Raw genomic sequence first — 140568 nt, forward strand, 5'->3', positions numbered from 1 at the left:
AGCTATGTCCTCGGCAGCTACAAAGATCAGAAGGCTCTTCCTAGTCCTTCCTGGAAAGCAGATGAAATCAACCCAGGTGTTCACAGGGCATCCATCCAGGAGTGCAGATGCTGGTTCCACTCTCTAAAAAAAATTACATAGCTGATGCACTTGCCCCTGGGCATTTCGTAGTCTCCCATCCTAATTCACCTTATGGCAGGGCTGATCTTGTCTGTAGCTCTTTTAATAATTGTTAACTGAGCACCTTGTAATGCAAGAGAAACAAGTGGCAATCCAAGCCCTGTTTGGTTTCTGTGTATCGCTACTTCATTTCTGTACTGCTTGACAACGCCTTGCTGAGGCAAGTAAGCATTCTCTCCCCCACCCCTTCAAAGATGCTTTATTCGAATGAAGGGAAACTGCCCCCACCATGTTTTCTTGCTTACATTTTTGCTATGGATTTAGGCAAAGTGTAACTCACTCACTTCAAAAGCCAGGGGTTTTTGAAGCAGAGGGACATCAAACCAATGCCAGAAATCTACCAGGTCCAATTCAGAATGCTTTTCACTTAAGCCACCAGAGATTAAAGTAGCACATTGAAAATATCTAGCAGACAAGATGCAGTTGGAACATTTAATTGCTGCTACAATCTCTGCAGTAGCTGGATCTGGCGGCTTTACTCCAAGTCAGCTCTTTTTACCATTGCTAGAAGAAAAAATTGAGTGAAGGCACATAACGGCCAGTGCCCTCATTTCTCCTTGCTATAAACCTAACCCCTGTATCCAATCAGTGGGATGGGAAGAATGTGTTTCTGTATTTTTCTTCCTAGCACTGCAGGTTGATTTAGCCTGAGTAGCATCAGTGGAGCCTTGCAGCCTTTCTTGAGAAGAATCTGTGTGCCATTGGCCACCAGAGATCTCATTTAGTACTTGGATACAAAAAGATTTGATTATTTAAACTCTATATAGGTAGACTGGACTTTGACAGACCATACAACTATACAGCACCATAACAGCAATTTAGCAGCAAGGAACTAAAATCCATAGTTACCTACTCAGCTCTAATGCTTATCATCACTTTTGAGGAACCTGAGAGTGGAGTGGAATGATACTTTCTTATGCAGCTCCCGCTATAAGGAGGCTAGTGCAGCTTAAAGGAAAAATGCTCACCTGCATTATAGACTAGGTCTTTTAGGGATGAATTGTCATTTCTACAGTGTACAAAATACATTTGCAATCTCATCTCCCTTGAATCACTATGTGCAGGTAATCTAAGATGTCCCAAAAGAAACTTCCAAAGACAGATATGTAATTACTGGCTTAACAGGTTACGTCCAAGAACACACTGGAAATAGCTGCTGAAGTCTGCAACTCATCTGGGGTAGTTAATCAGGGCTTTGACCCGGAAAAATAAGAACCTCATAAAAGAGGGAAGCTAACTCTCACACTACGTTCCCCCCAACTGCAAGCTTTCTGTCTGAAACTGTAAACCACGGCCTATAAAATGGATCTGCTTCTAAGGCTGAAGGTCTTATTTGCAAATGAATCCTGTGCTGCTCTCTGTCCGCACTTGGTGAAGACACAGGAATAAGTCACAAGAATGTACCAATATATGAGGGACCCCCCCCACTCAATTGTAACTGCAGATTACAGCATAAGGCTGTTTAACCAACCCCAATCTTACATGAGGTAGCTCTAGTCATGGATGTAAATAACAGACTCCCTTGCATTAGAAATAAAAATGTGCACTCTTCTTGCCTGCAAACCAGAACAAAGTCAGTGCTTGTTCCATACATTTATTTAAAATAGGATTTATTTTTTAAAAATAAGATTGTGGATTTATGCAGCTAGACACAGCCTGCAAATGTCACACACTGACCCCAGAACAACACACAGGTGATGTGTAAAGCCCACAGCTGTTTGGGGAAAGCAGCCATTAGGGCTCTGCTGCATCAGAGACAGCCTGATTGTACCTAGGGCTAAAACCAAGCCAGCATCACCATCTGGTAGGGGGTGGGGGCACACAAAGCTAACCTTTGCTCTAGAGCAAACAAATGATCAGGAGCGCCTTGCACTAGATAGCAGAGGTCTCTGCTGTGGAACCCCGGAGAAGTACTTCTACTAAGATGGCAGTGGCTTTTCAGCTCCCATCAATAGCAGATCAAAACCTTCTCGATAAGTTCCCCCCCCACCACCACCTTTTGGCAACCCAAGCTTGAAGTATTAAAAAATAATGTAGAACTAATTATTTTCTATGTTAGCCTGCTAGCTAATTAAATCATGGTGGATTCTAAAACATAAAAAAAATCAAAAAACCCAGTAATTCTATCTATTATATAAGCCAGCTATCCCCAGTAAACCACTCCTTGGGACAATGGATCCCTTCCCAATAGCAGGAAGCCACCTCCTCAGGGAGGAGTGGGAAACAACAGGCATGGCAGGGGACGGTTCACACCCCCAGGAAGTTATTAAGAGAGCACCCCACAGCTTTTGTTGGCACATCTTCCAGTGAGCTTGGGGGTGATCCTTGTCCTTCCAGAGGTTACAGGGAGAGGCTCAGAAGACCCACTGCCAATGTTAATGGCAATGCTCTGTGATATCCACCACTACCGCCTTTTTCCAGCTGAAGAAGAAGTAGCCTGTACCCGCACCTGCTGCCACAGCAATGCAGAGGTAGGCATTGTAGGTCATGAAGATGAGCATGAGGAAGTAGCTCACCACCACTTGGATTATGTGCAGCACTGTCTGGAAGATGTGAGGGAAGCTCAGCATCTGTTGCCTGTGGAATTGGAAAAGGGGGCCGGGGAAGGGAGCAGAAAGAAGCAATCAGCGATTAAAGGCAGCAACTGGATCAAGAAAACAGCAGCAGAACCAAAGAAGCATTTTGTAGATTTTTGTTTTATTTTCTTTAAGAGAAATCTGTGGGACTCAAAGCTTGCTTACTGTTTTGAGACATTTGGTCAGCCCTAATATATAGTACCACGGTTTCTGGAATCCTAGAATGAAAAGTTGAAGGATGTGGCATCTGTCACTCACATCCTCCTGCCATCCATCTTAGACTACTGCAACATGGTCTACTTTGAGCTGCCTTGGGGGAGAAATTGATTGGAAACTGCAACAGCTCCAGAATGCAGCAGCGAGGACTTTTACTGGGCCTTGTGAAATGACAGAGGAAAAGATCCAAGTAAAACCAACAGACTATATTAAAAATAAGCAATGTCACAATCTAAATGATCATAAAAATACATATAAACTATTAACACATTATGCTGGGCAATAACTATGAATGTGCTGAACAGTATAAATGTGATCATGGCAGAATAACTATATTGTAGAACATGTCATACTGACGAAAGAATATTACTGACAAGTTCCCTGGGCTCTTCATTCATTTCATACAAGTTAACTTATTGATGACTCCAAAGAATTCTTGGAGGCTAGTGATTGCATGCCTGAAATAAATATATTACTACTACTCTATTCACAAAGAGGAATGACTAATAATTAAGAATTGATATCTGAAGAAGTATGGGATGATTCTGGAGCCCAGGAACTCAGTTATATCCATTATTTAATATACCATGTTAATTTGTTCTGCAGTATACTTATGCCCTATTATGATTATAGTTCTGTCTACCGCTCAGCATATATTAATACTGTTCTATATATATTTTTACCATAATGTCCATTGTTACATCGCTTATTCCTTAATATAAATTGTTTTTACTTGGGCCATTTATGATTTATTTATTATTCTTTACTAAATTGGATTTTAAACCTCCCTCCACTGTAAAAACAGAGCTCAGGGCAGTGTACATCATGGAATAAATTTATAATGCATAATTTAAAAAAGGTAAAGGTAGTCACCAGTAGTTTCCGACTCTGGGGTGATGTTGCATCATGACGTTTTCATGGCACACTTTTTTACGGGGTGGTTTGCCATTGCCTTCCCCAGTCATCTACACTTTAACCCCAAGCAAGCTGAGTACTCATTTTACCGATTTGAACCCAACTTCTGCCAGGATCGAACTCAGGTTATGAGCAGAGCTTGGACTGCAATACTGCAGCTTACCACTCTGTGTCACGGGGCTCTTTTACATAATTAAAAACAATGAAAAACACTGAATGTTCCTTCATGTAAAAAGGCTCCCTAGCATAGTACAGAGAGGTTCTATATCCTCTTTACTTGCTGTATTAGTTTTCTGTCTGTGAGGAAACTATAAACAAAGGGAGCATCCCAAAATGTGATCCTCCATCTCAAGTCCCGTAGCTAGAATTTGGAAGGTCAAGGGGCCTTTGATTTTTTGGGGGGGCACTCCCTCAACCCATAGCCACTCTCATGGCCACCCTGACCTACCATCACACTGGCTGGTGCCCCACACAGCCAGTATTAAACTTTGTTGGCCTTAAAGGAGCCACCGGACTCAATTTTTGTTCTATTACTTCATACCAACGCTGCTACCCACCCAAATCTGTTTCTGTTCCCAGAACCCTCAAACTCCCTACTGCCCACCCCCACCGATAACCAATTTTCAAAAACTTGAAATTGCTCTGGCAAGTATGTGGATGGGAGATCTTGGAATAACAAAGTTGGGAGGGCGGGGGTGTGGGTGTGAAAATTAAAGCAAACTACAGGATGGTCACCTGAAGCAATGGAAAGCAGAACTACCTTTAGTCCTCTTATTCAGTGGGTTTACTCCCAAGATATTGGGCTACCAACCTCCTGGTGGGGCCTGGAGATCACCCAGAATTACAACTGTTCTCTGGACTACAGTGATAATTTCCCCTGTACAGACTGGCTTTTTTTGGCGGGGGAGGGATGTGGACTTTACATGCCACTGAGCTCCCTGCCCTCCTCTGGAATCCCATCCTGGGTTAAAGGGCCCGCTGATCAGCTGATTGGCCCGCAGCTCTTTTAACTGGAGGGGGAGGCTGGGGACTGCTTCTGCCCCCTGCCCTATGCTCCAGGATGCAGCAGAAGCCCCGGGGGCTGTTTGGGGGTCCCAAGTCAGGGGGCTTCACCCAGAAGTCAGAGGGATGTGCCCCCACAGGTCCCCTCGTAACTATGGGTCTGCTCCATCTGCAGTTTGAAGTGGTACCAGTTCATTATAGCACATCTTTCAATTGTGTGCATGAATCCAATCAACATTTCTCAAAGACAGTAACATCTGCTCACCCAACCGTTTTGTGCGTCTCCATCAAGACAGTACCATTTGGTCCTGGGACGGGCATGGAGTTGTAGCGGATGCTGACCTGTGACTTCCGAAGGAGGCTCTCTCGGGCAATCTTCAGACCCTCATAGAACATGGCGAGGAAGAAGACAGCCACAAATGCACCAGCCATTTCTAACACAAAAAGGGATGAAAGTCAACCACTCCATCTGTCTTCTTGTGAAGACAGTGGCATCCAGGTCCACCAGGAAAAGCACCATTAATCTGAGGGTCCAGTTAGCCACAATGATTGCTCAGAAACATGGAACCCAGCACCCCATTCCATGTTATTTGAAAGGGGAGCATAGTAGTTTCCCGACATATTTTTCTTGCTTTTAAAGCCCATGTGTCTCAGTTATCAGAAGGCCAGACTTAACAAACAGCGCTAGTCAGTCTGGCCTTTGTTATGACTCACAAGGAGGGCTGAGTGACCGAGTGCTATAGTCAGCACCTTTCCTCTTGAAATAAAATCTTGAGGCACCTTGTGGCACATTTATAGCAGCCTGAGTTTTTGTAGACAATAGCCTACTTTGTCAGATGTATCAAGTGAACAAAAAATATCAGCAGTACGTCGTTATCTATGTTACATGCACACATACCTACAGGGGCTTGGAGGATGACGCAGGGGAATAAGATTTTGAAAAAGATGAGATTGGAGAAAATAAGAGATCCCAAGGGCTCATATATAACACAAGGTTTATTTAAAGTTCTGGTCACCGGGCATCAGGATCCAAGGAGGAGGCAGATAGGGAGCAGACACATCCAGCCTGGAAGGATGGTGTGCAAGCTGCGTAACATCACATGTGGGATAAATTACTGCTTGCAACAACCCACTCACCCTGATCCCAGTTAAGGTCTGAAGATGCAGAGCCGAACATATTAATGAGCTCCAGCTTTGCATCCTCATGCTGTATCTGATGGCTTCCTCTCTGCAACATCTTTTGCTGAAGAATATATGAAGCTTCCTTATTCTGAACCAGGCTCTTGATCTGTGTAGCTCAGCAGCTCTGACTAGCAGCAGCTCTCTAAGGACTTGGGCACAAAATGGTCTTTCCAGACACTTGCTACCCAGGATAATTCGGTATCTTTTGCTTCAATGCACAGCCACATAGGCTATTTGAGTGCTTTCTCAGCTGCGTTCTCAGTTCAAGACACACTCCCAAGGAGTCCGCCTGGACTCCACACAACCAAAGCATGATCCCTAGAACACACTGCAATATCCTCCACGTAACACTGGAGTTCAATGGCAGAGATTTATGGGTTCCTCTGCACCCAAGTCATCATGGAAAGGATTCCCTGAAGTCTCAAAGCCAATGCTGTAGCAGAGTTAAACCAGGAAAGAATGGCATTTTGCAAGACTTTGGTTGAGGCCACCTGGTTATTTTGACCTCTTTCAACATCATGCAGGCTAATTCACTCACCTCCAGCTGTGTTGATGACCAGCCCAGAAAACAGCAAAGGCACATTCTTATAGCTGAAGTGGAAGGTCATTTCCTGCACAAAAGATAGAAAGTCACCTTAATGCCCTGATACAAAGCCTTGCACACAGTAAGGGCTTTTGGCATCATAGCTTCAAATGAGGAGCTGAGATTGCAGTCTCTGGGCATGTACAAATTTACTGACCTAAGAACTAGAGTGATTACTCACCACCCTAGTTTTCTCCCACTTGATTCGTAATGTAGTATGTGCATGCATGTGTGAAGGGGGTGGAGGACATTTCCACATCTGCAACAAAACGATGTATCTGAAATAAGGATAGCCAACATCTCTTTGCCACAATTTTGGGCTGGCCAAGACAGTGTGACTCTGACCCTCTTTCAGCTTATGGAAGAGACAGAGTCCAACTGCATCACTAGCTGAGAAATCTTTCTGGGTTATAGTGCTTCTGATGGTAAACTACTTTTTTCCACTTTAGGTTGGAGCAGGTGGCACGAATGCATACACTAGGATAATAGACATACTACCAGAGAACACATTTAAGACAGATACCCATGTCCATCTCATTGCCAGGGCCAATTCTATTCTCTAGATAATGGGGGCCAGAATGTATTTGGCTGCCCAAACTGCTCACCTCATAAATGATCAGGCTTCACAATAATGTTGGTATCAAACAAACAGTAAAATCTTCATATTAATCTTAATATAATATATTATCTGTATATAATATAATATAAAATCTTAAACACAAGCACTCAGCTGTAGCTAAAACCAAAGATGAACTATTAGAATGTGGGTTATTTCTTACAAGTTCAAAAGCGAAGGCCTACCAAAAACTCTGGGAAAATGTTCTTTCCTCCATTCCCCCAAGACTCCCCCTCCCATTTTTCCAACTGAAAAACTGGGAACTTTGGAGAGCATCTGTGAGCAAGAGAGACCCAGTGGGATGTGAGGTCCACTGGTCACAAAAGAAGGTAAGAAGGGGCGGTTCTAAGACTTTCAACAGCTCCTGCATATACCTCTGCCGATTGCCTCCTAAGATCCTTTTAGTACAAAAGATGCATCAGGCAGAGGGTTGCTCTACTCACCATCATCATTCCTCCACCATGTGAGTGCTCTGACGATGACGTTGTGTGATGGTGTGCGTGAGGATCAGAGGTGATCATCGCCGAGTCATTCATCTGATGGTCCGTGTGTGCCATGTGATTATGCTCGTGTTGCATCCTGGCTTCTGAAGCACCACAGAAGGCAGATGATGTTAAGGGAGCCTGGAAGAAACAATAATAGTCATCAGAAAGAAACAGAGAATCTGATTACCTCCTGAAAAAGCAGCTTTAAGAATCTGAAGGCTCCTTTGCCCTTAGATCAAGATATTCTGAATATCAGCCACAACAGAGTGCAACATTCAATTTATGTTTTTAAATAAAAACCAAGTTTCCAGACAAAAGGAAGCAACATAAATGCCAGTGGTCTGGAGAAGCATATAAAAGATGCAGTGGTTGCATTGCGGGGGGAAAAAGACTGAGTAAAAGTCCTTACCACCCACAGGACCTCTGAAAAAATATCTATTAGATATTTAAGAGACAGAGAAATACACTAGACTTTTGTAACCACTCTTATTTAGGAGGCAGGAGAACTTCAAACCAGGAAACTGTATCCAAACTCTGCACACCAGCCTAGAGTGTTGTGCATACAGGTCCCTCTGACTTGATGACTAGAATTCCTGTTCAGCCAGAAGCTATGAGCTAAAAGCTGAAAACACCTGGAGGAAACAGAAAGAGAGTTCTCTACTTTTTCTGTTCACACTTTTATCCTACAGAAATTATCATTACTGCAACCTTCAGGCCACAAATAGCATGCACAATGCACATGTGGTGTATGTTCCTCTTGCCTGGTTACCTTGGAATAATAACCTCTGCTGATTGCCTCCTAAGATCTTTTTAGTGCAAAAGATGCATCGGGCAGATATCTCCAGTGAAATAGCTGTAGGGAGATGCAGAACAAGAGAGCCAGTGATGCTGCAAACTCTGGCCTTTGATTTGCTCACAGCTGCCCTTCTGTGCTTGTAGACCCCTCCCGTTAGAAGTCAGCAGCATTTACTGCTTCCACACCCACATCTTGCTGCTGCAGCATCCTGTAGAGCTATCTAAGGTCCTTTAGACCTGGGAGAGGAAGCCAAGGTTGTCCCATGCATCTTGATCACAGCAGGAGAAAAGGGGCACTGCGGTGACATGGTAGCCATCTCTTCTGTTCTTTGTCCCTATGGATGGTACATAGTTCTTTTCTAGAGCTGGGGAAATCAGGGGAAGGCTATCCAAGCTGCCTTTCAGTTGTTAAAGGCTAGAAGCTGCAGTCAGTTATAGCTCTTGGTAGCAGGGAAGGAGGGAAGAGATGCAGGAAGGCTGGTGATGGTAGCCGAAGACATCAAGGCAGGCAGGAAACCTCTCTGTAATATTCTACAGAGGTTGCTGGAGACATACTGACCATGAAAAAGACTGAACAGAAATCCAGTGAACCGGTGATGCAACAAGAAAGACCTCATTTTAATCAAATTGGTGTTGGGAAGCTGCAGATATCTCCAACACAACAATAAATAAGGTTAACTGTGCAGCTGCAGGGTTTAATTGTGCCCACTGCTCATTTTAAATTGCATCAACTCAAGAATCAAACGGGCAAAAGGTTCGTTCTCTCCCCACTTGCCTAAAAGACAGCTGTACATTTTATTGAGAAGAGAGCCCGACAATTGCATTAGTGCAAAGAATTAACCAACAGCCAAAAGGTCCCTGACTGCCTTTGGCAATCTAGTTCTCAGAACTTGAGCTTCCCCTTGTATCTTCAGAATGGCACTAGACGGGAGGTGATAAGCACAGAGAGGCTGCAGGTAGAAATCCACATAATTGCATTACCGCTGATTAAAGGGGCAGGAAAATTGGCAGCTGACGAGGGAAGGCGGAAATTTCACCACCAAGCATTCAGAATACCAGGGACACAAGCAGGAGCTGCTCAAAAGCTTATTACCTAGTGGCTCTTGATGTATGGGTTTGTAGCCTCTGACTACACAGTAAGCCTGAAAGCATCATGGCTCTTGCCTCTTGACTACAAAGAGAGCACCAGTGCTGGCAGCTGCTGGGAAATCTAAGAAACAGGACATGGCTGGAAGCCCAACATGACCTATTACAACCACCTTCATTTGTTAAGTGATGCCTGTAATACAGCTTCTAATGGCAGTTCTGACAACCCTGCAAGGTAAGCCAATATTACCTTCATACTGAGGAAGAGGCCAGTGTGTGCTTATTATTATAATGGTCCTTAGAACCATCATACAGAAGAAGAGGCCGGTGAGGAAACAGTGTCTAGCCTTTTAAAAGGAGATTATCTCACCAAAAGAGACTGCTTACAAAATCCTCTCACCACTCCATCCTACCCTAAGATGGAAAACTGCAAGTATCAGTGATTCACATTCTGATCTCACTGCACTCCAGCCTATGTTGCAATAACTACAATTCTCAAAGACTCATACTGAACTAAGTACTCAGCAATCCAAACATATTTTAACACAAATAAGGAGAAAAATGTGTTTTCTATCATCAAAAATATATTCTATTCTCAGCAGTAAATGAACTAAGAAGCTAGTAAAGATGGGTAACAGGGCACAGTTTCCTGCCTGCCCCAGTCATAGTCAGGCAACTCAGTGAGTTAACCAGATGGGAAAACCACAGAAACAGGAATTAGAACCACCCAAAACACACTGCACAGTGCTGAGCATACATGCGTACATATCCAATGCTCCCTGCATGTGGAAAACTAGTAGGTCAGGAAAGACTAGTTTCACCACCTACCACTAAGCCTACAGCAGCTGCTGAAATCTGCCGAAATTTACTATCCAAATCTGCTGCTGCAACACCTGGTCCAGAGTGGCTGCTGATGTCCTCCTTCGATATGGCTGGGCCTGAACTGGCTTCTTTAGTCCTACTGCTCTGCATCCAGGCCTGCAGCAGTTGACAGAACCCGGGGCCACCGGGCTTGGAGCGGCTGTCGGCATTCACTGCTGAGCTGGAGGGGCTCCTTAACTGCATTGTCTGCTCATGTGTAGACAACGCAATTATATTTTGGTGGGGATTTAACCCCCCTATGTATTTTATTTTTTATTTCAGTTTTTTCTGCAAACTTGGCAAAAGACCGCCAAGTTTGCAGGAAAATCTGTTGTCATCAGTGTGGCCTCAATCCACAGAGGCAGGTAATCACATCTCTATTAGTATATAGTCTCGTGCCCTGCCCATGAGAATTGCTGTGGGGGAGGCTGAGGCTGGTGAGGCTCTCAGTCCCACCACCTACCACTCAGTAGGTGACACTGCCTGTGCCCAAAGCAGCTGCTGGCATCTGCTGCACCTAGGTCCAGAGAGCCAGCTGGTCTCCTTCTCTGCTGTGGCTGGAACAGCAGTAGCTACCAGCATTCTCCTCCTCTGTGCCCAGGCCCACAGCAGTTGCCACTATCCAACACTGCTGAGCCCAGAGCAACTGCCAGCATCAATGCGGAACTCAACTGGCTTCCTAACTGCGTTATTTTGCACATGCGCAAACAATGGAATTCTATTCTGGAGGGATTAACCCCCCCTTTTTATTTCAAACTTTCCTGTCAACTTAGGGAGTCCACCAAGTTTTAAGAAAAATTTATAGAGCCTTAGTGTGGCCTCGACCCACAGATTTGGGAGGGGCATATGTGACTAATAGTATATAGATAGTGTCATCTTTTACATGAGCGGGGGAGGGGGCATTGTCCATGCTCCAAGAAATTTACTATCCAAATTTTAGCAGTGAGCATGAAGAGGAGACACAAAAAAGGGAAGAGGCCAGGGTAACAAAGACTGAATGCCAGCAAATGCAACACTACCAACTTGGGCTTTATTTCAATAGGGATGAAGGTTAAATCGGCTTAGTCAAAGGTTTCATGAGAAAGTGGATTTTGAAGGTCCATGGCATGAAGTTTCAACCTGAAACCATATACACCCACACACCATAGTTCTCCATGAGCTGCAGTCCCTCCAACACTAAAAATTAGCAAGACTAATAATGCCATTCTAAGCAGGACTACTCAGAATTCTACTCAGGTCTATTCAATGGGGCTTACTCTCAGGAAAGTGTTCTTAGGATTGCACCGTAGGTCAGTGGATAGGAGTCCAAAGACAACAGTGTTCAACCAGACACTCAGCAGTTAATGGGACAATAGCAGCACTAACAGGGATGTAGCTTTGTGTGCGAAAGGCTGAGCAAAAATGCTATTTTCCCCCTCCCCCTCATCCCAAGGTCTGAGTCCTATCTAGTGACATCCTAGTCAATATTCCAAGGGTATTTCAGGAAGCAGCTTGCAGAAGCAAGCCACAGGAGAGCACAAGCAGAGCTGCACGTTCCAAAGCAAGGTGGTGCCCTTTGAACAGGAAGCCCACAGAGTATGGCCATTACTGGCTCTCCTGGGCAGAACTTCAATAGACCTGGCAGTCTAACTAAACCCACTGGGTAGACTTCAGGGGGTTCCACCCATAAAAAAACATTTGCTCTTTCCTCACTCAATCTGTTCTGCACATTAGCAGGAATTACAGACAAACATTCACATCAGGCGCTAAACAGTTTCCACAGCCAGCCAAACCATCTTTTCAAGATGTGCTCACAAGCATGCTAAGGGTTGTGCAGGTTCCGCAATCCTGAGAATAGAAGCTGGAACCAACTACTTAATTCAGCAGCAGAATCTCAGTTTTTAACACCTTCCTACCCCATCCAAGTGCTCATAAAACTGAAAAACATGGGTTTGGAAGTAAATAAAAAACACTCAGTGAAAATTCAGGAGGAATTAGCTGAGCTGGTCTCTGATGTTGGGAAGCCCTGCTCAACTCCTGCCCTCTTCCCGTGAACAGCAGAATTTATTTATTTACTTCACTTATACCTTGCCCTTAGCAGAATAAGTTATTAGGGCTAAAACACTGATTAAATTGATTATTTAACTATTTTGGTTTGCTAAAAATAAGCAGACAAATGAAGTCGGATTTAATTTGTTTCAGTGTAAGTACTTAAAGACTCAGCAGATGGAAAGCACCATCTTAAAATAGATATTCCTCTGGTGAGAGAAAGGAGGAATGCTTCTTCTAAGATGATGCCTGCACCACAAACATGCATCATCTAAAAACTAGGAATGCTTTTTTCTCTACAACTATTTTTTCTTGCATGCAAAATTTAAATCATTACTGAATCAAAAAGAGCTCATGTAATTACTCAACTAAAGCTTCTTTAATTAGATGATAGCCTCAGTAAACATTTTGTACTGGTCACATCAATCACAATTGCCTTTTAGTGCAGAATTTTTGATAGCCAGGATCTAGAGAATCAAAGGACTAGTTCTGTGAGCTGTGGACAAATACCTCTCCCCAAAACACCACATGGCAAACTGCCTTTGTAACTAAGAGGAATTTCAAAAGCAGTTTGCAAGACAGAACATTGTTCATCTGTTTCAAGGACAAACATTCCACTGTGCATACAAAAACCCTTGGATGACTCTCATGTAAGCATACTTTGGATTCTCACCAATATATATAAATGGAAGGAAAAAAACACCAAACCCCAACACTTCAGCCTTCAGCAGCCAAACAAGCTATTTCAATGTGTATTAGTTAAAAGGGAGCCTGCTGAACTACATATTTGGCTAGATTACAGCACAGTACAGTGCTTCAGATAAATAAACACAAGGAAGCTTCCCTCCCTTAACACAATACCTTGAAAGAAGCACAAACCAAGGGTTCTTGTACTCTCACAGCACTTACAAATGCAGAACACAATAGGATGGTTTAGACTTTCACACAAGGATAAAACTTAATCATTACCCACAGTTCTTCTCAGGTTTCCATTGTGCCAGGTCATTTCAACCCCCACACCTGAAGCCTTGATCTATGTCCAAAGGCTGGAAAACTTCAGCCTTCAGCAGCCAACATCAGCCTTTCTGGAAGGCTGCTGGGAAGCAAAAGTGAGTGACTGCAGCACGAAGTTTATCCTTCACATTCTCCCTGGACAGGCAATGTGTGCTGGACATGGGGTGATCCCAAGATGATGCATATAATTTTTAATGGTTTGTTAACATTTAGATCTGTCTACAAGGAAGACAACAAGCACACACATACTCCTACAAAAGGTTTTCTCCTGAGAAAAAGAATGCAGTCAAACCTCCAACAGATATTAGTCAACATCCAGTGCTCCTCTCCGTTAACTCTGACCCATCTTCCCATCATACATGCAGGACTAGAAATAACAGCTTTAAGATGCTGATGAGGCACTGGCAGCCTCTCTTCAGCTGACTGCCAAAAGACATTGTTCTTACCTCTGTTCAAGCTCTGTTCAAACTAATTTTCTACAAGCCAAAAAGCCCAGATGGAGCCAAACATGTAGTTCATTCACTAACTCACTAGCTGCAATGAATACCATAAGCCCAGCATCATGAGACCAGAATGCTGCTCACAGTTTATTCAATTTCCTGAAACCCTTTGGCAAGTTTAACTGCTTCCTCTCCAAAGCAAACACCCTCTTTACCTGCTGATCAAATATTCCCCCAGAGTTGCAAGAAGAGCTATTTACAGGAAAAGGAATAACAGGGGTTTACTTGTATGTATCCACTATGGCAAATACACAGAAAACACAAACAAGGAAGAGAAAAGGGACTTTGCCTCCTTAAATCTGGAATGCACGTCGCATATTTTCCAATCTCTTTACTTCCTTTTATTTTACAGACGGCACTGCCTTTTTCATGCCCTTTCCCTTCCCATGCTCTTTCCTTTCCCTCCTGGATCCAGGGCTTTTTTTAAAAAGCAGGAATGCACAGGAACACAGTTTCAAATGGCTTGATGTCAGAGGTGTGTGTCCTGATATGCAAATAAGTTCCTGCTGGGCTTTTTCTACACGGTAGAAATTTAGACTACAAACTTCTTGAAGCATGAGCCATCCTTTATGAGACATTCAGAACACAACTATGTACGTTTTGGGCAGCGTGAGATTAATAACAAACCACAGGATCAAATGGAAAAGTTGCAACTCTTCATTCATGTATTTGTCCCATTCACATCCACTCTTTATGCATGTCCAGTTGAAGGGACTACATAGAAATAAGGCTGGGGAAGAAATAGGGTTTAGCTTTTACCCCTTGCTCATTTTGATGCAGACTCCCACCCCACCTCTCACTCACCCTACAGACATTAACTGGGCCCATATCAAACATGGCTGTCCCTTTCACATCAAATTTTACATAAGAGATTGGTATAGCTGAACCTTTAAAACAGTAATTTGTTAGCAGGGTATCAATTATTGGAAGAGTATGAGGAAGGTATACATGTTCTGAAGCCCTCCACAGACCTAGGAGAATACTGTCTCCATGTACAACAGTGGCTATGGTCAACCAGCCTCTCCCTACATTAGTCCCTGCCTATACCCAGCCCATGGGTTATTTCACAACACCAGTTCTTCAGGCTTGTGGGTGAATGTCCAGCTCCTCCCTGGTTGGATCACTCCAGCCTTCCAGTCCTTCTGAGCTTTTAGGGTGTGAGCTACAACCTTCCCTGGCCATAAAGGGGCTTTTACTTTTGCCACTGCTAATGGAGATGCCCAGGATTCAGTTAAAGAGGTACTTACACCAAGATTATCTTTGCCTATACTAAACATGAGGCAAAACTTGAATGCAGTCAACTGACCACCCTCCCAGCTCTACCAGACATTCTCTCATAACCTCACTGAATCCAGTCCCCCTAAGGAAAAAATACAATCAATATATGTTGTGTTAGTTCACAGTGCAGAACAGCAGGACTTTTAAATTATCTCCTTCATTAGAATACCCTGATACTGTTTCCTTTGGGTTGTGCCTGGAAACCGAAGTCCAAGAGCACCAGATTGCACATGAGCGCTGCTTTCTATGACACCTACAACAAACCACCAACTCAGGAATTAAGTATGATGCACCATAACAGTGCAGAATACACTACAAGGATGTACCTCATAATTAATGGGCAGTTCATGTTCTTCTCTGTAAAAGCAATCCACAGGGCTATGTTCAGTTTTAGGCACAAGTTGGTCAAGTTTATTTTTATTTATTTTATCAAATTTATATCCTGCCCTCCCCTGATGGGCTGACAAGTTAAGGTGGCATTCAGACATCATTTCATTATTCTCCTGTGCTATACCTTCACATCTGATGCTTTTATTTATTTATAAGCCACTTTTGACCCCAATGGTGACACAAAAGTAGCTTGCAAATTCATTCTTCCCTCCCCTATTTAATCTTCACAATGATCCTGTAAGGTAGGGGAGAGGGAGAGACAGACAGACAGGGAGAGACAGACAAACACAGACAGGCAGGCTGGCCCAAGATCTCCCAGCAAGCAAAGTGAAGATTCAGTCCTGGATTTCCCAGGTTCTACTCTGGCACTCCAATTGCTACACCAGCAGATAATGATGTACATGAAGAGCACTGCTCTTATCCCTATTTCAGAGAGTCTAAGACTGAAACTCATGAGACTTTCCAACCCCTTCAGCAACAGACACACGGTTAAAATTGAATCTTTGGCCACAGTCCCCCCACTTTCATCTCGTTCTAAACTTTTCCTTTAGAACACAGGACTTCAGAAAACACAGATCAGGCCATGGGCCATCAATTCTTTGGAAATGTCATCTTGTCCAGAATATGGTGGTTAGGTTTTTGAGCAGAGCCTGCTGAAAACAGCCACAGAACAACCAGTATCTACAAATGTTCACAGGGTCCAGGCACAACTCAATATGCTGGTCAGTGACCTTTAAAATACTAAACTTTCTGGGACCCAGGTACTTTCTTCCATATGAACCTGGCCAGCCACCAAGAGCAGAGGTCCTTTGCTTTGTGCGTGGAACTACTAGGGTCGGGCATCCTCTGCAGTGATAACCAGCATACTGAGTTCCCTCCTAATGAAAATCCATCGGGTGGCTTCCCATCTTTGCTTTCTGGTACCAATTACAGCCCACTCACCCCAATTTTTTTTGGTTGGTATTAAGTTGGCTGCCTTGTAAATGGGCTGTGTTTGTTTCAAGTTTATTTTAATTCACAGGAGTTGCTTCTGCCTGTAGCTGTGTTTTTCACTCTTGACTATTCCTACACTTTAGATTTATTCTTTAAGTTTTCTTTTGCAGTTCACCATGAATACATTTGTGAAGGGGCAGCAACAAAGTGCTGTAAATAAAATAATTCAAATTCTTCATTTCCAACAATGAGTACAGTTATGTTTGTAGAAAGCTCACAAGAAAAACATAATGCAACAGCCCCTCCTTACAATCCCCCTTTTCTTTCCCGCAGATGTGACTTTTAGTTGGATATGCTAGGGACTGAACTTGAGATCTCCTACATGACAAGTGGATGCTCTACCACTGAGCCATGTCCACATCTGGCAGTACCTCCTAGAACAATCTTCCCACTAAGGGCATTATGGCACTTGTTCCAGCCCATACTGCAATGACAGATGCTGCCTCTCCTGATCCACTAAGCCTGGGAAAGCCAGAACATGCAGCCATGGTAAACACTGCAGCAGTCACTTTCTGAACAAGAAAATCAGCTGTAATCTTATCTGGCCTTTTCTAAAGCTAGAAATTTAGGAGGACAGGATGGATGCTCATTCTTTCCATCTGTAGACCAAAAATCAGAAGCCAAGCTAGTGATGTGGGGGGAGAAAGATGTCACACTCCATCTCATAATGAGCAAGAGGTTCCTGAAGTCTGAAAGTTTCAGAAGGCAGGAAGATTGATAAAATTAACACCAAAGATCATGTCTGCCATCAGGTGTGGCAGGATCAGACAAGCACAAAACCCACACTATCAGCGGCAAAGCAAGGCTGCAAGAGACTCAAGGGCTTCTTATCCTGCTGCTCCACAGAATACTATGGCTATTCCTCCCCCGGAGGGAACAGCACAAGCCTACCTGATTATGTTACCAAATAGCACCCTGGGCAAGGACAAAGCTATCCTGAAGAAAGACATGCTGTGTAGGCATGGGCACACGCTGGGAAACCCCTGTTCAGGGCTTGTGAACCAGGCAGTCTAAAACTGAACCCTGAACTGAACTGCAGAGCAAAAAACCCACCTGAAATGGTTCAGGTCCCCTTGGTGTCATCCAGAAGTGACGCATGCACACGGGGGGCAAAAACTCAGTGAATGTTTGGGGGAGGTCCTTCCCCTGGACCTCAATTCACAGTTTGCAACATGGGCAAAGTCTCACCCAGACTTTGGCTCAGGTCTGTGCCCATCCCAAACGATGTGGGAGAAGATCCATCTCCATGCATCTGCAGAACCACTGCTACTAGCTCCCAATGCACCAGATTTGTTTTCTGAAATGTGGCTCTTAACCTTTTCCATCTATTCAAACAAAGTTTCTTCACATTAAAAACAGGAAAAAATGCAATTATCCCAAGTGTTTTAATAATATTGATTAGTGGACTGGCAACAACTGGGCACCACCTCCCTAATTTCACAAGGAGCCATGGAGAAAAAATAACTATGTACACTCAGTGTTTTAGAGTCATTCACTTGAGTGTCATTCACTTGCCATAACAATTTGAGGTATTGCAACAGGCTGCAGCAATCCAGCTGGCAAGGTCTAGCTCTGTGGCCCATATTTGACCCCAGAAAAGAAGTTAAACCTGTTTCCAATAAGGTTCAAGTGAATCTTTCCAGCATCACAATAATACAAGAGCAGTTTTGGTTCTGGCTGACACAGGGATGGTCACTGGCTGTCTGCAGGCCAAATCCAGCTTCCAATCCCTTTTCTAGTTCTAGGATAAATGGAACTCAGAAATAGAGTTGGAAGAGACCTGCAGGGCCATCTAGTCCAACCCCCTGCACAGTGCAGGAACTTCACAAATACCTCCCCCAGTTCCATGCCCAGAAGATGGCAAAAACATCCAGGATCCCTTGACAAACTGGGCTGGAGAGAAATTGCTAACTGCCCCCAAAGTGACAATCTGCACTTCCCTGGGCATGTAAGAAAGGGCCACAAAAACTAAGCACTGATGCAACTCCTTTCAGTGGAGAATGAGAAGGTATCCCAGCAGCCTCTAAATGACTTTTCATTTCCCAGTGGAAGGAGTGCCTATCAGGGCATTCATCCCACATGCTGGACTTTCCTTCGTCACATAAATCAAGATAAATGAGCAGACATTCTGACCCCAATGCAAATTGACTGGGATCAATTTGAACTGATGTGGTTAGTTATCTGCCATTACTAAGGCACTGGGTGGGAGGAACTTAGACATCTGAGCTAGTATAGTCAAATGGCTGGGAACCATAAGTCCCTGGTTCAAGTATCACCCCTGATCCAAGTGACTACTAAGAGCTTGCTTGGTGGCCTCAAGAAAGCCTCACAGATGGGAATACACAGTGGCTAACCTGACAGGACTGTTCTAAGAACTATGAGAATAGTGTACATAAAGTGCTTAAGAAGAGTCAAAATGTGGCACAACAATGCTTATTTTACTCATCTTAGGTCCCATTTACAGAGAAAGATTTTTGTCTGTCTTCTCAGGAGCCATTCGAAACACAGTTTGAATTTCTAATGTTTTCTCCCCCAGATTTGAATAGTACAGGCTGGCAGGAAAAAGCACAGTAATATTTTTGCTATAGCAACCTCTTGTGCAACTCTGAACTCTGGAGCAGCAAACAGCTTTGTTTTGGCATAGCAAAGCTGATAGGCAAACAAATTAGAGAGTATTTTTTAATATGTAAGTCCAATGCTTGCCAGGGGCAGATTTGTGACGAACAGGAGCAGCAAGTAGCAGAAGGTCCCCCTTCCACCCCACCCCTTTAGATGGTTTGTCTGTTCAACAATATTATTGCCATGGGGAACTGGCTGGGTGAGAGACTTCTCCAGGTGCTGGCATTTACAGAAAGGAGACAGGAGTAGGACAATGAGGATGTAGCATGAGGTAAAAAGTACAGTGGGGATGGGACACATCAAGTAAAACTACTAAAATAGCTAACTGGAGCAAATCTTTGGGATTTCCGCATCCCTGGTACCAACAGACAGTTTCAAAAGATCAGCAAGGAAGAATTATTAGAACAGGCCAGACAGTATCTAAAATTGGGATGGGTAATTGTTACCAGTGCATACTAAAGAACAAGAGGCCAAGCACATTGGCAGCTCCTCTTCACATTGTATAGCTACCATTAGCTCAGGAATATGGGTTTTCCAAGGGAATGTCCTGCTTGATCCTGCAACAAGCTCCTGAAACATTTTGCTTCTAAGAAAGGGCTTATTATAGTTGTACACTTTGAAGAGTTTAACTAGCAAGCTTTTGCCAAGGTTTTTTTTTAAAATGCAAAGGGCCACTGCTTATCTTTAGAGTACATAATTGTATATAATAAGGCCTCAGGCACAGTCTCCAGCATTTTTACTCAATGGGCCCCTGTGGCTATAAATCTAGTATGTCATAAACCCAATGGTTCTTTTAAAGCCCTTTTTTGTCATGCAATAGTCTGTTACATTTAAATCAGAGACAGCAGAATAGCATCAAGTCTTCTCTTCTTTTAGATGACACATTAAAATATTTTTATTCCCTCAGTGTTCCTAATGATTGATTTAGTGCTTCAGACTTTGTTTAACAAATGCTCTTCTATTTTGCTAGTGAATTGATTCCAAGCACATTAAGTGAGCCTTGCACAAGAACTCAAGGAGCATTACAGTGATGTTAAAACATATCCATAAAGTGTACATAATACAAACTATAACTAAAATGCAAACCACAACATTTTAAAATCTGGACCTCTTGCTCAGCTTTAGCTGGTGGCTGAGAAGGCTCATCTTTACAGCTCAGTCTTACAGACATCCTTCCTAACACATTCTGTAACTTAGTGGCTACTACCAAAAATGCCTTTTATTTACCTACATGACCTAATAGGCCATAATCTAAAGAACACAACTGGGGCTTTGTGCCCTTGCTTGCTACTTAAGTTTTTTTCAATTGCTTTATAAGTTGGGTTGGGGGGGGCTTTACTGAGTGTAAAAGGAGGGATGTGCATTTTCTAAACAAATTTAGCTGCACTCACTTCCCCCTGTGCCACAACTCTACTAATCTGTCTCACTTACTCAATAAAGGAATACTTTGCAAACAGTAACCTGATATCAGGACCATGAAGAATCTCTGCCTGAGACCCTGGAGAGCTACAGCCAACCAGTACCAAACTAGATGGAACAACAGTCCAAATCCTGGTAGGCAGCTCCTCATTTTCCAAGCCAAATCCTGGTAGGCAGCTCTTTCTCATTTTCCAAGCCACACTGGAATAAACAGAAAACTGCTCCTATAAATTCCTATATTCAGACTAACATCATACACTTTTGTTGACTTCAGTCTTGTAACAGCCTTCAAATGTTCCCCTCCTTCTATTTGTCATGGGTATGGGCTTATGTTGGGAGATTATGATACAATAACAGCAAGGCCATTATTGTGACAACTATATGGCCACAATAGAGACACAGCAATGCCCAATGACTAAAACATACTTGGCATTACAACAGTGCCACTAGGAAGTGTGGACATAGCTCCTTTTTCTTTCCGGTATTCCCAACCATTCAACCCCAAGCATAGTCCCTAGCCACAGTCTATACACACAGGTCCTAGGTTCAATCCCCAGCATCTCCATTTCAAACATATTTCGGGTAGAAATTTATACCAGCCCAGCTATACTTGCGTACTTCTGGCGGAACAGACAATAACTGAGCTAAACAGATCATCCAAATCAATTTACTAAAGACAGTCTCATAAGTTCATAAGATATATATCAACTACTGATTGATGTATGGGTATTAATTGCTCCATGGTATCAGGACAACTCATTCATAATATACAAGAAAAAAATTACAGGAGAAAGCAAATGTACTGGATTGAAACGGAAGAAAAACCTTTCCTACTCACAATATTAATTTCAGGAGAATTATCTCCAATACCTTTTATACAGGAGCATGAATGCTGATTGTCAAGCCTTACAAACACAGAGGTATGGACAAAGACTTGGCAGAAAGTGTCGGAGCGGGAGTAGCAGAGTGAGGGAGATGACTTGCCCGACACAGGGCTTCAGGAAAGAAAATCAGGCAGACACGTGCAACTAGTGCCAAAAGGTGTATTAACATATATACACAACAAGTGCTCTCTTGTGCAGTCTATACAATATCACCTCCACGGACAAAGTGCTTCGCCTAACCACCATCTCACAGGGAGAGACCTGTGTGATGCACACACAGATCATATATAGTCCAAGCAGCCAATCCTGGCCGTGCTGACTCAGCAGATTGCATCACTTGGCTTCTGCCGGCTCAAGCCGGTCTGCTGATCAGGTCACTGTGACCTAGCCTGGCAGCTAGATCACCAGCTGTCATACTGTAGCTGTCAGACTGGGTTTATGTAGATTCTTGCTCCAACACACCTCCTAATCTATTTAAACCCAGTATACCCAAACACTTTACACAGTTTTCATGTTCACTTGCAGTTAAACATTTCGTGAATATATCAGCGGCATTCTCATCCGATGTACACTTTATTATTTTTATGAGGTTTTTAGCCGCTGCTTCCTTCACATTTTGGTACCTGATAAGTATATGCTTGCTTTTCCCTCGAGCAGCTTGGTTCTCCGTCAGTTCTTTGGCTGCTGAGTTGTCAGTATATACTGAAACTGGCAAATTTACAGGTATGCTGAAGTCCCTCATCAGTTGTACTGCCCACTCTAGGTTAAGTACACATTCGTTTATGGCACCGTACTCTGCCTCACACGTGCTACATGCCACCAGGGTCTGCTTGGTGGCTTTCCATACTACTAGGGCATCTCCCAGAAATATTCCGATTCCTGTAGTTGATTTTGCCTTGGGCCGGTCCCCCCAGCTTGCGTCAGCATAGGCGCGTAGTTCAGGTTTTTCTCCTACTCTGAGGGATAGCTTACGTTCTATTGTGCCGCTGAGGTAACGTAGTACTCTTTTAGCCGCCACCCAATCTTTGTGGTGGGGTTCAGCATTTTTCTGGCACAATATATGTACCGCATAGCTGATATCTGGCCTGGTCCAGCACGCTAGGTGCAATAAGGACCCGATCAGGGACTGGTATAATGGTATATTCTTGAATATCTCACCTTCAGGTTCCTTGCTATAACCTGTGGTCATGGGTGTTTGCACACTGCTAGCTTCGTTCATACCATACTGAGCTAGCAGCGCTCTCACTTTGTTGCTCTGGGACAGTTCAAAACAACCATCGGCCCTCCTCGCTATTTCCACCCCTAGGTAGTAGCTCACTGGCCCCAGGTGCTTGATAGTGAACAGCTTACTGGCTGTTTCTTGAAACCATGCTAATTGTTGGTTGGAGTCCACTAAGACAATCAGATCGTCCACAAAGATGAGGACTATCATTCTGGACTCTCCCACCACCCTGCTAAACATGCAAGGGTCTGCCAGATGCTGGTTGAATCCTACTTTCATTAATGCTGACTTCAAACACTTGTACCATGCGTGTCCGGCTTGTTTCAAACCATACAAGGCTTTGTTCAGTTTTAACACACCACTCCCACCATCAAAACCGGGGATTTGTTCCATAAACAGCTCCTGGTCTAAGGGGGAGTTCAAATAGGCTGTCTCGAAGTCAAAGTGATGGGCTTGTTGCCCCGTACTTCCAGCCTTACACAATGCTGCCCTGAGGGTTTCAGCTTTTAAAGTGGGGGCAAACACTTGCTGATAATCCAATCCCTTCCTTTGGCTGAACCCTCTGGCCACTAACCTGGCCTTTCGTTGCACGGCTCCATTTGCGTCTTTCTTTAACCGGTAGGTCCACCTACAGGAGATAATGTTCCGGTTGCCCGGCCTTAGCACCTCAGTAAACACTCTGTTTTTCAGCAAGGAATCATATTCCTTCTGCATTGCGGCAAACCATGCTAGCCTTTCTTTACTATCTAGCTTCAGCACCTCCTCGTATGTTTCAGGTTCAGGGGTGCTGACTTGGTTTGCACTTGGGAACCCGTATCTAGCAGGAGGGATGCCTTTTGTGGCTCTAGCCGACACCCGTGGCCCTGTGCCAGGATTCGGCTCACCTTCTCCAGCCCCACTGGGTGCCACCTCCTGGGCTGGGTTTCTGGGCTGCGCTCCAACATTCTTATCAGTACTTGGCAGCATTCCCAGGTCTCTTTCCGTAGAGTGCAATCTTGCCCAGCTGGACTCACTAAATCCAGCGGACCTACTAAAGGTTAGCTTCGCCCGCTTATCACAAAAGCGATATGATTTGGTTTCTGGCTGGTAGCCCAGAAAGGTTAGGCTCACTGCCCGGTCACCTCCTTTCCTTCTATGTTTCAGAGGAATATTCACCCAGGCTTGGGTTCCAAATACCCTCAGAAAGCTCAAATCTGGGCAGTGGTTATATAGCCGCTTATAAGGCAAATCATTTACAGGCTTACACCAAACCCTATTATGTACGTATGCCGAGCAATGCATCGCTTCCGCCCAATAACGAATTGGCAGCTTTGCATCCTCGAGCATGCTGTGCATTAATGTTTGTAACACGGCGCCTGTTCGCTCGGATAGCCCATGTTCTTGGGGCGTTGCTGGGTTCGTCAGACGGTGGGCGATGCCCTTGTTCTCCAGCCAACGTTTCATCTGGTTAGATAAGAATTCCCCCCCTCTGTCGGTTTGTACAGCCAGGAGATTAACCCCTAATTGTCTCTCCACTGCTTTGACCCACTTGGTGAATGTCTTATACACCTCAGACTTATGCACCATGGTGAAAACCCACGCGTACCTCGTGTGGTCGTCGGTGGCCACCAAGCAGTATCTCCTCCCCGACAGACTCTTTGGCAATGGGCCAATAACGTCTAAATGGACTAGTTCCAGGGCTCGTGTGCTTTCCCTTGAGCTTTCTTTAGCAACAGCACACGCCTTGCTTTTGGTCTTCTTGCAGACCTGGCAATCCAAGTAACATTTGCAAGGATTTACTTTCAAACTAGGCACAAGCTCCAGGGTTTTCTTTAACGCCCTAAATCCGCAGTGCCCAAGTCTCCTATGGAGCAAATGTATACAATTATTGTGCACAGGCTCATTCGACACCTGAGCCACCTGGGCACAATCACTCTGGACCACATACAGTTTACCTTCCCTCTTTCCTGTCACAAGCAACTTTCCCCCACCTCCCAGGATTTTGCAGCAGGTTTTCTCAAATCTCACCTGGTATCCCTGGTCAAACAGTGTGCTAACACTCAACAGGTTAGACTGCAGTGAGGGTACTGTCGGAGCGGGAGTAGCAGAGTGAGGGAGATGACTTGCCCGACACAGGGCTTCAGGAAAGAAAATCAGGCAGACGCGTGCAACTAGTGCCAAAAGGTGTATTAACATATATACACGACAAGTGCTCTCTTGTGCAGTCTATACAATATCACCTCCACGGACAAAGTGCTTCGCCTAACCACCATCTCACAGGGAGAGACCTGTGTGATGCACACACAGATCATATATAGTCCAAGCAGCCAATCCTGGCCGTGCTGACTCAGCAGATTGCATCACTTGGCTTCTGCCGGCTCAAGCCGGTCTGCTGATCAGGTCACTGTGACCTAGCCTGGCAGCTAGATCACCAGCTGTCATACTGTAGCTGTCAGACTGGGTTTATGTAGATTCTTGCTCCAACACACCTCCTAATCTATTTAAACCCAGTGCACCAAAACACTTTACACAGTTTACATACATGTCCACCAGCAACATTACAGTTCATATTTACGTAGCTCGGAACCCTTTCCGGAATTCGTTCAGGAACTCATCATGATTGTAAAACACATCATCGTGTTCCTGTTCAGCCAGCTCTTTCAGACGCTTGGCTTCAGCCTCCTTCTCCCTTGCCTCGCACTCTGCCACCCAGGCTTTCCATTTCTTAGCCTTTTCTTTTAACATTTCCTCAAATCCGGGTGGGTCTGGATTGACAGTCAGAGTGACATAGGGACACTTGTACCTAGCGGGACGTTGGCCTTTGGTGGACCTGGCAGACACCCGTGGCCCTGTGCTTGGACCAGCTTTGTCTTCTTCGGGTTGCTCTGTTCCCACCTCCTGGGCTGGTTGCTCTGCCCCTGTAATTGGGTGTTGAACCTCCTGACTCTCACACTTTACCTCCAGTTCCTGCATTTGAGGCTCTGCCTCCTGACTCTGCTCGTCAGGCTCTGTGCCAGCATTCGGCTCACCTTCTCCAGCCCCACTGGGTGCCACCTCCTGGGCTGGAGTTCTGGGCTGCGCTCCAACATCGTTATCGCTACTTGGCAGCAGGACAAATTGTTTCTGCAAGGAGTGCAACCTTGGCCAGCTGCTTTCTTCATTGAACTGGGCACTCTTATTAAGTGTTATCTTGCTTTTGCTATTGCAGAAACGATAACACCTGGCCCTTGGCTTGTAGCCCAGAAAAATTAGGCTCTCTGCCCGGACATCCCCCTCCCCGCTACTCGTGGAGTGGATGCCAACCCGAGCCCGTGACCCAAAGACTTTTAAAGAACTCAAATCTGGGGTCTTGTTCAACAGTAACCTGTAAGGCACATTTTTCACAGTATTACACCAAACCCTGTTTTGCAAAAAAACAGCTGCATGTATGGTTTCTGCCCAATAGGTCATTGGCAGTTGTGCATCCTCTAACATGCAATACATCACATTCTGCAATACAGCCCCATGCCCATTTTCTCGGGGCGTTGCTGGGTTCGTCAGACGGTGGGCAATGCCCTTGTTCTCCAGCCAACGTTTCATCTGGTTAGATAAGAATTCCCCCCCTCTGTCGGTTTGTACAGCTAGGAGATTAACCCCTAATTGTCTCTCCACTGCTTTGACCCACTTGGTGAATGTCTTATACACCTCAGACTTATGCACCATGGTGAAAACCCACGCGTACCTCGTGTGGTCGTCGGTGGCCACCAAGCAGTATCTCCTCCCCGACAGACTCTTTGGCAATGGGCCAATAACGTCTAAATGGACTAGTTCCAGGGCTCGTGTGCTTTCCCTTGAGCTTTCTTTAGCAACAGCACACGCCTTGCTTTTGGTCTTCTTGCAGACCTGGCAGTCCAAGTAACATTTGCAAGGATTTACTTTCAAACTAGGCACAAGCTCCAGGGTTTTCTTTAACGCCCTAAATCCGCAGTGCCCAAGTCTCCTATGGAGCAAATGTATACACTTATTGTGCACAGGCTCATTCGACACCTGAGCCACCTGGGCACAATCACTCTGGACCACATACAGTTTACCTTCCCTCTTTCCTGTCACAAGCAACTTTCCCCCACCTCCCAGGATTTTGCAGCAGGTTTTCTCAAATCTCACCTGGTATCCCTGGTCAGACAGTGTGCTAACACTCAACAGGTTAGACTGCAGTGAGGGTACATACAACACATTTTGCAACATACATTTCAGTGCAGGAAATTCCACATTGCCTGAGCAAACAGAATTGGCAGTGGTCCCATCAGCCAATCTCACATACTTATGCTCAGGACTGTCAATGTTTTTCAACAACTCCTTCTCGCAGCAGAGATGGCTCGTTGCCCCGGAGTCTAAAATCCAAGCAGACCCTGTGCTCTCTACTGCAGACGTGACCAGCCGGGTTGCTTCCTCACACGGGCTGGCGGTCCTCCGCTCTCGCCGCACACGCCCCCGCCTCTTCTCCCTCTCAGGGCAAGCTCGGAGCAGGTGCTGCGACGACCCGCATCCATAGCAGCGACGGACTGCAAACGCAGTCGGCTCCACTTCCTCCACCTTCGGACGCCTGCCAGCAGCAAAAGCTGGCTCATTCTTGGCTGTCTTCCCGGACACACCGATAACAGCACGCTGCCCGGCCGACACCCCCGGACAGCTCACGGCCGCAATTCTCTCTTGGAAGTCAAGCAGGTGGGCACAGACGTATTCCATGGTCAGGGTCGCTACGTCCACCGTCTCCAGAGAAGTTATCAGGGGAGTGTACTCAGGTGGCAACGACGACAGCAAAATGTACACTCTGTCGTCTGGAGCTACAGTCTTGCCTCTTGCCTCCAGCTCAACGAAACAGTCCGTTAGCCGTTTGATGTGATCTTTCACACACCCTCCAGCCGGCATAACGGTGCGGAACATCCTCCTTGTCAAGGCCATGAGGGAACCAGCAGTGGTGCTAACATGCACCGCACTCAACGCGTCCCAGGCAGCCTTGGGAGTGTCCTTCCCTCGCACATAAACCAGCTGGTCATCTCCTATAGATAGCACTATGTTGGCCAGTGCCTTATCCGATAACACAGTCTCGGCAGGAGATAAGTCAGCAGGGGGGTTACTCACGAACAGCCATTGCCCTTCACGCTTGAGGTAGTGTTGCATTCTCAGGCTCCACACCGCGTAGTTGGCTGAGGTGAGCTTCTCAACGGCTACTCCAAGCTGTTGCTGAGCCATCGTGCCGACTCCTCCTCACAGCTGGCTGCCGACGTCCCTCTGGCTCTCAAACAGAGAACGGTGGTGCTTCTGTGTCCTTCACCGGCGTTCCTCGCCTCCGGCTCTTTCCAAACTCACAGTCAGCTCAACTCTCAACTCTCTCCTCCGCGCAGCGGAACCGCCCTGGGCCCATAACCCTATCGGAGCGGGAGTAGCAGAGTGAGGGAGATGACTTGCCCGACACAGGGCTTCAGGAAAGAAAATCAGGCAGACGCGTGCAACTAGTGCCAAAAGGTGTATTAACATATATACACGACAAGTGCTCTCTTGTGCAGTCTATACAATATCACCTCCACGGACAAAGTGCTTCGCCTAACCACCATCTCACAGGGAGAGACCTGTGTGATGCACACACAGATCATATATAGTCCAAGCAGCCAATCCTGGCCGTGCTGACTCAGCAGATTGCATCACTTGGCTTCTGCCGGCTCAAGCCGGTCTGCTGATCAGGTCACTGTGACCTAGCCTGGCAGCTAGATCACCAGCTGTCATACTGTAGCTGTCAGACTGGGTTTATGTAGATTCTTGCTCCAACAGGTACATACAACACATTTTGCAACATACATTTCAGTGCAGGAAATTCCACATTGCCTGAGCAAACAGAGTTGGCAGTGGTCCCATCAGCCAATCTCACATACTTATGCTCAGGACTGTCAATGTTTTTCAACAACTCCTTCTCGCAGCAGAGATGGCTCGTTGCCCCGGAGTCTAAAATCCAAGCAGACCCTGTGCTCTCTACTGCAGACGTGACCAGCCGGGTTGCTTCCTCACACGGGCTGGCGGTCCTCCGCTCTCGCCGCACACGCCCCCGCCTCTTCTCCCTCTCAGGGCAAGCTCGGAGCAGGTGCTGCGACGACCCGCATCCATAGCAGCGACGGACTGCAAACGCAGTCGGCTCCACTTCCTCCACCTTCGGACGCCTGCCAGCAGCAAAAGCTGGCTCATTCTTGGCTGTCTTCCCGGACACACCGATAACAGCACGCTGCCCGGCCGACACCCCCGGACAGCTCACGGCCGCAATTCTCTCTTGGAAGTCAAGCAGGTGGGCACAGACGTATTCCATGGTCAGGGTCGCTACGTCCACCGTCTCCAGAGAAGTTATCAGGGGAGTGTACTCAGGTGGCAACGACGACAGCAAAATGTACACTCTGTCGTCTGGAGCTACAGTCTTGCCTCTTGCCTCCAGCTCAACAAAACAGTCCGTTAGCCGTTTGATGTGATCTTTCACACACCCTCCAGCCGGCATAACGGTGCGGAACATCCTCCTTGTCAAGGCCATGAGGGAACCAGCAGTGGTGCTAACATGCACCGCACTCAACGCGTCCCAGGCAGCCTTGGGAGTGTCCTTCCCTCGCACATAAACCAGCTGGTCATCTCCTATAGATAGCACTATGTTGGCCAGTGCCTTATCCGATAACACAGTCTCGGCAGGAGATAAGTCAGCAGGGGGGTTACTCACGAACAGCCATTGCCCTTCACGCTTGAGGTAGTGTTGCATTCTCAGGCTCCACACCGCGTAGTTGGCTGAGGTGAGCTTCTCAACGGCTACTCCAAGCTGTTGCTGAGCCATCGTGCCGACTCCTCCTCACAGCTGGCTGCCGACGTCCCTCTGGCTCTCAAACAGAGAACGGTGGTGCCTCTGTGTCCTTCACCGGCGTTCCTCGCCTCCGGCTCTTTCCAAACTCACAGTCAGCTCAACTCTCAACTCTCTCCTCCGCGCAGCGGAAGCGTGCTGGGCCCATAACCCTGTCGGAGCGGGAGTAGCAGAGTGAGGGAGATGACTTGCCCGACACAGGGCTTCAGGAAAGAAAATCAGGCAGACACGTGCAACTAGTGCCAAAAGGTGTATTAACATATATACACAACAAGTGCTCTCTTGTGCAGTCTATACAATATCACCTCCACGGACAAAGTGCTTCGCCTAACCACCATCTCACAGGGAGAGACCTGTGTGATGCACACACAGATCATATATAGTCCAAGCAGCCAATCCTGGCCGTGCTGACTCAGCAGATTGCATCACTTGGCTTCTGCCGGCTCAAGCCGGTCTGCTGATCAGGTCACTGTGACCTAGCCTGGCAGCTAGATCACCAGCTGTCATACTGTAGCTGTCAGACTGGGTTTATGTAGATTCTTGCTCCAACAGAAAGCACCCACAAAAGACTGAGATCTGCTTTTCCATAAAGCAATATGTGTGTTTATGTTTAATTGATCTTTCATCCTTAAAGGGCTACTTTCAGGTCAAAAATTGTACAGTGAATTGCCAAAAAATAAGCATAGACCTGTACTGAGAAAAGATGGGACCACAAATCATATGCTCTGCAGGCAAAAGATCTTTAGTTCAGTCCCCAGCATCCATAGTTAAAAGGGACTAAGGTAACAGAAATGGGAAAGTTCCCTACTTCAGACCTTAGGGAATCATGGTCAATAGATAGTGCTGGCCTAATCAGAGCAACATTATGACCTGGTATGAAGGCAGCTTCAAAAGTATTGTGTTATGGCACAGAGCCGTCTCCAGTTCCTGAGTTGTCTTGAGTCAGCAACATGCTAGAGCATTCCTCAGTAGTCCAGATGGGCATTTATTTCAAGCTGCTCCACTCACCCCTGGCAAGAGATCAGTTTTTCACCCACAGCAGATCAAAGTTTTTAAAGAGCAGCGTCCAATAGTGCTGACATAGCACATCCAGAATTGATGTATACTTGAGTCGTAATTATTAACTTCCATGCCACTCCAGTTTCAGTCTCTGTCTTTCAAATTTTCAACGTAATTCAATTACTCATAGGAACTACAAGAACAATTCATACCAGAGCGAGAAAAGGGGAATGCTACTGTTTTCCATTATCAAAGTTTCTGTGTGACCCAGGACAGGAAGAACTGGCCTAGCTATTCCCCCCCCCCCAAAAAAAAAAATCCAAAAAGATTTTCTCATTACACTAAGGAGTCTCAGGTTGGAACCTAAACCTATACATCGAGACAGTGATGTTAATGAAAAGGGGGGGGGGGGGGAGAAGAGGTCAAGATTACAGGGTACAGGACACATGTGTAATCTTATTTTCCAGTGCGACAACTGCTTTGTCACTGTGAGTCCTTTGTGCAAATCAGACAAAGCCTTGAATTCTGCCAAGGTTTTATTGCTGTTGACTAAAGATGGCAGGAGCAGCTACTCAAAGCAATGCAAACTATTCTGTGGATTACTATGCACTCTTTAAGGCATCACATGATATATGGTAATTATGGCACAGACAACTGTGCACAAATTATAGGCAAGCCTCAAGATAACAGAAGACTCAATCTGCTGTTGCTTCAAGCTTTTCAGGGAGGAAGAGGGGAGTGTTCTACTTGGTCTTTTATACAACTCCCACAGCAACATGCATCAGCCATAGCAAGGGTGCCATAGTGGCCTCATATACATGTCCTATGTGGTATTTCACTATTGTTAATATTTTGAAGTCTGTTTACAATAGGCAAATCTGTATCTTGACCTCCATAAATTACAGTTGTTAAAGACACAACATTAGACATTTTGCTCTAAGCAATAATCTTGGCTTGCAAGGGAAAGCAAACAGCAGTTGGAAAAAGGATGCCATAAGAAATTCACCTGCGGAACTCCATTCAGAAAATTGCATATGCTGCAACACACAGAAAATGTGCAGGACTTTGGTTACAGCTTTGTCATTTAACACATGCTCATTATGGCACGACCAAACTTGACTTGACTAGTATAATGGGTACTTTGTTCAATCAGTGGCAAGTCTCTAAGGCCACTGTATTGGCATTTATAAAAAAACACAGCGTTGAACGCGGCTGCTGAACATAATGTATGGATGCTCTAAATTACTCACGCTCTACTTAGAAATATAATCATTTACCTTATTTATAGTTTAACTTTCTAACTTGAACTCAAGGCAGATTATACATAGTGAGTCAATACAAAGGACATATGAGATACTCAATAAACAATGCAATAGGATTACGGTTGTAGAACCAACCAGGCCTAAAAACAGAACTGAAACAAGGCATGTTAATATGACACATTAAATGATAAAAAAATTCATAACAGGTGCCTAGTTTCAACAAACTACACATAGTAATATAGATAAGGGGCCATCTTTCGGGCTAGGCCGAGTTGGAATAAAGCCTTTTTTAGTAACTGCATTAACTTGCTCTCCAGTAATAAAGGTGGGTCCAGTATAACCCCAATGTTCTTGACTGAATCAGCAAAGGTCAACTGAACTCCATCAAAAGTGGGAATAACCTTCATAATCTCTGCCTTCCCAACCAACATTACCTCTGTGTTTTCAGGGTTCACATTTCAATTTGCTCACTCTTTACCACAGCAGCCAGGCAGTTATTCAGGATCTCTACTGTATCACCAGGGGATCTGGATAAGAATATATATACAGATATCATCCACATATTGATGACATCCAGCCCCAAAGCTATGAATCATTTGTCCTAATGGCTTTACAGAGAGACTGAAAAGCGCGAGAATAGGTTCCACATTAATGACAACTGGTCTCCCCCAGCAACCCTTTGACTCCGATACAGGAAGAATGATTTTAACCAGTTTAGCATGTATCTTGATACCAACTTCTGCCTCCAAGCACCTCAAGAAGGTGTTATGAAAGGCTGCAAATAAGTTCAACAAGAGCAACAAGAGGCATGGCCTTTGTCTACACTCAGACAGATGTCGTCAACTAAAGCTAGCATGTCCACCTCTGTCCCACAGCCCAGCCTGAAAAGGGTCTAGAATAGATGAGTTATCCAAGAAGACCTGGAGTTGGTTTGCTACTGCTCTTGCAATCAATATGCCAAGAAAGGGTAGCTTACAGGCCAGGCAATACCTGGCCACATTATTTTTCTGTAGAGATGCTTTTTCAAGTAATGAGTGGATAACCTTGTCTTTGAGTGGCTGAGGAAGGTGCTCTGAGCTAGAGACTGATTTGCAATACAAACCAAGGGTCTGTTGAAGAGATCCTTACAAGATTTTGGTAGCCAGGATGGCCTTCACCAATCCCAGGATCTTGTCAATACTCATCATGGAAACTGCGGCAAAATGATCCATGAATAGAGCAGGTGCTGTATTAGTTCTGTTTACTGGTGTGCCTATGTTACAACTGCCATCCAGGTCACAATGTATTCTAGATATTTTATCAGTAAAAAACTTGGCAATGGTATCACAGCTAATTGTCTTTTCCTGAGAAAAAGGCTCAGCTTTTGGCATCAGCAGTTGCTGAACTACCTTGAACAATCAGTATGGTTGCAAGCTAGCTGATACCATAGTAGCAACATTTCTTTGCCGCCATCCCTGCCTCTTCCAATGGGCTCTATAGTGTATTCTATCAGATTGGGTACAGGTTTGCCACCAGAACTATTCTAGACATCTCCCAACCCTCTTCAAGTCACCCAGTTTCACAGTAAACCAAGAGGCTGGTTTATGCCCTAAGGGTGGGAGTGGTTGCAGAAGGGCAACCTTGTTGACAGCTTCCAGCAGCTTCATGTTCCACACTCCCACTGAAGCCTCAGTTGAGCATGTACCTAAAATTCGAGTTCTGGAATCCAGTAGGATTCATGAGCCTTCTTGGGCAGACCTTTTTAATTGTACCCCCTCTCACACAGGGTGCTGGAGCTACATTTACCTTGGCTTTAAATATATACAGTCAACTCTTTAAGAGTTATTACCATCACATTGTCTGGAGCCAAATCCTTTCTTCAACTCTGCCTCATTCCTTCAGTTATCCTTCATTAATGGCCAAGATCTGCACAAACCACGTCCTTAAGAAATTCCTGATTCAATATGCAAGAAATAAGAAACTCATCTAGTAGTACATGAGACTCTTACCTCTTTACTGTTCCACTGGAAGCCAAGAAGAACTGTTGTTCCAGCAACGTGATTGTCAAGCTGAGGACAGATTCTCACCCTGGTCTGGTTCAGCCTTACTCCCAAAACTCCCACTTAGCATGAATTCCAACCACAAGCAACATGACCTGCGTACCTGTTCACTGCCAACAAAAAAAATGGAACTGTTTACTCATCAGCAATCCCAACACAGAGAGAGACCAAGAAACATGGGTAGCATTTGGCTAAAAGCAGAAAGACACTTTCATTGCATTAAGTTTAATTTCATACCCTCTTCTCACATGAATATTCTTGGCCTGGGAAATATAGTATCCAAGGTCAGATGGGTCATTCAAGTAGTTCTTGTAGCTTCAATTTGCAAGTGTAGGCCAAAACATCAAAGAAAAAGCAGCAAGATCTCAACTCATCTCCTCCTGGATCTCCCTCAAAATGAGGCAAGTGTTACTTGAGCAGAATTCAGGGAATGACAAGCACGCTGTTTGTTTCACTTAAAAACTGATAAATGTGAGATATCCAGGAGATGGCAAGCATAAGTTTGATCCATTTCCTGCAACAATTCAAAGGTGTTTAGAATAAATCTTCACTCTTCAACCAAGTCTTCACTCTTCAACCATGTGTCTCCATCCATGCACTGTCTATAATCTAAACAAAGTGCTTGATGGCACACAGATCTTTAATTCACCTGCTTCTGCTGAAGTACTTTCCAGAAAACCAACTGGAAGCACAATAGCTGGAAAAAATACAACTGGCTTCCAAACCATCAGTCTAAATCTGCCTTTTAAAAGAAGTTAATCCACAAGACTTCAAAAGATCAATTTTTAATTTGTTTGGGAGAACCTGCTGGGCCAACTTTCTGAACAAAGACATTCTAAACTAGCAGCAGAATTGCCAGAGAACCTGGCTGAATGCCCAGAAAAAGAACCTCAGGCAAACAAGAGTGCAGCTTAAACTTAATTTTCCAAAATGCAGTCAAACAAATTGCACTGTATCTGCAGAAAGTTGTTTAACTCCAAACAGACAGAATCCCATTCTGAAAGGCAGCCCTACATAATGCTGAGAAATACCTTTTAGGTGTTCTACCAATCAGCATTACATTGTTCAGAACCTAAGAGAAGTTACGCTAGGGGCATTTTATCAACAAAGTGTTAAGCAACCATGACTATAGAGAAAGAAGAGGTGGAACAATTAATTCAAACTATGCAAATTATCCCCATAAACACCAGCAGGAACTTGGGAAGTGTGGCACCTGGGATTTTTTTTCCAAATCTGCCTTTTAAAAATTGCAATAATTTACAATTTTTAATGCAAAATGAAGTTACAAAGTCCTCAGTCACCCCTGTAATGGCATGCACACAGTCCTACTGATGACCCAGAAATGCACTCACCCTGTCCTCCCAATCAACCCTGTTGGATTGTCATTTGCCCCATGAATGCCTGTCTTCCTTTTCCGCTTCATCCCAGTCTCCCCTTATCTATTCCACCCAGCTTCGGTCCCAAAGTCTATTCCGCACGAGGTGGCATCATTTCATCCAGCCCAGTCCCATTGTCCTCACCCACAAACTTCCCTTCAGTGAAGCCATTCAGATCTTCTCCCGTTTTCCTCCTCCCCCCTCCATCGTGAAGAGCCAGCAAAAGCTGTACCCCACTACACATTCAGCCTCCTCCTCACTCTCTTCTGCCCTTTCCACACTAGGATTGCCAATTCCCAGGTGGGAGCAGGGGAACCCCCGGTTTGGAGGCCTTCCCCCTGCTTCAGGGTGATCAGAAAGTGGCGGGGGGGGGGGGGAGGCATTCTATTATTCCCTATGGAGACTTGATTCAAATGGTGTATAATGGAAAATTGATCCATGGGAATCCGGGGCTCTGGCGGGGCTGCTTTTTGAGAGAGAGGCAACAAATTTGCAGCATAGCATCCAGTGCCTCTCCTCAAAACACCCTCCAAGTTTCAAAAACATTGGACCAGGGGGTCCAACTCCGTGAGCCCCAAAATAAGGTGTCCCTATCTTTCATTATTTACAATAAAGGGAAGGCGTTTAAAATGTGTGTGGTCCCTTTAAATGTGATAGCCAGAACTCCCTTAGAGTTCAGTTATGCTTGCTCCTGGCTCCACCCCCAAAGTCCCCAGTTATTTCTTGAATTGGACTTGGCCACCCTATTCCGCACCTTCACTCGCCCCAGCCATTCTCTTCCCCCCCACTTCTCTTTTCCCATCCACTTTTCCACCCACCCTCCATCTCACCGGCCATTTCACTCCAAATGCTTCTTCAGCCTTGACCCCACCAACGCCATCCCTTTAGCAGGTGGCAATTTCCCCTCCCCAAAGCACTTTCTCTCCTTTTCTTAATCCTCTCCCCCCCCCCACTCCATTCAGACGAACCTACTCCCTCCTCATCTTCCCCCTCCCTTCTCCCACCTCCTCAAGCCCCTCTTTCATTCCCTCGTTCTCCTCACCCCACCAATATCCCTCATAACAATCCCGCGGCGAAGAAAAGGAGACAACCCTGCCTCGGCCGTCCAAGTTTAAGCGGGCAAACTCACTTCTTCCCCTTCCCCGCAGCAATCCAGCAACGCGTCTCCTACGGAGCGAGCGTCCCTCCCGACCTCCTCAAACGTGTACCCTTCAAGCCACTCAGCTTCCTCGCACGCTCATTAGGCACCGCGGCCATCACGTGCCCCAAACCTCCCGCCTCCCTCCCTCAGAGTTGAATTCCTATTGATTCAAAGACGCTTCATTTTCTTCCCTCCGCCTTTCAATCTCAATAGTCCCGCCCTTCATGGTGGACGAGGCCCCCCTTAATGACGCGAAGAAAGCGACTGTGCTTTTGAAAGACATTAGGGCTTTTCGGCGATCCGTAGCGAATCGAGGGAGTCACGCGCTTCAGCCGCCGGGCGCTCTCACTTCCTAGTTTGGACGAGGTTATTTTGTGAGCGCGTTAGAAACAACACCGGCTGGTTTTGTGACACTGTCGTGAAAAGAGAGGCTGCTGTCGTGTTTTTCGGCCCCGCCTGCCGCTTCTGTTCTCTGGGCGGCGAGCGACGGTCGGAGCGAGGGGAGAATGTTCGGGGGCTCAGAGGAGGATGACACAGACTTCCTGTCTCCTACAGGCGGGTGAGGCCCCAGCGGGGCGGGGGAAGAGAAACTAACACTCGGAACCGGAAGGGGAAGAGTGAACTGCTTCCGTTCACCAGACAGCCCCATACCCTATTTTCAGTCAGGCCGACTTTTCTGTCCTTGAGCGTGCATGGGCTCCATTAAGGGTGTCTGTGTGCATGCGCAAAGTGTCCTTTTCTCCCCCAACTCTGGACTAACACTGAATCTCCTTTTCTGTGGAATAAATTAGGTTTCCTGGTGCGGGAACTGGATTGATCACCCTTGATAGCTTTTCAGCTTCTGAATGTGTTTGGCCATGTGCAGTGTCTTCTTCACTCAGCTAACCCATAAATCATCTACTATGGAGAGCCAGTTTGGTGTAGTGGTTCAGTGTGCGGACTCTTATCTGGGAGAACCGGGTTTGATTCCCCACTCCTCCACTTGCACCTGCTGGCATGGCCTTGGGTCAGCCATAACTCTAGCAGAAGTTGTCCTTGAAAGGGCAGCTGCTGTGAGAGCCCTCTCCAACCCCACCTACCTCACAGGGTGTCTGTTGTGGGGGAGGAAGATAAAGGAGATTGTGAGTCGCTCTGAGACTCTTCGGAGTGGAGGGCAGGATATAAATCCAATATCATCTTCATATACCTTATCTTATTGTAGTACTTACAAAGACTTAGTTGAGCAGTATTGTCTTCATATTTCAATTAAAGTGTTTTAAAGGGAACTCAGGATTGCTTTATGAATGGTTTTATAGGTGGGGGGCTTGATGTGAGAGAGTGCTTGCCTATGGTCACCTGTATAATATTTTCAGTGTTAAAAGGACTTCATGCACATTTCATGTTGACCCTTATAGTGATCCTATAAAGTAGACTAGTATTACCCCTATATTGCATTCTCAGATTTGTGGGACTATAATAGATTGGCTTTCGTAAAGGCCCCTAATGTGCTCATGATAGGATGAGATTTGAATTGGGATCATCCCGGATCATATCTGAGTGCTCCAATCAATCACATGATTTGGAATAAAGGGCTTCACAGGGTGTAATTGCCTTGGTGGGCTTTTCACTCCCAAGAGTTTGTGAAGCTTGCCTCAGAGCATGTGTAGTGTGTCTTTTTCTCTCAAACTCTGTTATTGATGGTGTTTAGCTTGTATATAGAACTTTCAATGTTCAAAACACATTGTCTTCTAGTAGTCATTATAAGATAGATCGGGATTGTTAGTCTTATACCCTGCTTGTGGTTTTCTGCTTGTACGTCCTTTAAAGCAAAAAGTTTTCTTCTGTCTGTATTCCAAAAGGTTGTTCCTGTGTTAGATGATTTAGACAAAGAGCAGGGGCTTTCTGTAAAATATGGAGAAATTAGGAATTGCAGTGGCAGTTTCTGACAGAGGGAGCTTTGTCTCTGAAAAGCTCATATCCCCAAAATCTTGCTGGTCTCTAAAGTGCTACTGGACTGGAATCTAAGTGCAGTGCTAAGGAGGTGAGAGTTTGTCCTGGGATCTGAACACTGCCTGTCCAGTCTTGAGCAAGCTGTATTTTGATACTCTCTAGTTTGGAATATTAATTGCTTCCATCACAGATTATTGTGAAGGTGAAACAAGTAGATACAGTCATGTCAAAGAGCTGTTAGTCCAGGAGCATCAAACATGCATCCTGGGGGCCAAGCACCTGGCTTTAATCTGCTTCCTTCTCCCTCTCTCTTGCTTCCTTCTGCATAACAGCTTGCTACAGAGCAAAGTCTATTTTCTCCATTGGCTAAGGCTCCTCCCTTGGGAGGAAGGGGTGGGGGAGGCAGAGCTTGCTTTGACAGGCTCTCTCAATCTCACAGCAGAGCTACTAAGGCAAGCCTCTCTTCCTTCTATTGGATGAGGCTTCTTCTCCTTCTGGCCCTCTGGAGAAGGACAGAAAGAGCCAGAGCTTTCTTTGCTCAGTTCCCTGGATCCCATGGGAGAGATACACCCCCCCCCTTAAGACTAATGAGTGCTAATGTTTTAAGGGTTTTTTTTAAAAAATAAAAAAAATCTTTGTGTTTGTCTGTGCTCTTCATAAAGGTTATATCTCTGCTACCTAATCTTAAATAGGTACACACATCACCTGGCCTGATATGGCTTGGCCCAACAAGGTCACATTTATGTCAGATCTGGCCTTCATAACAAATGAGTTCGACACCCCTGTGTTAGTGTATCAGTTCAAATAACCCCGTTGCCTTAAAACTTGATGGGTTGGCTGGCAGTTAATTGTCTGGACTCTGAGTGACTGTTGCAAGGACCTGAGGAGATAAACCAGGAGGTCAGATTGTGCAACAGAGAATTCTGCTTCAAAAGTGGGCGATTGCAGGAGTAGTTTACTCTGCTGACTGAAAGGAGGTAAAAGAGCCCTGCTGTCAGCCCCAGTCTGGCCAAGACCACTGCTTTAAAAGTGGAAGTAAGAAAAACCCTGAGATCGCCTCTGTGTTGCCAAAGAAGTTTGTGGTGGGTGGCTCACAGACCAGAAAGGAATTATGTGAAACCCAGAAAGAATCTTAAGGCTAATAATTTAATGTGGCAAAAGTGTTTGTGAGACAGAGCCCATTTTGTCAATTGCACCTCAGTGGTAGATATGTGGATTATGTATACATGGTGCAAACAGATATGCTTCTGTGTGTTTCATACATGTTTAATGCAAACATCTTTCTCAGCTTTAATATCAGAGGTCCTTTTACTAGAGAAGCCCAGGGAATAGTATCTATTGGAATTCTAGGATACTTTGTCTTGGGACAGAAGTTTGGACTGCTTTGAGATTGCTCTGATACTGTTGCCCCCCTCCTGACCCCCTGAAACAAGCTAGACATGTGTGGACCATGTGATGGAGCGGCCAATGAGTCTGCTTCCAAAGCCTTGCTATGTGACAGTGAGATTCCTTTCCTGACCTGATTTTCCAGGAAGAAAGCAGTTAAGTCTCAATCCCTTTTTCTCTGTCTCATTCTGTGAGTGCCATAGATACATATGCAGCAGTTGCTGGTGTCTCTCCAGTAGAAATACAAAGGAGAGCCACTTGGAGTTTGCTAGAGAGCCATTTCTGCTCACAAGGTCTTGTAGTCCTTGCAGAGATTGCTGTTTGTGCAAATATAAGGTTGCCTTTGGAAATCCAAGCTGCTATTTTGTTGCTGATACTCCATAATAGGAAGGGAGCGTGGGAGGAGGGGTTACACTTGAAAAAACTGCAAGGAAGCTTGAGTTGATAGAACTAGCAGGAAAAACATCCAGTGATCTGGGAGCTCTTGGACAGCAATGTCAGCCCCATGGCGGACGGAATATCTTTGGCAGGCAACCCATGGGTTGGTTCTTTCTGTGATGGTGCTTTTTTGTTGTTTAATTTGAGAAGGATCTCTGTTTTCGATTCCTAAAGTATTTTTTGTTGGCTGTTAGCATAGCACAGAGTATATTCTGTTGAGTTCCTCATTTAGCATCTCAAGCACCTTGTTTTTTCACTTTTAAAACTTCAAGTTTCTAGCCCTCAAGGATTGTAAGTGGGTGAGATTCTAGTCCCAGAATGAATTAACCATATGTTAGCTTCTGAATGTATGTGGAAGACAGCTGGGTTTTGGAATTCTCTGCAGTGGGGAAGCTAGCATGGCAAGAAAAGGTTTTTCAGCTTTTGTTAAACCTTATTTTTATATTGGTTAGTTTCCATGCAATCCCCAAATATTGCAATTCAGGAATTATTTTTACTTTCAATGTTCAGAAGTGGTTTTAATGTATTCTTTAAAGTGTGAGAAATTATTTTGGAGTTCCAGATATGCAGATTTGTTAAATCTGTGGCCTCAGACTAAAATAGGAGTCTGAAAAACTAGCAACATCTGTTTCATTTTTTATGATTTACTTCTAATATATATGATAAACTCAGACTCATGAAAATTTGATTTGGAATAAATTGGTTTTCAGGTAATACAGTGCTTCTGTTTTTAATAGATCAACCAAACTTTTCCTAATTTATGATTTTGGTAGTTACTTGAAGGCAACATTTTGTGGGCCAGGTATGATTCCAGGAGTTTTTTTGTATTACCGTTTTGTTTATCTGCTGATTATGTTTTTATCCGACATGTCTGCTAAGGAGTTCAGGGTAGTGTACCCGATAATGCATTTGTATTGGATGCGATTTGACAGCACATTCCAGCACCATGGCATCAAGTGAATAATGGTTTTTCTCTCCCTACAGTGCTAGGTTGGCCTCTCTCTTTGGACTGGATCAAACAGTTACAGGCACTGGAAATGAATTTTTCCAGTACACAGCACCCAAACAGCCTAAAAAGGGACAACCAGCTACTGGTGAGTAATCGTCTAAACTGCTCTTGGGTGCTGCTACACAACAGCTAAACAATCTTGTGTTCCTTTTTTGGTGTCTGATGCACAGCTGGAGCAGAGGCTAATGAAGTGGTGTCAAGCTAAGATCAGACAAAGGGGAAATTTGTCCCTGTAGTTTCTTTTTTTGGAGTTAGTTCTGTAAACAAATGCTTGAGAAACATGGGGATCAATTTTATGGAATTATTTAGAATGATAAGGTAAATACATTAATTGAAATAGAGATGTTTATTTCCAAACCTTCTGTTTAGAAATGTAAGTTTCTTTTAGAATACAGTGACATTTATATGCTGGGCAAATCTAGGAAAAGCTTGCTGTTACTGAATTCTGTTCTGCTGCTTAAAGTGATTAGAGATAGAAGAGAGCTCTCACAATATAACAGTCCAAACACTTGGAGCTGGTGTCAGAGGTCAGCATGGTGGGGCATCTGCTGAGGTCTGCAGCTAGTGGAAGGGCTATCACTGGCCAGAGATTCTTGGCCGATTAACTGCCACCAGGAATGAAAAATCAACCAATAAGTTCCTACAGTGCCACAAGAACCTCTGGAACAATTTCCCATCTCATGCTGGGAGAGTCACCTGTTGGAACACAATTATGTTGTTCTCCTTTGGCCTTTACTGAAGTCAGTTTCTCTTTAAGAACCATTTTTCAGCTTTTAATATGGAAGAGGATTCTTTTATCTGTAGTCAGCAGTGATACAGTCCTTTTATCTGTAGTGCAGGGGTACAGTTCAGAATGTTTTATGAAACCTAACCACAAGGCAGGGATGTATCTATATATGCTTGCTTGTTTTTTAAAAAAGATTTATATCCACTTTGGATCTTATGATCTGCAAGTTGGTTTGCAAACAGATTGCATACAATACATGCACCCCTCCACAGCAGCCTTTAAAATTCTAGCTGGTGGCAGAGGTTAGAGTGCCTCCCCCCCCCCCCCCCCCCCAATATTTACAATCCCCAGGAAATTTGGTGCTGTTATGTGCTAATACTTGCTGGGATACTTGCTGAATGTGAGATGAAGAGCTTGGACATTTCTTTGTGCACTTCTTCAGCTGCTGGTCCGGCATCACAGAAGTCACCTACTCCCACACCTGCTTCAGGAGCACCATCAGTCTTCATTGCTACAGCTGTTCATGCATATCGGTTGTAAGTACCATAACAGTGAGAATTGCAGTGGTTCTTTTTGCCCTTTACTTTGGCATCTTCTTATTTGCCAGTTCTGCCTATCCTGCATGAGCACTGTTTGGTTTGACCTGTCTGACTCTGCTCAGGAAAAAATGTAGCAGCACAATGGAAGCAACGCCAAAAATATATCCTAAAATAATGATGTTGGGGAATGAGGCATGTCTAAGTGAAAGAATACCTGCTTTGTGTTCAGAACCTCACTGGTTTAATCCCTGGTGCTCCAAGTTAAAATATTTCAGATAGTTGTTAGCGGAAAAGACCCTTTTTATCTTAAACCTGGAGAGTCACTGGCATCCAGGTACTAATACTGATCTAGATAGAATAGAGGTCTGACTTGATATGATGCAGTTTTGTGTGTTTATCTGTTTCCACTTAAAGGCATTGGATTTGACACTTTCCTGCTGAAAATCCTGTGTAATGCAGAAAATCTACCATAGAGTACTAAACAGGGCTGAGGGGAATCTTTAGTGGGTGCACTCCATTTTGAGCACTGTCTTAGGATTGCCAGTACGGTCTTGCTGGGTCAGGCTTGGTGTCCATCAGGTGTAGTTTTCAGTCTCCCAGATGTTGGCATAAGCAACAACCATAAATATTGTGTGCAGTATGTTGCTGTAAGATTTGATGGCATCTGTATGCTTGGATGGATTTAAATGGGGGGATGACAGATGATTGTTCATGCATGGTATATCAGTGGCTAATTCACAGATGATAAGTATTTCATTGATTATCAGCCATGATGACTGAATGGAACCATATGTTAAGGTATTGAACTTCTGAGTGACAAATAGGGAATGAGTTCTTATATGCCCTGTTTGTTTCCAGGAGTGTCTAGCTGTTCACAAATGAAATAAGAACATAAGAGAAGCCATGTTGGATCAGGCCAATGGCCCATCCAGTCTAACATTTTGTGTCACACAGTGGCCAAAAAAACCCAGGCACCATCAGGAGGTCCATCAGTGGAGCCAGGACACTAGAAGTCCTTCCACTGTGCCCCCCCAGGCATCAAGAATACAAGGTGTCACTACCCCAGACAGTTCCAACAATATGTTGTGGCTAATAGTCGCTGATGGACCTCTGCTCCATATCCAAAAGAATGTTGCGGCCCTTTCCCTGATCTGATGAGACATGATGGTATATCCCCAGGAGTTTTGGGGGCCAGGCAAGGTGTGAAGTGACATTATGTGCTATGTTGCAGTCACAGCTGGGTGAAAATATCAGCTGACATAACATCTGGGTTTTCTCCTAGTAATGTCACTTTCACGCTCACACCACTCTTCTGCTGGCCCTAGAATCAAGGACCTGGTGGGATGGCCCTGCAGCAGAAGAGTGCTCACCCCAAAGCAGGCAAATGGCATGCCTGTGTCTCATTAATGTAAGTGCCAAGTTCACTTTGGAAGCTGCTACATAACCAGATTTTTTTTCATTTTACAATTCAGTGCAAATGGGCAATATGTGAAACAAGGCAAATACGGAGCAGCTGTAGTGGGAAACCACTCAACTAAAGAGGTAAGAAATGGTGCAGTGAATCACACTAACATTTCCTTTTGCGTCTTTTTAGCATAGTTGTGATAGCTCATCAGTATCACTGAGTACCCTCTCCCCAAGTTCTAATATTTGAAAGAAGTTGGCTCTTCTCTTTTCCTTTAATATACATAATTTCATAAATCCTTTCTCATTTGTCTTCTCCCTTCTCTTTCCCCTCCCCCCCAATGGAGAAGCCCCAAATTCCTTGCTGCACAGGGAAGGTGCTCCAGTCTCTTGGTCTTTTTGGTTGCTCTTTTTCCAACTCTGATACCCTTTTTGACATAAGGTTATCAGAGCTTTACATTATAGCCTGGATATGAGTGCTAGTTGTTCAGTTGCTATGATTGCATTGGTTTAGCAGCCTTGTGTGTTCAAGTTACTATGTCATTTGTAGATGCTTTTGAATGGCTAGTCCATTGGTTTCTGTTCACTTTCCCCCTTTTCTCCCTTCTATCTCTTATGGAATCCAGTATAGGATCCTTCTTTATATCAATCAGCAGCAGCAGGTCACAGCAGCCAGGATCCATTCAGGGTTTGTACTCACGGTAAGCCTTAGAGCTATGAACTACCTACCGAGTTGGATCCTGTGGAGTCATTCTGCTAATTGTGGTACTTTTCTCTGGATCAAGGAACCTTCTGCTGGTAAGAGACTGTTGTGTCAGCAGACATTTCTTCAAGCTAGAGAGAAGCTCCACTGTTTGCAGAATAGATTTGTGGGTTCCAGCCTGTTTCAACTTTTTTCCTTCAGTAAACTGTTAAGCATGTATGATAGGTCGACTGTATGTATTTTGAAACTGGTTTCCTTTTGCTTCTTAATTTAAAAAAAATCCTAATTACTTTTTTGATCTAGACCAGGCTTTTAAGACAGTTTTTGAATCTTAAAAATAAAATATTTAAATTACAGAAAGCCTAAATATCAGTGCAACCAAGTGATAGAAATGATAGAAAAAACCCCCCAAATCACAGTGGGGAGTTTTTTAATCCATAGATTATACTTTCTGTGTGTAAAGACACATTTCTTTTTTCATGTATGATTCTCTCCCCCACCTTAAATCAGTAGTATTCACTCTCTGGCTTGTGGAGAACCACATTCTCAATTATCATTAACTGAAAGAGCAACATTTACTTCTGCCTCTGGCATGAGGCCTTAGGGAGGTTTGTAGCTGACCTTCCTTCAGCAGTGGCTGTTTCAAGGTGGGAACCACCTGCTGACCAATACTCCCTATAAGCTGTGGAGTCTTGTGAGCAAAAATTCTAATTTATGAGCTATTGGCATTAAAGTTATGAGCTACTGCAGATATCAGTTTGCTCTGGGGCCATTTTTCCTGAGCTGAGACAAAACTGTGTGAGCCAGAGGCTAAAAAACTGTAAGCTAGCTCATAGCCGCTGCCAGTCTGAGAAGACAATACTGACTTTGATGGACCGAGGGTCTGATTCAGTATAAGGCAGCTTCATATGTCCATATATGTCCATATTAACTCAGCTTAGAGGAAACACTGCTGCTGACCACGTCCCACTGGGCAAGAGCCTTGCCCACCTTACTGGGACATGGGGCAGGTGCAGTACTGTGGAATTGCGCTCAGAAAAGCCACACATTGCATGTCAAAGAGACACAGGTGGCTGCTCCAAAGTCACTGAGTGAGTATCACTGCCTGAAGGATAATTGTAGTAGTCCGCTGTAGTGGAAATAGACAGGAGACTTTGTCATCTTGAAGACTTAACAGGTTTTTATACTAGCATAAACTTCCATGAATGAGAGCCTGGATTGTTGAGTGCATATAGTTAGACATCAAGAGCCAAAGTTGCAGTTGTGAAACGCAAGCTGTAAACAGTAGAGTTGGAGGAGGTTATATAATGCAGGAGATACAAGGTAATAAGCCATTGTATGCAAAATTCAAATGTCATGACAAATAGTACAGAGACAATTCACAGCAGTAGTTATTGTTGGTAATGCAGTTTCCCTGGTCTTGCTAAGCTGGTTAACACCTGCAGTGACTGAGGAAGTCCAAGTCCTGGTTAAGTCCTTAGGAGATGGCAGCTTTTCAACTTTTTCATACCACTTGCTTTTTAAAAGAAAAAAAAAACCCTCTCCAGCAATACACACAGATGAAAAACTTAGTTGCTTCAGCAGAACCAGTGTGATGTGGTGGTTGGAGTGCTGGGCTAGGATCTGGGACACAGGTTCAGATCTGCATTCTGCCATGGAAGCTTGCTGGATAGTCTTGGGCCAGTCACATGCTCAGTGTAGCCTACCTCACAGGGTTGTTCTGAGGATAAACGGAGGAGAAGAGAATGATGTGAGTTGTTTTGGGTTCTCGTGGAAAAAGGCAGAGTATAGATGAAGTTAAATAAACCCATCTGCCATTTTGAATGTTGGTGGCTTTCTGCTTCCATTCACAGGTCCAGCCCAACAACTACAGTACATTTTATGATGATCAGAGGCAAAATTGGTCCATTATGTTTGAGTCAGAAAAGGCAGCCGTGGATTTCAGTAAACAGGTGTGTGGAAATATGTGCTTCACTGGGTGGAAGGAGGCTACCTAGTGAAAATCTCTAATTACTAGTACTCAATTATATAAATACGAACCTCTGAGCAAATGTTTCTGGTCATGTGTTTGACTTCCCAAAGTTAATTTCCTTTGCCCTGGGACAGCAGAGTTTTTGTTTATAACTAACACATACTTTGCTCAGAAGCAATAAATGCTTCACATACCTAAAGGCCTTGCAGTAAAAACTGTGTTCCTTTGTGTGGAACAAGGCAAGGGAAGTAGATCTGGATTCAACTTCTGCCTAACCTGGAACAAGATGCTGCTAGCAAACAAAGACTGGGCACAGGGAAGGTGGAGGAGGCAAGGGCGGCCCGACACCCCATGGCTCCCTAGGCCGACTCGCTGCCTGGAGCCCTCCTCCACTCTGCGGCCTCCCCCCCCCCCCCCGCGCCTCCTCCTCCTCCCTCCCTTCCCCATAGCATGTTAATTTCAAAGCCGGAACGGGCTCTAGTGCCTCATTCCAGCTATTTAAAGCCCCCTCCCACCTCCTCCTCCCTCCCTCCCTTTCCCACAGCATGTTAATTTCAAAGCGCCCCCCCCCAACCATCGGGAAAACTGCACCGTGGGGCCGCACTCCCAGTCTGTCAGTAGCAGTCTCCTGAAAGGGCAGTCCCGCGGCTGCTGATTCTTCCCCTCCCCACTTTCTGGATTGAGAGGAGTCAGCTCAGCAGCCACGGGACTGCCCTTTCAGGATGCTGCTCCTGACAGACTGGGAGCGTGGCCCTGCGGTGCAGTTTTCCCGATCACTGTGTGTGTGTGGGGGGGACTTTGAAATTAACATGCTGTGGGGAAGGGAGGGAGGAGGAGGAGGTGTGGGGGGGCAAACTAGGTGGTTGGGGGGAGAGGCCAATTTTGCCGCCCCTGCCCTGCCGGTGCCCTAGGCAACCGCCTAGTTTGCCTAGTGGGGCAGCCAGCCCTGGGAGCAGGGATGAGATGGAGGCAGTGATTTGTTTTGTGGGAAGACTTGAGAAGATGCAAGAGAGAAGATTGATTGGATTTTTTTTTTTTATTCCTAATGCATTTTTGGTGTCTTCACCAGGGGAATTAATTCAGCAATGCACTATTTTATTTTCTTCTAGTGTATCATATAGAAGAACTGAATCTCTGAATACAGCTAGAGAGATAGTTTTGTAGGTATGGCGTATTAGATGGAAATGGAAGTTTAAATCATAATTTCATCTTTTCCACTTTCTTGTTTGCTGGTGGTTCTCCCCTCCCCGTTTAAGGACCAAAAACAGCTACAGTGTCGCCTTGCTATCCAGGTCTGAGAGCAGGGCTAACCCACAAGCTTTCATAATTGCCAGGCCATCATTGTATGTGACCCATTTTGTGTGTGTGTGTTTTTAAATGTGAGAATATATGTGCACCTGGAAGTCATGGTGACCTCTGATAACTGACCCTAACAGGGGGCCTGGAGAGTATTCCGAGAGGTGGCTGAATAAAATCTGGCCCTACCCTCCCAGCTCTGGTATTCCAAGGAGGTCTCCCATCCAAGTAGTTGCCAGAGTGAACCTTGTTTAGTTTCCAAGATCTAATGAGATCAGGCTTGCCTGGGCTATCCAAGTCAGCATATGTGACCCATTCTTAACCTGTTGCTGTCTAGATGTCATCATTGGACATCTGGCTGGTTACCCTGTAGTTCATGCTCTGAATCAGGACCTGCTGTGGGCTGAAGGCCTGATAGGCAAAAGGATATGATTACTTTATACTGAGGTACACAATCGACCATGCAACATGGGACAGTCTGTTACGCAGTCTTGAAGCTCTCTGGGACAAGAAACATTAAAAAAAATCGTGCTGAGTTTTTCAGGACAGCAGGTTTAACACCAAGCCATGTTCCCCATACTCACTTAAACTGAAAGCTCTCTAGGGCAAGGATCTACCCTTTTCAGCTTGTGCTTTAAAGCACCATATGCCCTTGTGGCACACTCTAAATGCATACCAGGCAGCTTATGCTGGCATCTAAACCTCCTTCAAAAGGGCAATGTATCACTTCCCACCCCCCAAAGTACAGTAAGTGAGCTCAGTCCTTGGCTAGTTTTTGTTGTTGTGGCCACTGATGTGGACCAGGGTTACAGAAGACATTGTTTTCCCCCCCTTTTGTAGCTGTGCATTGCCAAATATAACAGCATTCCTTCTCCTGATTCGGTGCTGCATCAGGATCTGATTGTTGGAGAAGGTCAAGGTGTGGAAATAGGAGACTCCCTGGAGGTTGCTTTTACAGGCTGGCTATTCCAGAACTGCGGACTAGGACAGGTAAAACTGGGAAGAGGGCTTGATGTTTTATTTCTGTTGGTAGTCATGGAACACTTTTCAATAGCCTTGGGGGGAAGAATGCATTACCCATGTTGACTCAGTGGAGATTTGAACAATCCAGCTTCCCCCAGAAAACCCAGATGCTCTTTAAGCCACTTCTCCTAACGGGATGTGAGTAAACTTCTGCTGAGGGATGCTAAAGTGTAAGTTCTTATCTCTTGCATCCAATGGCCTGCAGGTAAAACTGTTGAATGTTCTCAGTGGTGGGTATTGGGATTTTCATCCAGTTTCTGTAATTGACTGACTTGGCTGCAAATTTGTGCCCCAGGTGAAGACACATGCTGCCAAGTTCTGAGTCACCATGTGAAAATTTTATTTTCCCAGGCCTTTTTGTGGAATCCTTTTTCATTGGAAATGCTGGGGATTGGATCTGTGAATTTCAGTGTGCAAAACTGTGCACTGCTTAGTTATAGTGTCTTTATGGGTAAGCTTGAATCCCCCAGTCTGACGTGGAAGGCCTGATGACCCCTGAGAGTCCATTGTGGTTATTTCCTAAACATCTGAGCCTGCTTCGGCGGGGAGGGTGGGATAAAAATTCAATAAAATAAAATAAATTTTGCTGTGGTGAAAGATCAGAGTGATTTGCTAAAGTTTAAATGTCAGGATTTGAAACTGTTCATCCCGTATTAAGAATAACTAAGTGCCATGTTACCATTACTCTTCACTATCAACAGGTGTTTGACTCAAATGTCAACAAAGACAAGCTCCTACGTCTGAAGTTGGGCTCTGGGAAAGTCATAAAGGTAGGTATTCTAACATCATGATTGAGTGGGTTCCCCCCTACTCTTCATTTCTAAATTATCAATATAGTGGCAGTTTCTTTGAGAAGTCTAGAAGAGAAATAAAATGGCTGAGCCCAAACCCATATTCTGATCAATGTGAAACCTATTATTCCAATTTGGTCATCTTCAGAGGTCCTGTTTTGGGTGTCCCACCATCTAAAGCTAGATGGGTGACAACCTCAGAAAGGGCCTTTTTGGTCATGGTAGAAAAACTTTAGAATTCTCTCTCCAGGGATATTCATCTGTCTCCATGTATCTTCTGTCAGAGGGTGAAGACATTTTTGTTTTGTCTAGTTGTACCCTCAGTAACTATTACTGGCCCTCTTCCCTGGTTGTTCTTATGTGCTTGTACATTTTTATTGACTTGTTTATTTCAAATATACTTTATTTTAGATAATATTTTAATGTTGTAATGTTCTGATGTATACTGCCTTGGGTTACCCTATTTGACCTGCACAGAAATGTTTTCAATAATAAATAAATATCCCCACTGTGTAACTGCTTTTTAAAGTTTTTGCATAAGTGTTAAATGCTTGTCAAACACTTCTGCAGAACCATAACATCCACCCATCCTTGGTACTTCTATGCTCTGTTAATTCCTCATGAGTAAGAGCACTTGGAATTGTTATGGACTATTAAATGTGTTTGGTACTATTTGTTTTCAGTCTCTTTTTTTTGTGCATGTGTGTCGTTCTTGTGTTTTTGGTCCTAAAGGGCTGGGAAGAAGGGATGATTGGTATGAAGAAAGGAGGAAGGCGCTTTCTCCTTGTTCCATCAGCACTAGCTTATGGGTCACAGGGGGTAGCCAATCGCATTCCTCCAGACTCAACCTTGGCCTTTGAGGTGGAAGTCAAACGGGTGAGTAGCTCTTTCCGGATACATAACCCTTGTGGGGTTTCTTTGAATACCCAGGTGCCTGTGATCTGTTACTGGCCAGGTAACAAGGCTACATGGCGTGTGACTTTTGTTCCCTTAGGTGAGGCTTGTAAAGGACTCTGGCTCCAATGGACAGAACCTAGGCCACAGGGATTCTCTTGTGCCTTCCCCTGGACCAAACCAAGAAAATCCCTGCACAGAGCCAGCAGGATCACTTCCCTCAACGCTACCTCCAAAACCAGGGTGAGAAAACCAAGTGGTTTAAGAACTTACAGCAAAGCAAGACAAACCTATCTTATGTTGCATATAAACCGCTGCCTCTGTGTTAGAATTTGGCATTGATAATAAGGTCCTTCTGGATCTGACTGAATCATCTCCTGCTGCGTTGTTCTGTTTCCAGACAGCCAGATGACTTTAGGTCCCCAGCAGTAGGGCATGAATAATAGTAATAATAACAATAACAATTGTTGTTGTTGTTGAATCACCTCATCCCAGCCAATGCTGGGCTCTAGGCAATGAACAACAAAAGGTACACATAAAATCAATAAAACCAGTAATTTAAAACAGTTGCAACCCAATGAACATACTTTATAGTGTACCGTAATTCTGCTTTCCAGGCATTGGGAGCAGTTCCTTCGTTAAGTAGAGTGGAGGGGTGGGGGGTGCCAGCCCAGCAGCCTTCGCTGTCCTCAAATAAAAGCCTGGTGGAACATCTCTGCTTTACAGGCCCTGTGGAATTGTAAAAGATCCCACAGGGCCCTGGTGTCTTCTGGAAGAGAGTTCCATCAGGTTGAGGCCAGGACTGAAAATGCAGTGGCTCTACTCTGTTCTCCCCCAGAATCACTTGGTGGGGGATGCTGCCTTTGAGGCTGGTGGTTTCATTTAGCTTTTATGCCAATAGACTTCTCTGCCATCAATTTGTCTAATCATTTTTTAAAAAAATAAGCACAGTATTATCCTAAACCTTTTTGAATTGTGGCTGCAGTGGATCTGTATGTTCTGAATTGTTGTATATTCATCCTCTTTGCAGTTGTGCTGGGGAAGGGGGTCTCTGCAGATTTTTGGAAATTGTGGGATATCTCCTTGGTTTCAAAGCAGATGGTGGGTCAGTGTAGATAGAATTCTGCCCATCCGTATCCATGTCTGATGCTCTCTTCCTTTTCTAGTGTGACCAGATACCCCATTTTCTTGCCTGCTTCAGCCTTGGGTTTGCTCTTAACAAGTGTTCTAGCTTGCTTGAAGTACTAAGTGCATTCAGACTTCACAGTGAACAGTGGTTTATTCAACACTGTGCTTAATCTAAGAGACGTAAGTTACAACGCCAGGTTTGTGTGTCTGACCCTTTCAGTAGGGAAGATGTCCTTTCTAATATTGCCATCTCTGTGGCATAGCAGTTGCAAGGGACAATGAATTCAGTTATTACAATGGACTACAATTAGCGCAGACTGGTTAACGAACATTCATTTAAAATTCTGGTTTCGTTCCAGTCAACAGCCCCAGTTTGTTTAGCCAGTTGCTTTCAGACTTCACAGCTAACTGGGGTTTGACCAAATCATGGTTTATCACAATGTCTCAATGTGGCCAGTGTTTCAAGCAAATTAGAAAAATCATTTGGAGAAAGCCTAATGCTGAAGCTGGTGATGAAATGGTGCAAATCGTGCAGAGAAGAGGAGAGGCATATGATCCCACATAGTAACTTGTCAAGGGTGAATTTTGTTCTCTTTGTGATTCCTTAACCATAAGAGCAACTCTGCCTATCAGACCAGTGGACTTCCATCAGCTGACTAGACCTCAAGAAGGGGACAGAGGTCAAATCCTCCCCCTGCTAGCCCTCAGAGGTATATTACCTTCAGAGATGAATGGATCTCTCTTATGTAAACTGTCCACTTTGACAGGTAGTGGCTGTCACCCATCTCAGTGCAGCAAGCACTGCAAGTTAGTTATATGAATAAGTAGGATCAGCCTTTCTTCATCATACCCTGTTGTTTTGACAAAGGGCAAGTGATTCTGCTGGTGACCAGTTTGCTTAATTGGGTAATGTTTGAGTACATCAAGCATTTTAAGATCCCTAGAATGCTTCTGCAGAGCACAGAAATATTAAGCTCCTTTCTGTCTTTCAGAGAGCCTGCTGTGCGGGTGAAATCCAACTCCATTAGTGAGCAGCTGGCGGTAAGTCCCCAGCTTAACCAAACATCTATATTTGAAGGGTAGGTTGGCTGTTCTTTGTATCTATGTGCATGTGCACCTGGAAGTCACGGCAACCTCTGGTGACTGACCCCTACTGGGTGCCTGGAGGATATTCAGGGAGGTGACTAAATAAAGCCTGCCCCTGCCTCCTGACTGCTGATATTCCAAGGTTTCCCATCCAAGTACTTGCCAGAGTCGACCCTGCTTAGCTTCTGAGATTTGGCTTGCCTGGGCTATCCAGGCCAGTGCTATATTTAAGAAATTTGATGTAAGGTTTTCAACCAAAAGAGATTTAGATTAGAACCCTAAATACTAGCATGGTTCTCTTAATTAATAGTGCCTTCTGGCAGGATATGTGTGGTTGAGTTGTTTGGGGAACATAAATTACCTTTTTTTTGCAAATACTGTGATTTCTCTGTGTTATAAAAGAATACGTGGAAGGATGAACAAAGCAGTCTTTGTTTCTGGTAATTGAATCACTGGTAGCTGGAATTTGATTGCAGCATCAGAGAAACACTTGTAATAATGGGCAATCGATGGGAAAAAAACTTAACAAGAAAATGTCATACTGTTGTGAGTGGGGCGAAAAGTTGCCTTTTAAAAGTCCCCATATTCTACCAGTCAATAGTATAAGTATTCATGAATGTCAGTGGAAAATGTTCTTACCACGTCCTAAGAAAAATAAATGGTATCTTGTCATGCCCTGCAGTAACCATTTCTCTTTGGAAGAGCAAGCAGTGTTAACCCTGTTTCCTCTTTCCCCAGAATCCTGACGTAGCAAAAGCAAAGCTGATTTCACGGATGGCAAAGATGGGGCAGCCCATGTTGCCTTTCCTTGCAGGCACAACTCCAGCTCAGCTTGACTCAAGCGATTCAGAGATGGAGGTGGGTTTGCTTGAGAGGCTATTGGAGGTGGGGCTGCTGCTATTGCTGCCGAGACTGGAAAGCCAATCCTATGACATTCAAAACGGGTTGCAGGGGCTTAAGCAGGCTCAGGTAGAAGTTCTTGGTGGGATGTTCCTGCATGTCTTCCTGCCTTTAAATGGGATTTAAAACAAAATAATTCTGATTTTTCCTGATCCTTGGGGTGGAACAAGCTAGGAACTCTACCAGCATCCTGTAATTATGAGTTGCTATTTAAGCCCTGCTAGGTCACTGTTCCTAATCAGGCCGTCTGTTGAATTAGTTGTTCTCAAAGTGGAAGGCACACTGTTCAGTCAGCTTGCTAGTTGCAGCCCAAAGTCAACACTGTACTTCTGAGATCCCTGGTGTAAAAGGAAATGAGGCATCTTCAGCTTCTCCCACCATTTCGCTTCCCTTAACACACCTGACTTATTACCTATTTAAGCAGGTGGGGTTGGATGGTGAGAGGTGGGCAACAGGATCAGGGAAGATACAGCTTGAAGATGCTGTGGCTTTCTTATCTCCCAGTGTACCAGAAGGAAAGATCCAACATAAATTGTGCAATGAGATCTGGCAACCCTTCCTTAGGACCAAGTTCTGTTGGTAGCAGGGTCTGGTTATTTTTATCACTTACCCATCTCATCTTATTTGCTACACTTATAACCTGCTGAGACTCAAGGTGGACTAGAAAATATAATAAACCATTCATAAGCATAAGACGTCCAGTAAACAAGACAGAAGGTTTACCAAGTTAGAAAACAATTGCAAACGCTGCCTAAGGCATGACATACCATCATACAGAGAGTGGGTTACAAAGGCAGAAGGCAGTGCAATAAAATCAAGGTGCTACATGCATACAAGATGATGGATATACGCAATAAACATTTTGTCTGGCTTTTCCCCCCAGGACCCAAATTCCTTGCGAGGAGTAGCAGCAACGCCAGTGGCAACCTCCCCCTTGAAGCCATCCCCTCAGACAACCCTGCCTCAGATGACAGCAAATGGTAAGGAGCTGGGAAGGTTCAGGGCTGCATGTTCTTGAGGCAAATCTCAATCAGCTGCTTGCTCAAGTCTCATGAAATAAGTTGGCAACATTTAATTCTCCCCAGAGCAGCAATGATCTGATGGACATATGTTGTCTGTTGTCCTTCCTCTCCCCTGCCCTGAGATCTTGAAGTGTGCATGTGTGTTTACCTGCATACATAAAGGACCATGAGAACAGAGGCAGAGAGAGAGCTGTTCTCTTAAGATGTTTTCTTGCCTACAACTCCCATCAGCCCCAGCCAGCATGGCCAATGGCTGGGGCTGATGGGAGTTGTAGGCAAAAAACATCTGGAGAGCCACTGTTCCCCACCACTGCAGCTGTTCACTTAGCACTGGGCCAGCTGTCCTTTGTGGGCAGTATTTGCTCTAGCCATGCACCGACTGAAGATGAACATTAGAAAGCAACAGTGGGTGGGCCTCAAGCACCATTTGTATTGGGCCAGGTGCAAACTTGCAGTGTATTCTTCCTGTCTGTCTCCCCACCACTGCCCCACAGTCAGGATCTTGAAGGCAAGATGCTAAGAAAAATGGTAGATTGTCCTAGGTGATCTTGAGTTTTGCCTGGAGCGTAGCTGAATACTGGAGTTTGTATAAATTTATTAAATATATATATTTCATTTTTTAATCCAGGTTTTGCTAGTTTTGTTAGTCATGGGAGCAGGGAGGATTGAGGACATGAAGCCTTCCTTCCTAACCATTTGGAACCCTTTATTATGATATTTGTATTTTGCTTTTCTACATGTAGTTGAGCTCAGTGCAGTTCTCATGACGTTATTCAGCACACATGTTACAATCTGAACAGCAGTATGCCTCTGTAGATTTAGACACCTTTCTGGATTCACAAATTATAGTAAACATGTTTTCTTCAAAGCTGTAACAACTAGAAGCTTAGTTTTTTAAAACTATGTTTTGGAGGCATCTTGATTCTGCACCTACTGCTGTCCCATGGACACTCACTAAATGGCAGCTTACCTTGTTCCTAACTTCTATAGCTGTGCTGTATGATCAGTGCCTGTTATTGCTATGGAGCATGTTGCAATTGTCTTCATCACTGTTCATCTGGTGGTGTTTCAGTTGCCACCTCTGTCCTAGTAAATCTTTATAGCTTATCTCAGGCTAGGAATAGAGGAATGGGGGATGCGATTGATAGCATTGGGCCAGGAATAATGTAGGCTGGTGTGACAATGCTGTGCATATGTGAAATGTGCAGAGCAATGGAGAGGGGCGGGCTGGGGCACATTTCATCTACCATAACAAGTGTAGCCTATCTGTATGGAGTTGAGCAATGTAAATATCTCTGGTTTCTTCTTAGTGGCTCCGCCTGCTGTTTCGGGGCTGCAGATGTCCTCTGGTGCCATAATGCCTGCAACCCTTCAGTCGCATTCAGTTGTTCCTGGGACAGCCCAAGGCTTTCAGGTACAGAGATGCTAGCTGCTGGAGCTTTATTATCAGAAGATGCTGCATTTAGAGCACTTCTCTCCATCTGTCCCCCAACACACATGCTAAAGACTTTCATGGCATTGCCACCCTGATGCATTGCTTCTTTTGCGGTCAAGAAAATTATACTCAGATTTAGGAAGTGTGGCTTCAAATCATGCCTTTGCTATGGATTCAATTCCTTGCCTTCTCTCAGCCTCAGTTCCTCATCTGTGAGAGGAAAACTAAGCATCCTGCCTGATAGCCTGAGAATGATCACAAAAGTAGTGATGCATTATGGAAATCAAAAATGCTAAATCAGTGAGGCTTTGATTTTAAAGCTCTCAGCTGAACAGAAATAGTTTGTCCCTTTAACATTATTGGTATTCCAGCTGTTGTGGATTCAAAAGCTGGCCTTGCATCCTGGACTCCACTGACTTATTTAGACTTGAAGCTTATGAATTGTGCTGGTAAAATATTTTCAGTGCCTAACTCTTCTTACCCTTGCTCCTTCAGCCGTATTCAGGGGTGACGTATGCTTACCCACAAGCCACTCCTGCAGCTTCTCAGCTCCAGCCTGTTAGGTCAATGTACCCTTCTCCTTTTCAAGGTATGCTAAAAAAAATGTGTAGCAAGTGTGTAATGGAGAACTATTCTGAACTGAGTGTGTTGGAAGCCCCTAATTCAAATCTCTTCTCAGAGGCCTCTGGCAAGCCACTCTCAGCCTCACCAGCACAATTGTCCTTCTGCACTGACTGACTGTCCACTTCCATTCACAATGCCTTCCTATGCATCTGGCACACTTCTCAGCATGGTTGTGCTTTCTGAGGTGGGAAAAGCCAGCCTGCAACCCAAGACCCTTTTCAAGTGTTTCCGTTCCCACTCACTGCCCACCCCTAACTTTGAAATTCCCTGTCCCAAGCAGTGTGTCAAGCCCTTTTCATTGCTACCTTTCCAAAGGGCCACTATTTTGGAATGCTTTATAAACTATTTTGTTGGATTTTATTGCTGTCGGCTGATTGTGAAGTGTTGGGAGAGGAGAAAACTACTCACTATTGCTGTGTGATATGTCACATTCTTGACAAATTAATGGTGATAGATAAAATATCATACACTGAAAAGCAGGGATAATCAAAATTGTGTTTCCAACTTCTTAGAAAAAATAGTTACTATTTGTGCTATATGTAGACTCTGCAAGGAAGTAGTGGAACAGACTTTTAAAATTCAGCTCAGTAATTACTTAGAATGATTTTTTTTAAAGTAAGATTTTGAATTTGATGCCCAGTATCCATTCTAAAGATTAGCAGAGTAAAGTGATGGGACATGTTGTCTTTTTCTATACACATTTTTCAGATTAATAGACTTAACACCACAGTATATGTTTGCTGATACTTATATTTGTCCCATTTCTGTAACCCTGAAAACCTGTAAACCTAAAATATGAAAAGCTTTCTAAAAACTGGCATGCTGTTTTTCCCCCATTGCTGCAGTTGGAGACATTGGTTCATTCCTGATGACAGAGGCCAGGCAGCAAAACACAGAAATCCGTCTGGCTGTTGGCAAAGTGGTCGATAAATTAGATAATCTAGCAGACAAGGTAATGGGATTCTTAAAGTCTACATAAGAATGAATTTAGACCAAATGTCTACTTTCATCAGACAGTTACAGGCACCTGGGAAGTTCATAAACAGGATACTGATGTTTCAGTGTTTCTGTTGGTAGTCCAAAATCTGGTCTTGGGGACTACTGTTTCTGCATATGGAGGTTCTGTCTAGTTTTTGTTAAGTATCCATGTACCTCAGACCAAAGTCGGTGCAGTGGATTCCTGAGCTACATACAGAGCTGCTTATTTGGGACCTGTCGCTTATGCTGTTTGCTCTTCTAAGGCATTGTGATTCCTTGCCCTACTGAGCCTCCATTATTTCTGCATTCTTTATGGATTGTCTGCAGAAGGTCAACCAATCCCTTTCTGTTTCCATTCTCTTCTCATTTTCTCTGGTCCTTCTGTGAGTACCCCAGTGAGCACCCCAGTTCCAGCTGCCCTGCTTGCTTATAATGCTGTGTAGCACATACACATGGCAGTATAGTGGAGCGTGGTGACTGGGCCGCTCAAAATCAACTGGTATGCTGAATAAAGAAAAGGCCCAAAGCTGTCAGGTGGACTGGACTCACCTCCCCACTTTCTGTATCATGCATACTGCTGGGGAACACATCAGACTGATGCTGCTGAGGGATTTGGTCACCACAACACCAAAGAACTGAACTCTTTCCCATTTCTGTGCAGTACAGTTCCTAGGAAATAGGAATAGCTTTTACTAATCCCTGATCACTCTCTGTTCAGTGGTGGCTGAGCCACTGGACTCGTAGGGATGTCTTACTCTTCAGGATATCAGAGTTTGGGCCACACTTGCAAATCAGTCATGGGCAGTTATCTCCCTCTTGTTCTGCTGCTCGTCTGCCTCTGTACAAAGCCATGCCTCATTCCTGTCCCTGTCTAAGCATAGTCTCCTCTTCTGTACTAACCTGTCTTAGCCAGTGTTGAGAAGGGTCCTTGCTCAGCTAGTGGTTTATAGCCTAAGACTGGGGTGGAAGAACAAGAATGATTTTACCCACAGCCTGATGGGGTAAAGGTGCAGCTTACCATTCTGGTTCTCCTCTGGAGTCTGTTGCTAGTTGCCTTGGGAGAGCTGGTAAGCTACAGGCCAACTCAGGCTTTCTCTGCCTCCTACAGGCTAATGTTAAATACTGCAACTCTGTTCTTTCCAGGTGAATGAGCTACAGAAGCAGAACTCAAGCCACGGTTTATTGCCAGGGAGCTCCTCTGTTACCATGGAAACAGCTATGATCATGAGCAACATCCAGCGCATCATCCAAGTGAGGACCATTTAGCCTCTGAAGGGTATCTTTGTTGGGTCTTTGGAGAGAGAAGCTCATCCGATAAGATTTGCCAAGGAGATTTAGAGGCAGGGGAGAAACAATTCCATGTGACTAGAAGATTGCCCAAGAGATTTTTTTTTATGCCCAAGATTTTTCAGAATATGTTGCAAGGCATCCTGGGTCCCTTAGACATTTGTCAGGGAGTCATTGGTCAGAACATGAGTAAGGGCAGCAAGCTTCTCTGAAAAAATGGCCTGCCTGGTGGTTACAGCAGCTGACACCAAAAGGTTCCTGGCTTACATCTCCCCACTGATACAGACCCAATAGATGGGCTTTAGGCAAGCCATGCTTTCTCAGTCTCCTGCCTCTTTTTGCAGGGTTGCTGAGAATGTGTGTCAGGGCAGTATTTGAGCATCATCCCTTGCAGCGAATCCCTTGCAAAGGACTGTTGGAGGTATTCAAGAGCATTCTCTGAACACATGCAGGGTTACTGGAAGGCTTGAGAAGCCTGGGCAGTCTCCTGTATGAATTGGGCTTACACTCTAGAATGTTTCCCAGAATCCTTTGCAGTGCTCAAGGGACAGTAAGCCAGAACTTTGGGAAAGCATTTGTAGAAATAAAAAAATCTGAAAACTGCTGCCCCAGGGGAAGAGAGACCGAATTGGGGCTGGGAGGGGGCAGCCCTTAGGCCTCAGTGGTGTTTTCCCCTTTATTCCTATGCTGGGATGCCCTTGGTTCTCTCCTGCACTGTGTTCATGTTGCAGGAGAACGAGAGGCTGAAACAAGAGATTTTTGAGAAGAGCAGCCGAATTGAGGAGCAGAACGAGAAGATTAGTGAGCTGATTGATCGCAACCAGAGGTGAGGACAGATGGCTCTCTCCCTTGTAAAAGTGTATTTTTGAGTAGAGCAACCCCTAAGTGGAGCAAAGAAACACCTTGCACACCCCTCTGTGTTGAAGAGGTACCCCACATTCAGCTTAGCTCTATAAGGAAATCTGGTGGTCTCTTCCACTGTGTGCTCTCAATTATAAATTTATGCATGGCATGAATATTGCTTTACGCCATTCCTGGCAGGTCAGATCACCCCTGTAGATTTTTGGAATTCCCAGTGGGACCAGTTGACCCAGCTCCTGTACCCCTCTTTCCCCTCATCTCAGGCGTTTGAGGAGGCCTCCTGCTACACCCAGAAAACCTTAGCAATTCTTTCTTGCCAGAGTAGCAGCATGTTAGAACTTTGTAACAGTCCTAGGAAAGTTGTGAAGGTGATCTAACCAGCAGTTCTCCCGTCTCCATCTAACTAGCTAAAGTTAGGGCAAGGTGAGTTAGGAATGAAGCAAAAAGCCTCAAGTAAAGAATGTGCAAAGAAAGGGAGCTCAAATAGTGGGGCATGCAGGACTAGAACTTGGAGCAGGCAGGACCAACTGTTGCTGTCATCAGCCAAAAGCCTGGTGAAACCTCTCTGTCTTGATGTCTTCTAGCAGAAAGTTTATTGCCAGATAACAGAGTCTGTGCATTATGTCCCTCTATATGTTCCAGTGCCAGGGCCTTTAAAAAAAAAAAAGCAGGAACGCACAGGAATGCAGTTTCGGCTGGCTTGGTGTCAGGGGGTGTGGCCTAATATGCAAATGAATTCCTTCTGGGCTTTTCCTATTAAAAAGCCCTATGTGGAACAAAAGTTACACCAGGGGTGTGGCCTAATATGCAAATGAGTTCCTGCTGGGCTTTTTCTACCAAAAAAGCCCTGTCCAGTGCTAATGCATAATAGGCAGTGGATGTAGAAGGGCTGGCAACAGGGAGATACCATAACGAAATACTGTAAGAGTGTCACTCTTCAAGCATATCTTTTTGTGTGTGTGTCCTTTATAAAGTTCATATCTCTGGTACCTGGCATTACATTTCATGGCACATATGGCCCAGTTCAACGAAGTGACATTTATGTCAGATCTGATCCTTGTAACAAATGAGTTTGACACCTCTGTTAGACCAATCCTGCCATCAGGATTTATAAAGCCATATGCTGCATCTTCTCTTCCTAGGTACGTTGAACAGAGCAACCTCCTTATGGAGCAGAGGAACACCTCACTGCAGATGAGCAACGAGCATACGCAGGCAAGGGTCTTGCATGCTGAGCAGGAGAAGGTAAACTCTGCAGGAGTGTTGGTCAAGAAGTCCGGACAGTGAACAAGGCTCCCTCCCAAGAGGCAACAGCAGCCCAAGATCATTAACAGTTTGGAGCCCCCTCAAACTGGGTTTACTATTCTAGATCACGACCCTGATTTGCCTGTGTAGGTCCACTGAAATATAAGGGGGAAGCAGAACCTTTTAAATTACACTTCAGCCCCCTTGTTGTGAGAACAAATGAGTGGCTAAAAGAAACTGGGACATAGCTAAATCTACAATTAGGATGTTAAATATGCACTATCCTTAAAGCGATGCTAGAGCTACAGATGTTCATCTCCTGCATCTGGTATTTCATGTGCCAAACACAGTGTGCCACTCATCCCCAGAGCTCTGCTAACCTTTTCCTCTGCTGACAGCTCTCTTCTGCTTTTATATCAGTGGCGTTAACTTTCCTTTACTGTTGCTGCTTTTTTCCTCCTGTTAGCACATGCTGCCTTTGGAACAAGGCTGGGACCAGGTGAGGCAGTTTCCCCCCAAATGTATGTTTTCCAACCCAAAGGAACCAAGGCTTTCTCCGCTGTTGGCACACCCCAGATACTGGTGCAGAGTAGGGAGAATTGACCTACATTTAGACTAGCCCAAGACCACTAACAATTTGGGACACACAGACACACTTCAGGAGCAAAACTTTCCCATCCAAGTCTTGCCTGCTGCAGAGACAATATCATAATTGGTGGTAAGGGGAAAGCCTGAATTCTGCACTCTTGATTTTTCCTGTTGAGAGCCCAGGCTTGCAGGTCATGCTGCTATATTATATTTGGAGACCATTTAGGATCCAGTAATTTTGCAAAGAAAAAAGAAGTTCAAAATGTACATTAAAAAGATTTAGGTGGATAGCCATGTCGGTCTGAAGCAGCGGAACAAAGTTTGAGGCCAGTAGCACCTTTAAGACCAACAAAAGTCCTGTACGATACAATGGTGACATCAGGGGGTATGGCCCTAATATGCAAATGAGGTACTGCTGGTTTTTTTCTACAAAAAAAGTCCTGGCAGTATTTATTTATTTACTTTTATACCCCACTTTTCTCCTCGGGGGGTGGGGGCAGAATGCCTTGTTGCATTTCTCTCCGTCTCCCTGTGAGGTAGGATAGGCTGAGTGTGTGTGATAGGCTCAAAATCACCCACTGAGTTTCTATGGCAGAGTGGGGACTCAAACCTGGGTCTCCCAGATTGGCACACTGCCCACTACGCAAGAGCCTGAGTATCACTTAGCAACAAATCATTGTTGTGGGATTTCTGCAAAACCACCCCCTGCATCATGAGCAAGCATTTAATCCTGTAGACTGAATTCGTTTACTCCATTTAAACCTGTAGACTGAAATGGTACAGTCAAGACACAGGCTGACTATCTTGCTGAGATCTGGTCCTCTTTAACTCTCACACAAAGATCCCTAGCTGGCTTTGTTCTTGGCATGTGGTGCCCACAGTGCTTATGAAAGATGCTGACTTTGAGTCTGTAAGGAATTCTAGAGCTGTTAGCAGCCTTTTTGTAGTATGCAAATTGCCTCTGAGCATCTTACAACAGCAGTACACACACAGGGGATCTGGGAAACCTGTTTTTGGATCGCCATTCTGCCATGGAAACTTGCTGGGTAACCTTGGGCAAGTTATATGTGCTCTATTTAACCCACCTTACAGGGTTGTTGTGAGAATAAAATAGAATGATGTAAGTTGCATTGGGTCCCCATTAGGGGGAGAAGGTAGGGTATAAAGGTTGTAAATCAATTAGATGGCTTTAAGAAAGGGCAAGGCAAATGAACTGTCTGTTGATGTCTTATAACTGTGATAATATGTAGCCTCCATGTTCAAAGGCAGTCTGCTTGTGAATACTTGGTGCTGTGTAGAAACAAGGTTTTTGTGTTCATGCCCTGCATGTGGCCTTCATGAAGTCATCTGGCAAATTGCTGCCAGAAACAAAATTCTTACCTAGAATAGCCCTTGATTCTGCCTATTTGGGACCTTTTGCATTCACATGTAGCCCAGGCAGCTCTCCATTCAGTGTGTTCCTGATTACTGATTACAGCACAGCCCTAATTTTACATGCATCCCATGCCAGCCCAGAGTACTCTCCTACATTTAGACTTGCCAGGGGTCTGTCAGCACCAGCAGAACTGGTCTGAAGTTTACTTAATGGAAACTTAGCCCAGCAGCTGGGTTGCTTGCAGAAGCTGCCCCCTGAGTAAACTGCTTCTTGAATCTTTTTGGAGGAGCCTTCCTGAGTTTTTTCCTTTGATATTGCTTTCTCACTTGGCAGGTCAAGGTTGCTGAGGAACTGGCAGCAGCCACAGCACAAATCTCCCGACTTCAGCTGGAGCTAACTGATCACCAGAAGAAGGAGATGGATTTGCGCTCCCAGTTGAACACTGCCCTGAAAGAGGCGGAGAGACATGGTACACAGCTCAACCAGCTGCAGGCCCAGCTGGCTGGTAAGAGAAACTTAGGAGAGGGCCAAACTTGACAGACTGCCTTTTGCTGTGTCAACTGTAATGCTGATTGAGATCTGCTGCTGATTATCTTTGGGTAGTGCCTCTTAATGATTGGCTCCATTTTGGTTGGTTGCCACTGCCATATGGGCTCTTCTGGAACATTTTCACACATATTTAATAATGCACTTTAAATAATCATTTCCAAGCAGATTTTGCTGTTTCACACAGTGAAATCCAGTTGTAACGTGAATTGAAAATGGATTGAAAGTCCATTGTTCAGTGTGAGTGAAAGCACTCAGGGCTTTTTTTGTAGTAGGAACTCCTTTGCATATTAGACCACACACCCCTGATGTAGCCAGTCCTCCTGCAACTTACAGTAGGCCCTGTATTAAGAGCCTTGTAAGCTCTTGGAGGATTGGCTACATCAGAGGGGTGTAGCCTAATATGCAATGAGTTCCTGCTACAAAAAAAGCACCCTTGGTGGTGTTCCACAGTCTTTGGAACCAACTTCCTGTTGTTTTTATTGAGAGCTAAGACCTCATGATGTGGATAGAGGCAAATGGCAAAGCACTTCTGAACATCTCTTGCCTTGAAAACCCCGTGGGGTCACCAGGAATCAGCAGTGACTTGATGGCAGAAAAAAAAAAGACAGAGAGAGACCTTGGTGGTGTTAGGAAAGCCGTAAGAGAGTCATTTATTCATCCAGGCCATATTGATTAGCTTACCAGGTATCCATTAGCTGAGGGTGAGTTTTTATCTCTTTGCATAGTTGTTCAGATGAACTGATTGTACTGTCTTACTGTCATTTGTTCTTTTTTACGTTCATTGCTTGGAGAACATCGTTTGCGGAAAAGTGAGTCAGAATTTTTTCTCAGTCAATGAAATAAGAAAGACTGCTTCTCAATATTTGCGGAAGGTCCCTTTCTTTGGCCTGCATGAGCAATCAAAGAATTCACTTTTTTTTTGTAGGTTTAAAAAAAATTATTTTAAGTAGCATGAGCAATACATATTATATAACATATTATCAGTATTTACAGAGTAATAAAGAATAGGTAACCAGTACAACAAATAATAGAATAAACATACCAGGTCTTTATACCAACTAGAGTAATACAGAATAGTTAACCAATATAACAATTAATAGGAGAATAAGCATACCCGGTCTTTATACCAACTATCTGAGAGAGATGCTTGCATAAAACCTCATAGTATTAGCACTTCTGTCAGGTGCAAAAAAATTTATCTCTTCAGAATTGCTAAAATAATTTGGGTTTCAGAATCTGGCATTTTGTGGTAGAGAACTGGTGAAACACGATGGCCTTGTAGCTCTGGTTTAGATTTGACCACTGACACAAATTCACTACGTGACTTTAGGCTGAACATTCTGCCTTGGTTTCAGCCATGCCATCTACAGTGCTAATACTGGTCTGCCACAGGAGCACAAGAAAATATATGTGAAACCCTTTGAAAGATCAACCAAGTGCTTGTATAAATGCTGAGAAATTAGCATGCTCGGCCCTGGGACTTAAGGCACTTGTGTACATTCTAACCAAGCAGAGTTCCTGAATTACTGCATACTGTAAATGGGTTATTTGAATGAACATACAGCTACATTGTGGGGTGGGGTGCATTTTGATACCAACTCTTATGTTCTGCCCTCTGCAGAGCTTCAGCAATCATCTGAGGATGCCCGAAGCAAATTCCAAGTTGAGAAGCAAAGCCGTAGGCAGCTGGATGCCAAGCTGGCAGCCCTGGAAGAAGAGCTTTCTGACCTCCGTGTGGAAAAAGAGAATCTGGAAAAGGTAGGGAGCAGTGGAAGGTGCATAATCTGAGTAGTGATTATTTGCCTTTTCACATGCAGCATGCTGGCCAGCCTGCAAGGAATACTGTGAACAGGCAGCAGAGAAGGTCACTATTTTTATGAGCCAGTTTGGTGTAGTGGTTAAATGTCCAGACTCTTATCTGGCAGAACTGGGTTTGATTCCCCACTTCTCCACTTGCAGCTGCTGGAATGGCCTTGAGTCAACCATGGCTTTTGCAAGAGTTGTCCTTGAAAGGGCAGCTTCTGTGAGAGCTCTCTCAGCCCCACCTACCTCACAAGGTGTCTGTTGTGGGGGAAGAAGATAAAGGAGAATGTAAACTGCTCTGATGCAGATAGAAGGGTAGGGTATAAATCTGCAGTCTTCTCTGATGTTGTATCCCCTGACCTGAGGGAAAGGGCTCTGAGGCCTGGTGCATGTATTTCAGAATTAAGTGGTAGAGAGAACTCCACTACTTAACTGATTTTAGAAAATGTGTGATTTTCTTTTCAGCTGTTTTACATTGCAAGGAAAAAAGCAATGCAAACAGTACAATAAAATGGCATCATTTATAACATAAAATAAACATGTTAACAGAAGTGATAAGTGACTTCTTTGGCTGTGGCTCCAAATGTCAGAAGAGCCCCATGGTGCAGAGTGTTAAAGCTGCAGTACTGCAGTCCTAAGCTCTGCTCACAACCTGAGTTTGATCCCCAGAAGAAACTGGGTTTTTAGGTAGCCAGCTTGAGGTTGACTCAGCCTTCCATCCTTCCGAGGTTGGTAAAATGAGTACCCAGCTTGCTGGGGGGAAAGTGAAGATGACTGGGGAAGGCAATGGCAAACCACCCTGTAAAAAGTCTGCAGTGAAAACGTTGTGAAAGCAACGTCACCCCAGAGTTGGAAACAACTGGTGCTTGCAACAGGGGACCTTTCCTTTCCGTTTCCAAATGTCAGATTGCTGCTAAGACATTCTGCTTTTGAATGCTCCCCTTTATTTAAAAACGAAGTACCTTTTTGCAGGTGGAAAACTACCACAACAGGGAAAGGGTTGGTTAAACTTGTGTGCTAATTGTTGGTTGGCAGGGATTTTTTATGTGGTGGCACATTTACATGCGGTCTATAGTACTGGTCTAGCTCCTTGGTCAGCTGCATGAAACTTCCTTTTCAAAGTCAAGCCCATAGGTCTGTTCAGCTCAGTATTATGTTCTGACTGGCAGTGGCTCTTCTAATTGTTAGGCTAAGAAAGATCTTGCCCAGCATTGGCTGCCTGAGATAAGTGGAGGTGCCAAGGATGAAACCTTGGCATCCTCTTTGTACAAAGCAGATGGCATATCACTGTATGTGAATCTAGTCTTGCCGTCCAACCTGTAACTTCCCACCCCCAATTTCAGAACCTGGCTGAGAGGAAGAAGAAGTCCCTCTTGGAGAGAGAACAGGCTGAAGAAGAGATGGATGAGATTCGCAGATCCTACCAGGAGGAGCTGGATAAACTCCGGCAGCTGCTGAAAAAGGCCCGGACATCGACTGACCAAGCAGCTTCTGAGCAGGTGAGAGGACATAGACAACAGAGAATCACCTCCTTGACTTTTGCCAGAGAAGCAGGAGGGGAAAGTAGTCATCAGCCTGGTGGCAGCAAACCAGTTAGTCTTTCATCCTCTCTTTGCAACAGTTTTACTTTGGAAGTCTAGGTCCCACAGCAATGGGGACCATTATTCTTCCCACCTCATCTAGTTTTTCTTTTTAACATTGGGCTCAGGTGATGCCCCTACCCTTGAATTGCTTGGGGATACACCTTCACAAGAGCAATGTCCAAAGCCAGTGGGCAGCAGCGGTGAAAAGAAGATACAGGAAAATTGTCATATGAAGGTCTAACAAGAGTGTTTGGTGGGGGCAGCTTTCTCTTATGCAGGCGGAGCTGGAATCCCAGTGGGAAGCCAAATGTGAGCGTATGATGAGCACTGCCAAAGAACAACATGCCCGCCAGTATCAGGAAGTATGTGAGCAGAGAGATGCCCAGCAGCAGAAAGTGTCCCAGCTGGAAGAGAAAGTAAGTGGCCTGTTTTGTGTGTTCGTGTGCTCACGTGCATACCTTCCTCCTCCGCAGCTTAATGAAGGTGTGTCACATATGAACATATGAAGCTGCCTTATACTGAATCAGACCTTTGGTCCATCAAAGTCAGTATTGTCTTCTCAGACTGGCAGCGGCTCTCCAGGGTCTCAAGCTGAGGCTTTTCACACCTATTTGCCTGGACCCTTTTTTGGAGATGCCAGGGATTGAACCTGGGACCTTCTGCTTCCCAAGCAGATGCTCTACCGTTGAGCCACCATCCCTCCCCCACAGTTCCCACGTCAGCAGCTTTCAGGATCATCAGTCTCCCCAGGTTTCTTTGACCAGCACTTCATCCCTTTCTTTGGCACCCTGCTTCTTTCCATAGGTCCTCATTCCACCAGTGTCCAAATCCCGCCTTCCACGTTTTCTTAGGATACCTGCTGATGCAAGCACACACAAACATATGCCCTTAGTTGACTGGAGAAATGCAGAGTCTGTACCTTGTATTCTCAAAGTACAAGTGAGCAGAGGTCCAATCTGTTTTGAAAGAAAAGGTCATATTGTAGATAGTACTAGTGTGACTCCTGTATTGTATTTGGGGAATCTCCTGCAGAATACAAAGTCTCTAACCCTTTAAAAGGGGCGCAGACTTGCAAATGAGAGTATACTCAGCTGCTGTGGCTTACATGTCAAACTTGCTTTACTTCCAGTTATTGCAGCTGAAAACCACAAAGAGTTCAGAGGATGAGAAGCTCTCTTCATTGCAAGAGCAGTTGGAACAGCTTGAGCCTGTGAAAAATAAGGTGAGGAGAACTCTTCCCATCCCCCAAGCCAAGTCTCTTGGCTGTTTTGCCTGCCTCACACTCACTGGGGACAGGCCTGGATGTATCTGCATTTAAATGGGGTTTCCAAAGAACATGACAAAATTATCCCTTTTGGGGGGAGGTGTCCAAAAACCTGTGCACAAAGCTTTGGTCCTGGGATGGCAATAGTGAAATGAAAACTACTCCACCAGACCATCATGTTTCTGTCATTTTCCTGGCACTAGCCTAAATGGAAACGATCATCTTAAAATCACCCTGTCCCATCTTGCCTTCAAGGAGCTCAGGGCACCTATGTGGATTTATCCAACCCTGTGAGGCAAGCAAGGCTAAAATTTTTAAAAAGATAGAAAGTCCCTTGCACAAAATTTCTGGCTGAGCAAACATTTGAACCCAGCTCAAACATTTGAACTCCGCCTCAAGCCCACCACTGCATGACACTGGTGTTTTTGTATAACCTAATTCTTTCTCTTCTCCCCCCCCCCCTCCAGTACTTAGCCTTACAGTCCCAAGTAGCCGTTCTCAAGGCTCACTATGAGGAACAGATCCAGGAACTTGAAAAGCATCATAGAAGGCCTTCATCTGTAGACTCCACTGAAGAGGTGTGTTTCCCCCCCTTGTTCAGCATTGTTCTGAATGGAATCCAGAGAGTATGTGCAGTGGGAGGTGCTGGTTTTGTAGAACTGTGGAGGACCTCATGAACTGGAAGTGCATAGGAATTTCTCTCCTGGGTGACTGGCAGGTAGTAGCTCCTCCTAGAAAGAGTATTGCAGCAATACCACAAGTTCAGAAAATGGTGGTAGAAGATGCTATAATAACACTGCTGTGCTCTTTCTGATTCAGAGAAGAGGAGCCTTGCAACATTATCCCAATCATGTTGTTGCCACAATGGGCACAGCTGTGGAACTACCTGTTCTAGCCAGAAAAGGTGCTGCTGTCCTTTAAGAAACTTTTGCTGTTCTGAATTCAGAAGCACCATCTTGATGGTCCCTTCTTATGTCTCAGTGGGGCATCTTTTATCCCAAGTTTTCTGCTCCCTTCCTAACATTCTTCTCCTGCCCTGCCGTGCATGTACCAAAGACAATCATGAATATTAGGTGATCCAATTAAAATGTTAATACAAAGGTTTTATTAATTTACACACTTGGAACGCATATGCAGATGTAGTACTTCTTTTTCTTGATGACACACCTATAAAAATGAAGTTTTTGTTGAATACATACTTCATGGCCTCTTAGCAGAGAATGAACCTTTTTCTTAGCCTTTTGATTTCCTGGCATGTCTTTCTCTAGGTAAAGAAGATCATGAATCGAGTGTTTCAGTCTCTGCGGGGTCAGTTTGAGCTCGAGGAGTCCTATACTGGCAGAGAAGTCCTAGGCATCGTCATGAACACCATCAAGGTAGAGCTGATACGTAAAATTCTGTACCAAGAGCAGCCAAATTCTGTGGCACAAATTCTATAACATACAGTTGTTGAGTTGTATTACATAATTCTGGTGTTGCTGGTTACAAGAGGGGCAAGAACATAGAAGCCCTGTTTATTCCTGACTCACCAAATTGACATGAGATTTCGGCAAAACCATGGTCCACACACTTTTAAAGCATTTGCAGCCACGGAGGCTAGGAACTTGCTTTTTCATTTTAAAACCTGAGACAATTTGGAAGCTGCATTCTGCATGCAGTTCAGTGCTATACTTTCTCTGTGCTGCCATGTAATCATAGCATATGAGAGCAGATTGGGGGAAGAAATGGCCCTGGAAATGGGCCTTGCTTCTCAAAAGGGAGGTGCCTGCCTAGCCAGCCCTGAGCAGCTAGGTGAAGTGAGGCTGGAAGGGCCCATCCCTTTCTGAGTGAGTAATTAAAACATGGAACTCACTGCCACAGGAACTGGTAGCAGCTGCAAGCACAGGCAACTTCAAGAGGAAATTAGATAAACTTATGGAACAGAGGGACATTAGTGGCTATTGCCACAGCATACAAATGGAATACTATGTTTGGGGCAGTGATGCTCTGTTTTCTTGAAGTTTGGGGCGCAACAATGGAAGCGCTTCTGCAGTTCTTGCCCTTCTGATGACACCTGAGTTTTGGCCACTGTGTGACAGTGTTGGACTGGCTGGGCCGTTGGCCTGATCCCACATTCCTTCTTTTATGCTCTTATGAGACTGGGCAGGATAGTCCTGTCCCATTTAGTCCCTTGCTACAAAGACCAAGTAAGGTAAGGATGGGCCTGAGGGTTGGGTCCCTTGCTGCAGTGAGCTCACCTTTCATGTGCCTCTGGCTGGGACCCACCACTCTTTTGGGGCTGGGATTGCCTTGGCAGGGATGGCCCTAGGATGCTTTCTGGTGGTCTTAATTGCCCACCATGTATCGGCTACTGTTAGGAATTGATTCCAGCATTAGTACTTCTGCTTTCCTTGAGCTATGTAGCCTTTGTCTGATTCTGCTGAAGCTGTGCTATGCGACCAGTGCAAATTTTACTCAGTCACTCCTGAGATTTTTACCAAGTGATGCTTAAAAACTTTCAAGCTTATTTTACAGTCACTAGGACTAGAAACTTGCTTCTTTTAAAGCAAAGCCAAGATCATCGATCACCCATCTGTTTCTGTATTGTATGTTGATTGCCCTGACATTATTTGGGTAATTTGCAGCCTGCCCAATCTGCACAGAAGTCCCAATACATTAGGGGATACAAATATATACACATGTATTTATGTTGATTGATCCTGGAGTACAGAAGAATCCTGCTAAAGGATGGAAAAGAGAAGACTGTAGATTTGGGATGACAATGAGTGGTGCCTCTGTGACAAGTAACTCTTTTCTCCTTCTGTTTGCTTTCAGACAGTCACACTGCAGCTGCTGGAGAGGCATGAGGAGAGGGGAGAGAGCAGCAGTGAAGAAGATGCACCAGCCCCTGCAGAAAAGAAAACGGCAAGCCCTGAGGGTCCAGATAAGGAGCCCAGAAGCTCTTCTTCACACAAACCACCATTCTCAGTGCCTTCACTTCCCCCTGACCCTCCAGAGGAGGCATCGGCTCATCTTCCTTCTGCCCCTCCTGAAGAAGCCCTGGGCAACCTGGCTACTGCTGTATCTGAGGCTCAGACCTTAGAATCACAGAGAGGACAAATACCCTCAGCCTTTAATCAGACCACAAAGCCTAATGCAAAGCTGGAAGTCCCAGAGCTCCTGGCCAACGAGGAAGACATACACTCCAGTTGCTCTGAACAGGTGGAGGCAAGTGCTGAGAATGAAAGTGGCACAGGAGACTCAGCACTCACTGCAGCAGGAACGCCAGAACCTTCTAAGCCAGCAGTGAATGAGACAGAGCACAAGGGGGAAGAACCCACACTGGCCGCCAATAGAGGAGAGAGTTGTCTGGATGTTCCACACCAGGATTCTGAAATCGTCACTGGAGCTGAAAAGTGTGGCTCAGCAGAAACACGGCAAGAAGTGGCACCACCCAGCCCTTCTAAAGTAGATTCTGGGTCAGTCTCAGGAAGTGTGTATGTGCTCATGCCTGCCTTGAGTTACATCTGTTTCACCTCCTCCCCATTTGCTGGCAATGCTGTAGGACAGTGTTGGCTGTCTGCAGTCTTGATTGATCTGCCTTTTTTTTCCTTCTTAAAATCCTCACAGTTCAGCAGACTTTTAAAAATTGGAATACACACGGAACACATGAAGCTGCCTTATACTGAATCAGATTCTTGGTCCATCAGAGTCATTAATGTCTACTCAGACTGGCAGCAACTCTCCAGGGTCTCAGGCAGAAGTCATGACTTACTATCTGATCCTTAACTGGAGATTCTAGGGATTGATCCTGGGATCTTCTGCATGTTAAGCTGATGCTCTGCCAATGAGCCATGGCCCCTTCCCTTAGCAAGCAGGAGTGAATACTCAAGATCTTTTCATGGTGAAGGTCATGCTGAGTTAAGCCAAGGTCCACCTAGTTCAGCAGTCTTTGCAGGAACTCCAGTTTATCAGGCAGGCACCAGTGGGTCCCTCCCTGCTCTCTGCCCATCCCTGCTTTACAGCCCATGTGCCTTTCAGCAGCAGTGCCAGCTAAGCTGTGGACCCCTTCCTGTCTTCTTCCCTGATGAACTCTCCTAAGGCAGCAAGTAAATGACTACAGAAGCTGTATAGTTTGGCTCTGAACTTCCTGCTTGTGGTTTGGCTCCCAAGCACCGCTGAAAACCATCTACCTTTTAGCGATCTCTTACAAACGGGGTATACAAACCAGGGCCAAAATGTTAAGAGGTGGGGAGTGAGTGGGATTGTGGCTGTGTTGTACACGGATGCTTTTATATACTGCATCTATCCATGCCCCTCCCATTCTGAAGTCAGATAATTCCACTTTACTCCTTTTCTTGCTTTTCTCAGCCTCCATGAAGAGCAGAGCAATATGTTTGATGCTGTAACTCGAAAGCCTCAAGTATCAGGAGGGCCACTGGAAGAGGATGAGGATGAAGAATTGGTAAGGAGAGGGGAGGGCTCACTCCTAGTGGATTCTGGGCTTGGTGCTTTCCAGCATGCTGTGGACATGAACCCCCTGGCCTTTAGATTGGCAGATCCATGCTTAATGTTTTGGGGCATTTCTTTGGGTTTCCTCTGTGTAAAATCAGAAGAGTGGGCCTTGGCTGCAGATAAGTTGCCTATCTTTTTGCTGTTGCAGATATGTGGGTTGTTTAAAAACTTCTAGCTCTTGTAATTGGGAAATGAACTTGGGCAGTGTCTGGTGAAATCTTTTCTGGGTCTGAGCATGATGGATGGAGGAGGATAGGTTTCTCTTCCCTGTCTTGTCTGTGGGTAGCCGAAGCATAGACAAGTAATAAACAGGTGAGAAACTTTCCACCAATGCTAATCTCTCCCATCAGGCTACTATAACCTTGTAGAGGTTTGAGCAGGCCAATATTGTAATCCCTTCATTCTCCACTGATACACAATCCTCCATGCCTCCTGATGGCTATGGAACGTGCTCAATTCTCATCAGGCTGGTCGGGGGGAGAGGGTTACTGCTTTTTCAATATATGTGTATATGCATACATACCAGTAGTTGTCTCTGTACCTAAGAGACATCCCCAGCGGGCAGAAACTATTCCTTTATCTTGCCATTTGGTTGTCATATTTATAGGCATGTCAGCTAATTTATTGTGAAGTCAAACTGCGGTCATAGGGCACTTTCCCTGACCCAGATACTCTGGCCCAAGGAGCTCTTAAGGGGGTTGAGCAGGCTAGCCTCTCCCCTCCTCCTTTTTTTCTTCCTTTAACTCTCAACTATCCAAGGGCAATGAGCATGCTCAGCCTGCATCTAGCTGATCTTACAAGATGTCCTTTTTCAGGGCTTTTTCTGTAGCAGGAACTCCTTTGCATATCAGGCCACACATCCCTGATGTAGCCAATCCTCCAAGAGCTTACAGGGCTCTTAGTACAGGCCATACTGTAAGCTCCAGGAGGGTTGGCTACATCAGGAGGGTGTGGCCTAATATGCAAATGAGTTCCTGCTACAAAAAAGCCCTGTCCTTCTTAAAGTTTTCAACATACTTGAGGAATGTGTCAAAACTGTCTGAAGATGGCTTGGCCTTGTTGCATTTGTGACTGATGCAAGTCATAGTGGTGGTGATGATATATAGCAGTTTAACATCCCAGAACGTAACTTTTTGTAGCACAAGAACTATACAGCCTTGTCTGTAACTCTCTGCTTCTGTGTTCAGCAGCATTGACCTGTTTGGTGTAGTGGTTAAGTGTGTGGACTCGTTATCTGGGAGAACCAGGTTTGATTCCCCATTCCTCCACTTACAGCTGCTGGAATGGCCTTGAGTTAGCCTTAGCTATATCAGGAGTTGTCTTTGAAAGGGCAGCTGCTGTGAGAGCCCTCTCAGCCCCACCTACAGGGTGTCTGTTGTGGGGGCGGGGGGAGATATAGGAGATTGTAAGCTGCTCTGATTCAGAGAGAAGGGCGGGGTATAAATCTGCAGTCTTCTTCTAACTGTTATCTCTTGGGGGCTTTCAGAGCATGAAGGGCCGGCCTCCTCCAACACCCCTCTTTGGAGAGGAGGATGATGATGATGATGACCTGAATTGGCTTGGGTGAGCAACTGGACAAACAACATGACGAAACTTTGTGCAGGTGCAAAATGAATGAGCAGCCATGGCCTGAAATGGATAGAACTGTTGAAGTGGAGATCCCTGGATTGCTTGTTTGGGGCAGGGCAGCCTTTGCAAGTTGCTGACCATTACTTGCACGGTGTGGGATTGAAGACTCTATCTGTGTGCCCTTACTTCTGTGAGCCTGGACTAATTCAAGAAGCCAGCGTCTCTCTTGCATGTACACACCTGTCCTGCTAATCCTATTTATGCAAATAAGGAGATGGAGGAGGGGCTGGGAATGTGCCCTCTCTGCTGAAGGATTCCCTCTCCATGTGAAAGACTCAGAGGTGTTCATGTGTTCCCCTCCAACACCCTAGACCTTGGATGCTTTTTGCAAAAATTCTGTAATTCCAAACCCTTGTCTCTGCATACTTTGGTTGCAGGCAGGTGTAGGTCGATTAGGATCATGGGGCAGTTTCCTGTGATGCCTTGCTTGCACATAGAGGGGGGTAGCGGTGGGGAATTTAGTTAGCATTTTGTTCTGCTTTCTGTCTAGAGTTGCAAGAGAGTCCAGCTCTTTGGCATTGGCAGTTCCTTAAGTGCCCACTCACTGCTCAGAGTCTAAATTGCTAGAGGCCTCTGAAAGGTGAGAGGCAGCATGCATGGGTGATCCTACTATTATTTTCCTGGATGAGAGGTAGTGGCCTTGGGCATATTTCTGCTGACCTTTAATCCTGTTCCGATAGCCTATCCCAGTAACCTGAGGGTGTGTGTTGAGGGGAAAGAGCATCTGTGGTTTACCAGCAAACCTGATGAAATGTTAAACTAGTCCTGGCTAGCCTTTCGCCTTCGAGTTGTTTTGCAAAACACAAAGTCATTTTGACCTCCAGTTTAAAACAGTCTGTTTCAAGAAGAGATTTCAGGGCCCTCCTTGTATCCGTGAGACACCCCCCCCCACCCCCGGGTGAACCTTCCTAATACAAATCTGGGGCAGATTGTTGAATGTTTACCTGACATATGGAGCCACCTGTTTATCTTGTCCTTGAGTCACAGAGCAGTATTCAGAATGGACTGTTACACATGTACCTTTTTGGAGTATGTTGGGTATTATTTTTGCCTCTTTGTATCCAGGCAGTCCAACAAGAGTTTGGGATGCTCACTTTGCAGGATTGTTTCAGAGGCTCATGATAACACAAAGTGGATTTTCTCCAGTTCCAATTGTCCAATTATGTGATCATGCACATAACTCACCTGTGGCCACATGGAACTTTTTGGAAGTTGCATCAGTAGGACAACCATGATGTATGCATTATGATGGTACATAATGGTGTTTTGTTGCCAGATGAGGGGAGTCAGCATGCTATATTCAGGGAAGAATTGGTATTTTAAATTTGTTATTCAGCCTGGCATACTAACTCTGATATTTTGTTTCAAGATGTGGTTGCTGCTTTTCTCTCTCTCTCCCCCACTCCCCCCCCCCAATAATATTTAGCTTTAGACTTGGAGTGAGGGGGGGAACCCACTCAGTATTGGGAAACAGAGCACTTTGAAGGATAGGAAAGCTTTTAAATTCATGTGTCTTAAAACGAGCCAGACCCGTGTTATCTCAATACTTGTCACTGTCACAGATGCTCTGTGCTGCCTTCTTGATGTCATGGGTAAGCATGGTATGGAGCAGTTTGGAAATGAAACTTAACAGTGCCATGGCTCTCCTCTTGTTCAGACCTAGGCAGAATCAAAATGTGATCTCACTCAAACAATAAAAGTGCAATTTAAACTTCTGAATCATCTGTTCTTTTTAAAATCAGAGTGGGTTTGTTTGTTTAAACATTTGCTTCAGCGGTCCTCATAAGAGCCCTTAATGGTGAGTAGGTGTTATTCCACATTTTGCAAATGCAGACTGACTGTGAATCTGAGACTCAGGATTTCCCTTTTTGCTGCTTCCAGTCATGGCCCTTATGCTATACTTGTTCACTTGCAACTCTCCCTGAATTTGTTTGCTAAACCAAAGTTAATTACTTGCTCATTCATTGCGCATATCCAGGCTGCAACTTTTCATGATCTCTGAACAGGCTTGTATTCTAAACCAGTACAATAATCAAAGCTTGGCTGGAACTAATGTTCACCCCAGAAACTTTGGCTTCAATATTGAACATGTGAAATACTAGAGTGCCTTCTGTGTATGTACAAAATACACGTGTGCCTTTCCCCACTAAGTAACCATGCCCTTTGCCCCCTGCAGATTAGTACATAGGTGACCATGCTGTGGCGCAGGCAGTAGTAATTTATGGGATTGCAGGTGAGGGTCCAGTAGGGGCCTCAACATAGCATAAAATCAGTGAAGTTGCTGTTTTTTGCTTTGATTCACTGAAAAGGCTGGCCACTTTGTGGAAGCTGTTGCTGACTCCTCTGCTTGAGCTGCTGAACCAAAGTAATTTCTAAGGGGTACAGGCTTACCTGTTAATATACCTGGAAAAACACCCTTCTTAATTGCTTAAGTAGCTTGCATTTTTTACCCTCTTAGGCAGAATCACAGCACTGAGCTTCAAAAGCTGCCCTATAATTACCGCCCCCTTCCTCATGATAGGACTTCTGCCTCCGACTTTGATCCCAGACATTGGTCCTCAGCAGTTTGTTTTCCCCGTGGAAGGAAGGATGACTGACCAGTGGCTTAACTGTATGTGAATATACCTGCTAGAAAGCTGTGTATCCAACAGGGCACTTTCTTCATATGTTTTCTTCTAGATTGGCAACTTGGGGTGAGATGGGAAGACTGCATCTATATGTATTTGGAGAGCCAGCATGGTGTAGTGGTTACAGGCTTGGACTAGGATCTAGGAGAGCCAGCTGGAATCCCAGTTTTGCAATGGGAGCTTGCTGGGTGACCTTAGGCCAGTCACAGACACAGCCTACCCTATTTCATAGGGTTGTTGTGAAAGTAAACTGTTACCTATTTGGTTCCCCCCTGGGAAGAAAGGCAGGGGTATAAATGAAGTGACTAAATTTAGTCTAGAAATCTGACCAGCAGATGGAGAATAAATTATAGAAAATCAAATCATTTTCCAAATGTCTCTATTTAGCATCTAAAGTGACATACGTGCTGTACAGGAATTTACAAAACAGTATTTCACATGTAAATGACACAAACAAGCTTCTTGAAGCAAACCATTTGCATTATCCTATATACAGAATTTATTTTTTTCCCTTCTCCCACCCCTCCCCCAGTAAAAACCTTAGACCGCTGAAGTCAGTGGATACTTTTGTGAAACTGATGGGTTTGGAATAAGCCTGGAGCTTCTTTACCTTGAATCTTCCCACAGCTACAGTCAGATCCAACTGCTTTAATGGCAGCAGCAACTACTATGATTTAGTATAACTACTTGAAAGCAAACCATGTGATGCCTCAGGAGCATACTCTTCAGAATTGTTGCATGGCCACAGCCAAGGTGATTTTGGGGGGAGAGGGGTGGGGCATCATGTCACAGCCCACTTATGGTGACCCAGTAGGGTTTTCAAGGCAAGAGACATTCAGAGGTGATTTGCCCTTGCCTGCCTCTGTATAGCAGCCCTGAACTTCCTTGGTGGTCTCCCATCCAAATACTGACCAGGCCAGCCCTGTTACCCCTTCCCCAAAGCATCACTGATCTTCCAGTTGCCTCCTCCATCCAACCTGATTAAGAGTCACCTGCTTTCAGAACCTTTGCTCCTGCACTGAAATTGGATCCAACGTAGTTATTTGACCCAACTACATCTGCACTGAAATTGTGTAAGCATGTTTGCAATTTATATATTTTTTTCATTTTCAAAAGCTGCCTTTGTTGATAGATTTATGCTACATAGTAACATCTCTGCCCCTTTGTTACTCTGCACTATGCAAAAATTTGCAAGTCCTCACAGCTCCTTTGCAAAGTCTCCCATCCTAAAAGCGTTTTTTACTAGCAAGCAAGTCCTGTTGAACTCAGCAGTGCTTCACTTCTGAATAATCATCTTATGAACAGGCTGCAAGACAAATGATGCTAAACCTCGACTGCTGCGTAGTTTGACTCTAAACTCATGGAAAGATTAAGAGCCTTTGATCAGTTGCTGAACATAAAATTGGCTAGATTGCAGTTCACAAAACAAATTAAAATAACCACTTATCTTCCTTTTGTGAGGATTTTTGTCAATTGCCAGGTATATCCTCAATCCCATCCTTGTTAGAAACAAAATGCACCAGGCCCCACCTTCTGGCCCTATAGTCGGTCAAGCCAGACCTTAATCTACATGGGTCTTGGCATAATATGACCTGTGGAAGGTCCTCCTTGCAGTGCTGAAAAGGCCAAAAAGTTCTTTCTCGACTCTTCTTCCTTTGGCTGAAAAACTAAAGCCAGTCATTGTTTCTAGTCTGTCTTACTTGAAGAAGACCAGTGAGAAGAAGATCGAGACGATGAGGAGAATGATGGTCACTGCAAAGCAAAGCCGGACATTTTCTACGGATGACGGAGTTGCCCGAGAGACCTGAGAGGAGGAGTTCCTGGGAAACTCAACCAGCAAGGTGTTTGGTACCTCCTGCAGCTGAAACCTGCCCAAATTCCCCATTCCAGAACGGAGACCCATGGGGTATGCTGGGACTAGGCTGCTGACTGTGAAGATGGGTGAGTTGGTCATGTAGTTAAACTCCATGTCTAAGGATAGGGCAGAGTTGCTGAGGGACCAGCTGGAAGATCCAGATGCATCTTTGTCATCCACTGGCTCTTCTGCATCCATCCCCTCTGGATCGCGTGGATCCATCTCTTGTAGAACGGCTTCATCATTCCTCAAGGCCTGCAGCCCTTGTTCAGGCACTAGTGTCACCATCCGGCAAAAGGGACAGACCACAAACGAATAAGCTTGGGTCTGGCAGACCAGCTTTCTCAGACAGGCCAAGCAGAGGGAGTGATGGCACCACAGAAGTTTGGGGACCCGCCCACGGGAAGCTTCTTTGTAGCCTTCGTAGCAAATGCCGCATTCCACCGCGTGCATGTCCAGCCGCACACTGGTGGGGGGCTGCGTCATTTTAGTCCGTGAGCTTGGACTGTGCTTTCAGGCTCCGAGGATATTCAGAAGCCAACACACACCCTAGTTCCAGGAATTCTTCTCTGCTAGTCTTTCACTTCTTGGAGATGATTCCTTTGGAGTAAGGAATTAACTTTTCTCCTAGGCACTGCAGCGTGCTTTTATGACCCCAGTTCTTTTGGTGTCTGGCATTGGAGATCTCCTAGCCTTGTTAAATAACAGAGCAGCTCCCCAGTGCATGAATTGAGGGTTGTGGGCAGCAGATAAAACCCAGACTGATTAGTGAAGCCCCTCCAAGGCTGAACTTTAATCCTTAATTGATGACTAGTTAACAGAGGGCTTATCTGTTGTTTGTGTAGGCTGAAAAAGGGTGGGAATACGGCTACTAGGAGGCAAAAGTGGGCCTTAGACCAAACAGCCTCCTTAAGGGGAAGAGGGTGAGCCAAACTGGGCTGGAAAGTTGTGGGATTTAAATTGCTTGGCCAGTGAATCATGGGAATAGGTTTGATTGAATCTTTTATTCTCTTCAGTGGATTGCGTTTTCATATGCACTATGTTGTAGTGCAGCATGCCTCTCTCTCTCATATCGCAACTCTCTGCCCTTGCTTTGCAATAACAGTCCCACTCTTCACTCTTGTCTTCTGCCCATTCCTTTACAGATCTGCCAAATGGGCAGTTCATGCATCTGACAAAGCAAGCTTTTACTCCATTGAAGTTTTCTGCCTGATGAATATGAATGTTTTTCAAGTACCACGAAACTCCGGATTGACTTTGCTGCAGCAGACTAACATGGAGATGCTTTGGTGTTTCTATTGTATGTGCATTGAGTAATTTTCTTGTTACATTCAATGTACTTATAGTCAACATGTGACTGAAACCTCACTTTTATCCAGATACTGGCCTTTGGTTTTGTTAGTCAAGTGAATGTACATTTGCTCATTCTTACACACAAATGTACACATGTCCATTCAGGATGTACATGCATTCTCCAGCTCTGCTCACATGTTACAGTGAGCATGCACATGTATGCATCTGAATGTAAGAAAGAGCATGGACATGCATTCACCCAACAGATATTCACTTTATAGTTGAGACCAGGGACCAGTACTTGGATAAATGTGGGATTTCAATCCTGCATTCAGCTGTACATGCACTGAACATAACATGAGAGTTACTCAACACACGTATAAAGAAAAATAAAGGGTTCACTGTAATTTGTGAACAGGGCTACTATAACATGTCAAAAGGGCTCCTGTTTTGTTTATGTCAATATTGTCTTGAGCCATACATTTTATTGACAGATATTTCAGGTGGATGTCCACACAGAAACTTCACAATTCAGTTATTTGCATAGGGACTTAATGATACACAACAATTTTACTGACTGCTGCTATGTTACATAACAGTTTATGTACAGTCTACTAAGCTCTGCTAGGGGCAGCACACTATACTTTCCTTTTTCTAGACTATATTATCTCCTGCAAAACAAAACACAAAAACAAAATTACCCTAAAAATTCAGTTTATTAAACTTGTGACATCTATTAAGTTCAGGAGCACACACTGTTACAATGATACTCCATTTCTTGTATTTGAAAATAATATGCTTGTTGTCTGGGTGCAATTTTTAAATTAACTTCCACAGAGACAAAAGAAAGCATGTTGCTCTGCTGTTGAATATCTAGTAAACTCTCTGACAGCTGATGCTCATCAATTAAGAAATGTAAAAATCTTGAACAAAGGCCTTTCTACCTCATCCACTAGATCAAGGGAGAACCAACCTCTGCAGTATGCCATTTCTCTGCCTGCTCATTTGTGAGTCTTTTACCACCCTTGTGTCCAGCTGCACACACTGCTCAGTGCCATTCAAGAAGGGGCTACAGGCAACACCGGTGACTATGAATACGGGCAGCTGGAGTAGAGATGCCAGGCCCACCTGGCCACTGGTGGGGGATGATGCGGTAGGGTTGCCAGGTCCATGTTGGGAAATTCCTGGAGATTTGGGGGTGGAGCCTGGGGAGGACAGGGAGCTCAGTGGAGTACAATGCCAGGGGATCCCCAGGTCACACCTGAAGGCTGGCATCCCTGAGGGTTCGTGAGCCACACAAGCAGGGTCCACAGATAGGTAGTGAGACACGTGGGTGAATGAGGATGAGAAGGAGGCTCTGCCCAGGGCCATTCAAATACTGGAGCCAACCCTGCTTGGGGATTTAACACAGCATGGCATGTTGTGTGCTCCAGCAACACTGTAAATGCTCATCACATATTTTGACTTTTGTTCATTTTCTACATTTAATGATTCACAACAATTTTACTGACTGCTGCTATTTACCTTTTTGTTTTGTTTTTCCCTTATTTGCTTTTTTGGCATACATTTAATTTTTTTTTATAAAGCTTCATGACTGTTATTTGTAAATAGCTTCCTAGTCTGCTTTTAACACTTCCTTTGCCTTCCTTTCAAGTTTTATATTCGAAGTATAAATAAATTATTAGCATTCCTTCAGTTAACTCCAACCACATCGGGATGTTGAACAACATATTATCTAGTTAGTGCAATGGTTTCATTCTTTTCCTTCGTTAAAAAACAAAACAAAACAACCAAAGCCTGTTTTATTGTTTTCCACACGTTTTATGTCCCTCAACTTTGGACTGTTGTTAATGTCTGGTGTCTCTTGTCCTGACTTTAGTCTCTCTTCATGACTGCTCTTGAGCTCAGTTATTGTCTTCTTCTGGTTATGAAAAACAGTTTGCTTCTGCCTTGCTTCAAGATTTCTTCTTCAGCTTCAGGGTATATTTTTACAATGTTCCTCTCGACAACTTTACATTGTACAAATCTTCTGTATTGTTGGCTACTTTTCTATTATAAACTTACCAATATCTTTTAAATCTATTTAATTTTTATCCTAACCTTTCCTTCGTTTAGCTCCAGATTGCTTATGGTTCTCCATTCTTCCATATTATCCTCACGGCAACTCTGTGAGGTAATATAGGATAAGACTAGTGTCTGACCAGCAAACAACATCTGCCTCCTGAAAATTGTATTTCAGCATTTGAGTCTGATTTGCCTAAATCCTAGGCTGACATTCTAACCACTGCATATTTTAAATCTGAGCTAGAAACATGAATTAAGATGCTCAGTGAAGAATATTTGAATCCCCACTTTTATTTGTATGACTTACTGTAGGGTCTAGCAGACTCCCCTAATTAGTGATTGCATTTGAGTTGTCCAAGTTCCTATAATTTCTTTTTCTAACTTAATCACTGCTCCCAGACTTAATTTATATAAGCCATTCTGTTTGCCTTTCTTCTTCAGTCCTTATAATGGTTTTGTACCCTCAACCTTTTCTGTTTTTATGAATTTTAATTCATCTCCATTAGGGGTTGCCAGGTCTATGTTGGAAAATACCTGGAGACTTTGGGGGTGGATCCAGGAAAGGGCAGGGTTTGGGAAGGGGAGGGAGGGGCCTCAGCATGGTACAATGCCACTGAATCCACCCTTCCAAGCAGCCATTTTCTCCAGAGGAGCTGATCTCTGCCAGCTGGAGATTAATTGTAAAAGTGAGAGATCTCTAGGCCCCACCTGCAGGCTGGCAATCTTAGTTGACATGGAGAGCTGGACATTTTGCTATTAGATATTGTGATCAGATTATTTATACCCCTACCATTGTCTTTCACTGACGGGGGTGAAAATATACACCCCAAAGCAAGTTGGATATAGTCTGAAAACTCCTTTCCTCTTTCTGTGTGCCTACAGCACTAACCTCTGCTTTTGGGTGATATCTGGCAACTCCCACCCTCCACACAATTGATGCAAAGCTGCTGACATTGTACTCTTAGCTAATCCTCTAGGCCTTGAGTTAGGAGTGGGGCCAGGTGAGTTACATAGATGTGTGGCAAGCCACAAATCCGTCAGCCTTGCTTTGCATGTCTCTGTCAGCCTGCAACTATGCTCATCACTCAGCAATTTTATTACGCAGTGAAGTGAACTTACCTGGAATGTGAATCAGAAGATCAGGCAGATATAGTAGATAGGAGCCAGACTGATGTGGCACTCTCCTCTGATGGCTGCCCAGTAAGAGCAATGTTTTCCTTCATGAGGTCTGGCAAAGAGTGTGGCTTGTTTTATTTATTTTATTTATTTATTTCTGTAGATTTATAGGCCGCCCTTTCCCATAGTGGGCTCAGGGCGGCTTCCAACACAATAAAACAATCAAATCAATTTAAAACAGTTTAAACAGTTTAAAATTAAGACAATTAAGCCACAGCTCACATTAGGTGGGGCAGCAAAGATGGTATTAACAGATCGATTCGCCTTGCTTGTCCCAACCTAGGTGTTCAAATCCCGGCTACATTGGTTTCAAAGAATCAGTATGGTGCAGGGGGGGGCATTTAAATAATAGGACGCCTGTCTGCCTCAGCCATAGGCCCAATGGAACAGCTTCGTCTTATAGGCCCTCTGGAATGATAACAAATCCTGGAGGGCCCACACCTCCACCGGGAGCTGATTCTACCAGGTCAGGGCCTTGAAAAAGCCCTGGCCCTGGTTGAGGCAAGCCAGACGTCCTTTGGGCCAGGGATGGTCAGAAGATGTTGGCCGACCGATTGTAGCGACCTCCGGGGCTCATATGGGGAGAGATGGTCCTGCAGGTACGCCGGTCCCAGGCCGTGCAAGGCTTTGAATGTCAATACTAAAACCTTAAAGCGGATCCGGTACGCAATTGGTAGCCAGTGCAAACTGTGCAGCATCGGCTGACTGCTCGCCCGTACAGGTGATTCAGACAGCAATCATGCTGCCACATTCTGCACCAGCTGGAGCTTCTGGATTAGCCTCAAGGGTAAGCCTGCATAGAGTGAGTTACAGTAGTCTAGCCTGGAAGTGACTGTTGCATGGATCATTGTAGCTAAGTCCCGAGGGGCCAGATAGGGTGCTAGTTGTTTGGCCTGCCAGAGATGATAAAAGGCAGATCATGCAACAGCTGTGACCTGGGCCTCTATAGACAGGGTTGCATCCAGTATCACACCCAAACTCCTTACCTTCTGGGTTGGCACAAGAGATGCGCCATCCACAGTGGAAAGCCAGATCCTCAATCTTGGTCCCCCCCCCCCCCCCCCCGATCAAGTACAGGACCTCCGTCTTACTTGGATTAAGCTTCAGCCGGCTCAGTTGCAGCCAGTCGGCCAGTTTTGAGGAGGAAGCTGGACAAATGTGACTTAAGGATGCCCTTCTGAGCTCCTTGGATAAAGGGTGAGATGCAGTTGTGAAGTATGCATTAACAGAAAGTTTGGGTTTCAGATCTTTTATTTCTCTTCTGGATACATGAGACAATTACACTGGAGAGACCAACACTGGAAAACAGATTCATGCATAACACAGTGTGGCAATATACCCCCAGCAACTGCCTGCATATGGTAGATGACCTTCCAGGGGCCTTGTAACTTTGCTCATCTGTCCTGCGTTCCTCTTGGCCAACTCAAGCAGCATGCAGCGAAAGTGTCTAGATCTGTAATGTGGTTTAACTGTCCTTCACACATGATATCTTGGGAACTGTAGTTTTGCAAGATCACTCAGAGAATCCTTAAGCACTCCTAAAACTTGCTGGGAGAAAGCTAGGTTTAAAACTAGTTGATGTCTGTAATATAGATATGACCACAAAAACCCACTGTGAGACAGCACATGCTTTGGGTGCTGGGAAAGTGCTAGCTATGGTTCAGCAACAGCATTCCAATCACAGAGGAAGAGAGCTTAGAACCCAGTCTGGAAACAAATCCAGCCAGAACGGCTGTCAAGGCAAGAAGCAATCGACTGATTATTTTTTGGCTGGAGGGGGGCATGAGTGGCTCAGATGCCCCATGAATAAGGAATTATGTCTGCCCATGAGGGAGCAAAATACGCACAGCTAGGTGTGTGGGGGGAGGTGACTTGACCTGCACCTGCAGGGTTCATGCAGTTAACTAAACTGGGCCATTCCAATGTTTTGCTGACCTGAACTGCACTGCCTGTCGGTTAAACTACTGGCAGGGCAGAGTGTTGCCTTCTCTTGGTTGTTGTTAGGCAGTGCCCACACAAGACTGGTCATTGCACAGCCATTCCCACAAGTCTCTACTGGGCAAGTGGCTCTCCTGCCATGCCATCCAGAGAATGAGGAGAGACACGCTTGTCAGACTGTGATGCCGTCCTATTTCCAAGCACTGAAGCCAAGCCCTGCTGTGGCCCAGAATTCTTTGACTGGGTGCACAAAAGGCAGTGCAAAATGAAGAAACTGGAGAACTAGATTGTTCTAAGCCTGTCGGGGGCTTTGCTTCTCCAGCCATTCCTGCTTTCTTTGTCTAGCTTAGCTTCAGGAGAACGTAGGGGAGGAAGAGCAGGAAGCCAGCATACAAAAGGCTCTCAGTGCTGTTCAAGGCGAGGGCGGGGGCACAGGGAAGAGAAGCCAAAGAAGGCCCTGACTGCCCGCTCCATTGGCTTTCTTCTGAAAGCAAAGCAGCCAACCCTGACCAGTGGCTACTGGCTACTCCTGTGGGAGGTGTCAACTTGGCACTGCAAGGTCAATAATTGACAACTCAACTGAGAGGCACTGTTAAGAACAGGTAGCAAAACTACATCTTCCACCCAGCCAGGCTGTCTGTTTACCACTCAGCCTTCAACTTCTTGCTGATGAAGAGACAAGCAGGGAGAAGAGCTGCTCCTCTGGAGGGTGGGGTGGGCACGGCCTCAACCGTTTCAGTGGCCCCTCCTCTCAAACTCCATGCTGGAGAAAACGGCAGAAACAAAGGAGGAGATGGAACATGATTAATGTTATCGCTGTAGAAGTGGGCTGAACAACAGCGGAACGCATTAGCGGTCACCTTTGTGCCTGTTGCATCACTGGTAGTCTTAAGGCCAGCTGGAAAGGTGAGAGAGAGTGGCAGTAAAAGAGCAGCCATCAGCAGATGCTCCCTCCAGCCACTTCTTAGTGCAAACAAGGGACACCCGCATGGCACCTTTGACCCGCCAGCCGCTGCTACATCACAGTCAAAAGATATTTAATCCCTTCAACTGCCTTATGGGGGGAAGGAAGAAATGATACCTCTCTCCCACGGAGACCTCTATACCCGATGCCACATTCAGGCTTCGTCCCTGGCAATTCTAAATATTATTTTCACTCTATACAAGGCTGTATGTTTTTGTTTGTAGGGGCGGGAGGAGAATCTTGCTAGCTCCACAAAATCTGAGGCTGGCTTTGAGGAATGGGAAATAAGTTCTTCTCCAGCCTGGGCCATATGAGTGTCTCTCTGCCCAAAATGTCTCCCTCTCGGCCTCTGTACAGGACCCCTGTAGAGGTGATACAGCAGCGATGGCAGGAAGGGGAACAGCAGCCATGCTTTATGAGAAGCTGATGATGACATACAGGCATATGAGGTGCAAGGAGGTAGTGCAAATCCAAGCTTTCCCTGTGGCAACCCTTGTCCCCAAACCCAGGCAAGGGTAGAGGAAGGTACGGGATTTGTGATGGGAAAGGCTGCTGTGTTCTCCGGAGCTCTATGTTGGCATCTAGCCACTGTGGAAGAGGCGTATGCGCTGCGTGATCTCCTTGCGGCAAAGTGGGCAGATCTGTAAGGCCTCGGAGCAGGTCTGACAACAGCAGACATGGCCGCAGTTCAGGAAAACCATTTGTGCCTAGAAGAGAGAGAGAGAAAAAGAGTCCTTACCCAGCTGTTAAACCAAGACTTTTTGAACCATCTGAGCTAGTCCCATTCTCTGACACACACACCCCCTTAGCTGGAGTAACAGTATTATTATGGACAAAGAAAGGAGACCAGGATGCACATTTTACTTAAAGGTCAGGGGTAACCAGAAGTGGAAGCAGAAAATATATTCGATGCTACTGTAGAACTCAGCATGGCATCTAATACAGTACTGGGATTCCTCAGAAGCTCAGCACTGATATCTCATTCTTGGTTTGTGGCAGAGCAGCTTAGAAGGACTTGCTGTGACTCTGAGCTGGGGAAGCAATAGGTCTCATATAAACTTGACCAGGTGCTCTGTAGTGACCCTGTTTCTTCCTGGCACCCAAAAACTAGCACCCAGTGCCCACATGAGCCAGGAGGCCTTACCTCTTGCTCCATACAGACCACACACTCACAGTTCCGCTCTTCCAAGGGTGTGGCAGAAGGGGCTTCAGGGGCAGAAGGCTCTGCACTGGGTCCTGGAGCAGAAGGGATTGCCTCTTCTGACTTCAACAGCTCTGCAAGGAAACGAGAGAATGACTGAGAGCTAGTGGAAGGAGATCAACAGCCTCAAATAGGGCGTGGGGGATGGAGTTTGGGTTGAATCCCACATTTAATCCTGCTCTAGGCCTGCCACTCATCCCTGCAAGGCGGAAAAATAAGTTTGTTGTCATATTTTTGTCCTGTGCAATCCATTTTCATAAGCATATGGCTGACTGGCCCACTTTGCTGCGAAATTACTGTGCTTATGTCACCTTGCAGAGATTTAACAAACAGTTGCCTACAGAGTGGCTCAGATTAGTATAATGGGCTGAGGCTCAAGGGCTTGTCTGAGTCCACTTAGTGAGTGAGTTGAACCAGGCCTTTTCTGTATCACAAATCGGGCTCTGTATTACTGAGTCAGGCCATTTGCCCAGTCTGCTGGCTTTCCAAGATCTCCAGGAAGAAGAAACTAATACTCAGCCCTCCTGAGATCCTTTAGCAGGAATTGCCAGGATCTGGTCCTGGGATTTGAGGGATGTGGCCATCCACTGAGATATGGTCCCCTCTGTCTCCTTTAGAGGACGTGAGACAGATTTTCAGCAGCATTCAGGTAACTTCATCCACAAAAGACTCCTAACGGGGAAAGAACTAATATTACCTGGTATGGTTTTAGCCACGGCATGTATTTCCTGGGCCCTTCGGATGATGGAAAGTTGCAACCCAGTTTCCGTTATTCCAATCTGGAAGAGAGTTTTGTTAGCTCTACCACAGGAAATAGTGTGCCAGGAATTCTCTGAACCTCTCCCCAAGGAAAAACATTTCCATCTTGCTCAATGCTTATTCTCCAAAGGGCAACATTATGCTGGGTTAGCAAAGCATCTGGTTTGCATGGGTGAAATTTCTTTCATCTGTCCCACCATCCCTCTGTATTAGAGCTGAAGTGGAGATAGTGGTAGGGGAGAGTTCTTGCAGCTTATTCAGGCCACAAGGCATTTGTATTCTCCAGTGAAGCCACACAAAGGAGACTGCCCAGGCCTAGTGCTAAAACCTATGCTCAGGAAGCCAAGGCAGGAGAGGAACCACTGTTGTCCACCTTGTACCTTGGCCAGGTCACTGGGGGCCATGGAGCAGAGAGTTCCTAGTGATATCCGGTGATGAGCGAAGATGGGCAAGTACTGTTCGGCTGACAGGTCAGTCAGCAGCTTCACTAGCTGCTTCTCCAAGCCCTCCTCCTGTGAAAAAAAAAGAGTAGATGGGAAAAAAACCATCACCAGGCTGCCTCTTGACAGTATGCCCAGCCTTGGGCAACTTGGAACAGGCCACAGGGAAGAAAGATCCCAGAGAGAGGATGGAAACCCAGCAGAGCAATGGTTCAGCTTCCTGGGCCCTGGCTGAACAGCAAGCAAGGGCTTTCTTGGGTGTTCTCTTGGCTTCTGCTTGGGCTGTGCCTCGATTGCAAGTCACCTGCAGCCGGAGAGAGAGGGGCTTCTGGTTCAGAAGGCGCTGATACTGGATCAGCCAGTAGTTCTCCTGCTTGGTTTCACTCTTGGCCTCCAGCTCCCGCTGCAAGGAAGAAAGACACTTTCTTACTTCAAGAAAAGATGATGAACAAGCTTATAAGTGTCTCTGTACATAGGCCTGCGAAGGGGCAGAAAGGCTGGTCCAGGTGCCAAAGATGCCCACTGAGATCATCCCTTATTCTTATAATGGCACAATTCAGATGTCATGCACACACACAAGGGACTAGGTTAAGCCTGGTCAGTGATGTCTGAAGGAGACATCTGCCACTGTGGTTAGCCACCCACCACACTCCAGCACCTGCTGACATTCCGGGGTGCTACCCCAGTCTCAACCAACAAGACAAAAAATAGCTGAAGGGTAGAGAGACTGGCTACAAGACTGAACTGGGGAGCCCTCCAGTTCAGTGTTGCCTCTGGCATGAACTCAACAGTGGGGCTTTGGCAAACTGCTCTCAGTCCTGCTTATCTGCAATATTTAGATAGTGATACTAGCCTACTTTATGAAGCTCTTACAGGAATTATAATATATGTGAATTTATTTGAATCTGAAGCAGCTATCCAAATGAATTATTTACTAATCGTTTGGGGGATCTTTCCAGCAAGAGACAGACCAGAAGAGAACAAAGCATCCTTGACTCCTGAGTGAGGTCATGCTTCAGCGTTGCTCTTGCTTCAGGTCATACCAAATCCACAAATGAATTGGCATTGCTATTCTTACCAGGATCTCCTGAAGCTCCTCTTCCCTCTGCTGCTTCTCTTTCAGCAGCTGCTGCAACAGGTCGGTCAAAGCTTGCCGCTGCTCTGCTATCACCTCCTGAAACAGCACAACACAGCCATTTAGGCCTGACTTTAAACCTCCCTTGATATGCCCCCACCCTTTGCCTAATCCTGCAATCCTCCAACACAGCATAGATTTAATCTGGAAAAGGTTCCTTATAACAGAGCTGGGGGTGCCCCACCCTGACTTCTCAGTGCTTTCCATATAAGATTAGCTTTCGCTTGGGCAGTGCGGGTGTGTCGTAACATGGAAATGTCACTCCCTTATGACATTCTATCGTAAAAAAAATGTAAACCAAAACAGGCTTTGCAAGGATTGGCTGGTCCTACACCACAAGGGAAGTCTCACGCTGCAAATGCATCAAAGAGAGACAGAACCAGCCTGAACTGCCTATGACTGTGACCAGGTGAGCTCTGGCCCAGGGCTGTGTGTTCCTTCAACTTAAAAATTGGGTGCCAGGAGAAAACGGAATCCAGCGATCTGCGTATGCTATGCAAATGCACCAAATTTACAGAATTTATTCAAGGGGAAGAGCAAGGAACCAGCTGCACAGGCTGCCCAACATCCAGCCCACTGGATAAGCTTAGGGGCTTGTCTGTCTTCTGAGATTTCATCAGCCCACTGCTGTTTGCTTTCTATCTTTCTCTGCAACCCAAGGGACTAGCAGCTCGCTTTTTCATAAAATGAAAGTGGGGATTCTTACTTGGCCTGGATTCTGCATCCAAGTTCATCTTATTTGTTAGGAACAGCGAAAGACACACAGCTCTGGCTCTACCCACTAAGCAGAGTGGATGCAACTGGAGGGATGAAAGGTGCTCTCTGGAATGTTGCTTTTGAGTGGATATTTTAAAATCAAAAGAAACCCAGCAAAAGTCATGTAGCAAAATGTGAAATGTTTGGCAGGGGGTTCCTTTTGCCAGTTGGAGTTGAACCCAACAGAGGCCAGTTCCTTCCAATGATTCCAGATCTTTGAATGCAACAGTGTTTGCAGGAAGTACCAAGCCATAGAAAACCAGGACTGAGATATCCCTTGCCCCACCCCAACTCCTGGCCAAGCAAGGGGGGGGGGGGGGTGAGAAGAGCATGAGTGAGCAGATAGTTCAATGTCAGCAGCCCCAGAAGCCCAACCTACCTGCAGTGCCTCTGTGTCCAGCTGTTGCCTCTTTACCTCCAGCTGTGTCAGCTGCAATAACTCTCTCTCTATTAACTTAATCTAGGCAGAAGATGAAACGGGTTTTTACTTGCATAGGAAAGGACTTAACTGTCACTGGTTTCAGCTCTGGCCCCAATGAAACTGCCTGGGGTGCCACTGTACCCCTCCTGTGCTCTCACTAGGCCTGGCAGGGCTAAGCAAGCGTCCTTTGCTTCTTAGCAAACAGGCATGCTTTGATGAAGAGCAGGGTCTCTCCTTGCATTCTTAAAAAAAAAACAACTCCACACATTTGCCCTTGTTGCCTTGGGGAAAAGGTGGCCACGTGGCAACTGTCTGCATTTGTAGCTGGGTACTGTTGCATTGAAAAGGCAGGTGCCTTCTTTTTTGGGGACATGGCATGCACTGCTAGTCTCAGCTGTCTCCCTTGTTGCATGTAGTCCTGGACAGTGGGGAGCAGATATCCTGAACATTCACATTTGATTCCTTTGCATAAACCACATGCTGACATGCCAGGAAGAAAGCTGCAGACATTGGCTCTGAATGACAAATTGGAGGGAAGAGGAGCATGGCCAAGGAGAGCTCAGGATCTCCTAGCAAAACAGGGGACAGACCCCTTCTGCCAACCTAATAGGCCTCAGATAAACCTCTTCCATTCTACATGCATCATATACTGCTGAATCGTAGTGGCAGATGAAGCATGTCTCTCTAGTGTCTGGAGGTGGATCTCCAGCAAAGTCCTGCTCCGCTGAGCTATGACAAAGCCTCACTCTTGGAAGCAGAAGGGGGCCAGCAATGTATCATCTGACAAAGGGGAAGGACTCACGGAATCTAGTTAGATGATAACCCATGCTTTTGGTAAGCTTCCCAGAGACACTGGGTGCAGCAGTAAGTTTCCCAGAGAGGCAATATGGTTCTGACTGAAACTAGAGCTTGCTACAGCAAAGCCACCACAGAACAGCAAAGTCAATAAACACCCTTGCCCAGCACCTCTTAGAAAGTCCTCTCCCAGGTTCACGAGACTGGAGGCCAAAGTACCCTGTTAACCAAAGGAAGGGTGTGTGGGAGGGAGGACACAATGTGGAAGAACTTGCAGACTCTATTGCCTCAAGCCTCTGGCAACAACGACTCAATCCACTTCTGCTCATTTGGGTTGCAGCCGCATGCTCTTACACTGATGCGCTTCACTTTTGCCAGAATGGATCTGAACAAGCAGGTTGGTGACAGAAACGGAAATTAAAACACAACCATAAATCATGAAGTTCATGCATTTATGGGCCATTCTCTGATGTGGGATGGAAATGCAATGGAAGTTTCCAGTAATGGGGCATACCTCACTGGTTCTGAAGGAGTGAAGCACAGTACTTGGCTTGCAGGCCAGGATAATTCCACTCTCTTATAACATGGGTTCCTGGGACTGGACTTACAAAGGCAGACTGTCCAGGGAGGAAACCTGAGGTGACCCTTGCAGAATCCCTTTTTCCACTCACCTGATTTCTGATCTGGCAGTGCATAAGATCTCGCTTCACCTGGAGAGCTTCAAAGGCAGCCTTCTGCATTTTGCTCTAAAAGATGGACAACAAGAGATAGATGTGAAGCTCTCATTAACATCAAGCATCCCTGTAGCTTAATAGTTTGGTCTAAAGGTTCAAGGCAGAGCAAGGGCTTGAGATGCATTAGCTGTAGATGCTAAAAATAGAGCCATTTGCATGCTATGCCACTCAGCCATGGCCCCTCCCCAAAGATGACCTGCTACACATGAATGAAACCGCCTTCAACTGAGTCAGACCATCTAGCCCATACTACCTCCTCTATCTGGTATTGGCTCTTTGAGGCCTTCTCAAGCCCCAGTAATCAAGAACCATTTTTAACTGCAGATGCAGTTAATGTACTCTACCACTGAGTAGTGGCTCTGCCTTCAGACAGACAGTTGTCAGACTGTGTTGGGATATCCAGATCAGGGATGCTAACTCATTTGTTATGAGGGCCAGATCTGACATAAATGAGACCTTGTTGGGATGGGCCATGTTGGGCCAGGTCATGTGTGTACCTATTTAAGATTAGGTAGCAGAGATATAAATTTTATAAACAACACAGACAAACACAAATATATTTTTTAAAAAACTTAAAACATGGTTAAAACATTAGCACTCATTGGTCTTAAAGATGCTTTCTTTGTATTTCTCCCATGGGGTCCAGGGAACTGGGTAAAGGAAGCCCTGGCTCTTTTCTTCCTTCTCCAGGGGACTGGGGGGGCCCTCGGCCAATAGAAGGAAGAGAGGCTTGGCTCAGTTGCTCTGCTGTGCAACTGAGAGAGCCTCACATAGCAAACTATTCCTCCCCCCCCTTCCTCCCCAAGGGAGGAGCCTCAGCCTCAATTGCTCTGTAGCTCCTGTGCAATTGAGCAAGCCTTGCAAAGCAAGCTGTTATGCAGAAGGAAGCAAGAGGGAGAAGGAAGCAAATGACAGCCAGTTGCTCAGGGGCCTGATTTGGCCCCCGAACTGCATGTTTGACACCCCTGATCTAGACCATGCCTGCTCATGTACGAGCTTTCCCATCTATTAAGAACTTTATCAGAAGCTCTTTTCAGCATTCCACTGTCTTCAGAATTTAAGTGGGTGATTGTCAGAAATAGGAATTGGTGGGGGGGAGGCATTCCTTGGATGGAGAATGCATTCACCAGCCAGGTTTACCTGCTGCCTATGTTAACACCTTTCAGGCATCAGACAAGCTCCCATCGTCCATGCTTTTAATTACAGATGCTGAGTGAGCAGAAGGCAATCATGGATCTTTCCCTGCTTTTCACCTTACAGCAGCCCACTGTGACTCCCCAAAAGGCATTGCCAGAGACCACAGTCTCTGTGTGGCATGGAGCAAAAGTCACCGGTGACAGCTACAAGGAGGGGGGTGGGAACTGGGCAAAATCATTACCACCTTGCCCTTGCACCAGTGGACCTCTTATTTCTTCTGCCAGTCTTTCTGTGGTTCAAGAATAATGTGGATCCAACCCATCCCTACTTCTTTTAACTAAAACTTGCAATTTTTATTATTTTTTATTTTGCTTAAGTCTGTTTGACATCTTTGGTCTATGGTTTTTTAATCTCCTTTTTTCTCTTCTGTTGTAATGTGAGTTTGTGTTCACACGTTTAATAAGTTTTGTGAGTTGCTGTGAGCACTTTTGGTACAGTAGGTGGGATTACAGCACTTAGGAAACGAGTACAGAAAGCAAGCTAGTTGTAATAGTTGGGCATCTATCCATTAGATCGGTTGGCCTCCCCATCTGTACTATCCTACTGTGCTGATTTGCTGCACTGTCCTGCTACACCATCTTATCATATTGTTCTGCCGGACTATTCTGTTGTAGTGAATATTGTAATTGGCTTTTGTATTATTATGCTGCTGTAATTTTATTGTGATTTTATTATTTATATTGTGCTCCACCCTAAGCCCCTATGGGGGAATGGGCAGAATATAAATAAACAAATAATAATAATAGGATGCTAAACATGCCTACATAGAATTAAGACTGCAAAAATTATTTAGTGCAAAAATAATATTTCACCACTGTGTTATTAGTACAACTCCACTCTATCAAAATATCACAAAGATTCCAAATACAAATTCTTTAGTCCAGCAGGATCTATAATTCAGAAACCTTCTCCAAGCAACATCATGCAAATGCTGTGTCACTCAGTCACTTTCAGTGAGCACTCTGGAGGCAGAAAATGCCTTCTAAACTGAAAGTCAGTGTGGTGTAGTGGATAGAGTATTAGATCTGGGTTAATTCAGGTTCAAATAGGGTTGCAAATTCCCAGATGGGGGCATGGGATCCCCTGGTTTGCAGGCCCTCCCCCCACTTCAGGGTCATCAGAAAGCAGGGGGGGAGGGAAGGAAATGTCTGCTGGGCACTCCGTTATTCCGTATGGAGACCATTTCTCATAGGGTATCATGGAGAATTGAACTGTGTGTATCTGAGACCCTGAGGGGGCTGTTTTTTGAGGAAGAGGCATCAAATTAGCAGTATAGCATCTGATGCCTCTCCTCAAAAAACCCTCCAAGTTTCAAAAAGTTGGGCCGGGGGGTCCACTTCTGTTAGCCCCAAAGGAAGGTGCCCCTATCCTTCATTATTTAAAAGCATTTAAAAGGTGTGCAGTCCCTTTAAATGTGATGGCCAGAACTCCCTTTGGAGTTCAATTATGTTTGTCACACCCTTGCTCCTGGCTCCACCCCAAAGTCCCCAGATATTTATTGAATTGGACTTGGCAATCCTAGGTTCAAATCCCCCCCTCAACATCCATAGCAAGGGAGTTGGTTCAGAATGACAGGGAACAAGAACAAAACCACGTTAAGTACCTTTTTCCATCCACAGGAGCTAATGTAACTGCCAGTCAGGTCTGTGACGAGCATCTGACATATCTGATAAAACCCAACCCCTATTATACAGTAAGGCATAAACTTAATTAAAACAATACTATGAGGGACAGACTATTCTGATTTTTCTTCAAGTGTATCTTCAATGTATCGGTGGGTCAGGAAGCTCTTAGACAAATACTACTTCACAAGTTCCTGCAAAGCCTGGCAATTTAATGTTTAGGCTTTGGAACTAGTACCATTGAAACAGAAAATATATAGTATTTTCTAGGACAAAGGTCACTTGCTTAGAAATAATGCACCACATCTGTGCTGCAGAGGGTCATGGGAGAGAACCAAAGTTTTGAACAGTGAACAAATGTAAACAAAATGGATGTATACATGAATCTTCAGGTCTTCTCACTAAAATTCTGCCACAGTGCTTAGAGTGTTGGACTAGGCTCTTAGTTAACTCAGGCTCAACACACATCCTGCCCCTCCCCCACCATGGAAACTTGCTGGGTGACTTTGGGCCAGTCAAACAGTCTCAGCCTAACCCACCTTACAGGCTTGCTGTTGTAAGGGTAAAATGGTGGAGGGGAAAACAATGTAAGTTACTTCAGGTCTCCCCACTGAAGAAAAATGTAGGATTTGAATGAAGTAAATAACAAAACAAAATACAAAAATAAACAGAATATCTCATACATACAATGTGTGTTTTAAAACAGCAGAAAATAAGTAGCAAGACCCTAACAGCTACGTAGGAAAATTACATGGCATAGCTACCCTTGGACAGTACTGATTCAAAACACAGGCAAGGAGATTGCATGCTCAGCATAATCTTGGTATGATGCTAGACTCCTCCTCCCTGAACTGCTATTTTTCTACAACTAAGGAATTGGTTGGTGTCTCTTCTAACATTCCACAGAAAGTCTAAAGTGAGAGTGTGTGGGAAGATCCACTTAGATATGTATGGCTTTAAGAAGACCTCTTAAGAAGAGAACCAAAACTATTACAATATTCTAAGCCCGTCCTGACAAATGCAAAATTAACACTGAAGTCTACCCAATCACCCAGAAAGGTTATTCAAGTTATGAAGTTCTTGCAAAGGCTGGTTGGGTGTTTTTCCCCCTAGTGTACTAGAATTGCTAAGCTGGGCTACACCCACGGTACAAGGTACAGCTTGTTCAACATTCAGTAGTTTAGACCAGCCTGACAGATCCTTCCAGAAAGTCCAAAAATAGGAAAACAAATTGCTATTCCTGGTATTTTGCTGCTCAATGGCTTGCACAAAGACTGCCTTTGAATAGGAAGTTATAACTAAAAGCTATAAACTGAAGCATAGGTATGGCTGCCTCTGAACCTGTTCTGCTCATGGTACAGCCCTCCTCTAATGGAAGAGGTATTTCTGCCAGAGAAATGTTCCTTGTACCATAGAGAGGCTCTGAAATTAGAAGATAAGGTTCATAGGATGCAGCTCTTTGAAGCTGTGCTTTGGCACATCCCCACCCCTGATCTTGTGCATTCCACATCCTTTGCCCCCCTCCCCCAGCCCATGCTCTCATACGCAGCACTACCTCCTGCAGAATCTGGCCGATGGCTTTGTTCTGGTCCAGCTGTTGCCAAGCCAGGATTTGTTGCAGTTGCTCATCCATCTTCACTATGCTGCAAGAGAAATAATCCCAGAAATATCTCTGTTGGTTTGTGGGTGCTAAATGCAAATTGGGTGGGGAGCTGGGCACTGAAGCAAAGCTTGAGGCCCTGGAAGTGAAGTCAGTTTGGGGGAAGTTTAAGGAAGGGCTGAAAAAGGAGCCTGGTGAATTGCAGTAGATCTGAGGCCATGACCAATGCCAAATGTTTCTTCTGTGGTCTCCTAGCTGACGACACAGCAGGCAATGGGTATAATTTGTCTTGATTCTCAAGCATAGATCTTGCACAGCAGCAAGTGAAAACAACATGCCAAGTATGGGCTGTTTAATCAAGACCTGGAATTGACTGGTTTGGTGAAATCACAAGAAACGTTTCAATAAATAATTGGGTGCCTTATTTTCAGGTGCCCAGTTCAAACATGAGCGTTAAGTGAAAATGCCATTGCTGTTTTTTATTGTTAAAAGATCCAGGCAACCAATCAAAATTTCTGGCACAGAGTCCAGACGTCAGAAAAACAAACAATACCCCAAACCAGAGGCTGGTATTTTTCTGGCTGGAAACACTAGAAGGGGTTTTCCAAGGTGGTGAACTGTCACAAATAAAAGTCTCTGCCCAGAGCTCCCTGGAAGAGGGATAAGGGAAAGAAATAATATCTCAAAGTCCACTTCCTGTCTATGAGTACCTGTAAGCTGTTTTAACTTGTAATGGCCTATGGTTATGCAATAAATTTTATTACTACTACTAACTGTAAGTACCTGGTACAAGTCTGGTTGACAAGGTCTTGACGGCGTGATTCAAAGGCCATCTGGACAAGCTTGGTCTTGTACGTTTCTGCCAACATCTGTTGCATGGCCGCTGCAAGGGCAGAAAATACTGGGAGTCAATAGCCCACCCGGGCCCCTCTTCATGCACTTGCAAGGACCGGCTTCTGGAGAACTGCTCTCTTTTACACTTCATGATGGTAGCAGTGTTTCCACAGAAGCAAACCAGGAACCCGTCTAAGCAGCTTCCAAATCTGCTTCTCATTGTTCCAAGTACTAGCAGAGAAGGTGAAAGGAGGGCTAAGATATTCCTTTGAGGGGCACAGCAGAGGAAAGTTAGGCCTGCCTCTTGGACAACAGGAACCAGATCAGCAGGGCATTTCTTGCTGGAGGAGAAACACTGATATGTGCATATTCCAACTGTAAAAATGTAGGTAACTTTATAGAAGGGAGGGCAGGGCACAGCTGGAATCAAACCTTCACACCATGTGATCTCAGAAGTCAGCCCTAAACACCCAACTGCAAATGCACCCCATCCTTCCTGCTAGGAGCCCAGGGAGTGGATGTGCTTCCTACTATGAGACCTCCTCTGCTGAGCTAGTAGATGGGTGACTCAGTGCAAGCTGGGACTTCAGGGAGTTGATGGCGGCACTGAGCCTTGCTAAACTTGCCCATCAACAAACTCACAGGCCACTTCCCTCCTGCGCAGCTGCTCCGCCTCCTCCTGAGTAATGGCCATCAGCTGCTCCATCCTGATCCTAGAAAGCAATGAGAGAAAGTCAGCTACTGCAAGATCAAGGCAAGAGCTTCCCTGTTTATTTCACAGACTGCCATCTGCAGGTCATAGGGTTGCCAAGTCCAAGTCAAGAAATATCTGGGGACTTTGGGGGTGGAGCCAGGAGACATTAGGGGTGGAGCCAAGATCAAGGCTGTGACAAGCATAATTGAACTCCAAAGGGAGTTCTGGCCCTCACATTTAAAGGGACGGCACACCTTTTCAATTCCTTCCTTCCATAGGAAATAATGAAGGATAGGGGCACCTTCTTTTGAGGCTCATAGAATTGGACCCCCTGGTCCAATCTTTTTGAAACTTTGGGGTATTTTGGGGAGGGGCACTATATGCTATACTGAAAATTTGGTGCCTCTATCCCAAAAAACAACTCCCCCAGAGCCCCAGATACCCACGGATCAATTCTCCACTATTTTCTATGGGAATAAATCTCCATAGGGAATAATAGAGTTCCCAGCACACATTTCCCTCCCCTCCTCCTGCTTTCTGATGACCCTGAAGTGGGGGAAGGGCCTCAAAACTGGGGGATCCCCTGCCCTCACCTGGGGATTGACAATCCTAGCAGGTCACCATATTGCTGGATCTGACTCAAGGCCCCATTAAGTCCAGCATCCTGCTTTCAGCACTGGACAATCAGATGCCCTCTGCAGTTCACAAGCTGATGGCCAGATGCTGGAGATTAAAGCAATGAGGAATGGCCAAATGTCTTTTGGTGTACTGACCCAGCTGCTGTGCTTTCCAAAGCCATCCCAAGAACAAATAAGAACTCACCGATCATTCTCTAGAGATTTCAGAATCTCAGAGTTCTGTTTTTGCCTAGAAAGACAGAAACAGGATTTGTTAGACCAAGAAGAGCATCCTCCTCCTAGACTGTTCTCACTTGTCCCCTCGTACATCTCTTTCAGTCCCCCCATCTCCAAGCTATGAAAGAGTTCTGCCCTTCTCAAAAGCAAAACAGAATGAAATAAAATATGAAATTCTGATTCTAAAAATAAACAACAGATAAATACATTCAAGGAGCTTCCTTTTGCCTTTCCCATTGCTCAGTTGCAGTTAAGGCTTAAAAACTTTTTTAAAAAGTAAACAGGCTCTTAAAAATGTCTTAACTTTTAATAAACATGTTTTGTGTCCTTGCTTTTTAATACTTTATTGTACTGTTTTAATACACACAGGGCTTTTTTTGTAACAGGAACTCCTTTGCATATTAGGCCACACACCTCTGATGTAGCCGATCCTCCAAGAGTTTAGAGGGCTCTTCTTACAAGGCGTACTGTAAACTCCAGGAGGATTGGCTGCAACAGGGGTGTGTGGCCTAATATGCAAAGGAGTTCCTGCTACAAAAAAAGCTCTGAATACACAAGTTCAAGTGTCTTGTTATTAGGGACAACTCACTCTGAATTCCTACTAGAGTAAACATTCACATGTTGTGAGTGTTCCCTACCTAAGGATCTTCCTGCCTGTGACCCTTTTCTCCTGTGGGAATATATGGAAGGGGAAGGCTTGCAGTTTGGACACACCTGCTTCATCCTGTTTTCTCCAGTATTTGGGGGTGAGTATGAGTGTGGGCAATTGGGTAATCTCGCCTGAGGTTTTTCCTCAAGAATTCTGATACCATAAAGTAACTGCCTGTGCAGCTGTGTAACTGCCAAGGCAGGCTCCCCCTTGGTTGTTGGGGAAAACTGGCTACATCGACCTGAGTACTTGTCAGATTAACTATCATTACATTTTTAATAACCAGAATAGGAGTGAGTGAGCAAGTGAGAAGAAGGAGGGGGCTAGAGGATGGGCAGGGAAAAGAGAAAGAGCTGTTAGGGTTCGTGTTCTCTGCTATTATGTGTGACTGAGGCTGCTGAAGGAAGCAGTGTTCTGCTGCTAATTATATTTGAATGGATGCTTTCTCTCTATGAACTGCCTCAAGAGCCAACTCTTGAGATAAAAGGCAGAAGTATATATTGTAAATCAATGTTGGCTCATTAATTTAACTACTGCATTATTGGAGCCACCTTGATGATCCAGGATAACCCAATTGCATCAGATCTTGGAAGCTAAGCAGGGTGGTCCCTGGTTAGTATTTGGATGGGAGGCCACCAAGGAATTCCAGGGTCACTTTGCAGAGGCAGGCAACAGCAAACCACCCCTGTAAGTCTCTTGCCTTGAAAAGCTTACGGGGCTGTGACTTGATGGCACTTTACAAGCACATGTTACTAGGGCCAGCATGATGTAGTAGTTCAAGTGTCAGACGAGCCAGCATCTGGGAGACACAGGCTCAAACCCTTACTCTGCCATGGAAGCTTGCCAGGTTACCTTGGGTAAATCACACACACTCAGCCTAACTTACCTCACAGGGGCCATTTTGAGGATAAAATGGAAGGGGGATGAATCTTGTAAGCCACTTTGGGTCCCCACGGGGGGAGAAAAGTGGAATGTAAATTAAATAAATAATAAACAGATACACATTGCTGAACAATTAATGACATTTTGATTATTAATATTAGTCTCTGGTATGTTTAATTTGTTCTGGTTTGAGAATCAGGAATTCCCTGCCAGCCAATCTTTTCTTTTCCATTCAAAATAATCACAGATTGGTTTCACCAGGGGACAGCTCCTGGCTTCTGACTCCTACTGCCAAATGTTCCAAGAATTACACTCCATCTGACCAACAGGTACTTGTCTGGGACCATGCCAACAAATCAGACTCTCACCAAGATGTTTTGAGTCTTGGCTCAAGAAATCCAGCTTGGACTGCTAAGAGCATAATTTCTGGGACTGCTGCACCCACTCTCACCCATCAACGCCTCTGACCTCTGGTTCTCCTCCAGCAGCTTCTGGATTCGGCCGGTGACCCCCAGCTCCATCTCTTTCAATTGCTCTAGCAGCTTCATGCGCTCTGCCTCCAGGCGCTGCTGGTGTCGTGACAGGCCCTGCTCCAGCTTCATCTGCTCCTGCAGCCAAGAGAAGAAGAGACGATTGCATTTATACCCCACCCTTCACACCCCAAAGGAGTCTCAGAGTGGTTTACAATCTCCTTTCCCTTCCGCTCCTCACAACCGACACCCTGTGAGCAATGCTCCCTCTAAGCTGTGGAGTCTTGTGAGCGACAATTCTACTTTGTGAGCTGCTAGCATCAAATTTGTGAGTGATTTGATTACTGCACACAATAGTTTGCTCTGGGGCTATCCTTCCTGAGCTAAAACAAAAATGTGTGAACCGGAGGCTAAAAAACTGTGAGATAGCTCACACTAAATCAGCTTAGAGGGAACACTGCCTGTGAGGTAGGTGGAGCTGAGAGAGCTCTGACAGAAACTGCCCATGAGAGGAAACCCACTGTACTTAATTAAGTCTATGGAAGCACCATCTCTCCCATGCAAACTTTCAGAATTTTAAGCTCTGCAGGAGAAGCCTGGCTTTGGATTCCTTCTGTTACTAGAGAACGGTGAACTTCTAAAGTTTAAACAAAAAAATGAAGTTGCCTTAATGCACATTAGATTTATTGGTCCCTTTAGCCTAGAACTATCTTGCTGCCTGTCACTGACTGTCCAAGATATCATAAAATGTCTTTCCTAGCCTTACTATTAGTTATTCTTTGAACTGGAGATGTTGAGGATATCTACTTATGTATATATGTGAGTACATGATGCTTTTCAGAGTATCATTGACCACCTCTGATTGTAGGAGATTGCAATCTAAATGTGGATAGTGGGGCAGGGAGGGATAACAGGCAAAGGGGAAGGGAGAAGGAAGCAGAACATAAAAAGAACTTTGTTAGATTGGATCAATAGTCCATCTAAGCCAGCATCCAACAGCAGCCAAGTAGATAGCTTGGAAGATCCACAGGCAGAGATACCGAGGCCAAGGTCTTCTTTTGTTATTGCCCCTCAGCAACTGGTATTCAGAGGAACACAGCCACTGGCCATGGCTGAAGCTGATAGACCTATCCTCCATGAATGTGTCCAGTCATACAATACAACATTCTGTGGCACTAAGTTCCATAAGTTTATTCTGTATTGTGTGAAGAAGTATTTCGTTTGGTCCATCTGAATTTCCTACTGGTCAGTTTATCTGTGTTATCTCTATTACAGAAAGCAGAGAAAAAAGAATAGAGAGGGAAGAATGGAAGAATCAAGGGAAAAGAGAATGAACATAAACATCATTACCGCCTTCATACTCTGGAGGATTTCCCCCTTTTGACTTTGGTTCTGCTGCATCAACTGCGCCTGCTCCCTTTGCTCCAGGTCTAACCAGCGTTCAAACTCCAATTTCTCCTGCATTTTCTGCTCCTGAAAGAACAAAGAGCCTTGTCAATATATCCAAACCATGCTGGTCACTATTTAAGGTGTGGATCAAGTTCTCAAAAGAAGCAAATGAGACAATAAACTTGCACTGGGATTGTACCACTTCAGACTGCAATGCAGGTAAGGGCTGGCAGGAAGGTATTTTTTCTTTAAAAATCCTCATAAATTAAAAAAAAGAAAACCCTAGCACATCAGGGAGGAAGTCAGGTAAGAACTTCACCCCTTGCATAGTGGGATTTTTTGAAATGTGGGATTTAAAAAATATTTTTGTATTGAGAAGTAGTATATCATACAAGGCCCACCAAAAATAAGTTTCCTTCCCCATTTGTGGCTTGTGAGGACTAAGGCAAAGTCAATTTCAGTAGATGGTGAAACCCAGAAAATCTGCTATGGAAAACCATGGTTTTTCCACCAAAGAGCTCAAGGTGGTGTATGCAGTTATTCCCTCCTAGATTTTATTTACAAAACAAATTTGTCATGTCAGTTAGGATGAGTGACTGGCCCACCCAGTAACTGGGGATTTGAACCCAGCTGTTCTCAGTCCCAATCCGACTCTAGTCACTCCCTCATGCTTACTCGCTTGCCCCACCCTCTCAAATTTTGGGCAGTTCTTCTCACACTTGTGCCAGCAAAGTAGTTCAAGAGCAGAAAGCAAGCAGATAGGCAGACAAGTGGAGACATGGTGCATCTCCCCAAGAGATCTAGACAGCACTTGCTGATGTGCAAAAGGCTTTAGTTTTATTTATTGCTTCCATTTTCCAGGTCAAGCACTTGTCTCAGATGACCACCTTGCTGAGGGCTTGACAAAAGTTACCCTTCCCTCTAACCCTAGCTCTGTGGTTTTTGCGCTAGAACAACCACTCCTCTCTTCTCTTCAAGAGCTCCCACCTCTCCTCCAACCCTGGCTCTGTGGTTTCTGCACCAGAACAACCTCTCCTCTGCTCTCCTCAAGAGCTCCAGGAGACTTTATTTGCAGGGGATGGCAAGAGCTGGCTTGCCAAAAAGAAGGACCAGTCAAAGGAAGACTTCTTACCTTCCGCTTCTCATACTCCAGAAATTTGTTCTGAAAAGGAAGCACAAACAGAATGGAAAAGTGACCTTTTATGGGCATTCTGAAAGCCAATGCAGTGTAGTGTTCAGGTTCAAATTCCCACTATGCCATGGAAGCTTGCTGGGTGACTCTGGGTTAGCCACACAGTCTCAGCCTAAACTGCCTCTCAGAGTTGTTGAGAGGGTGAAATGGAGGTGAGGAGAACAATGTAAACCACTCTGGCTCCCCAATGGGGGGAAAGGCAAGGCATAAATTAAGTAAACTAATAGGGAGCAAGGGCTGATTGTTAGTCTGTTCTTATGCTGTTGAACAAAAGTGACCATCTCTGAGCCAGAAAGAGCACACTGAAAGCACCTTGCTCAACCCACAGAATGAAGCAGACCTGTGAAAGGAAGATATACACCCTGGCAACAGTTCATGTCCCTCTGGTCTTGGTCCAGTGAGCAGTGCTGCACCTGAAAACAGTCCCTGGCAGGTCTTTTGGTGGTCCTAGACCTTGATGAGTATTTGGGATTAACAAATTCCCAAATACTCAAAAATACTTGAATGGCCAAAAGTATATTGCAAAACATTTTACAGTACTGACAGAGGCTAGAAGACTTTGTTCCTCCCGAAAGTATAAACATCCTCACTGAAGGTCATATTCCTTCACTGAAAAGTGAACAATTTTCCTACCACTGTGAAAAAGTCTCCTGGTTTGGAGGTCAGAACGATCCCAAGCAATAGAGGTTTTGCTTATTGACATATAATTAGTGTGGTAAGCTCACCAAATCTGCAAGGACCCTAGTAAACCCCTCCTAGAATGTACCAATCCACATAACAGAAGCTGACCTATAGGCAGGTCTATGTCTGACTCTGAGGAGTAAGGATAGTATGTCTTATTGCATTTCAAATTTCTGTGTTTTAAACTCAAACACTTCCCCTCTTGGTCTCATGTTGCACCCAATAAAAGCATAACAAATTGGACAGAGTGTCAAGCATATTGCACTAACTGTAATTATGTAGCCTGTCTTAACACTTAGGAATCAGTGTTACTTGAAGGTTAGAAGACTTTGTTCCTCCCAAAAGTATAAACATCCTCACTGAAGGTTGTATTCCTTCACTGAAAAGTAAAGAATTTTCCTGCCACCAGGAAAAAGCCTCCTGGCTTGGAGGTCAGAATGACCCCAAGCAATAGTGTTTTTGCTTATTGACATATTCTCTGGAACCAAGACAAAAATCTAAACAAAGAATCTGAACAACACCCCTTGGCTATCTGCACATTTTCGGATGACCACCATAACCACAGAGTGCCACCCAGATGCTAGATGCCAGGAAGGCAGGGATTGGAGGTACAGAACAAAAGAGCTTTAAAGGAATTACCTCATCCTGAGTGATCTCCCAGAATAGAGATGGGTTTCTTTGAACCAATAAGGGGAGCTAAAAGTCTGAAGCAAGAACTTTGTAACCAATCAGCTAGGCCTGCTTTGTTAACAAAATTGTATAAATAGGTTATGTTTTGTGAAGGAGAGCTGAGGAAAAACGCGGGCAGGATGTTGGTATAGAGAGAGTTGTTTTTCCTCCTGCTGTCGATGGCAATAAAAGAATCTCTGGACCAACTCACTTAGACCTCTGGCTGTTGAGTCTCTTAAACTGGGCTGGGGACTCAACCCTTGGCACTGATGGTGTGTGCAACAGCAGCAACTGTCACTTCCTTGGGTGGTTATCACGGGAAGCCAAGACAGAGCCCAGAAAGGATGGGCTGCTTTGGGAGATGGCTGTTCTTGCTCCTAGTGAGCCCAAGGGTCCCTCTGCAGCCCCTTCTGTCCTCCTCTTCTGGAAGGAAGAGCCTAGAACAAGCAGCTCAAAAATACTGCCATACTCATCCCCTAACAGGCTTTGCCATGGATTGGATTTCAGTTGCTCTCAGCCACTTTGGGAGCCTTGGTTGTCTGAATACCAGGATATTTAACACAGATATAAAACAGTAAAACCAGAACAAGAGCGATTTAACCAATACATTTTCATTCTGCCTTTCCCTCAAGGAGATTCGGGTGATGTGCTGCATTCTTCCTTCTCCACTTTATCTTCACCAAGACCATGAGGTCAATTAGGCTGAGAGTGTGGCTAGCTCCAGTAAGCAGAGTGGGGAACTGAAACTGGGTCTCCCTAGCTCAACCCTAGTCTCTTCACCCATATGTGAGATGGGAGTCAGAAGCTGTGTAAGGAGTGGGGTTCTGGTGCCTTATCTACCAGGCCCACAAACCAGGCTGTGGCCTGGGAGCCAGTCTCCACTCCTTGCCCTCCTGCACTTCAATAAAATAAAGGCGAACCATTTCAAGGTTTGTACACTGCATTTAACCTAAAGCACTTGTCCCCCCAACCCCGCCCCCAAAGACTGATGCTGCATCATACTACCCCAGACCATTGGTCACTATAGTAAAGAACTGCCTTTTTTGATTGACAGCAGCTCTTCTCGGTCTCAGGAAGAGGAAGGCTTTTTTCAACACCTGTTACTGAAGGTCCTTTAACTAGAGATGCCAGAGGCTGGCTACCACTAGCTTGTAAGTTTCTACTGGGAGAGATGTTCCACATTCCTGGAGCAGCCCCCTGCTCACCTGCCATTCGGCTTCATTGTTCGCATATTTACAAACCGTCCTGCTGACCCCATCCACCAAGGTCTCTCCTCCATCGCTTTCTAACACCGGGAGTAAATACTGGGATGGAGGGTTATATTCAATTCCCGATTCTAGAGGGACAAAAAAATGCAGCACATCATACCACAAACCTCATATCACAACCTCTGTGAGAACAGGTAAGGTTCAGAGCTCATAACCAGCATAGTGGACAAGGGAGATCAAGATTAAAACCTCTGCAGAGCCATGAAGCCCACTTGGTGGCCTGAGGAGACTATGAGTCTGAGCTACTTTGCGGAGTTGTAAAAAGAAAAGGGGCTAATTCCATGTTTGCCAATGTCATCCATAAACAAATCTGCCTGCTCAAATTAACGTTCACAACTGAATGCCCTTATTTTGCCCCAAGAAACTTGTCATGTGTTATTGGGAGCGATTTGAAGCTGAACATATGAAACTGCCTTAAACAGAGTCAGAGTATTAGTCCATTTCACTTAGTACTGTCTACTCTGGCTAGCAACAGCTCTCCAGGGTTTCTGGCAGAGATTCTTTAACAGGAATTGCCAAGGATTTAACCTGTTTAATTAAGGAATTGTCCAGCTTAATGGGATTTAGATCCAAGGACTTGAGCGTAGGATTGCAGCCATACGGAGCTAGAACTATTCCCCTCTCTTTCAGAGGAGCATGATATATCTTCTCAATACTGGGCTCCAATTCAAACTCAGTCTTACTCACCTTCACATAGAAACTGCTGGATGGCTTCTGTGCCAGTGCTGCAGATGGTGTCCGGGGGATAGGTCATGAATGAGGCATCCAAAGTCAGCATCTGCAGAACATGGACACACACAGCCAGAACTGTAACTTTCAAGTTCTGCCCAACCTGCAGATCAAACCAGATCCTAGAAAGGGCAGCACACCATTCAGAGTACAAGCTTCAAAAGATGCAGATCGGAAGCTTCAGCTGATTCCTAATGCAGCAGCACTGTTGCTAAACTAGGCTGCTTCTACTGAGCATATTCAGTGGATTTTCCAGCAGCTATGCTGGCTGCTGCTTTTCTTTCAAGCTCAGTTCAGGTGCTGGAACTTACTTTTAAAGCCCTCCATGAACCTGAAGGATCGCCTCTTCCCATATTTTATTTATTTATTTTACTTATATCCCACCCTCCCTGCTGAAGCAGGCTCAGGGCGGCTCACATTCAAGGTCATAAAAAGCTATTAATAAACCATAACATAAAAATATAAAGTACATCACAGATAAAAGCATATAAAACAATATAATAAAACAATGTCAGGTGATGTTTTGATCTAACAGCAGAATATATTGATGTATTAGTAATGGCGGGTAGCTGCCAATTCAGTCGATCTTAAGTTTTATTATTTAGCTATTACTGCTGGATGTCCTCTTAAGAGAAAGGTCACAGTAGAGTGTTCGAGGTGGGCCAAATAATGTCTGGTTTTTCTGCGGCCAGATGGTTTAATATCTATTTTTTTTCTGTTGTCATGGATTTTAATTAAAAAATGCCTAGCAGAAGCGCACCTTTTTTGCAGGCCCTGCAGAACTGTGAAAGCTCTCACAGGGCCCTAACCTTCTCCAGAAGCTTTTTCCACCAGCAAGGGGCCTCAACAGAGAAGGCCCTGGCTCTGGTCATCCTGGCCCTGGCCTCTTTGATGCTAGGGATCGAGAGCAGGTTTTGTGACCCTGACTGAAGTGCTCTCTGGAGTACATGCCATATGAGCCTCAGACCCCATGAAGACCAGCCCAACAGGCCTTGCTGGTAATACCATACACTCTACGAGCAAATGAACATTATGAGGGCCAGAAATCAGTAGAGAATTTTTTTAAAAGGAAATCTTTTCCAACATGGTTGGAATTTCCCTCGGGGGTTTCACAGCATCCTGGCAAGCACAAAAACAAGCCCACTCCAAACAATAAGACTACCCAGCCATACCTCTAGAGTTCGGATGTGAGCTAGAGCCTGGGGCAACACTCGCACCTGGTTCTCACTAATATCTAAGGTCCGCAGGCTACGCAGGTTGCTTAGAGTAGCAGGCAGCTCCTTCAGCTTATTACCTGCATTGGGAAGAAAAAAAAACCCTCATAGCATAAACATGATCTATGTCATGGATGGCCAGCTTCTTCACCCAGAAGAGCTGGACCTTTCATGCAAAGTACTGCTTCTACCTTGGTAGGCATCTTGTACAAAATAAGTTGTCTGGAAAATCCATTCCTACCTTTCACATTGAGGGTCTGCAGCTGGACAAGATCCCCTATCGAATGTGGAAGTGCCTTCAACAGGTTCCGTTCAACATTTAGCACCTACAAGAGCAGAGAGATGAGATTGGAGGATGTTGATCTCTCATGGTCTGTAAGGTCCAGGCTGGGGCTGTGATTGGCCACACTCAAATCCTACCTAGGCTATGCAAGGCTCTTCATATATATACCAGACCTGGTCAATACAGAGTAGGACACTAATGTAGGACACTCTTTTCCTTTTGTGTCTGAAAAACAGGGCCAGAATTAAAAGCAAGACTGGACATCTCCCAAGGCCCAAAATATGGCAGAAAACCTGCAGCTGATGAGGAATGCTCGGTTCATTTGCTCTTGCTTAGAATGGGGCTTTCCTGCAGGGGCTCTGTGATATTGCAGGGTCCTTGGAAAGAGCTCCCACTTCCTCTGGACAGGAGGCTGGGGAGAGAACAGTTCTTTTGTGGACTGGCCCCATTGATTCTGATATGGCTTAAGGGAGCACAAAGGGGCTGCACGCCTCTTCTTACAGATTTCCTGTTGGGAGAGGAGGTGGTGACTGGGACTCTTTTATATTCCTTTACACCAGAAAGGCACAGACAGGGATAAAAGAAGCATGAGAAAGCGACATTCAGCTCCTTTCTACAGGAGACAATAGGCACAAGCATGCATAGGAGGACAGCAGTGTATTTAGTTGTCAGGGCTGCTGAAGGGCATTTCACCCAGGCTTCTCTCTGCCCCAAACATCGAGCCATCCCTGCCAAAGAAAACTCTTGAGTCCTGAGCAGGCAAGACACAGCAACTCAGTCAAGTAGGGCCCCGACCTTGACAAAGGTCTTGAAGCTCTCATGCAAGCTCCTGAGTCCGGACTGCTGTCCAGCTTCATGAGGCTGAGCAGTAAACAAAATCCCATGAGACAGAAACAGCCTTAGACATTCCACACACAGCAATCATGCTGGCTGGCTGAAACGTTTCTGAAAAGCCTCCCTAGGGCACGGCTCTTTCTTTACCTGGAGAGATGTCAGTTGACCGATATCAGCAGGAAGTGAGGTCAGCTGGTTGTCATGGAGATCTAAAACCTGGAAGAGGAGAAGACAGACAAAATGAGGGTTACCCACCAAGGCCCCAAAGCAACAGAAAAAGAAGAGTTCGTGCTTTAGCTGGGAATGCTAAAGGGGACACATTTCTGTGGTTTATCAGTGGGAAAGTAGGCATTGTAGTACAGAGTGAGAAGCAAGAAAGGAGCTCAGATGACTGTACACCTCTTTCTTCCAGAACGTACAATGGGGCTCTGTGCCTTCCCCTTCATTTCCAGTCCATGAAACCTGCACTTAGCTGAGTCCCATTCCCTCTGCCCCAAGCAGAGCAATTCTAAGCTGGTTGACTCAGAATCCTACTGAGGTTTGCTCAATAGAGCTTACTCCCAAGAAAATGTTCTATGGCACTATTAGTTACCTTCACAGTTATGAGATACAGGAGACTGCAAGACTTTGGGACCAGAGATGTCAAGCAATTTGTATGAGCAATCAGCACCTAGGAAAGAAGTGAAGGCGGCATTTTTACAGTGGCACTGAGAGTCATCATGGGGCATCTTTTCCCCCTCCTCATCAAATTTAAAATTGGAGAGAAGAAAAAGATGCTGGAATGTATGGACCACTGGCTTGATTCAGCAAGGCTCTTCTTGTGTTCTTACTGAGAGAAAAGAAAGGAGAGGAACAGACAACAACAGGGTTGAGAAGAGAAAGGAAGAACCGGGGCACCGATTTATCCCCAGTGGAAACAGTATCAAGAGTGGCCCTTAAGTGCATTAGATTACCTTCCAATGTAAGACCTGGAAGATGGTGTGGCAAAGTGGCTTAGAGAACAAGCTGTGATCCTGCAGGGCCCCAGTTCAAGTTGAGCCACTGTCACAAAGCCACTGGGTGACTATAGGCAAGTCACTCTTTCTCAGCCTCAGCCTCAGCACCCCCACTCCCCCATTTCCAATATGGCCCATCTCACAGGATTGCCATGAAGCACTCTGAGCTCTGAAAGTTTTCAGAGTGGCTTGTTTTTAAGACTATGCATGCAGGATTCCTCATTTCCCCAAGAAAATTAAAAACAGGCTGATGGTAGCACCAAGGAGTTTAAAAGGAGTAAAGAAAACAAAGTAAAACCATTACACTTTCAAATGACTTTGGCCAATCTCATGTCAGATACTGCACTGTAGGGTTCTCAGACTCACTTTGAAGGGTGTGTGTGTAAGCAGAGAACCCAAAAAATTCCCATGTCCACATGGAGGCCACCTATGTATTCCTTACCTTTTTCTGCAGGACTTTACAGGTTGAAAAGGCTCCATATGGAAGCTAACACAGTAACACAAAAAGAAACCAAGTCTTGGTTAGATAAAATATCATGAAAATAATCATAAAGAAAGTCACTTCCATGGTTTAAGAGGCATACAAACTTGAATGCCCTGTATTCCATATTGAGAAGGGATACAGCAAAGCAGTATGTGTGCATGGCGGTGGGGGGAGGGAGCAGGTATGAGATGGGAATAACAGCAGCTGAACACATGAAGCAACTTTATGCAGAGTCAGACTGCTGGTCCATTAAGCCTAGTATTTTCTGCTCTGTCTGTAGCAGTTCTCCAGGGCCTCAGGAAGTGAAATGTCTTTCCCAGCAGCTGCTACTGGATATCCTTTCACTGAAGATGCTGTGGGCTGAACCAGAGATCTTCTACATTCAAGGGAATTCCTCTTGCCACTGAGCTATAATCCCTCCCACCCTGTCTCCTGATGTCTTGTTACCTGCTTTATTGGTGACTAATAGAAATCTTCATTCTGCAGTCTGGAAACCTTAACATAATTTTCAATGTACTGGATGTTTCCTCCAAAGAAGATTTCTAATCCCAATTCTGGAAGCAAAACCAGCTGAACCTTTAGTCCTCAACAGCTACCTGCCAACTCTAGCTTAGACAATTCCTGGAGATTTGGGGGAGATGCCTGAGGGAGGCAGAAGTTAGAGAGCAGAGGGAGCTGAGTGAGGGTGTGATGTCAGAATCTGTCCTCCGAAACTACCATTTCCTTCAGGGAAACTGATCTCTGTAGTTAGAAAATCAGTTATAACTTCAGGTGAACTCCAGGCCCCCACTTGGAGGTTGACAACCCTAATAGCCTGGCGTCCCAACTCCAGTCTTCCCTCAAACCATTAACCCACTTTGCCATTAAGTGGAAATCTTCTGATCCACTTTCTCTAAATACATGGCAAAAAAGTGGGAGTATTTTATTTTAGAAAAAATTACTGAATCCAAAAAAACAATATGAAAATCCAGATGGTACATCCTCATTCTCTCTTATATGGACACCATATTTAAGTTGGAAATTTAAATTTGCAGCCAATCCTCCCTCTCTTTCAGTGCAAGGCTGCTTGTCTTTATTAATGTCTTAATAGAGCATCCCCTATAGGAGGGTTAAGTCACTTTATTATTCTTCATCTGTTTCTCCTTTTTATTTATCTTGTGCCATTCTGCTTACTTTTTTTCTTGGATAACTTTATATTAAATCAAAGAGATAGCAATTATCAACTTATGACTTTATGTTCAGTACCCAAAATGTCATATTTTGAATGATTGTAATGCATTTGCATTGTGCAATGCCTGATACTTAGAATGTTTTGTATGAAGTTGATAAACTCAATAAAGTTTTATTTTTTTGGAAGAAAAAAAACCCATTAACCCACTATGAGGGAATCAGCACCATACCTCTGAAAGTTCACATTTGGATATATCAAGGATATCATCAGCTCCGGCTTCCTTTGCCTGAAGAGAGAGAGAGAGAGGAAGAGAGTGAGGGGTGAACAGTTGCCGAATCCAAAGATCATTTTACTATAAGATCATGGGCAATTTTCCTTCAGAGCATAGTCTGCCCAGAGTATAGTGTATTTCAGAGCATAGTTTTTGAGCCTGCAAACACCTCTGGATTCCTGAATAAGAGGTGGTAGTGGGGGGTGCAACTATAAATGTAGTAAAGGAAGTAAAGACAGTCACAAAAATTGCTATCACAGGAGGCAGAATGAACCACAATATGTCAGGGATTGAAGCCACGTTAACAGTAAGTTTTCAAAATTTCAAGAAGCAGCTCTTTTTAACAGGATGACTTTTTAAATGAACATATTGTTTAAAACTCTTTCCTTGCATACAAATAGCTCACTTTCAGTCACTCAGTGAAGATCTGTGTGCTGCAGCAAGGGCTTTCTTTGTAGAAAAAGCCCAGCAGGAATTCATTTGCATATTAGGCCACACCCTGGTCACCATTGTTTCACACAGGGGTTGTCTGTAGAAAAAGCCCGGCAGGAACTCATTTGCATATTAGGCCACACCCCCTGATGCCACGCGTTCCTGCTCATAAAAAGCCCTGGCTGCAGCGAAAGCTGTTGCCAAAAGCACCTTTTTAAAAATCTGCACAGCCAATCATATCTCCAGTGGCCAATCAGAAGGCCCTGCTGTGCAAAAGCCTCACCAGTCTCCATCTACTTTATAAAAAAAAACCTTTGGTGGGTGCCAGGAAAGTTGGCACTAGGTACCTTGGGGTTCCCTTGTTTTTAAAACAAGAATTCAGAGTTTTTAAAAAAAGAATTCAGTGTAAGTCAACACTACCACATGTCCTCCATTCAATTTTCCAATTGTAATGATATGCTTCAAACTCCACCTATGCATGGGTGCAGCCTTTAGCAAACAACTGCATCACAATGCAAGATCTGGCTCTGGTTCCTTGCTGCTCCCTTCTCTTTGGTTGATTTTCCAAATGGCCTACATTAAAAGAAATTAGTGTTTGGGGATGCTATCAAATTTCACAGCCCCACTGATCTCACTCAGAAATCTTAATTTCATTTTCACCTCTCACTTGTGTGAATCAAACCAGCATGGAATATGAAGCAAATTGAGTGACAGCAGAGTAGTCATTTAGGCTTGCCAATCCCCAGGTCCCAGCAGGGGTTCTTCCGCTTTCCCAGGCTTCTTCCTACCCCCAGTCAGCTGGCCGGTGGGGGGAAGCCCCGCCCCCAAAGGACCATGTGCCCTTCCACCTCCGGAAGCTTCAGTCTCCGATTGAAAGGCTCCCTCTTGGGATGGTGTGTCTGTGTTACTTTGAAGAAGTTGGCAGCAACTCGTGAGTAGAGAAGCCAATCCCTCGCTTCAGAGTCGCCAGAAACGGTGGGGGGGAGGGAAACATCTGCTGAGCACTTCATTATTCCCTATGTGGAGATTGATTCTCATAGGGTATAATGGGGAATTGATCTGGAGGTTTTGGGGTGAGAGGTGAAAATGAAATTAAGATTTCTGAGTGAGATCAGTGGGGCTGTGATATTTGATAGCATCCCCCAACACTAATTTCTTTTAATGTAGGCCATTTGGAAAATCAGCCAAAGAGAAGGGAGCAGCAAAGGCCATACAGTGCTGTTTCTCCAAGGTTTTGGCCAGCTTCCTTTCTTGGTGGGACTCATTAGCTTCAGGGTTCTAGGAACTGCTCTACCTTGTCACGACCCTACTCCCCAGGGCAACTTACCAGGTACATTTGATATTCAAAACGCTTGCGGGCTTCATCGCTGGGTTTCCTTTTACGGAAGAAGAGCAGCATCTTCCTCCTGTTTCCCTGGATCACCACTCAATGCCTAAAGGTAGTCAATGGAAAAGACATGTGAGGCAGAGAGGGAAGAGCAACGAGAATTTCTGGATCATCTCAACATCCGTCTGACAATTACCTTGTCAGACAAGTTCTGCTTGATAAACGCCTCCTCAAAACTATTTTAGAAGTAACTTTCAACAGAACTCCGGCCCTGTTTATGTATTAAAAATACTTCTCCCAATTCACGTGGGTGGGGGAAATACCTAATATTTTATATAGCTATAAGCAGAAAGAGTAGGGTTGCCAAGTCCAATTTAAGAAATATCTGGGGACTTTGGGGGTGGAGCCAGGAGACTTTGGGGGTGGAGCCAGGAGACTTTGGGGGCGGAGCCAAGAGCAAGGGAGTGACAAGCATAATTGAACTCCAAGGGAGTTCTGGCCATCACATTTAAAGGGACTGCACAAATTTTTAAATGCATTCCTTCCATAGGAAATAATGAAGGATAGGGGCACCTTCTTTTGGGGCTCATAGAATTGGACCCCCTGGTCCAATCTTTTTGAAACTTGGTAGGTATTTTGGGGAGGGGCACTAGATGCTATACTGAAAATTTGGTGCCTCTATCTCAAAAAACAGCCCCCTCAGAGCTAGGCTTCCCAATCCCCAGGTCCCAGAGGGGGATCCCCCAGTTTTACAGGCTTCCCCCCTCCCCCAGCCAGCTGGCCGGCGGGGGAAGCCCCGCCCCCAGGGCCATCATGCACCTCCATGAATGATTCCCATAGGGAATGATGGGGAATTGATCTGTGGGTATCAGGGGCTGGGGGGGGCTGTTTTTTGAGGTAGAGGCACCAAACTTTTAGTATAGCATTTAGTGTTTCTCCCCAAAATACCTCCCAAGTTTCAAAAAGATTGGACCAGGGGGTCCAATTCTATGAGCAAAAGAAGGTGCCCCTATCCTTCATTATTTCCTATGGAAGGAAGGCATTTAACAGGTGTGCTGTCCCTTGAAATGTGATGGCTAGAACTCCCTTTGGAGTTCAATTATGCTTGTCACAACCTTGCTCCTGGCTCCACCCCCCAAGTCTCCTGGCTCCACCCCCAAAGTCTCCTGGCTCCACCCCCGAAGTCCCCAGATATTTCTTGAATTGGACTTGGCAACCCTACTCAGAGCCCCCGATACCCGCGGTTCAATTTCCCATCATTCCCTATGGGAATCGTTCATGGAGGTGCATGATGGCACTGGGGGCGGGGCTTCCCCCGCCGGCCAACTGGCTGGGGGAGGGGGGAAGCCTGTAAAACCGGGGGATCCCCCTCTGGGACCTGGGGATTGGGAAGCCTAAGAAAGAGCTTAAAACTCCCTGCCTCTATATTGGGAAACCACAAACTTAAATGCCCTATCATGCCTGAAAAAGAACAAAAAAACAATCAAAGTGGTTGGACCCAGAGAAGGAGTCACTGGAGACCAGTTCCCTAGAAAATATGGTCTGACAAGTAAAATACAGCCGATACCTTATAAACAACCCTTTCATTTTAGCTACATTCCAAGTGTGGAATCATTGAGGAAAGCATGAATCACTAGAGTTGCCAGGTCTTCTCTGGCCACCAGCGGTGGGGGTGGGGGCAGGTAGGGTTACTTAACTTTACTTTAATTATACACCTCTATCAGCCTGAGGACCGTGAACTGAATCACAATAAAATCCCCAGAGATTAAAATCACTCCATCATTTTCTATTTATTGTTATCCTAGATTTTTTTTGAGGGGGGAGGACAGGACTGATAGGGTTACATTAAGATATAATCCAGCCAGCAGAAATTTCAATAACTCCTTGCAAACAAAGAGAAATCCGTTTCTTCCTTATATGTGTGAATAGGCTACACTCTAAAAGTCAGTGTTCCAGTGTGTCCATTTGCCCCAATGCACATGAACACATCCTAGCAGAATAAGGCCCATTACTGTATCGACCGCCATATAATAACTGGGATGGAATTGTACTTACGTAGCCAAGATAGCACAACAGGTGTCCTGCAGTGCGGCACAATTAGAAAATATAAATATAGGCAGGAGGGCCTTGTGGATACAGATAGGGGAACAAACCCTTCCAAGCTTCCATAAATAATCTTAAAAAGATCTAATTCAAAAAGCTGCTTGGAAATTAAGGTATTAGCAGAAGCCAGTCCTAATGCTTTTAGTTCTGTAGGCAGGAAGGTAGAGTTGCCACTTGCCAGCTCCAGGCTGAGAAACTCCTAGAGGTTTGGGTGTGGAGCCTGAGGAAGACACAGACCTCAGTGAAGTAAAGTGGTATAGACTCCATCCTCCAAAGCTTCCATCTCTGGAATCTGGAGACAAGCTGTCATTTCAGGGGATCCCCAGACCACCTGGATCATCCATATTACCAGGGCTTTTTTTGTAGGAACTCCTTTGCATATTAGGCCACACACCCCTGATGTAGCCAATCCTCCTGGAGCTTACAGTACCCCCTGTACTAAGAGCCCTGTAAGCTCTTTGAGGATTGGCTACATCAGGGGTGTGCGGCCTAATATGCAAAGGAGGTCCTGCTACAAAAAAAGCCCTGCCTACTTACTTATTTCCCCCTTCATCAATCAACCTAACTTAAAGTGAATACCCAAATCAGTAACTTCTCAAACTGGCATGAATAGAAGCTCTATAGATTTTTGTGATGTCATACATAACAATATATTGCCAGAGGTTACATTTCAACAAAAACAAAGGGTTCATATGGGCACTGAAAATTTGCAATTGGCAGGACTGGATCTACATGTTTTTTGAGGAGGGGGGGCAAAATTAAAAAATGACGCACCCTTATGGGCCATTCTATCTTATGGTCCCATAGAATACAATGGACTCCATACCCTATTTGGCGCCTCCCCCTCCGTCAGCGCCCGGGGCAAGCACCCCCCTCTGCCCCACCCTAGATCCGGCCCTGGCAATTGGTATGTTTAAGTCAGTTCTTCCTTCTCCAGAAACAGTTGAAACGAGCTGACTGCCTTGAAAATTAATTCTGAACAGAACTGCCCACCTCATAGGAGCTGTTTTATATCATTTACCAGGAGCTTCCAAATGGAAAGAAAAAAAACAAATTATATGAAGGCATGGGAACAAGATTTAAGGGAACAGTTAGTAGATGTTCATGGTCAAATATAGCAGTCATCTCCCTTAAATGCAAGATTAAAAGCCCCCTAGAACAGTTTTAAGATTTCCAAACAGTCAGGAACAAAGGGACAACAGAGGCCTCTCTGTGTTTCATCACACTGGACATGAGGTCAACAACTGGCAGTCATTGATCTAAATCAGGGATGGCCAAACTTGCTTAACATAAGAGCCACGTAGAATAAACATCAGATGTTTGAGAGCCAAGACATGAACAAATCTTATACACATATAAGATATACACATAGGGAGGGACGGTGGCTCAGTGATAGAGCATCTGCTTGGGAAGCAGAAGGTCCCAGGTTCAATTCCCGGCATCTCCAAAAAAGGGTCCAGGCAAATAGGTGTGAAAAACCTCAGCTTGAGACCCTGGAGGGCCGCTGCCAGTCTGAGAAGACAATACTGACTTTGATGGACCAAGGGTCTGATTCAGTATAAGGCAGCTTCATGTGTTCATATGTTCATATCTTTATTAACACTCTTAATGCTTTCGTTGCACAGAAAAATAAAATACATATGTATGCAATTTTACAACATGACCATGCTAGAAGACTTGTTTAAAAACGAAAGCTGGAAACAACAGTCCCCATAAGACCACCATAAGGAAAGGTTAGGGAATTATTATTTTTTTGCATCAGTGGAAGAAGGAAACACACATGTACCATACTCACTGACCACCATTTGCATCATTATATATATCTCTCTTTGCCTTGACACCAAGGTTAGTATACAGCTTCTACAAGAGCTATGAAACCAAGGGGGCACCCTACACCACCCTCTTTAATTTCATCCCTCCTTCCAGTGGTTCCTTCAGCTCTCGCGCTCTCATTCCCCGCTCTAGGTCTCCAGGTAACCTCTGTGGCGGAAGAGAAGAGCTTGCAAGCCTGCCTATTTATCCCTCCCTCCCCACTTCACACATGGCAGAAATAGTCACATACCTATGGGAAGAGTTGCCAGGTCCAACTCAAGAAATATCTGGGGACTTTGGGGGTGGAGCCAGTAGCAAGGTTGTGACAAGCACAACTGAACTCTGAAGGGAATTCTGGCCATCACATTTAAAAGGACCACAAATAAATAATAAAATTCTCCTTTGGTGGTGGGATATAAGATTCTTAACCTAGAGGCTTGCCTTTAGTTTATGAACAAACTAGCTTTAGTTTATGAACAAACTAGAGAGCCAGTTTGGTGTAGTGGTTAAGTGTGTGGACTCTTATCTGGGAGAACCGGGTTTGATTCCCCACTCCTCCACTTGCACCTGCTGGAATGGCCTTGGGTCAGCCATAGCCCTGGCAGAGGTTGTCCTTGAAAGGGCAGCTGCTGTAAGAGCTCTCTTAGCCCCACCCACCTCACAGGGTGTCTGTTGTGGGGGAGGAAGGTAAAGGAGATTGTGAGCCGCTCTGAGACTCTTTGGAGTGGAGGGCGGGATATAAATCCAATATCTTCTTCTTCTTCTTCTTCTTCTTCTTCTTCTTGTTGAGGGAGAATCCCAGGAACTTGTGTTGAGGCAGCTTGTCTCACAGGAACAAAGACAGGACGAGGCATTGACACAGGAGGGAGTTTTGTGCCTTCAAAAGCAGCCTAATCAGGCAGAAATGCAACAGGTGTAGTATTGCTTAGTATGGCCACATAGTGCCAGGAAAAGGAGTATTTTAAGCAGCTGTCTGGAAGTTAGAAATAATAAAGCACAGGCATTCTGCCAAACTAACTCTCAAGACTGCCAGAGACTCTGAGCCTTTAAATATTGCATAATATCAAGTTCCCAGCAGGAAGATGCATGAGCTAGTGGAGTTCTATCAGGCAGCTGGTAAAGGCACATGAGCGCTGCCAAGAAGAATGACAGGCCTGGCATGCTAGTTTTCTGTGTGTCTGGCTAAGGGAGCAAGATCTGGAAGAGCACTGTCTTGTAATGAGCTATATCAATGGTAGAGACCCACTTTGTATACAGATGGTCCAAGATCAGTCCTGGGCATCTCCAGTTAATGGATTTCAGGTAGTGAGAGACCTGATCCTACAGGATCTGCTGCTTGTTAAGAGTTGACAGTCCCAGGCTAGATGGATCAATGGCTGTATAAAATACATGCAGTCTGAAATGATAGTTTTGCCACAGTTATTTTCCCCTGATTCAGAACTAGACACTTTTAAGCACTGTCATCATTTTAAAGGTTAAATGAAACAGGAGTCCATGGGCACCTTAAAAGACTAATAAAATTTATTCCTGAATCTTTGTGAGATAAAAGTTCACTTCCTCAGATGTACAGGGGTGTAAATCCATCAGGTCTGTTTTCTATATACAACAAAAGGGGAGGTATAAACAAACGCTTGTTCAAAACAAGAGCCAACACAAAGAGTGACCAGTTCACTCAGCATGGGTGTGAGGTATTTCCACCCGTCATCAGACAGGCAAAATAATCAAGTGCAGGATGAAGTGAGATAAAGATACAGTAGGATATTGTAGAGACATAGCTGGATACAAATGTGGAAGGAAATGTGGAAGGATTCAAATGTGGAAGGAAATACAAACCTATAGTGACTAAGAAATGACAAGCTCTGCAGACTTTGACAGCTGCTTGACGCCAACAAAAGCAGGTTCTTCGTAAGAGGTTACTAGAACAGGCTAGCACGATCTCGTCAGATCTCAGATGCTGAGCAGGGTTGGCCCTAGCTAGTATTTGGATGGGAAACCACCAAGGAAGTCCAGGGTTGCTGTGCAGAAGCAGGCAGTGGCAAACCATCTCCACATGTCTCTTGTCCTTAAAACCCTACAAGATCTCCATAATCAACTGTGACTTGACAGCACTTTCCCCATCAGTAAGAGGCTAGTAGCTAGGATCAGTGGCGGACTGGCAAGTGGGCACCTGATGAAGTGGCCCCCCTTAAACTTTAGACAATATGTTAAAAATGTTAATGACCTTTTAGTAGCTTGAAGCTACTAAACAGCCGTTCCAGCTAACAGCTAATAGACGTTCCAATATTATTATTGTAATGCAACTAAAATTAATGTTATATTTAGGTTGGCAGCCTCCAGGTGGGGTCTGGGGATCTGCTTTTACAACTGATCTGCAGTTGGCAGAGATCAGCTTCCCTGGAGAAAATGATTAAAGGGCTGGAACACTTTCCCTATGAAGAAAGGTTGAAATGCTTGGGGCTCTTTAGCTTGGAGAAACGTCGACTGCGGGGTGACATGATAGAGGTTTACAAGATAATGCATGGGATGGAGAAAGTAGAGAAAGAGGTACTTTTCTCCCTTTCTCACAATACAAGAACTCGTGGGCATTCGATGAAATTGCTGAGCAGCCAGGTTAAAACGGATAAAAGGAAGTACTTCTTCACCCAAAGGGTGATTAACATGTGGAATTCACTGCCACAGGAGGTGGTGGCGGCCACAAGCATAGCCACCTTCAAGAGGGGGTTAGATAAAAATATGGAGCAGAGGTCCATCAGTGGCTATTAGCCACATTGTGTATATGTGTGTGTATATATATATATTGGCCACTGTGTGACAGAGTCTTGGACTGGATGGGCCATTGGCCTGATCTAACATGGCTTCTCTTATGTTCTTAAATGCAATCTGTATTTACATTTCATATCTACTGAATACTGCCAATAATATGTACAATATATGTACACTGTAATAACTAAAATACATATATTTATTTTGCAAAAGTTTTAATTGTACCTTTTTTTCACTTACGCATTTTTGAAAATGTTATTTATTTCTTATAAAAGTTAAAAGACAGCCTTATAGCTGTGGGTGGGCCCCCTATGTCTCCTGGCAACCAATATTTTTAGACCCAGTTCGCCATTAGCTAGGATGAACCAAAGGAGTTTGAACCTCAAGTCCTCCACTCGTCATTTGCCAAGCACAGCTGCATCAGTTTGATTTCCTGCAATGGAGAATGCAGACTTATTACAGGTAGGTATCCAGCAGGTGCAACCTTGCCTAGCAACAGGAAGCAGAGATGAAGCGAATCAGCTTCAGTTTCGCCTTCTCCACTCAGTTGTCAATCACAGCTGCACCCGTTGGATTCCTATCAGTCACCTCTCCCTGCTGTCAGAAACTCCACGAGCTTCACTTCAACCAGCAGCAATCCAAATTCTACATCTGGCACTGCAGCAATCCAAGAGACGAATCCCGGACTCTTGTGGACACACCCAGAATCTAAAGAGGGAGGAGGCTTTTGAGCTGCTCCACCCCCCAACTCTGGCTTCATGCCCACGGCCGAGCGACCTAAGAGACGCCACGCCCACCCGGCCGCTCCCTTCCCTCGCCCCGTACTCACCGGTTCATAGCTATACCGATCCTTAATTCCTTCTCGTTACCGACAAGAATCACCTCAGGAACTTCCCGGATCCTCTCCGGACCCCGCCCCCATGCTTGTCATATCCCAAGAACACCCTCTCCCTCGCCACCCACAAAGACTAGAGCCCAGAGCGTTCCTCGAAGAGAGCCCACAAGCTGTTCTTTCGTCTCCAAAACTAAAATGGCGTCATGAGCCTCGCTTGCTGGAATCCGTGTTTATCAGGTGGAGACATGGTGGAAAAGGGGCAGGGGTGGAATTCTAGCAGGCGCTCCTCTGCATATTAGGCCAGACACCCCCGATCTAGCCAATCCTCTAAGAGCTTACAAAAAAAGAGCCTTGCAAGTTCTTGGAGGATTGGCTACATCAGGGGTGTGTGGCCTAATATGCAAAGGAGCTCCTGCTAGAATTCCACCCCTGAAAAGGGCTATAGAATCTCACGAGATTGGGATTTGGGGAAACCGTCGAAGATGTAAAATTAGATTGATTGAGGTAATTATGGTCCATAGGGACACACAACCGTAGAATGTTTTATCAAACATTGTTTTATCAGAAACATTCAGTTGGTTTTCCAGACAAGAGGCAGAGCACCGCCACCACTCTGCGTGCATAGGAGAGCTCAATCAAGCCAATCTGGGCGTTCAGTTTAATACCGGAAGTTTAGCCAGCGTAGCTGTCAGAATTTCTTTTTTGTTCTCTCGGCGAACGACAGCCTGCCATTTCCTTGGCGTCATGACGCAAAATCTCGCGAGATCTCAGCGACTATATGATCTGAGATCGCGGCGGGGAGATTCTCTTGCCATCTTTACGGCAGAAAGGGGGTTATCGTTACTCCGTCTATCCGTTGCCATCCTTCCCGGTGCTTAGCCCGGCCCTCTTCGCGACGCCATGCCGCCCAAATTCGACCCCAACGAGATTAAAGTCGGTAGGTATTAGAGCCCCAGCCTTCTGGACTCGGTGCTGGATTCGAGTTGCGGTGTGCCTGGTATGCCTTTCCGTGATTTAGGCCTGGTTAACGCATGCCGACGAAGAATGTGGGAGACTGGAGTTCTCCATTTCGGACTGCGGGTGGAGGATCCCAGTTCGGAATCTTTCTCCTTTCTATAATTTCTCTGTGAATTGAAAACCAACTTAGTAAGCATTTTAAGGGAGTGACGGCTTTCTTCCTACTGCGTTAGCATTCTGTGAGTAGAGAGGTTTGCATTTATAAATTCGAAAACTGATACCCACCACCTGCTGCCCGAAATGGTGCCGTCCATTTTACAGCTATAAGGATTTGCCATTCATTCTCTTAAATGCGTGAACACAAATTGTGCAGAACAAAGCATATACGAATGGCTAGTTTGCGCTTCAAGCTGCCTTTACTTGTGTGTAATATAATGGTTTGTATCGTTATTAGAGTTTGGCTTTGCATTTTCTTAATACCCTAAGGTCTTGAGTACTCTTTATTCACTGTGTAGTACATCAGATGTTATTTGGATTTGGGTTTTTTATCCTATTTTGCTTATAGTGCTGTAATAGTCCAATGTATGTAAGATGGAAACACGAATTTAGGCATATCTGGTTTGAATGTTGACCTCTGCCATGAACAAAAACGGAGGGTGTTGGAAAGACAAGCAGCAGTCGGTGCCCAACCCCCCATCCGATCTAATATGGGGGAAATAAAGCAGTGAGGCTAATCACAAAATGAGGCTGCTGAAGTTTACCCTGCAGAGACGACGACTGAGGGGTGTTATGATCACCATCTTCAAGTACTTGAAGGGCTGTCATATAGAAGATAGTGTGGAGTTGTTTTCTGTTGCTCCAGAAGGTCGGACCAGAACCAATGGGTTGAAATTAAATCAAAAGAGTTTTTGGCTGAACATTAGGGAGAACTTCCTTACAGTTAGGGTGGTTCCTCAGTGGAACAGGCCTCCTCGGGAGGTGGTGAGCTCTTCTTCCTTGGAGGTTTTTAAACGAAAGCTAGATGGCCATCGGACAGCAATGCTGATCCTGTGAATTTAAGCAGATCATGAGGAGGGGCATCATGTGTAGATTTTCTCTTTTTTACAATGCTGTGATTGGGGATGGATAAAGGTCACTGTGGGAGCGTCACATCACAGTAGGAAGGATTTGAATTTACATCTCCTTGGTCCGAATTCATCCATCATCATCTATATGAGATTAGAGAGTTCACCCAGTATAAAAGCTTCATTCTGCATCCTTTTATAATAGGAAGGATTGCTGTTGCAAACCACATTGGTTGCTGTAGGGGTTGCTTGACTTCCATAAGACATAGGTCTGTATGTTTGGGTACATTTGTACTCCTAGCTTTTTCCCCATTTGGAGAACCCAAAGCAGCTTACATAGTTTTTCTCTTTGCTTTTTTATCATCACAACGACGCGTGAGGTAGGTTTGGTTATAACTCTTCCCATTGCTGCTCATTCTGTATACTTTAAGAGGTTTCACTACGTGTGGTAGTTGTCTGTGTGAGCTGCAGCCCCAGAACAAAGGGTTACGTACATGTGTTTGTGTGCCTCTTCTGACCTTGCTTGCAATTTATTTTTTCCTCACAGTGTACTTGAGATGCACTGGAGGTGAAGTTGGTGCCACTTCTGCGTTGGCTCCTAAAATTGGACCCTTGGGTTTGGTAAGCATTTTGATATGCCTTGTTTAGTTTCAGGGCTGTTGAATTAAGTTGAATTGTTACATTCACCATTTAACCTGGATGTCCTGACCAGTATGATGAGTATCTGCTTTAAAAGGATTGGCTGAGGGGAAATTTTATGATGTAACTTCAGGACCTGTTTAATCTTATAAATAGACACTTTCAGACTGGGAAAGCATTTTAGGATATCTAAATAGATTATCAACATGGCACAAGAGTAATTTAGGCCAAGTGGCCATCTTTTTATGAAACAGCAGGAAGGTAGTCCAGTTGATGATTGGAGAAAAGGTTGTTGTAAAACAGTATTGGGGGGGGGGGGGCTGCACCAGATTGAGGTCACTTTGAGAATTCCCTAAAAGCTGGGGTTGACCATTGGGCAGAGTAGGCACAAACAGGGTGTTTTTGAGATAGGGCCAGGGGTGGAATGGCCACTGTTCATGACTTCCATATGCTGCTGTTTAGTGACTGGGCTGGCAGGTCAAAATGGTGAGTTGGGTTTGGTTTACTGCTCGGGCACTGTCCTAGATGCTTTGAGTCAGAGCCGGCTTCTTCCTCTGTGCCAAGTGACTCCTGGATCCACAGCCACCCAACAGAACCATCCATTTCCCTAAAACAAAGCCAGCCATGTCAGGTGGTATACTTTTGCTTGTTGCGCTGCCACTTTCTAGATCAGCAGTTCTTATTGTGTGTGCTTCTTCTTCCAGTCTCCCAAAAAGGTTGGGGATGACATTGCCAAAGCCACAGGTGACTGGAAAGGGCTGCGAATCACTGTGAAGCTGACCATCCAGAACAGGCAAGCTCAGGTACAGAGAACGCCACAAGGGATGGCTCTGGAGCTGAAGCACAGGGTTCCCAAATTGACCCGCTTTGCTGATGCTGCGAGTCGTAAATCCCGGCAGGGTCGACTCAGCCCTTCATCCTTCCGAGGTTGATAAAATGAGTACCACGCAGCTTGCTGTGTGGGAGGCTTTGAGGACTGGGCCTCAGAAGAAAACTGTCCTCCGGTAATGGGATGTTGAGATGGCAGCAAAGGCATGCTGGGGGTCTGGGTTAAGTTGCTGAAATGCTGCTTCTTGATGGGAGCATCTGGTGATTTATAAGGATGGCAAGGGAGGGTTTCATGACCTGAAGCTATAGGCAACGGCTGGAGGTCCTGCAGTACAGCAGCCTTGCTGAAACTAAGCAGATCTGGTTTTGTCAGTGCTGGATGCAAGATCTTGTACATACTTGCCTTGTGGTTCACTAATGGAAATAAACTGGGTTATAAATAATAGCAATCTCAAGTGCCATCTCTAAATCCCATAAATTCTTTGGACTTTGTATTGTATTTTGGGTCATAGTGTTGTCCATATGCAAACCAAACCCTGGAAGATAGATCAGTCTTGTTCCATGGGCTGGAGATTGAAGAAAGGAGCTAGGCTCCAAGGTTCACCTGGTGACTTTATGGTGGAGGCATGATTTGAACTAGGATTCCTGGGTTTGTGTCTCACAGCTCAGCCATTATGTTGCTGTGGTGATCTAAAGACACTAATTACTATTGAAGATTATTCTGTTGGTTTGTTAGGTCCTTTAAAAAAAAAAAAACAACTGCTGCGTTTGTTCATTCTTTATTTTATCTTCTCATCTATCTCCCAGGGTTGTACTGGCTGCCACCAGCCTGAGATGGTACAGTAGGGTTTGACCTGTGGTCTCCATTCCAGCATTCAACCATTATATCATGTTGGCGGGAGAGACTGATGTCATCTGCTGCTTGCCTGCCCCCTAGTGGCTTACTGTATATTTGCCATAATTTACCCTTTCCAACATGTTAACTGTTGGGTAGTACGGTTGTATGTCTGGTGGTGACTACTGCCAGATACAGTTTTTGGGAGTTGAAAAAGGCAATATTGAGTTAACGGGATGATGTCTTTGCCCTTGAAGTAGAGATGACAATTGCAGAATTACTGCTGACTTAAAACGTGGATCAAGGAATAAGACAATCCCACAAAGGACTGGGTTTTTTTAATGCCCACATTCATTGCATATGGAACCTGATAGAATGGTGGGAGTTGAGTTGTACAATCTGTGCCTTAGAGCTGTGGCCTCCAATGTCTTGTAGTCTTTTAGCTTCCTTACAGCCACCTGCCACCATGCCTTTCGTGCACCAGTGACTGGCATGTTCCAGTGGTAGGCTGAGAGCAACAATCCCAGCTTAGGAAGCAGGGCTCTTCCCTTTGGCCATGGTGAGTTCTGTGCCGAAAAGCTGGAAACACAAACTGCCACTTATACTTATTTCCTTATGAAATTGGAAGTCTGGGGGCTCCAGCAGCTGTGGAGAGTAGCTAGGAAAGAATGTGATGATGGCAGGCATTGTGTGGTGATGTGGATTGTGAACCACTTCCTGAGTGTGAAGGACTAGAGATGGTGTTGGAAGGGACCTGCTTGGGAGAAGGGCAATTGCTCTCTGTCGGCAGAAAACCTGTCCTGACCAAGTGATGGGAGGGCAGTATCTTACCATTGGCTGGAGGAAGGCTTCAAGCCTTGCCAAGTGGAATGGTCGGCTACCGACCATTAGCCAGCCTCTCTTCTTCATCCTCCCTCGCCATCAGTTTAACAAGACTCCAACTTGGCTTCTGCCCTCCAGATTGAAGTGGTCCCATCAGCCTCCGCCTTGATCATCAAAGCTCTGAAGGAACCACCCCGTGACCGCAAGAAGCAAAAGAACAGTAAGTTTCCTCGAGTGGGCATGGGGGTGGTGTCTGTACCTCGGTCTGGTTGGGTAAAAGAGGTGGTGGTGTATGACTCAGGTTGGTAACACCAATCAATCCTTTATCCCCTCTGGCCATAACCTGAACAGTGTACAACTTTAACCTGTGAGTAGTCAGAACATGACTGACATGTAGAATATTTGCAAGGGGGTGGTATTCATGTGGTAGGCTAAATTTAAACATGCTTTGTTATCTGTCACTACTACCAGTCAGTCTTGGGAGCTATACTTCATCAGTAACAAAGCTGCTGCTGAAATATGGAAAGGGCAAGAAAAACAAAAGTACTTACTCAAAATGAGGTTTGCATGGCAGGGAGCCAACATTAATGCTTAAAACCCATTGTGGGGAGAGCACAGGCATTGTTTACTTAGGATGCTGTTTTACTTCCAAGTGCCTTCAATGGACAGTGCTGCTATATTCCGCACAGCCATGGGGATGCGCAACAGCCACCCGCCACTGTGCCTGCCTTGCATTCAGCTGTGGCTAGCACAGTCCAGTGGTGAGCTAAGAGAAAAAACCCATTCATGGAAACAGGGTTGCTCTCTCTGTGGGCAACTCTGTGCCGAAGATTGGGAACAAAAGGCAGGGAACATGTCACAGTCTTGCTGTAGGAGGGACAGCTGATAACTGTTTCCTGGGGCAGAATGATGGACTTTATTCTTCCTTCATTGCAGTTAAGCACAGCGGCAATGTCAGCTTTGATGAGATTGTGAGCATTGCCAGGCAGATGCGGCACAGGTCCTTGGCCCGGGAGCTCTCTGGTAAGAGATGGAATAACATGTGTGCAATGGAGGGTTGTGCCAACTCTTGTATGATGCTTGGCAGGCTGAGGAAACTGCTAGTCATCCCATCAGTTGCATAGTTCAGTAGTGTCCGCTCACTGGCACTACCTCTTAGACATCCGAGGCTTGGGTCGTCTCTAGCCCTTCTTCCCCAGATCTTTTAAGCTTATGCAAGTTGCTAACTCTTTGAGAACAATTAAGACCTCATGTATTAGGTATGCAGACTAAAGATTTTTTACTTAAAACTGCCTAGAAGGGGAGACCTATGTATGATTATACTTAGATGTGAAAGGGACTGACTATCTGGTATATTTGACTGGCCCAAAGTCTAATTTCAAGACAAAGTGGGGATTGGAACTCTGATCTCCCAGACAGTAATTGCAGCCACTTGACCATGTTGACTCTCTTAAAGCTCCTGGCTCTTCCGCAATGTCTTAACTGTAACATAGAGCAGAAGAGTAGGTTTTTATACTTTGCTTTTCTCTGTCCTGAAGAGTCTGAAAGTGTCTTGCAATCGCCTTCCTTTCCTCTCCCCACAACAGTCACCTTGTGAGGTGGATGGGTCTAAGAGAGTTCTGAGGGAACTGTGACCCGGCAAGCTTCATATGGAGGAGTGGGGAATCAAAACTGATTCTCTAGATTAGAATCTGCTGCTCTTAACATCTACACTAAGCCTTTGGATCTCTCTGTAACCCTTCCCCTATCTTTAACAAAATCTTTTTGCCCTCTGAAGTCCAATCTCAAGAGAATGTTTGTTGGCCTGTTCAGCCCTGGCAACAAGATCCGTTTCCTATTTAGTGACTACTCTGAGCCAAAACCCACAACTTGGTGCTGCATTGAGTGTTGGCCATGCATAATACTTGGGTGGTTTGTCCCACCCAACAGGAGGTGTTGGGTTTCATCTTCTTTGAAACTGTGTCCTGCATCCTTGAAGCCCTAAATTCTATTACCAGAAGAGCAGGGATTAGCTGCAGACACTGGGCAAAAAACTGGATATGATCAGATGAGTTCTCATTACTTCTAGTGCCATATTAATTCATGTTCTTGACAGAATCCATGGCTCAAATTAAGGTCCTAAACAAGTAGCCCTGGCCTTTCGGACAGTAACCTAGCATGCCTAGAACTCTTCAGGTGTCCTTGTGCTGAAAGGATAGGCCTTCAAAATGCAGATGGGTTGAGGGAGCTTGAACAGCTGGCACAGGGTGGCCCTGTCATAGGATAAGGTGAGGTGGCTCTTTGGGGATTGACAAATTGAGAGAGGCTCCCAGATCTGACCAGTATCACACAATAGACTGCAAGTTTTGTTGAAATAAAGGGGAGCTCTCAAGTCAATTGTGCTGTGTCCTCTGCAAGCTCAGAATGCAGTTGGGTGTTGTATTCAAATTTCACTCTTTTCTATAGGAACCATTAAGGAGATCCTGGGAACAGCACAGTCCGTTGGCTGCAATATTGATGGGAGACACCCCCACGACATCATTGATGACATCAACAGTGGTGCAGTGGAATGTCCAGCGGTAAGTGCCCATCTGTTCTGAAAGAGGCTGGCAGTCTCACTGGATCCTTGACTTGGCACTACATTAAATTGGCTTATCCTTTTCCTCTCTCCACAGAGCTAAGCCCTGCAGCCCATGGGAACTCAACACAGCAAGTTCCACAGTGCTCTGCAATCCTGTGACTATTCATAATAAAAATGGCAGTTTGTCCCCATACACCTGTGTTTTGTTAAGAGGTCTGATTCTGCCTTTTGGGGGAGGAACTGCACTTCTCTCTTCCACCTCACACCTGTTCTCAAGCAGGGCAGGATAAGTAAGATCAGGGCTGCATGTGACATTCTTAGTGTTGCCCTTTCGCCCACAGATTGAGCTGAAGTTGTACATATAGCAGGGTAACCAGGATTTTGTGGAAATGAGCTGAATCCAGTATGTTTTTAAATACTATAAGCATGGCTGCTGTCCTGACTTACCTGTGGAGGAATAGGGGTATTGGGTGGGTTTAAACACGAGAGTAGTTACGTATATTTTAATGGTTAAAAAGGTAAAGCACCAGTCGTTTCCAACCCCAGGGTGATGTCGCATCATGACATTTTCTCGGCAGACTTTTTTATGGGGTGGTTTATTGTCCCCAAAACTGGATATTTAATCTTTGACTGCAGCACACTGTAGAAGTCTACAGCTTCAGGTAGCATATATTTGTGCAGACTAAATTTCCTTCTGCTCCCTTTGGAATTTGAAGTCTTAAACTTGAGGAAGCAAGGGTTGGAATACTACAGGAGCAGCAGGAAGGATTTTGAGAAGGTAAAGCTGCCTTACTCATTTCCTTAGTATTTAGAAACTCCTTTAGGAGCTTCTGTTTCACATGCACACACCAATAATTCTGCTGTGTCTCAGGTAGATGGTTTTCTCAACCCTTCATCCTCTTGTGACTGCAGATATTCAGCTGACTAAGAACAGTAGGGAAGGTGCTCTGTTTTTAATAAATTCCAGGCTGTAATTCATAACATGAGCTGCCTTGAACGCTATATTGGAGCAGGAGAGTGCTGCTTGGTGAACACCTGCAGGATTACAGTGTTGAAAATGGTCCTGTTTCGTGCTTTTTGGGTCTCCTCACACCTTGGATGAAGAAGCTTGGTGAGCTGGGCAAGCGGGCAGTGTGCCCCGTCTCCACATTGTAAGTGCCAGGCCCTGGTGTGCCTTCTGCAAAACAGAACAGAGCTGTGATGTGCCTGGGCTTACAAGAACTTAATGCCCACCCAAGAATACAATATGGATGTATTAGCAATTAAAGTGCTGAATACCTAATACACAAAACAATTCTTGCCAATTTCAATAAAGTATCTATTATAGATAACAGATCAATTATCTCAGTACCTAGTTGAGCATTTCTCAGTATCTTTGACCACATCAACATTACTGTATATATTCTGCACAGTAATTCACAGCACTGTTAGTATCCCTGTTCTATTCAGTAAGTTCTAGCTAACAATACAGCAGCTCAACCTAGCATACCAATGTCAACTGAAGACCTGAAATCATAGAGGTACTGAGAAGCAATACCTGCCCCACCCCCCCCAAAAAGACAGCAAAACAGAATATCTACTTTCGTAGCTCAGATGCTATAAAAAGCCCTGTTGTGTATGGTTACCACTTCTGCTTTCATGGGAGTTGAAAGTGGGACCTTGGAAGCTAATCTTAAGTGGAAGAATGCTGGTATGAACAGCATGAGCCTTGTGCATTAAAGTGGGCCAATACAATCTTATTTCAAATCCCATTTCTGAGTAGTGCACAACTGGCTGTGTCCCAGAGTAGTCCCTTTGTTTCAGCACTTGAATCCACTTTCCTGTGGGGACTGGCTGTGGTGCAGTGGGACAGCATGTTTTACATGCAAAAGAACCATTACTTACCTCTGCTTGCCCACCTATATGTATGTTGTGGTGCAGGACTGATAATGAAGGATGGAGCTCTCTGTAGCACCTGCCGATAGCCACTTCCTGTGTTGTATTTGTTGGGTGCTGGTTCATATGGAGCATCTGCAACAAAGACTGAGGGATGAGAAGGGAAGGGGCAAAGGACCATTGAAGCTGGAGCAACAAACTAGGAAGCTGTTGCAGTTACTATAAAGTGATCAGAGGAAGCTGTGTCGAGGCTGTGTTTCCCCTGGGCTCTGTTCATGGCCTTGTTGAACAACTAGAAGCACTAGTGAAGGGGGAAAGTAGGTCTATTTGAGCAGAGTCCTCCAACCTGCCTGTTGATATATTCCATGGCATCCACTTGCTTCTCCAAGACAAAGGCCCAATCCTGGCTTTTCTCCTCTATATTTAGGAGCTGCTTCAGGCCTAAGAGGCATTGCCTTCATTTCTACAGAGAGCCCCCATTAGAAAAAGCACCCCCCCCCCATCTGTGTACACTGAATTTGTGATTGACCTCTGACCCCATGGGAACTATTTTGTTACATTACCCATTGGCTGTTCTCAAAATTCCAAAAATGTCCACAAGGTTGGGATGCCTGGTTTAAAGGCAGGGGCAAGGTTTGGGGAATTCCAAGTGTTATTTCCTGTCCAGCTATGAAGCCACTGGAGAGTAAGGGAAAGAGTGCTTAATTAGGACTGGGGAGATTCTGGTTCACATGGTTCCAACTTGAAGCTCACTAGGTGATCTTGCGCTAGACATTCTCGACCTAATTTACCTTAACAGGCTTGTGAGGATAAAATGGAGGGGAAAGCCCACGTATGCTGCTATACGGTACTCCAAGGAAAGGTGGAATTTAAATGGGTTAAACTCATAGGATAGTCTTTGGGTTGGCCAACTTGGACCACCTTGTGAAACACCTGAGAAAGAACAGGTAGTTACAAGCATTCTTTGTGTAGTGTCTTGCTCTGGTCATATTCAAAAAGCTGTTAATCAAAACTTGAAATTATTTTCTCATTGTGCTGAGAAAGATATAGAGGCTACTTCTCAGGAGAGGAAGATGGGACATCCCCAATCATTCACTGAGAACTTTATCAGAAATCAAGACTTGCTTAGGACAGAGGCAGTCCTGGTAATAGCCCATGTGTGGCAAAATTATCCTTTAGGCTTGGCAGGATAACATAACTGGCTTACCAAGTATGCCTATGTTTGCTTTCTAGCCAGACGTTGATCCCTAAAGTGGCTCACAAATATCAAAATCCAGTGCAGATACAACTGTTGTCTAGTTTGGAATATGTTGAACCCAAGTGAACTGTGTTAGAGGATGAGTGTATGGAGCTCTTTTCAGGGCATCAAAGGGTGCAGTATATGTGCCCATTGGGGCACAGAAAACAGTCTGAAACAGAATTGCAGAGCAGTTAGGCTCTAGATTAGAGTATAACTACTGAAAGAAGACTAGGCAGGTAGCTCCTGATCTGGAGCCTTCATGGAGGACAGAAACCCTACAAAGAATGAATCCTCACCTTTGCTGGTAAAGGAAAAGACCCCCTTCTGTCCAAAAGAATAGCTGGGACTGCTTGGTCTATTGGCTGGTTTGGCATCTGGGGGCTGACTGTAGTGGAATGGAGATGGCCACTGCAACACAGAGATAGGGCTGAATTATGAGATTCCTCGTACAAAGTATGTTTTCTCCTTCCTAAAACTTAAAAGCTGGGGAGGCAGGAAGGAAGAATGCAGGTGAGAAATACTCTTCACATAATGGAAGAACCACGCCCAGTGCTAATGCAACCATGTTTAGTGGAAAGGGATCATGGCGCAGAGTGTGTTTAGTTTTTCTTTTTTGAGGCTCAGCACATGGCAAGATGTTATTCCCTGATTTGCATTAGAATTAATTTGGGCCATATTTAGAAAGTGCATGTATTTGAGAAGTACTTGTAGAGCATTCTAGTACGTGGAGGCCTTGGATCAGGGCCGGCCCTCCTACTAGGCAAACTAGGCATTTGCCTAGGGCACCAGGCTGCGGAGGGTGCCAAATTAGACCCTCCCGACTGGCGCCATAGGCAAATGCCCAAGTTTTGCCACCTGGCCAGCACACAGTCTCTTTATCACTCCCTGAGCACTCCTGGACGCTCAGGGAGCGATACAGAGATTGCATGCTGGCCAGAAGCCCTCCCCACCCCTCTCTGATAATTCTGATCTGTGTGCCAGCTAGGAGCGCACCCCACCCTTCTCTGATGATTGGATTCATCAGGGAGAGGTGGGGAGGGCTTCTGGCCGGCTCACAGTCTCTGTATCGCTCCCCGAATACAAGGATGCTCAGGGAGCGATACAGAGATTGTGCGCCAGCCAGTAGCCCTCCCCGCCCCTCTCTGATGATTCCAATCTGCACACTGCCTGGGAGCCTTCCCTGCCCCTCACTGATGATCGGAATCATCAGGAAGGGCCAGCCCTGCCTTGAATTCAGCAGGAGCTCATAGGAGCACAGCTCCTGAACCGTTCTGAGAGTTCCCCCTCCTCCTGCACCTTGTCCATTGAATAATAGGTGCAGCTGCATAACAATCCCTGGATTAGGAGAGTGGCCAGCCAGCCACCAGGAGCTTTGCCACATCCCCAGGAGCCCTCATTAACCCCTGGAGAAGCCCACACCACCCTTTCTCCTCTTATGTGATTTGGGCGATGGGTGGCTTGCTGGCCTTTTGACTGTGTGTGGGGTGGGGGGGGGCAGGAGAGCCCCAGGCAAGCAAGGCCTGCAGCCAGCCCAAGCAGGCCTCACTTGCCGGGGGCTCTCCTTTCTTGCATTGGGTTGCTTTTGGCTGGTGGGGGGCGGCATATGCTAATTAGTTATGCTAATGAGCACCATCTATTTTTCTACAAAATGACCCCTGAGTATGTGTGAAACTATATAGCAAGTGATCCCCCTTCTCTGCATTTCTAGGCCCTTTGTTCTACCTCTGATCTGATTGGGTTCAGCTCAAAAACATCCCACCCCATCCTGCAAAACATACATTTGTCTCGCGGTTAAAATCAGCTTTCTTGGTGAAAGGGTTCTTGCTCTGGAACCAAGTCTTCTGCCAGGAACGGCGCCCTCCACCCTCTGGAGAGATGGAGAAGATGGAAAGAAGTTGCAGCAGAGAAGGGTACTGCAGGAACAAGCATGTGTCTTAAACAGAGTGCCTGGCCTGGACTCAGCCATCATCCAAAGGGATCAATGATCAGGTGATGTGGTTTTCCCACCACTTTGAACACTGATGCTGAGAAACTTCCCAAAATTAGACTTTTTATGTACACTTGCAAAACATGGTCACAAGTGGTATTCCCTCTAAGCTGCATTAGTGTGAGCTAGCTCACAGTTTTTTAGCCTCTAGCTCACATATTTTTGTCTTAGCTCAGGAAGGAAGACCCCAGAACAAACTAATTTATGCAGCAGCTCACAACTGTAATGACAGTAGCTCACAAAGTAGAATTTTTGCTCACAAGACTCCACAACTTAGAGGGAGTACTGGACACAAGCTGCCTATAATACATGCAATCCTGATGCATCAGCACTCAAACAAACAGAAACTATTCTCTTTAGGTTCTCAAATCTCATCATATCTGGTTGCCTTGTATTGTTTTTTTCTTGCCCCAGCTGACTAGACAAGTAGCTGCTTTACAGAATATCTCCAAACTGCTGTAGCCTCTAGTAAGTTACCATTTACCAGAAATCAAACATTTTCACTCCCTCAATACCTTTAGGAGGAGTCTTCCATCCAAAGGTGTAGGATGGAGCAGTAGTCTCCCTGTAGCTGACACTGGTGGGTGAGTAGGCTGCTGGCCCAGGGCTGTCCACGTTTACTGTCAGTGGGGGCCGGTTGTCAGTTCCTCCTGGATAGATCATAACAAGCTTAACTTCTGCAGCAAAAGGTAACACAAAATTCACTGGGGATGCAACTCTAATATGGAAGAGGAATAGGATCCAAGCATCTTGCAGAAAAGGTTCCCATCTAAGCAAGGAAGAAAGGAGATTGGCCTGCTTGTATGCTTTTAATAGCAACCGTTAACAGGTCCGTGGCAGAAATTCAAGTGAGGTCAGTCTTGAGTGCAAGTCACACACAGATAGTATTTATTTATTTACAACATTCGCATCCCACCTTTCTGCCCAATTAGGCCACAAGGGTAGCTAACAAAACAGCACAAATATAATACATCATAAAATGGTGCTAAAATACGTAGAAGAAACAGGACAGCAAATAAAACCGCAAGGCAGCAAGGAGGGATCACTGAGAGAATGACAAACATACAAAACGCCCTCACCTGCTGGCAGAAGATAGTAATAAAAGAGAACAAAGTAATATCTCTGGGGAGGGAGGCTGTGCAGGATTGGTGTAAATAAAAATATGAATAATTATAAGAGGGGGGCCATTACTGAGAAATCCTGAGCCCAGAAACCAACAGGGTGTATTGGAAGGAGTTTCAGGATGGCAAGCCCCACATTCTGATCTCCACCCATGAAGTTCGCTGGATAACCTCAGTTCATATATTACCTCTCAGCCTAGCCCACCACAAAGCTGTTGTGTTGGGTGGGATGGAATGTTCTCAGGAAAAAAGTCAAAGATGCATGCTCCTATTGTATTTCTTTTTAAATTTTTTTAAAGTGTGTGTTTAACTGATGGTGAGGCCTTATAATGCCTTTTTTTTTTTAACAACTGGTGGGCTAGCCTGTGTTACAGCAAAAACCAAAGGAGCTTGGGACAACTTACAGACTGAATATAGCCTCTGCTTTTGTGGTTTAGAGCAGTGGTCTTCAACCCAAGGGCTGGAACTCTCAGATGGGTAATGGAGCCCTTCCTGCTGATCCTTAAGCTTTTGTCGAGCTGCTCCCCCCTCCTTTGCTATATTTTGGAAGGGACTGCTACATAGACAGCAAGGGTGTCATAGCTACTGCCTCACTTTGCACACAGTGAGCAGCATAAGACAGCAAGGTGGAACTACCATCACATAGGTGTAGAAAAGGATTGCTTTGTGACTCTGAACCCTTTACTGGTTCCTCACTATGCTATGCTTCCTAGTACTTGACTTGTGTTTCCTGACCCCACCTGTTTTGGTCCACTGCTCATGGAAATAGCCTTGTGTGAGGTTAAATTTCTGGCTTCCCCTATTCCTGTCATGTGACTGTGATGTTTCATGACTTTATTTATGTACCTTAAAGAAAAAAAATATAGACAGTGGAATTAAAAGACCAAGAGATCCAGTCAGTGCTGTTTTGACACAAAAGCTTGAAGTACATAAGACCAATATAAGCGAAACACACCAACCATTCAGGACACACATCTTTGGTAGCAATGTTGCCTCATAACGAGCTTAAGACTACCAAGTTTTTTCCATATCATGGCCCTTATGCATGCTGCCCTCTCTCCTTGTGTGATGTATCAGCTGAGGAGTCACTGTAGTCCACAAAAGCCTCTGCTAGAATAAACCTGTTAGACTTTACAATGATATACAATAAGGTTGCCAATCCCCAGGTGGGGGCAGGGGATCCCCCGGTTTGGAGTCCCTCCCCCCACTTCAGGGTCGTCAGAAAGCGGGGGGAGGGGAGGGAAATGTCTGCTGGGAACTCTGTTATTCCCTATGGAGATTTATTCCCATAGAAAATCATGGAGAATTGATCCACGGGTATCTGGGGCTCTGGGGGGGCTGATTTTTGGGGTAGAGGCACCAAATTTTCAGTATAGCATCTAGTGCCTCTCCCCAAAATACCCCCCAAGTTTCAAAAAGATTGGACCAGGGGGTCCAATTCTATAAGCCCCAAAAGAAGGTGCCCCTATCCTTCATTATTTCCTATGGAAGGAAGGCAGTGAAAAGGTGTGCGTCCCTTTAAATGTGATGCCCAGAACTCCCTTTGGAGTTCAATTATGCTTGTCACAGCCTTGATCTTGGCTCCACCCCTAATGTCTCCTGGCTCCACCCCCAAAGTCCCCAGATATTTCTTGAATTGGACTTGGCAACCCTAATATACAAGGTGGTAGTGGTTGTTTTTTTGCTTGACCCCAAGCATCTCAAAATGTTTTTCCAATCAGCTTGACCAGTGCTGAAGTCTCAGGCTAGGATCTGGGAGACCCAGGTTTGAGCTCCCACTTTACCGTGAAACTTGCTGGGTGACCTTGGGCCTCTCAGCCTAATGTATGTCACTAGGCTGTTCTGAGGGCAAAATGGAGGACAGACCAAATTATATTGCTGTGAGGTCCTTGGAGGAAAGAGATTATTTACTTTAAAAATACACTGAAAATGTGCTTCCCTGACAATTGCCCCAAAGGACTGCCACGTCAGGCTTCCTTTCTACTTACGACTGTGCTCTCCAGAGTAAATGTTTGGGAACAGCGAAGATGTACTGGGTTCACTTGTCTGATGACTCCTGGAAACCGAACACATACAATTTGTGAGGGGAAGGAAAGGGACATGGTGCCCATATTTGAGTGATTGGGCAGTCTTTAATGGAAAGAGATTGGGAAAGAGTCCACCATGGGCCTACACTACAGGGCTGTGCCACTGCCCCACTTGGAGTACTAATATACCCAAACTGAGGAGTATTTTTTTAAAACAACAACAGGTTTTTAAATTTGTCATATGATAGCTTCCATTTAAAGGAACTCAAAATCAGTGGCTGCTGGTCCCAGCATATCAATCTGCCTTATTCTGAATCAGACCATGAGTGTATTAAGGTCAGCAGCTCTTCAGGGTCTTGGTACTGATCTTTCATATACGTAATCTGTGATGAGCTGATGACCCAATCCTTTTACTGGAGATTGGACCTGGAACATTTTGCAAGTAAATTAGATGCTTTACCTTTGAGCCACATCCCTTCCCCAGATGATATGCCACTCCACCAACCTGACCACCAAGCTCTGCCCACCCAACATTAGAGTGCTTAAAGAGGGAAAGGGGTAATGAGGCATTGTTTTTAGTTGTAATTTGCCTTGAGACTCAGCAAAAAAAAGGCAAACCACAAGCAAAGTAAATATCTAAGGAAGCTGTTATTGATTTGAGGAAGGTGTTCATTACAAGCAGGTAAAAGGTTTTGACCTTCATTTTTTTTTTAATATATCAGCTTCTGATGCTAACGGTGTTAAAATACTGTTTTGCAATAGTTTTCAATGCTAATGCTGGCCTTAGGGAGAGGCAGATGATATAGTCTTCTCAAGGAGCAGACTTTGGTGTACTATTACAGGAATGTGAAAACTCTCAATTATATTTATCTGGACAAGTGGATTTTCCAACTTAGTTTGTAACCTTTTATCGCCTTTTTAAAATTCAAATATTTAAACCCAACCTTTCTACACAAATATTTGCTAGGCAGTTTAGAAACAATAAGATTTTTAAAAAGTAAAATAATAAAACAACTTAATAAAAGTATTTAAAACTGCAGCAAAAAAGAAACACAGCAAATCAATTTAAAATAGCATCAAAACGGGAAGCTTTTCTCACAATCCTAAAACTAACCACCAGGAATTCTTTCAAAAAATACACACAAAATCTTGTGGGATAAAAACGGGGGCAATTTGATAATGAAATTCTAAATAGGAGGGGGACATTAAAGGCCTAAGATAATATAAATATTTTTGCCTGATGTATCAAAGCTAGTATAGCTGGTATTAGGATGGAGTTGCAGAGCTTGCTTGCCACTCAAGGAAAGGTCCATCTTGGCTGCTCAAGCATCTAGCCTAGGGTTGCCAAGTCTATGTTGGAAAATACCTGGAGACTTGGGATGGATCCAGGAGAAGGCAGGATTTGGAGAGGGGCCTCAGCATGGTACAATGCCATAGAGTCCATCCTTTAAAGCAGCAATTTTCTCTAAGGGAGCTGATCACTGCCAGCTGGAGATCAGTTATAAAAGCAGATCTCTAGGCCACACCTGGAGGCTGGCAACCCTAACAGCCTGTGAAAGGGGGGGGGACACTCCATGCACAGAGACTGATGAAGGTCCCAATGTACATCCTAGATGCTACAGGATGAGGTGCTTTCTTAATTTGCTCTTTCTGCTTTACCATTCGTTTTGTGCATGCCTCTTGTACAGCAAAGGTATATTTTTTGGTTTTACTGGCTGCCTGCTGTTCAGATACTTCTGTGCCGTGAACTTGGTATTTATCTGCTGGAACTCCATTCTTGCAGCAACTCACTCCTGAGGCGGCTCGTCGATGTTGACTCATGGCTTGCCTCTGACTGTCCGGAATGGCAGTCACACATTGTGTGACATCAGTGGGTTCTTGTGTTCCGCTTTGGATTCTGTTCTACTTTATTGTGCCCAGGTTCCCAAGATGGTGGAACAACAGGGAGGGACAGCATGGCAGGAAACTTGGGGTCCCAAGTAGACTCTCAAGCTCATACCTGAGGGAGAGTTAAGTAGGCACCCCAAAGAGCAGATTTTGGGCACCACGAAAGAGCAAGAAATCTTTATTATTAATTTCCCACCTCAAAATCCATATTTTCCATTAAGACTTTGGTCTATGTTGCCTTCTGAGCCTGCATACATGGAAGTGTGTATTCTCTCTCCCCTCTGGTTTTACTTAGTTATGACATATTCTGCTTTTCAAATAAATTGCCTGCCAACATAGCTTATATCAGTGACATGACAACAGCACCAACACTAAGGCTTACAAAACTATACAGACAAAATATACATAGGGGAGAAAGAGGGTGGAATACATGATTCTCCTCCATTCATCCTCACAACAGCCCTGCCAGGTAGATTGGGTGATGAGAGCGTGATTAGATCATGGTTACCCAGAAAGCTTCACATTAAAATGAGGATTTGAAACCAGGTGTCTCAGACTATAGCTCCACGCTTGAATTGCTACAGTCATACTGGTTAATCTTCCTTTGTCTTTGGCATTTTCCTGAGACATAAAGGGTGCAACCTTCCAGGAGCCCTAGACCCTCTAATTGGTGGCTGAGACCAGTGTTCTTTCCCCTCTCGAAGCCTACGGTATATCTTTTCCTCCATCTTCCTCTCTTACTACCCAATATTCCATTTCAGACTGGAAATTCTTCCAGGCAGGGATCTGTCTTCTTTTGGGGTGTTTTAAATTGCGATAAAAATTAAACAGATACCCCTCAAATTCC

General features: G+C 45.0%; 5 protein-coding genes, 1 long non-coding RNA gene and 1 other non-coding gene across 12 annotated transcripts; 3 read left to right on the forward strand and 4 right to left on the reverse strand.

The window, feature by feature from the left end:
- Positions 1 to 1773: 1773 nt before the first annotated feature.
- SLC31A1 (solute carrier family 31 member 1) lies at positions 1774 to 36705 on the reverse strand. 3 transcript variants are annotated; one of them, XM_060251491.1, is made up of 7 exons: positions 36494 to 36695; positions 33938 to 34098; positions 32384 to 32476; positions 7714 to 7893; positions 6610 to 6682; positions 5155 to 5323; positions 1774 to 2757 (listed from the first exon to the last, which is right to left on the reverse strand). In XM_060251491.1, exons 4-7 carry the CDS (start codon positions 7846 to 7848, stop codon positions 2556 to 2558), a joined length of 579 nt encoding a protein of 192 aa, XP_060107474.1. In that variant the 5' UTR covers positions 7849 to 7893; positions 32384 to 32476; positions 33938 to 34098; positions 36494 to 36695; the 3' UTR covers positions 1774 to 2555. The 3 variants fall into 3 exon arrangements, with proteins under 3 accessions (XP_060107474.1, XP_060107476.1, XP_060107475.1); XM_060251493.1 differs by lacking the exon at positions 32384 to 32476 and having other exon boundaries at positions 36494 to 36705; XM_060251492.1 differs by lacking the exons at positions 32384 to 32476; positions 33938 to 34098; positions 36494 to 36695 and adding an exon at positions 13986 to 14112.
- Positions 36706 to 36784: 79 nt separating this feature from the next.
- FKBP15 (FKBP prolyl isomerase family member 15) lies at positions 36785 to 76186 on the forward strand. Of its 2 annotated transcripts, none has more exons than XM_060250789.1 (29): positions 36785 to 37064; positions 41243 to 41352; positions 42437 to 42530; positions 44006 to 44075; positions 44564 to 44638; positions 46494 to 46592; positions 48749 to 48898; positions 49633 to 49701; positions 50455 to 50598; positions 50717 to 50859; positions 52737 to 52785; positions 53569 to 53688; positions 54614 to 54710; positions 56063 to 56166; positions 56683 to 56776; positions 57657 to 57763; positions 58933 to 59040; positions 59808 to 59902; positions 61080 to 61182; positions 63479 to 63650; positions 65316 to 65452; positions 66841 to 66996; positions 67344 to 67496; positions 68210 to 68302; positions 68812 to 68922; positions 69613 to 69720; positions 71159 to 71802; positions 72695 to 72788; positions 74325 to 76186. In XM_060250789.1, the coding sequence occupies exons 1-29, from the start codon at positions 37012 to 37014 to the stop codon at positions 74403 to 74405; spliced, it is 3633 nt and encodes a 1210-aa protein (XP_060106772.1). In that variant the 5' UTR covers positions 36785 to 37011; the 3' UTR covers positions 74406 to 76186. The 2 variants fall into 2 exon arrangements, with proteins under 2 accessions (XP_060106772.1, XP_060106773.1); XM_060250790.1 differs by having other exon boundaries at positions 61080 to 61158; positions 63485 to 63650.
- An 8529-nt stretch (positions 76187 to 84715) lies between these two features.
- On the reverse strand, positions 84716 to 85659 carry LOC132580263 (uncharacterized). The gene is made up of 2 exons (XR_009556039.1): positions 85055 to 85659; positions 84716 to 85020 (listed from the first exon to the last, which is right to left on the reverse strand). It is a non-coding gene; the product is annotated as an uncharacterized LOC132580263 (long non-coding RNA).
- Positions 85660 to 86774: 1115 nt separating this feature from the next.
- LRSAM1 (leucine rich repeat and sterile alpha motif containing 1) lies at positions 86775 to 114493 on the reverse strand. Of its 2 annotated transcripts, XM_060251013.1 has the most exons (24): positions 114367 to 114493; positions 112566 to 112622; positions 111124 to 111168; positions 110279 to 110356; positions 109834 to 109902; positions 108811 to 108895; positions 108528 to 108649; positions 107314 to 107404; positions 106564 to 106694; positions 103949 to 103978; positions 102778 to 102900; positions 101426 to 101565; positions 99395 to 99439; positions 98521 to 98591; positions 97828 to 97927; positions 97000 to 97087; positions 92563 to 92637; positions 91055 to 91135; positions 89863 to 89958; positions 89089 to 89187; positions 88725 to 88856; positions 88283 to 88364; positions 87529 to 87659; positions 86775 to 87091 (listed from the first exon to the last, which is right to left on the reverse strand). In XM_060251013.1, the coding sequence occupies exons 1-24, from the start codon at positions 114436 to 114438 to the stop codon at positions 86966 to 86968; spliced, it is 2169 nt and encodes a 722-aa protein (XP_060106996.1). In that variant the 5' UTR covers positions 114439 to 114493; the 3' UTR covers positions 86775 to 86965. The 2 variants fall into 2 exon arrangements, with proteins under 2 accessions (XP_060106996.1, XP_060106995.1); XM_060251012.1 differs by lacking the exons at positions 86775 to 87091; positions 87529 to 87659; positions 91055 to 91135 and having other exon boundaries at positions 88206 to 88364.
- An 8130-nt stretch (positions 114494 to 122623) lies between these two features.
- On the forward strand, positions 122624 to 129773 carry RPL12 (ribosomal protein L12). Of its 2 annotated transcripts, XM_060251260.1 has the most exons (7): positions 122624 to 122816; positions 124448 to 124521; positions 125244 to 125342; positions 127163 to 127244; positions 127961 to 128047; positions 129470 to 129582; positions 129679 to 129773. In XM_060251260.1, the coding sequence occupies exons 1-7, from the start codon at positions 122780 to 122782 to the stop codon at positions 129682 to 129684; spliced, it is 498 nt and encodes a 165-aa protein (XP_060107243.1). In that variant the 5' UTR covers positions 122624 to 122779; the 3' UTR covers positions 129685 to 129773. The 2 variants fall into 2 exon arrangements, with proteins under 2 accessions (XP_060107243.1, XP_060107242.1); XM_060251259.1 differs by having other exon boundaries at positions 122672 to 122816; positions 129470 to 129773.
- On the forward strand, positions 127736 to 127867 carry LOC132580822 (small nucleolar RNA SNORA65). The gene has a single exon (XR_009556096.1). It is a non-coding gene; the product is annotated as a small nucleolar RNA SNORA65 (small nucleolar RNA).
- Positions 129774 to 130513: 740 nt separating the features above from the next.
- STPG3 (sperm-tail PG-rich repeat containing 3) lies at positions 130514 to 139779 on the reverse strand. The gene is made up of 7 exons (XM_060251258.1): positions 139494 to 139779; positions 137796 to 137863; positions 135202 to 135336; positions 134478 to 134566; positions 132996 to 133107; positions 131469 to 131594; positions 130514 to 130761 (listed from the first exon to the last, which is right to left on the reverse strand). The coding sequence occupies exons 1-7, from the start codon at positions 139607 to 139609 to the stop codon at positions 130628 to 130630; spliced, it is 780 nt and encodes a 259-aa protein (XP_060107241.1). The 5' UTR covers positions 139610 to 139779; the 3' UTR covers positions 130514 to 130627.
- Between the last annotated feature and the right edge of the window lie 789 nt (positions 139780 to 140568).

Source organism: Heteronotia binoei, chromosome 12, assembly GCF_032191835.1.
Source record: "Heteronotia binoei isolate CCM8104 ecotype False Entrance Well chromosome 12, APGP_CSIRO_Hbin_v1, whole genome shotgun sequence".
Lineage (NCBI taxonomy): Eukaryota > Metazoa > Chordata > Lepidosauria > Squamata > Gekkonidae > Heteronotia > Heteronotia binoei.

Excerpts from the sequence above, each read along its gene's own strand:
- SLC31A1 (XM_060251493.1), bottom strand. The coding sequence starts at position 7,848 with ATGCAACACGAGCATAATCACATGGCACACACGGACCATCAGATGAAT. Across the intron at positions 6,683-7,713 it reads ATGGTGGAGGAATGATGATG|GAAATGACCTTCCACTTCAG; the intron begins GTGAGTAGAGCA and ends TCTTTTGTGCAG. Across the intron at positions 5,324-6,609 it reads GGTCATCAACACAGCTGGAG|AAATGGCTGGTGCATTTGTG; the intron begins GTGAGTGAATTA and ends TTTTTGTGTTAG.
- FKBP15 (XM_060250789.1), top strand. The coding sequence starts at position 37,012 with ATGTTCGGGGGCTCAGAGGAGGATGACACAGACTTCCTGTCTCCTACA. Across the intron at positions 53,689-54,613 it reads CAAGCGATTCAGAGATGGAG|GACCCAAATTCCTTGCGAGG; the intron begins GTGGGTTTGCTT and ends TTTTCCCCCCAG. Across the intron at positions 71,803-72,694 it reads CCTTCTAAAGTAGATTCTGG|CCTCCATGAAGAGCAGAGCA; the intron begins GTCAGTCTCAGG and ends TGCTTTTCTCAG.
- LRSAM1 (XM_060251013.1), bottom strand. The coding sequence starts at position 114,438 with ATGCTGCTCTTCTTCCGTAAAAGGAAACCCAGCGATGAAGCCCGCAAG. Across the intron at positions 106,695-107,313 it reads CCAGCAGTTTCTATGTGAAG|AATCGGGAATTGAATATAAC; the intron begins GTGAGTAAGACT and ends TTGTCCCTCTAG. Across the intron at positions 101,566-102,777 it reads TCCTCCAGAGTATGAAGGCG|GAGCAGATGAAGCTGGAGCA; the intron begins GTAATGATGTTT and ends TCTTGGCTGCAG.
- RPL12 (XM_060251259.1), top strand. The coding sequence starts at position 122,780 with ATGCCGCCCAAATTCGACCCCAACGAGATTAAAGTCG. Across the intron at positions 124,522-125,243 it reads AAATTGGACCCTTGGGTTTG|TCTCCCAAAAAGGTTGGGGA; the intron begins GTAAGCATTTTG and ends TTCTTCTTCCAG. Across the intron at positions 127,245-127,960 it reads CCGCAAGAAGCAAAAGAACA|TTAAGCACAGCGGCAATGTC; the intron begins GTAAGTTTCCTC and ends CCTTCATTGCAG.
- STPG3 (XM_060251258.1), bottom strand. The coding sequence starts at position 139,609 with ATGGAGTTCCAGCAGATAAATACCAAGTTCACGGCACAGAAGTATCTG. Across the intron at positions 134,567-135,201 it reads ATGGAAGACTCCTCCTAAAG|AGGGTGGAGGGCGCCGTTCC; the intron begins GTATTGAGGGAG and ends CCATCTCTCCAG. Across the intron at positions 130,762-131,468 it reads ATATAGGTGGGCAAGCAGAG|AAGGCACACCAGGGCCTGGC; the intron begins GTAAGTAATGGT and ends TCTGTTTTGCAG.